The following is a 137,351-nucleotide window of genomic DNA, read 5'->3' on the forward strand; positions in this document are numbered from 1 at the left end:
GCTGGAGTGCTTTTTAAAAGCCTAGATTGGGTATGACTAACTTTTACAAGCATCCATCCCTCCAAAGGCTAGTCTACAGGGCCAGTGGAGGACTATAGATGCTGAGGAGCGATAAAGATGAACAGATCAGATAGAGCTTTGAACAGAGCAGACAGAGGGAGGTAAAGAGAGGGTCATCAGGTGAAGCAGAGAGAGAGGGGGGGGATGTATGAACAGATGAAGAGAGTGAGAGAATGAAAGACATAGAGAGCAAGTCAGAACGTTTCCCCTTACATAAGGCGGCCACACTGCACTTACTGGGGAAGGTCTCCGGAATGCTTCCTTGTCTCCACGGGTTACGCCGATCCTGCCGGAATGCACAGGAGGAATTCCAGACAACCCCCCATTCACTCAGTCACAGTCTCTTTCTCTCTCTCTCTCTCTCTCACACACACACACAGTGATGTACATGTTGATTATGCTCTAGCTGATCTCAATCATTAAATATTTTCTTTGTATGCTGGGTTTCATTTGTGAGTCTCTATGAGTGTGACAAAGGTTACACAGACTGGGAAACTAGTGATTACCTGACTTCTGACCCTCTGACCAAGTTACAACAGAGCTGCTTCTCTGTCTAAATGTGTGTGTGTATGCCTGTGTGTGTGTGTTTGTGTGCGTGTGTGCGTGCAAGTGTATATGTGTGAGTGAGACATATTATGTAAAATGAAAAAGACTGCGTGTGTGTCCAGCAATGTCAATGTCATTGTAAATGTGTGAGTGTGTGTGCAGCGACAGTGTAAATGTGTGCACAGTGACAGTGTGTAAATATAATGTGTTTCTGTCGGGGATGAAGATGTGTTTGTACATTCAAGTAACTGAATGTAAACTGTGTGTGTGTGTGTGTGTGTGTGTGTGTGTGTGTGTGTGTGTGTGTGTGTAGGCCCCAGAAGTTGCGCTGGCCCAGTTTCCAGAGCTCTCACAGACCCAGTCTGTCGTCGTCGCTGCTGCAGATTGGCTGCCAGTCGGTGCTGCAGATGAACCTGCTGCAGAAATACAGCCTGCTCAAACTCACCGCCCTGCTGGAGAAACACACGCCCACCAACAAGCACGGCTTCAGCTGGTGAGTGTGTGTGTGTGTGTGTGCGTGTGCGTGTGTGTTTGTGTGTGTGTCTCAGTGTCTTCCTGTCCATCTGTCCTGCCTGACCTCTGCTGAACACATCTCTTTCTTTGACTGCCAACCTTCCTGTTTTTTTTTTTTTTTTTTATTTTTTTGTCTTTCTTTGTCTCTCTCTCTCTCTCTCTCTCTCTCTCTCTCTCTCTCTCTCTCTCTCTTCAGTTCCAGGGTTTTCTAAATTGCCATTTACATGTAGTGCATGTGGAAAAGTGTGTAATCTGTGTGTGTACATTGTGTGTATGTGTCTGAAGTGTATGTGAGAGTATTCTGGGTTGTGTCTCACATTCTGTTCCCAGAGGATAATTATAGGGATCTGAGGCTACACTAACACAAGAGTCAATCCTCTGTCCTATATACAAACACACACACACACACACACACACACCTGCATATTTGTTTGTTTGTTTAGTCACAGAACAGCTTTCTGAGCAACTAAGTCAGTAGTTTGGCAAACTATAGAGTTGCTCTCTCTCTTTCTCTCTCTCTTTCTAACACACACACACACACACACACACACACACACACGCCAATAGGTTGCCCTCATTGAACACTCTTTCTCCTCATACCCCATGCCAAGCGTCTCTTCGTTATTTTTCTTTCTTCTTCTCAGCAGCCTTCCCTGTTTGCTTTTATTTTCCTCTCTAAATCTCTCACTCCTTCTCTTTTTCCACTCCATCCATAAGCGCTCTCCTTCCCTCCTCCCCTTTCCTGTTAACAGTGGTTATGTCAGACCCCTCTGCTTTGACACACAATGAGCTTCTGTTTGCCACCACAGTTCAGAGCATTCCTGCCTGTGAACATAACGCCTTCCCCCTGTCAGTCACATACTCAAATACACACACACACACAATATACACACATAAGTGAGCTCTTTTATTTACTCTCACAGATCCACCATAAGTCTTTCAGCTTGACACAACTAGGTTGGATACACCGCCCACCTTAACACACACACACACAAAAACACACACACACACACACACACACACACACACACACACGCACACACCAAATCTGTATACATACACCTTATACCACACACACACACACACACACACACACACACACACACACACACACACACACACACACACACACACACACACACACACACAAGCACAGACACACACACTAGTGTGGCCCCTGCCCTGGCTCCCATTGTCTGGCTGCAGTGTTGATCCTCACACACTAAGGCGGGAAACAGGCCTCCATCGGCCTTTGGGCTTCTAGAAGTTTCCTCTCCACACTCACATAAATACACACATGAACACACACACACACACACACACACACACACACACACACACACACACACACACACACATTTAGCATACCCAGTTGCCATCTGTGACAGAAACATTTCAGGCCACTCCACACATTCACATATATGCACTGGCATCTCACAGACACACACACACACAATGGTGATATATAATATATATAACACAGACACACACACACACACAATGGTGATATATAATATATATAACACAGACACACACAATGGTGATATATAACATATATAACACATACACACAAACACACACAATGGTAACACACACACACACACAATGGTTCTATATAACATAGAGTGACACCTTGTTAAACATCACAGCCTTGCCCTTGAGTGAAGCAGGGGGCTATAGGAAAGCTTGCAGTGTTCTGCACCCCAACAATGTGCTCTTGTTCCTTCCACAAGGAATGTTGCGCAGCACGGAAAACTCTCCGAGGGGGAGAGAGTAGCGGGAATGAGCTGGAATAATAGAAAAGGAATCAGAAGTGGCTGAAAGCTTGTCCTTGTTTTAAATTCTGAGTATGAATACCACTCTAGAACTCAAGGGGTCAGAGTCCAGCAGGCTGTTTGGACACACACACACACACATGCTGGCTTTTTATGTAAGTGGTCTGCCATGTCACCATTTTAGAGGTGTGTCAGTAAGTGAATGGGTTTTTTGTTGCTTCCTGTTGTTTTGGTATTTTAACAAGGTGTTTATCTGTGTGTTGTGCTGTGTGTGTGTCTGTGTGTGTGTGTGTCTCACAGGGCTGTGCCCAAGTTCATGAAGCGCATGAAGGTGAGGGACTACAAGGATAGGAATGTGTTTGGTGTTCCCCTGCATGTGAACGTTCAGCGGACAGGGCAGCCACTGCCCCAGAGCATCCAGCAGGCCATGCGCTACCTCCGGAGCCAGTGCCTGGACCAGGTCAGTGAGTTGAACACACACACACACACACACACACACACACACACACACACACACACACACACTGACTGGTATGAGCATGTTTACAGGGTTCAAAACACAAATGTCTGATTTGTTTCCTGGGAAACAGGAAAAGATACACAAAGGGATGCATACAGTGCATGCAGTGTATCAAACACATACGCACATCCACATCCACACACACACACACACACACACACACACACACACACACACACACATACTAATAACACACAGCCACTGAGAACTGATGTACTCACTTCTATGCTGAGAAGACACGCACAGACACACACACTGACAAGGACACTAATCCACACATACTGTACATCCACTCACCACTCGTTACTTATTGTCCCAACTGACACACACACACACACACACACACACATACATACAGAAGCACACATGCCATCCATCACAAATATTTCACATTGCCTCCAAGCGTGGGAAGAGTCAGTGCTGAGACAGAGGGTCCTACACATGGAAGAATCTCTGGCTTTGTACTAAGATGGAAAATAAGGCTTCTGTTTCATAATCACTGTTTTTTTTAGAACATCCGCTTGTACAGTGATGAGCCCTTTTTTCCATGCAAAGTGGGTTTTTTCCCCCTCTTCTTTTTCTAGCGAATGTGACTGAAGGCAGGGCGGTGTGCAACAACAGCAGTGGGATTCTTAGAGAGGCCTCCTACGGGGCATGGCATCTCAGTTGCGCACACTTGATAAAAAAACAGCCCATCTGACATCTGACATATTTGTAGCAAAACATGAGTTTTACAGAAGCCTTAACAGCACAGGCCATGTGAACCCTTCTAATGCACTCTGCCCTCAGGGATTGACCCTCGCACTGTGTGTGTGTGTGTGTGTGTGTGTGTGTGTGTGTGGGTGGGGGCGTACAGGTGGGCTTGTTCAGGAAGTCAGGCGTGAAGTCCCGCATTCAGGCACTGCGCCAGATGAACGAGGCCTGTGGTGCAGATGGGGGCGGAGTCAGCTACGAGGGCCAATCGGCTTATGACGTGGCCGACATGCTGAAGCAGTATTTTAGAGACCTGCCCGAGCCCCTCCTCACCTCCAAACTGGCAGACACCTTCCTGCAGATCTACCAATGTAAGAGGAAAAACATGCACAACACACACACACACACACACACACACACACACAGGCTCATAGACATGCAGTCTCACAAACACACACACACACACACACACACACTGGCTCATAGACATGCAGTCTCACAAACACACACACACACACACACACACACACAGGCTCATAGACATGCATTCTCACAAACACACACACACAGGCTCATAGACATGCAGTCTCACACACATACACAAACACACTTCCCTCACACACAAAAACCTTCCCTTACATAAATCCCTTCAGCCAAAAACCTGACACATACCCAGGACACATCTTTTCTTGCCCAGTGATAGTCACTCACCTCACACATAGAAAACATAAAGTATATGTGATAGCAACACACACACAAAACACACACACACACACACACACACACACACACACACACACACACACACACACTATGGCTCTAGGTATAAGGGTCTGATTGTGAAAGCCGCATGAGCACACACACAGCGTATCCACAGGAAATAGCTGTCAAATGATGTGGTGGCAAACGCAGTAAATCATTGTGTTCTGCCTCACCACCCCCGGTTACTCAACACCCTTATCGTCAATGGCAACATTAACCCTATAGTGATCAGTGGACTCAGTGGGCATGTGTCGGCGGTTATTCCCTAACAATAACTCACTGTAAGTCCGGTTGTAAATGTAGGAAATTGTTTTTGTAAAACAATGGTGTGTTTTTTGGCAGAGAATTGCTTGTATGTGGAAGGTCCAAGAGAGGTTAAGTTTGTGTTTGTTTACGTTACTGGCAAAGTTAAGATGAATGTCTCCACTGAGGACAACTGGGGACTTGTACCCTGTTTATGATTCCTGTTTACCCCCTACTATCACATACACACACACTCCTGTATTACCTCTCTTGTGTACGTATGGCCTCCACCTCTCTCCTTAGAGGACTCACAGACTTTCTCTCTCTCTCTCACACACCCACACTTTCACACTCACCGGTATCAGGATTAGAGTGCCAGTCTGTTCCTTGTGCAGGTTAATCTGGCGGGTCGTGTATATCATGCCCCGGGAGCAGTCGCCCCCAACAACCACCCACCCCCCCAGTCTCTCTCTGGGCTCTTATTGAGGGCAGCCGTGGCCTACTGGTTGGTGCTTCGGACTTGTAACCGGAGGGTTGCCGGTTCGGACCCCGATCAGTAGGCACGGCTGAAGTGCCCTTGAGCAAGGCACCTAACCCCTCACTGCTCCCCGAGTGCCGCTGTTGATGCAGGCAGCTCACTGTGCCGGGATTAGTGTGTGCTTCACCTCACTGTGTGTTCACTGTGTGCCAAGTGTGTTTCACTAATTCACGGATTGGGATAAATGCAGAGACCAAATTTCCCTCACGGGATCAAAAGAGTATATATACTTATACATACTCTTATGTCTCCATCTCTCAGTCTCTCTGGGCTCTATGTGAGCGGAGAAACCCAGTGGTGGGGATGAGCATAGCCTAAAAACAAACCCTTTTAGTCTCTAACTGTCAATTTTAAATTGAAATAAATAAATCGTCCAAGTATTGTCTTCTCACCTTTCTCTCTGTCTCTCTCCCGTCTTCTCTTGATTGCTTTCTCTCTTTCCTCCTCCGTCTCTCTTCTCCTCCTCCTCCTCCTCCATCTCTCTCTCAGACATGCCGAAGGAGCAGCGTCTACAGGCGGTGCGGGCGGCCGTGCTGCTGCTCCCGGACGAGGCGCGCGAGGCCCTGCAGACGCTCTTGTGCTTCCTGAGCGACGTGACGGCGAGTGTGGCCGACAACCAGATGACCTGCACCAACCTGGCCGTGTGCCTGGCCCCGTCGCTCTTCCACCTCAACACGCTGCGCCGCGACAGCTCCTCGCCCAGGTGAGTGTGTGTGTGTGTGTGTGAGAGAGAGACAGACTGTGGGTATGAATGCAAAGCCCTATTCTTTTGAACATGTGCAAATTCTGTACATATCCACAAACCAGTGATTATGTCTGTGTTTGAGCTGGTGTCTTTTCAAAGACATATGTGTAGGTGTCGTTATGTGTCTGTGTGAGTGTGTGTGTGTGTGTGGGCAGGATACACCCCACCTTCACCCTCTTGATCTCCTTTCATTTGTCAAATCAAACAGACAGCCTTAAGTACCGTCTTAATTGTCTCGGGAAGTTTTGTTAATACCGTATAATTACACAAAGCAGCCGATTACATAAGAGACCATGCGCGGCACTGCCCCAACACAGGAAGAGAAGGTGCTTCAAAGAGCTGAAGACAGGATGGGAAGAGAAGAGAGGAAAAGAGTGGAGGATAGAGAGAAAAAATGAAGGAGTGTGACAGCACGGAGTAGATGAATGAGAGAAACACAGAAAAGGGTGGAGAAGCAATAGAAAGGTGTAGGCCTGTGTGAAATGTGGAGGAGAGAAAGACGGGATACTCTACTTTTTTTTGTTGTTGGTGTGAGATCATTGCTTATGCAACTCCATCCGACCCAGTTCTCTTCCATCACTCTCCCTTATGTTGATGGAGGTATAAGTGTATGGATGTGTTTGGGTGTGTGTGTGTGGAGAAAGTGTTGTTTAAGCATTAACATGGGTGTGTGTGTGCGTGTGTGTGTGTTACAGGGTGATGAATAGGAAGCAGAACCTGGGTAAACCTGACCAAAGGGACTTGAATGAGAACTTGGCTGCTACTCACGGTCTGGCCCACATGATTCAGGAGTGCCGCAAACTTTTCCAGGTTAGTGACCTCCAACCCAGCCTCTCTCTCTCTCTCTCTCTCTCTCTCTCTCTCTCTCTCTCTTACCCAACCCCATACAAACAGTTGTTGAACTGGGGGTAGCTTATGAGAAGCTGGGCAAACTCCCACCAGGCCTCCTGGCTGCTGCCTGTGCTCTCTGTTGTCAAGGTTTTGTTGTTATGCAACGGAGGTAGGGGGTTTGCAAAGCTGATTACACTCACTTCAAGCCTTTTCCACGGATGTTATTTGCTCCACCTTTTAAAAAAAAAAAAACTTCTCTTGCTTTCGGGTTGGTTGTTGCTGGGGCCAGTCCAGGCCTTCCTGGAATGTCCAAGCCCATGATTATGTAAGGTCATGACCTTGTCTGAGGATATGGCAGAAGGCCTCAAGAAGCATGTCACGAAACAACAGCTTTCTTCCGCCCTGCTCTCAACCCCCCACCCACATCCCCCCTTCCCCATGCCACCCGAGCCTGACCCAAACAGCTTGGCTGACCTTGCATGCCAAGGCCAATGGGAAGCCCTTGATTGGATAAGCTCAGAAATAATGAATGCTGGCAAATGGCGAGACCAAACAACATCAGGACTCAGCTGGAACACCGCCTGACTGGCGTGCATGAGGTCATGAATGTTTGCCCTTTCCACATTGGTCCTGTCAATTATCATGCAGACTTCGTTATCATAGGCACCCATTACTAAAGATAAGGATCTATATTTTTACTTAGTCTAATAGCATAACATTTGATAACTTTGCGGTTATCACGATTTCTCATCATTTTTGACCTTTTTTTTCTGTGGGGCTTTTTGGAGGGGAACTTAAGGACACCATAGTGGACATGGTTTAGTCACTAACGGCCCATCCCCAGCTCTGACTTGCTCTCTGTTTAATCTCTGGTAACTGAATTTTGTCCACTAATACTTGGCACAAGATGCCATGTGTCAGACCGGCAGTATGACTGGAAAGTACAGGGAGGTTGAGAGGAAACAGGAAACACAGTTACCATATTTAGTGAAGCACACTGGACTAATGACATCCCTCCCTTGTTTCATAAAGATTTATTGTGGTTTGATAGTTCTAGAAATCACGCCACAATATTGTTGGCTGGTGGTGTGACTTTACGCAATCTTTTGAGTTAATAATGTAACCAAGTTCATGTGAGCATCTTGATTTCAGCCACAGTGGTAGATAGAGACACTGAAATTGCTAATATTTTTTACAATTCCTTCGCCCATTAATGAATATATCTTAATGCATGACAATATCCCATTTAATTTCAAGGGCATTTTGGTCGGTGCATATGTTTATTGATTACAGGGCAGCCTTTCATGTGACCATCAAGTTAACCATGTCCCGGTGTGTGTGTGTGTGTGTGTTGCAGATCCCAGAGGAGATGAGTCGCTGTAGGAACTCGTACGTGGAGCAGTGCCTGAGCCCCGTGCGCATGGAGGAGCTGCTGGAGGCCTGCGGGCCGCAAGGATTCCGCTCCCACCTCAGGGACGGACTGGACACCCTGCACAAGGAGGCCAAGGACAAGTTCCGCGGCTACGACAGCGTGTCCACGCCAGAGCCTGCTGAGCTCGCATACAAGAAGGTACCGGATGTTAAACATACACACACACACACAGAGAGGTCCATTTAGATCTATGACTGTAGCATTTGTTTATGTTATCTTTGTTAGTGTGGGAGGGTGGAACCTTTTTGTTATATGAAGACATAGCCCACAGTTAAAATGTGGGACAGCAGTTGACATCTTATCCATCCAGTTTTGTTTCTTATTTTGTGTGTGTAATTTGAGTCCAGTTTGAGTCACCCCCATGGACTAAATTGGAATATGTCTTCATTCTTGGATTTGGTGTAGACTTCATCCCTTCACCACGCTATACTGTTTTGGTAATTGTGGTAACGTTGCTGTCTGACAATCGGTCAGCCCGCGTTCTATTCCAAATTCCAGTTGCTAGTCCGTGTCGCTCTGGATAAAAGCGTCTGCTAAATACCGGTCAACTTTAACTTGAACTCTCTTTGGCGCTGCCCTCGGTGCTGCCCTTTATCTCTCTCTGGTGATTGATGGACAAGCCGGCTGGGCGTTGCTTGTGAATCGGGCCTGACGTCCGTGTGAAAGCAACACAAACTCGTCCTGTTCCCAGCATCCTCTCTGGCCTCGCGCCAGCCATGACATCACTCCTCATGTTGCCGTGCCGTGCGCCCCTCCGCACTCTACTTCCTGTTCCCCACATACCATGCAGCTCATGCTTCCCAAACAGACATCCTGCTTGGCCCTTGAGGCCGTAAACTCCTTTAGGGTGGAATCTGTGTCCCAATTCACTGCTCTTCCCTGCCTGTAGCATGATGCCTCTACATGAGAAAGCTATTTGGAACAGACCCTTAAAGTGTCATATATTGTGTATATTAATGGCCTGTAGCTTTTGGGCTTCTGCCAGGTTGGTCAAAAATGAAGTGACCATTTAAGTGTTGAACAGTTTCGACCCACTAGTGCACTGTGTCCAACCTGCCTACTAAAAATCATATCTATGACGACAGTGACTGAAAACAAGAATATTGTCTGGTATTGTCTAGCATTTTTATGCAACAAAGCAAACAAAAACCAACATCTACCTGGCCCCATCTGCCCAGGTGCATGACGGCTCCCCGCTGCGGCTGTGGAAGGCGTCTGTGGAGGTGCCTGCGCTGGCGGAGGAGGTGCTGTCGCGGGTGCTGAGGGAGCAGCAGCGCTGGGATGAGGACCTGCTGGAGGGCCGCGTGGTGGAGACGCTGGAGGAGCGGGCCGAGGTCTACCAGTACGTCCGCAATAGCATGGCCCCGCACCCACCCAGAGACCACGTGGTGCTCAGGTAAGAGACACTCCACACCCTACCTGTAGCTAATAGGACTGCGTCTGTCTGTATCGATAGATAGATAGATACTTTATTGATACCCAAGGGGAAATTCAGGAAAGTATTCAGTATCTGTCTATATACTTCAGGATACTGTTTCTTTTTTCCCTTTCTACCTTATTTACTGTGGTGGTCATTAACCAATTCACCTCAGCTGTTCTTCTGTTCAATAAAATAAGTGCTTCCTCATATGTTGAGTGTTTAGTATGTATGCTAACCTAATATACTTGTGCTGTTTTGTGTGCACCATGTAGGACGTGGATGACTGACCTGCCCAAGGGTGCGTGTGCTCTGGTGAGTGCGTCGGTGGATCACGACCGGGCAGCAGTGATGGGCGTGCGTGCCAACGTCCTGACCTCCCGCTACTACATGGAGCCCTGCGGCCAAAACAAGACCCGCCTCACACTCATCTCCAGGGTGGACTGCCGGTGAGTTCACCCACTCACACCATCTCTCTCTCTCTCTCTCTCTCACACACACACACACACAGTCCACTGATGTACATTTGAAACTGCTATTTGAGTTCTTGCACAGTTCTATAGCAGCACACGTACACATATTCACCCCAAACTCATATTTCCACTTAGGAAGGGATTACAGTGTCAGTCTGTTCCACACACACCACTAATCTGTCTGCATTATGCAGCCTCTTACAAACACATCGGTCTTGCACAGCCCCTGGAGAATGTAGGTAGCCTGGCTGTACGTGCTGCCTCAGACAGACTTAGCTGACCCTCTCTCCCTCTCTCCCAGGGGTCGATTCCCAGAGTGGTACAATAAGCTCTATGGACACCAGTGTGCTGCGGAGGTAGTTCGGATCAGAGACTCCTTCACCTGCCCTATGGACAAATAAATCCCTCTCTCCTTTACCCTTCGTCTCTGAGAGTCTAAAGAGGAAGGTGGATGATGAGGATGAAAACAACTCCTCCACCGCCACCGCTGCTATCTCTTGAACAGACTCAGTGGCTCGAGAGGATTTCTGGACAACGTAACGTCGGTATACAGTTCATATATATATATATATTTTTTATCTCTACACAACATTGGATTGACAGGTCAAAGGCGAAACAAAAGCCCAAGACTGGAATGGACACATGACAAGACTGCTCGCGTCTTGCACTGTGAAAATGACTCTCAAGTGGGTGCACAGGATCTGACCCGTCCAGGGAGGGGCGTCAACTGATGCCAAACTTTCATGGGGTGGCCAGGGGCAGGGGTTCTACAGCTTCTGGGAAGCAAAATGGACAAAGTATACAAAATGTGTGTGAACGTATGTGTGTGTCGGGGTGATATAATATGTGTGTGTGTATCGTGTGACTGAGAGACAAATGAGATATATTCCATGCACTGGCTCTCTGCTGCAATATAGTATATAAAACATATATTATCAGCAATGTATGTGTGTGTGCGTGTGCTTATGTGTGTGTGTGAGCATGTGTTTACCAGTTTCAAAACAGCAGTTATTACAATATAAACTACCCTTTCATTAGTAGACCTACACTAACATTTTAAAGAGTTGGTGAACAAATCACCGGGAGTCATGTACGTATGTATGTATGTGTATTTGTTTGTACGTGTGTACACTTGTTTGTGTTGTTCAGGTTTGTTTTTGTGGATCTGTGTATATGTTTGTGTGTGTGTGTGTGCCTTGCTGTCAGAGAGTGTTTAAAAGACTGAAAGGTGGCAGGAACACCTGAGGTTTAGGACGTAGGAGGGCAGACTGGTTTGTGATTGAGAGTTGAAAAGCGCTGTAGTTAAGTAGATTCGTGCATATATCTGGCTAATTTGAGGGGCTTTACATGCCCAGAATAAAAAGAAAGACCAACACATGGAAGGACCAAAATCCTCACATAAAGCTTGCTGATCAACAGCCACACAGGCCGCTCTGAAGAGAGAAAAGAAAGGTGCAAAAGAAAACAGTGATGGCTGAGACCAGTGTTTAAGTATGTTTCTCGAAGTTTATTTTGTTTTTTCTTTTCGTTTGGATCTATTTGGAAATAGCTATTGTCTATCAGATGTCATGAGCCAATGCACCCTTGAGCATGCTCACCTTTGGGAGAAAAGAAAAGATGTGATAGAAGGGATAGGAGAGGAAAGAGAGGAAGTACCCGAGGAGAGGAAGTACCCTTTTTTATAAAGGTGAAGATATTACAGGTTTTACTGTAAAGGAGTTAGAGATTTGGGGGGTAGAGGACAAGGATGGAGAAGGACTATGTCGTGCTAAGAAGGAAAAATAAAATGACTGTCAGCTTCGTTGTTAAGTGTACTTCTGTTTCAGTGTTAACCTACAAATGAAGTAAAAGACTAAGTAGTAACAGACCATTTATCTTCTAAGATCCAAGAGCAGTTTTATGTTGAAATCTAAAACCGATTTGCTCTGCCTTGTGTTGTGTTGTAAACCTATGTGTACATTAAAAGTGTATGCCACCCAAATAACGATAACGCATGACAATGAACGTTAATTTAAGCATTCTTGTATTTATACCTCAAATATGTCATTTTTTGTACCATGTTATTTTATTGCAAATGTTACGCTTTAAGTTACATAAATGAAAATGTAAATTGTTTATCTTTTTTATTATTAATATTATTTCTGTACAGATTAATCATGGCCCGTGCACTATTAAATGTCTAAAAAATGTCTGAAGTTTGTGTGTGTGTGTGTTTTAAAGAGGCCATGTCAGTGGTATTGAAACAAATGAATAATATGGACTAGTGTGTCAGAGAGTACGGGCCTCTAACTGCTAAGGATTACAGCATTCCCTCCTTCATACTCTCTCTCTCTCTGGAAAACATCATGTGCAGTGGCAGAGGAGGATGGCAGCTGCATAGGCTGGTGATCTCAGAGACTGGTGCTTACATAACGTATCCATACCGTGCAAACAAAGAGGGAATTGTGGTCACAGGGTCCCCGAGTTGGACACAAGGAGTCTCTCTCTCTCTCTCTCTCGTTAGCAGTCCTGCTGTATTAACAAAACAGTAAATATGGTGTCAAATGGCATAGCAAACAAATGTTTATTATGTGCAGGGATAGTTGAAAATAATTTGATCCATGACAGCCTTTGAGGATTAGCTACCCCAGGATCATGATTTGAGAACAAAAAAACAACCACCCATAACTAAGGCATACTTACACACATTCGCCAAGCATAACCATTCTCCCAATCACACAAACACACAACCAGAGAGAGTCTGTGTTGAGCTTCTGCTGGGAACCAAAACAACGTGAGCAGATAACACAAGCCCGAGGCAGGCAGGCAGCTCAAAGCACATTCCTGCCTGCTCCTTTGAGAAAGACGTGGAGGAGGGTTCCCACATTGATAAATGTGGAGGATGACAATGCTGACGTATGTGGAGAAGGAGGGGGGGGTACAACATCAACGGTGGGATTCTTCAGTTCAACTCCCCCTCCTCTGTCACGAGTAGTCTATGTTTTTTTTGTAAATACTGTTTTTCCACTATTTGTACTTTTCATGGGAGTAATGTATATGGTTGATCTGTGGTGACACATAATTATGCGATAAACTTAATGAACATGCTAGAGTAGCTTTCTGTTCATTTTCAGGTAGGAATTGTTTTTGTTTTCCTATTTGAAATAATTTCATCTTAAAAAATATCTCAAATTGTCAAATTGTCATGTACATTTCTCAATAACAGAATAATCCCAACAACTACAGTCTATACGAAGCGTCATTTGTTTCAATTCAAAATGATACATTTCCTTGGATAATTTTGTTGGTAGGTCCTACACTAACGCAGCCAACACTGCCATCTTGTGGCAAGGAACAGACGTGGCAAGGAACACAAGGAACATTGGGGTAGAGGGCCGCGGGCCATAATTAAATGTTCAAGTCGTGGGCCATTAAATTGAAAAATTGCAAAATTAACATTCTATAAAAGGTAGACTAATTTTTAGGAAATAAAAACACTATCTTTATTGTGCTTGTCTTTGCACTGTGTTGTACTTTTATTAATATCATGAAATGATTGAACATCCATATGGCTGTTTTAAGGAGTAGAAATATACCTGTATCTGAAGCAATCAAAATCTTTGAAGAAAACCATATTGAGCAATTCTGTCTTGGAAGAAAGTTATTTGCATCATTATGAATTAATAATTAATATAGAACACAGCATTCCTCTTTTTTTTGAGGAATGGAGACTTTTTTTTAAAGTATATATAATATTTTTTAGCTATTTGCCTTTATTTGTATAGGACAGTGAAGAGTGAGACAGGAAGTAAGTGAGAGAGAGAGATGGGGTGGGATCAGGAAATGACCGCAGATTGGATTTGAACCTGCGGGCACTTGGGTCTGTATATACTATGAGTGCTGTCGCCTGTTGCGCCAGAGTGCCCTCCCTGCCCGAATGGAGACATATTTAAATGGAAAACATTTTTTTTTTTTACTTTTTGTGCAACAAAATGTGTTTACATAAATGTGAAGTTGAACACATTTTAAGGAATAATAAAATAAATATTCATACAATATTAATACACATAAGTAATTAATACAACACTATGAATGCAAATAGATTTGATTGAGCAATGACAATTGGACAATTCAGATTAGCTAATAGCTTCTCCTCAGCCCTCCTCACTCTTGCCATCATCATGACTATGTATTTGCACTGACAGAAGCTTAACAGCGCCCCCCCCTCTCGCCCCATCTAAAACAATAATGTCAAACTGTGGCCATATAGTGAACTGCAACCAGTCTTTGAGTCAATAGAACGTTGAGACAGAAATTCAGGTCAACAGAATGAAATTAGAGTGGGTCAAATCGATGGTGAGCCAAATTTGGCCAGCGGGCACCAAATTAGGCAGCCCTGATCTAACATTTAAAAATGTATGTTTTAATGTCTGCAAACAATATCTGGTAACACTTTACTCAAAGGTATCTAGGAGTGAAATGACACTAGGGGGATTCGACTTCATGTAGCCACCTGCAGGCATCTTAAGCTGACTGCATAACATGATTATTTCTGAGATTCTGATACGTTTTTTAACCATGACGTATTCACAATTCTAGTTTGAGAACGTATCAGGATCTCAGAAATAATCACGTTACGCAGTCAGCTTAAGACGGCTGCAGGCGGCTACATGAAGTCGAATCCCCCTAATGTCATAAACACATGACACTGTCAAGGCACAAAAAACCCTAACCTTAACCCTAACTTCCCTAACGTCATGACAAAAACCACTGCCACTAAATGACAGAAGTGTTATGTCATAAACGTTTCTGACTTATGTTTATGACACGTTCATGACAGTGTCATGTCACTAGATACCTTCAAGTTGGTTGTTGGTTGGACAGTTTAATTCTGTATATCGGCACACCTTACAGGATGTTATTCTGTTTATCCCCCATGTTGTCAGTCATGTATGTACGCAATAGGCATGCATTTATAGCACAAAAAGGGAAATGTTTTTATGTTTTTAATAATATGCCTTATAAAAGTTTCTTAGAAGTTGGCATACAATCATTATTGTGTGGGTAATTCTGTATTTTCAAATGACTAATTGCATGTATTTTAATTAAATACATTTTCCACATCAGTAGTAGTTTGTAACAAAATTAGTTTTTGATGTATTTGTGCCACCCTCTGCTTCTTGCTTGATTCTGTTGTCTCTCAAGCTCACAAGATAGCTGAACATTCACAGATGTTGGCTCCTGGATCCACAACATTACAGCCAATTTGAATTTGTGACACTGACTTCCTCAATGTGCACAGCATTCTTCATGCGCTTTCTTCCAATTCCGAGACCCGGTTGCAACAAAAGTCGAGTCTACTTTTGATTACTTTTGCTTAGATTTTGTGTTCTGAAGTACTTGAGTACTGAAGTTTTTGGATATTTTTACCTCAATTCTTACACATGGCACCTTTAAGGCTTTGTCTATCCACCTGCATAGACGCTAAAAGACTAGACGTCCTGTAATGGTCACCGCGGCGTTATGCGCGCGACGTTTATATTTCAGTGATGGTAAAAAAAACAAAAAAAAACATGAAACGTGATTTAGCGGTAGGCTAGTACATCCTGACGGCTTCATCGCTGCTAAGAGAGAGATTGTCGGAACATGAACACGCATTTATGACTAGCACTACAATTACACTTACCTCATGTATTCACGTCGACCAGTCATGTATGAAATCACGGCCTCCTTATGCATGATAGGCTACTGATGGTGAGTAAACATGGACCTTTATACCGGGCTAGGATGTGCTGCTTCACATCTACGGTGTATTTTTCTTAATAAACTAATATGTCGTTTTAATGGTTATATCCCGTAGCATATTGTTCAAAACATCATCAGAGTAGGCCTAGGCTAGCCTAGATAGATAGATAGATAGATAGATAGATACTTTATTGATCCCCAGGGGAAATTCAAGAATTGTTCAAACCATATTGTTTCAAAATAAAAAAAATGAATAATAGCCAAAAATACGTAAATGAATGCTCGCAATGCATGCTGGGAATCAAAACTCAACATGAAATAAAGTACATGAAATATAACTAGAATGCATTGACGTTATATCCACTCTAAGGCGTTTTCTTGGACCTGTGATCAAACAGGGACAGCCTAAAATAGCCTATGTAAGCCTATCTTCCTGGAATATTGCAGATAAAGAAAAATGTATCGTTTTCTCTATGCTATGAATGCTCTTTGTAGCCAACTTTAAGCTGAAATAAATAGATTCCAGATTTTTCTATTCCATATCATTTTTTATTCATAAACAGTAAGGCTCTGGTAAGGCAGAGATCTTCTGCTCCTCGTCAGAAATCTTATCGGATATGTGCACTCTTTGCTGTTTCCACAAGGAGCTGCTGTGAAAACAGGGACAGCTATGCGTGACACTTTTAAACGCGAGCATGCGTCAAATAAATTACAATGACATTTAAACAAGTCACAAAGAAGCAGTATCCTTAATTCTTCTGCAATGTAGAGCTAGATTGTTTAGCTTTACAAATTAAGTAGTCACTTCTGTTGCTAGGCAACCCTAAACAAATGCTACGTGGTCTGTTTTTAACATAGACTATTAGGGGTTTGCACCGACGTCAGGTTCTGGCCGGTAACTATGGTAACCCAGCACGCGCCGCCATATTGGCGATACTCAGGGGCCGTTTATACGAGAACGATTGCGAAGGAAGACGACAAAATATTTTATCATAAGTGCCTTTCGTTTACACGGCGACCCTGCCATCGGGGCTTGAAGACGCAAAATCTGAAGACTCCTTCCAGAGTGTAGAGTTTTGAAGACGACCGGGTTCGCGTCTCCGTCTAAACGGCTAAACCAAAGATCCTTGATTACCTCTCTGGCTAAACTGTCAAATTAGAATGTCTGCGCCGCGTGCGCACGGGGTTCTATCACACCACCACCCAGCGGTCTGGAATGCATATCCAATCGAATATCACATACTCTTGCATCTTCATATAAACAAAGATTTCCCCCTGAGAATGCTCGTCTAAATGCGAATAAAAACGAGACGCCATTTCTGCGTCTTCTCTTTTCATCGTCACCGTATAAACGTAGCCTCAGTGAGTGAAGTACAATGGAGTATTATGCACTTTGGATATCTTACGTGATTGTAGCCGTGTCTAAACAACAGAAAAGCTCATAAAAATGCGTCTAAGATGCAAAGGCATATAGGGCAGGACTTGGACCACAAGAAAAGGCGCAATATTTTGAGAAATTACGGAATATTGGCAGCGCAGATCCATATGAGTTGGGTGAGGGAGACGAAGTACCAACCACAAGCGCCCCCCTTCCTCTGATAACTTCTGGCATTATTTTCTTTTCTCGCTGGTTTTTAATAACTTTTGGTAGTCGATACCTACACCAGATATTTTTCTCAGTCTAATCTTCTCCCTTAGCCCTGGCAGCTAGGGGCGCGTCTAGATTTCTAGGCTACCTTCTCCCTGTTTTTTTTAATAACTTTTGGAAATCGATACCTACACCAGATGTTTTTCTCAGTCTGACCTATTGGTACAACCTAAAACACGGCAATAATTAACCATTTTCCTTGACGATATTAGGGATTTACTTCAGTGCCTAATGCTTTCTAATGAGGCGAGTATCTCCAATATGGCGATGTCCAGATCTTATGACACGCCGTGCAAACCCCTAATATATACAGTCTATGGTTTTTAACATTTCTGTAGTTTTATTGCATCTTATTCAGCTCCAAAAGTCCTCGGTTCAGCCCAATTCGGCCGTGTGTGTGTTTCTGAAAATAAAACAGATAATAAGTACGTGACTAGGTTAGATAAACCACTGCCTATTTAGAGCAGTTATCTGAAGAAATGCGCATTGTAAGCTAGAAGCCAAGAACAGCGACTTTGCTAACGTTACACCAAGCATCACATCAGCTGAATTTGATAAAATCCATTTCCTAGTTTGTAACGTTATACATTAACGTTAAACTCAAAATATGTGTTACATAATTCACATATCTGCAGTGAACCTAGTATGGTTCTACTTTGTTCATAGATGTACAACTTCATAAACTGATATGTTGCCTTAGACTACGGTAGGCTAATGCAGCTACTGCTAGAGACGTTAGATAGAGATACTTTATTCATCCCCAGAGGAAAATTTCAGAACGTTATGTTATACGTTAGTAACTAACATTATAACAACTTATCATTCAGTTTCATTCAGTTATTGACAACTTTATCAGCTACATACACAGCCAAAAATGTTACTTATATATTCATAAATATTACTTTCATCGGTGGCCACCAATGGTGCATTTCTTCCGGATGCTGTGGAGTTGACCCCATAGACAGTAAAAGAAATGGACGAACAGACTCCGTCGTTTTCAATGGGAGGGCACTGAAGGTTTTTTTCAGTTGGCTTGCCATCGTAGTGCGCAGACTCGCACTTAACTTTGTGACGTCAGCCATCAAACTGAATCTTGTAACTCCTATGATAGATGGTTCACATAGAAATTCTTCTCACACTTCCTTCACCTTCAAAGTAATCAAAGTTAAACATTTATGTATGTATTATTATTAATATCATCCTAACAAGAGATATCAAGTCGTGTTAATGTTGAAACTACCAGACATGATCATCTTCAAACACAATCATGGTAAAACAAAAAAGTTATAGCCTTCGTCTTTCCACTTTTCCGACCTACAGTCAATCCATCGAAAACCTCTGAAATGATTAACGTTAGTGCCGGTTTTTTATTAGGTTTACTTGCCTCTATGTAATGCTTTACCTTAACTCATTGAATGCCAAGCTGTTTTCAGGAGCTTTGTCCTAGAGTGCCAGCAATCTAGACCATTGTTGATGATTTTTGTACAGCCACAGCATATTCTGTGTTATAGCTATGAACACATACAATGGCTCGTTTAAAAGGTGAGACTTTAAGCTCTCGGTGGGTGCAAACCGTGTATTTCTACACGCCTCTGTTCCTGAGAAATCCCAAGCTAAACAGTGGCTAGTTTTCATCAAAATCGCTGCTTTTTTTCTAGAAATGGAGATCTTTGATGAAATATGAAGTGTTGCCTGTTACTTACTTGTGTAAACTTTCCAGGAAGTGATCAGACCTGGCGAGACTGCCACCTAGTGATAGACCCACGAAAATGGCCTGGTTTTGACCTGACGTGCATGCGTCACTGATTCGACCCAAAGCGGCAACCGAGTTATGATAAAATGTCCAGATAAAATGTCCAGATTGTGCGTTTTCATGAGTTTTCGATCGTCATATATTTAATTTCCATTCATCACAGAGTTCCCAAAATCACTCTGTGTGTTAGAGTGTCTAGTTTTGTAATTAAAAAAAAAAAGCTAAAAACGTAATATTTAATATTACATTTTGGCACTCAATGAGTTAACATACAATGGTATTGTAGGCTACATAGCGTTCACTGAGTTTCCGTGCTGGCAGGACTTAGCTTCTTATCCAAACAATACGGTTATCTCCCTACTGTGCGACAGGCATAATAGCGTCATATTACGTCAAACATTAGCTTCCCTATAACCGGACTCGCTAACTATACTTCTTATGGGAACCTCAACGTTACAAATGAGGTAGTTGAGCCTGTTTTGCCTTCTATTGTTTATGTAGATAATACAGAAGCCACAATGTCGGCACAGGATATATGTTATATGAAGTTATGGGAGTTTAAAAAAATCCTAAATGAATGGGCGTTCTATGGGGTTAGCAGAGAGCTGATAACCACCGCTACATCAATACTTCTACTTCCGGGAATTCACCTGCCCCCTTGGTTTACCCTAGCTGACCTCAATATTGCTACGTAATGACGTGTAACGTGAAGTCGCGCATGGATGTGATGTCTCCGTCCTGCTAGCCAGAGCGCTCTCAACTCCGCTGCCATGTGTGAATAAACAAACGTCCCCTTGATGTCCCCGGTATAACGTTATTGTCGGGTCCTTAGGACGTCTTTGAAATGACCAAATGCAAATGTCATCCGAGGGTCCCCAGAGTCCTGCTCCGGACGTCAGTAACGCCACCGGAACGTCCGCTAGAGAACATTACGTTCGGGACCAATCGGGGACGTTGTGAATGTCCGTATAAGGTCCGGGGGACGTCCTGTGTTTGTCGGGTATGCTTATACTTTTTACACGAAGGGAAGACGCAGATATTTCCCTGCGGTTTGGCCTCTCATTTACATGAAAACCCCATTTTTATCACAGAAAACGATTATTTCTAAAAACTCCGGCCAAAGTGGAGATTTATGATAACGCCGGTTATGTGTTGTCGTGTCAACTGGGAGAAACAGGGTTTTAGGTTCTCAAACGTCACATTACGTGCCAGAAAATGCTTAACGTCATGTGAGTGCCCTATGTTTACAGTTTGTTTGGCTACTGATTATGGATGCTATTAAGGTGGTACACATTTTTACGTTTGTGCAAACGCTTTAGGCCTGTTTGCATTGGCAAATATTATTCAAAAGAGAAATAGGAAGTGATATGTTTCTGTTGTTGCTAATTTCGGGATTCTGATTGGCTAACGTGGGATTGAGCTTCTCCTTACACTGCCACCGACAGGTTTGGCATGCTCTTGATGGCATATTTACACAGGGAAACTTCTCTGAAAACTGACAGGTGTGCATGATGTTATTTTTGAAAATGGAGAGGGTGAAATGTCCGTTTATGAAAATAGCCGGCCATGTATAAATGTAGCCTAAATAGTTGTGATAAATGTAGCAGGCAGACCTTGTCTGCTTTCTTGCTCTTTCCTCCTGGTCTCTCCTGGCCCCTCTGCTAATGAGTGGGTGGGGCCAATCATTCAATTAGGCCCACCATGTGCTACTTTAGGAGCTCAACAGCAAGAAGCTCAGTAGGTTCCACGATTTGTCCCTCGGCTGAGCACTGGGGACAAATCGTGGAACTGAGTATGTTGCTGCCCTAATGCTGTAGACTAAAATGTGCTTGGTTTAGCTAAACTCAGTGGAAAAATTGGCATAGAGAAGAATATGGGCATGTATAGCTCTAAAATAAATGGATGTTTGGGGAAATGGGATCAGATTTGATGTATTTTGTTTGTCTTCCAGGTAGCACGGCTATTCCATCCGCGTTGCCCTCGTCGTAGGTCGTGCTGCTGTCTTGTCTTGTCTTAGTTTTGTTTGGTTTCTGTTTAGCTTTGCTTGCACTTGGCAACTGCCTGCATTGTACTTGTACTCTTTTATTTTACTTTACTTTTTTCTTAGTTATCAAGTGTCTGTCTATCCATTAAGTCTGGGAGCAACAACTTTCAATTGTTTGCTAATTTGGCAGGCAGGGTTCTCGCTGGCGGGAGGCTAGTCAGTCACTTAGTGGGGGTGCAGTAAAGGTGCACCTTTTGGTGTGAATTATCAGAATGTTTGCTGTGGTCTGTGGTGTTACTATTTGAGCTTTCTTGCTGTGCGTGTGCATGTGTGTGGGCTCTGGGGCACATTCTCAGTAGTCTGCCTCCCCCAGGTAAGCCCCTGCCTTGCTCATCCTGCTCCCCCAGGTAAGCCCCTGCCTTGCTCATTTGGCTCCATCATGCCTCCCCTATGGAACCTGTGTTAGTTGTGATCAATTTTAAAGTAAAAGAGCAACAAGAGAACATAATAAATATTTTTGTACTTTCCTAACTCATATTAGTCTCGTCTTTTTGCAGCTTTCCCCCCCCTTTCCTTTTCCCTGGAATTCACGTCTCTGCCTCGTGTATACGAACCTGTGTGCAATTGTGTGTTCTCTTAACTCATTCTCTGGGTGCTAGGCTCAGGGTGGCGTAGTCTGGCTACAGTGATTGGCTGTTAGTGCTGCTGTCCCTCTTCCAAAACCTCACCCTGCTACATAAATAAAAGCTACTACTCTCCAAATACATTCTCATTTTCTTTTCTTTTTATTATTTGTTGATTTGTTTGTCTGTCTCTTGTATGTCTTGGTGTCACAAGTACGCTGGCGATGACACCACTCTGTCCGGCATTATTTGTCTTGTGTGTCAATGTCTTGTATGTGGAGCGCTTTGTGTTGCCCTCTGTGCATGACAAATTTGCTATATAAACAAAATACTTACTTACATAGGCATACATACACATGCAAAACTCAGAAGTGGACTTTCTGACAAATACAACATTAGCAATATAACTGCAAGGGGGTGCATCAGACATATGGCTGCAAACATTCACAGCAAGTTTCATGTCAAGGAACCAAAGATTGGCTGAGATATAAAGTAATTTCCTGATTGGTATAACGTATATTAAACAACTTCTGCCATGACAGAGGCTAGTTCATTTGGTCGTTCAGTTTACAGACAGAGCTGACTAAAAACAGAACTGTTTTGGCAGAGTATAACCCTGCCTGCCCGGAGTGAGAATCAAGCCAGGGGACATTGTGTTGATGTTGCTGATGTGTTTTATCATTGGCAAGTGGAGCTTGTGCAACATGCCTGGCTCAACTCCAGGGTCCTTATCTTTGGCAAGCATTCTGCCGAAAACATTAATTCAGAGCAAAATGGTATAAAAATGTGGTGATAATGTAGTCCACAGAAAATGATTAACATGTACATGCAATTTTGGTTAGTAGGTCATAGTGAAGATCGACTGTTAAAATGTTGATCTTCAATGTTAAAATAGGATATTATAATGTATTGATCCACACTGTGCATATCTATTACTCTAGACTGTACCTGCCCAAAATATCTGCTTTCTTGGAAAAAAAGGTGAAATATCCCATTCTTAAAACTGACACCTAGGGAAAGTGTTTTTTCTTTACTAGATTATATAGACTATCATGTTGTTGCCACTGTGAGGTGTGTATTAATTTAGACACAAGTATTATTTTTCCTCTCTTTTTAAAATTCGTACACATGTGAAGACTAGTGTAAATGTGAGTTGAGATTGTTGATTGTTTCCGGCATTGTGATAGTCAGAGGATTTTGAAAAACAGACAATACTATGAAACTTCCACAGTTTGCCTTGGATAATGACCAAGAGGAAATCCAGTCAGGAATTATTTAAAAGGACAATGTAATATAAAACACACATGATATTAGTCTTCACAGGGCTTATAGGTATTTTATATTTCATTCTGAAAGCGAATGCAACTTAGGAAGATATAGGATATAGGAAATTCAAAAAGGACAACTTAACAGAGAATTAAACTGTGTTCATGCCACCTGAATGACCAATCAAAGTGTTGTTGGGTAGAAGTGTTTGGGCATCACAGTTGGAATGTGGCCTTGCACAATGTTTTGATGGGCTGAAACAAACTAATCTAGACTCTGCACCACTCTTACTAAGTGTTTAGCCTATACATTTTTAGAGTTTCAGTTGAGTAGCCAACACGTTTTCAGAGTTTTGCATTTCTCACTGTTCTGCAGGATTAGGTTGGTTTTCTAGGTTGTAAACCTTGTAAATGCAAATCAGAAAACTATAACGCATTATACGTTTTGAAAGGGCAAATCATTATTTTGAAACTTTTTAGATATACATTTGCACTCGTGTTGTCAGCTGGGAGTGTATAAGACACTTTTCAGAGATTTGCCCACACAGCTGCAAGCTTGCAAGTCGTTTTCATTCTATCAGGGTTATCATGCCGCTCTGCTTTAAAACTGTGAAAGACCGAGCATTTACAGCACGCCCACACCAGGGGGAGCTATCAGATTGCTTGTCTCTTGACTTTAGATTGAGTGTTAAGTTGTGACGTTACCTCTCCCTTTTTTTTGCTGAATGAAATTCGAATGAGTTGATGGTCATATGCCACACCAATACCACACATTTTCCCCCACTAATAACATGATTGTGACAACCACATCTCTAAATAACATGAATTGAAGGCATTTACTTTGCACACGATTACTCCATGCAAGGAGGCAACTTGATGGTGTGAATAATGCACAGTTCCACCATACAAACAGGAATGGTGTAGCCCCCTTTGCCTCGAGGGCTTTATACATTTCAAAGTATAATGAATCATTGTATTATCATTAACTTCTTATTCCAAACACGCACACACACACACTGACATAAAATAACAAACCTAACCTGGTCACGTCTGTAGCTGTGCAGTATGTAGATTGTGTAAAACTTCCATCCTGATGAAGACTCATACTAGTAAGAGATCTAGCAGCCTGGGGTTTTAGCTTGGTTGCTAGCACACTCGACTCCCGATCCGAGGAGCTGCTGTTTGCGGATTCGATTTGGTAGGGTAAGTGCATGGCTGAGCCACGCGGTAAACACAACGCATGTGACATTGGTGCCGTGACCCGGATCAGGAGCGAGGTTTAGGGGGTTGAGTGTGACACCAGCCAGCTAGTCTGTAAATGTGCAGTATGTTATGTAAACCTGCCTCCCAACACCTTAAGAGTCCTGCTAATGAGAGATCTAGCAGCCTGCTTAGCTCGATTGCTAGCACGCTCGACTCCCGATCCGAGGTGCTGTTGTTTGCGGGTTCGAGTCCAGGCGAGTGGCACACAGTCAATATACAGCAGGTTACAAATGCATCTTTAGCTTTAACAACCTTAGGCTGTGCACTTTCCCCATCTATGTTTATTATAGAATAAGGGCCCAACATAACACTCCATTTTGCAGCACTGTAAACCCAGATTTAGTTGTAATAAATGTTAGGTGGTCACTACTAATGTTTGTGTGTTTTGTGAAAACCCTATGTCATAACTAAAACAAATGAGTTGATTGTACTATATAAGTGAAATAGACAGTGCACTGATCATGTTAAGCAGAGACAAGATTCATTTTATGTTTTTGAAAGGCAGGAGGGGTCTAATAAAAATTCTGCCCATCAACTGTTCCTCCTGCTTCTCCTCAGTCCACAGGAGACATGAATGACTCCATGCGTCTTGCTGTGACAAATAGAGTGTCCCAGTGACGCCACTTCCTTTTGCCTCCATGGGACCTATCTTTCAAAAAATTTTGAACGCCAGTCTATGGCGAAAAAGAAATTACTTGTGCCTTGAATTACCCATATGATGTTTGTCAATTTTAAAGACAAATTTTCATGTAAAGACATTTGCCGTTTGTTTCGTAACTATTGAATTGTGAAAGATCATAATTCCTACGACGTTAGCTCATTCACAAGGCCTTTTCACACAGAGATCACGCTAAATTTGCGGGAAGAGGGGACGTCTTTTTGCCGTCTTTTTGTGTCTGAAAGCGAGGTGAAAATTTGCCGGCCCCACTGATCTGTTCACATGATGCAGCATTTTGGGGAGCCAGGAGGCAGGATCAGCTATAGTAAATTAAATTGTGACGTGCAACAGGGGGCGTGTAGAGTGATAGTCGTAGGCCTTATGTGCGTGGGCCTTTAGATACAGCAGGTGTGTGATTTCAAAAACCATGGCGGGAGAACCGACTGCACTTTGGTCAGCTTGCATTCGCTTTGCTGTTGCTGTTAGAATGTTAAATTCTTGCGATAGATGTCTTCAGACAATAAAACGTAATTTGGAAGGGAAATTGAAGAGAAGAGAATTTATTCATGAAATCATTTAATATTACAACAATAACTGTCTTAATTGAAACATGCTTCGCGCACAAATGATAGCCTAGGGCAAAGAGAATCTCAACATAAGGATACATTAGAAGATGATGATTAATGTAAACTTTGTCACACGACGTCATAAGCAGTTCTTTAAAAACGCAACGTTCCATTCAGTCATAAATCATTCAAGCGTAGGCCTAGTGCTCGTCATGAAAAGAAAACAGCAGCTTAATATTTTTCAGGTGTTTAACAGTAGGCCTAGGCGCACTGTTAGCAGTTATGCCGAAGGCAGTGAGATTATTAGGCATTGCATCCTGTCACTCAACATCGCAGTTCGGGTTGATAAGATTCAGTTAAATGTGAGTATTGATCATCTCAAAGTTTGGGACAACCTGTGGGATAAATTTTATATGTCTCTCATTGAATGTTTAGTATACCTTACATACATGTAGTGAAATCTAATTGTCATCTCCTTACTCTGACCCTTGTGTTTTTCTGAAACTCCAATGTTGGAATGTTTAGTTAAATTAAACCAAACAGCAGTGTAGGCAAAGCAAATCCTAATTGTTAGGTTACCATAGCTGTTTTTCTCTAGGCCTGGGCCTATCGGAAATCGCGACATAAGCACATTGGTTTCTTTTTTCTTTTCTTTCTTGTTCGCGTGTTGGGTAGTGAAGCAAAAATGCATTTAAAGCAATATCATGTGAGCCAGAGCCGATATGGCCAGAACTGCTGCTCTGCTGCTACTTGCGAAGTAGCCTATTCATCACAGACATCACATGTATCACACGAAAGAGCTTTTTCTCAGCCTTTAAACGATGTTAGTGGTTAGTTGTTGTGGTAAACGGTTCACAAGAAAAGTAACTTTAATTCAATTGATTTTTTTTGCGCCCGTCTCCCTACCCATTCATCTTGGTGGAATACTTCGCTAACTTTCCCTCAACACATGACAAACCATATATCAGAATAAACAGCAGACCTTACCGAACATAAAGGTGTAAAGCATTCCCCTGCACAGTTAGCCATTCCAGAGTAATCCGGTTTTAAATTTGCAGCAATGTCTTTATGCATGTCTCCAACTTTGCGGTTCCTAATGTGTTTAAATTGTTCATGTACATGGTTTTATAACAGGCCAAATTCAAAATAAATGTTACAAATATCGCCTAGATATCTGTAAGCATTACAATCAGAGGATATACATATAGGGCAGACAGACGCTCATGAGTTCATGCTTTGTTTTATCACTGGATTTTAGGATAGCCTATCATGGCAACTGATTGCATTCCAAGCTACAGTCAACTCTAGTAGGCATTGAATGACTGGAGACTTTGTGAATTTATAGATTGACATAATGTGCTGTCTCTGCTATTGCAGATTACTATTTATTTGCAATCTCTTGTGGTGGGCTGGACATAGCATTGAAATGCCCGCCCAGATTCCCCTTTCCGCCTTGACCCATTCACACTGGTGGCGGAACGAAAAAACTCGGCAAAATGTCTAGGGGGCTTGGTAGTAAATCGTTCCGCCTCGGTCTATGTGAAAGGGACAGTCGTTCCGCGATTCTGGTACATAAAATCGCGGCGATTTTGCCAGTGAGTCATTATTTACTAAAATGTGCACATAATATACTACATTCTATGCACAATCTAGTAAAATGAGATCATAATTGAGTAAAATGAGTGCACAATTTGGTCAAATGAACCCACATTCTCACAATATATTTAAAAAAAAAATCTTGCCTACATTATAGCCACTAGCCTACTCATTTTCTATCTGGTGCAAAACAAGAATCATTTCGATGCAAAAACACTTGATAAAGAAATAACTGTTTGTAGCCTATTATACTCAAACCAAATAACTCTGAAAACTGAACTGGCGGATATGCGGTCATAGAAAAAAATATATTGAACATCACAAGCAGCTCCAGAAGCTCTGAATTTGGTGAAGCCTTATTTTATTTCTGGCTTTTTTCTGTCTCTGCAGCAAGTAGGCTAGCCTATTTGTTTATCTTGCACAGATGCACTGTAAGGCTACGTTTATACAGTGACGATGAAAAGAGAAGACGCAGAAGTGGCGTCTCGTCTTTTTTTTATTCACGTTTAGACGAGCATTCTCAGGGGGAAATCTTTGTTTATATGAATACGCAAGAGTATGTGATATTCGATTGGATATGCATTCCAGACCGCTGGGTGGTGGTGTGATAGAACCCCGGTATGTCACGCGCCGACATTCTAATTTGACAGTTTAGCCAGAGAGGTAATCAAGGATCTTTGGTTTAGCCGTTTAGACGGAGACTCAACCTGGGTCGTCTTCAAAACTCTACACTCTGGAAGGAGTCTTCAGAGTTTTGCGTCTTCAAGCCCCGATGGCGGGGGCGCCGTGTAAACAAAAGGCACTTATGATCAAATATTTTGTCGTCTTCCTGCGCAATCGTTCTCATATAAACGGCCCCTAAAACTCATGACAAGACATGTCATCTCACGCTACGCTATCAGCGTAATATATGTGACTCGCAGTGGTTCAAACGAAAAGTGCATTCTCTGTTGGGATAGTGATGACAGACAAACTGAGAGGGATAAATGACAGCAGCAAAGTTTCCCTTTATTTCATACAAATCGTGTATTTTTCGTTCATAGTCAACTTATAATACTGATCTGTCATGAATTTGCACGAGTTGATTCTCAATAATACAAAACAAAATGCGTTCCGTATCAGTTCAATACGGAACACATCTTTTTCCCTGCAAATACGGGACGATTCCGTATTTTACGGAACGGTTGGCAACCCTACTAGTAGCGGAAGTAAAACGGAAGTCACTGGGACACTCTATACGCTACATTAAATGGTGGGTGAACTTTCTGATGAACTTGGTGAAAATGACAATTCTGATGAAATAGCCCAAAATTCAGTTTGACCGATAGTTAGCTAAATGTTTGTTTACATGATTAACTTACAACCTGAGAAAACTAAGGTAAAGGTAAAGTTAGCTTCGTTGTTAGCATGCTAGTATTCTTTCGGAAAGTTAGCTCATGGTAGCTACCTTAGCACAATGGGTGTGTATGGCAGTTTATAACAATATCACATATGTTTTCGTGTAAATATACTTGTCTTGGTGCTACTTAGTTTAATTCAGACTTCATCACTGAAATTGGTGTTTCTGTCTGTAGACAGTTTTAGCTAACAATAGCAGCACATGTTGGTTAGCTTTTGGCTAATGTTAGCCGATGTCCATTCACTCATTACCCATTTGCATTCATAGCAGTGATATAGCAAACTTTTATTTCAACTGAGTAAATGAACATGAAATATTATGTTCTTTTTTATAGGTTCTTCATCTTCAAGATACAGTGGATGTGGAATATTTATGAGTTTGAATGTTGTTTGTTCATGTTTTATCAATAATAAAAGGCATTCCTATACATGTTGATGAATCTCTTCAACTTTTAATAAAACAATTAAATTAATACAGTAGCCTAATCTTAAAATAAAACATCTACAGAACTTAGATTAGTTCATATTTTAATGAGCTTTTTAACATGCATTTTAACCTATAGTTATTTTATACAACTGCAACTTCTGAAACAATAATTTAAGTGAACTAAAGATTTTGAGGAAAGACTACTAATGTAAGCTTAATATGTCAGCATCAACATAAGGTTATTAGTTGACACAACTAACCTGTTTAGTTTTATGTTTTGTAAAAACTAGAATGGTTTAAGGCAATCGGTTTCCACGCAATTTTCTAGTAATGGCAACTAGTTCGGGTTTAGAGTGAGCCCTTGTGCTGTTCCTGGTGGATGTTTTGGCGCAGGACTTTATCTCCGACTTTGAATTTGTCATTCAGGCCTTTTTCAAATTTTCTGAAAGCCTTCAGTCTTCTTCATAGTAGACATGAAGGGTCTGCACACACCCAGGGAGACAACTCTTTGCAAGTCACTATTTCTTGTGTCTTGCGTCTCCACTAAGTTATCTGTACAAGAACAATACAAGTAATATTACATCATGCATCATGGTAAGAACATTCATGTCCATCGCACGTGGGATAACTTGCACAATGTCCTGCCTCTGGAACCTCAACAGTTTATCTTGCGTCCCTCCCAAACATTAAAAAGTACTTTGGGGAGTACTCGGTGGGGAACTGTTTTTTTTTTTTGTTCTCAGCACAAATAGCATAGCCTGACAGTGCTGGTACAACATATTTTGCTTATCACCCACCAGCTTGTTTGGGACCCTGTAAAGTAAAAATAATTTGTCAATATATTCTGTGATAGTTATGAACATTCGATCTGCAGGATAGTACAGCAACAGGTACCCTTACCATTCATCCTCTCCAACAGCCCATTGGTCTGGGGGATGGTATGGGCAGCACAGGCTCCTTCTGAACTAGGAGGCATAACTTTGAACTTTGGCATAATTGATCTGTCAGGAAAAAATAGTCTTAGAAAGAGTATTGTCAAATTTCCAGAGTCAACTGTAAAGAAAAGTTGCTCCTACCTCATGTTGCTCACAAGTTGAGAAGTTGCTCACACCCACGGTCTGAAAGATTTTTAATTATTTTTTTGAGGTCCAAAACAGAAACCCTCCTCTGCACTCTTGGACTTAAGGACATATGCCTCGGTCCATTTGGTAAAATAATCATGTTTTTATCGTGGTTGGTGGAGGGGGGTTATTCCTTTATATTCCATCATATACCCATAGCTGCCAACTCTCACGCATTGGCCGTGAGACACACGCATTTGATTAGTTTCACACACTCACACGCCACACCCCCGATTTCTCACGCTGAAGTGTCAACCCGGTCGGTCAGATGCCTGAAAAATGAGTTTAGCCTTACTATAGATCTACCTGTTGAGCCACGGTTATGCTTTCAGAGACGGTGAGAGGGTTCAAGAGCACCCCGTCTGTGGAATTTTCTAAATTTTCTCTCATTTGCGATGCTACTTCAGAAGCCATCCCATTAGCATCTCCCCCGCATTTCCCCGGCTTCAGGTATGCTTTGAGTATTATTGAGTGTTTTTCACGCTGAAGTGTCAACCTGGTAGGTCAAATACCTGGCAGATGAGGTTCAACTAAACTAAACCTATACATATGATATCACACATCATGTGAACAAACGGAATCTAAGCTTTCCAATGATATTAGCGCCAAGTTGCTGTGATAAATGGTTCGCGAGAAAATTATCATTGAACCGACATGCAATTTATTTGCATTTTCCACACAGTGCACACCCATTACTCTCGGTTTAATATCTCACTAACCCTTCACACAACACGTGGCAAAACCCATATCACAATAAACCGCAAACATTACTGAATCACGAGGATATAAAGCATTCCTCTGTGCAATAAGTGGTTCCTGAGTAGCCTAATCCGGTTTGAAATTGCAACACATTTCTACATAGCCTCATTGGGACGAAATTATAATGTATTCTAATGTAAACTATTTGTCAGTAGGCCTACATACATTTTTGTAAATTGCTCAGCCATAGATTATCCCACTATCATGGTTCTTATATTGTCAGGTTCCAGCTAATCCCACTTACACAGATAAATTAATATATTTATATTTGCATGCTTCCTAGTGACATTAATGCAATATGAAGAAAATCAAATAACGAGACACAAATATTGATATAAAGCCTGACATAAGCCATATGCAAACATTCCCATCATGCAGATATGGGTACATCCTGAAAAAGGAATAGCATGTAGTAGGCTATAGGCTTACAATGACCAATATATTATCTTAAATGAACTAGCTGAATAACACAGGTGACCACTTCTGCATAATTTCACGGAGTGCTGAAATGTTTCTGAACTGTGAAATGTAGGCCTAGCAAATGTTTTTGTGGTTGTGAACTTATTGCAATATCCATAACTATTCCACCTGTGTATGCATGGTCATAATTCTGAAGTGCAAAATAGCTTAGGCTACAGCACAAATATTTCCATAAAAATAAGCAAGTCTGACCTCAGAATTTATTTTGAAAGTGCACCTGATTGATGCATTTAAAAGTTAAAATATAAAAACATTTCTTAAATTCTTACCAAACACCCACCCACTTTTAAAATTGTTAGTGTTAGTTTGGACCCCACACACACACACACACACACACACACTTTTGGCGTGCGAAATACCAGTGCTGTTTTCAGCATCTGTTTAGTGCTTCATTGTCATTTTCATTGGATTCTCCCATTTGCACGTAAATCGCTCATAAACTTTTTTTTTGTTACACGCATTCTCCCATTCTGCTGTCACACACACAGTGACAAGCGCCAAATCCCCTGCAGTGTTGAAGAGATCAGTCGTCCCCCTCACTTTTGATAAGGTAAAAAGCCTTATAGGTACGCCAAATAAATAATAACTTATAGGTTTACGCTAGGCTATGTAAAACTCCCCATTAACAGCGTCACGTCACTAACCACAGCGACTGCACAATCTCGTATTCACTCTGTTGGATATCTGAAGCTAGTTTGTCTACTTAGATACTGTAAATCCTCAAATTATGGCCAGGGTCTTAAGACAAAGTACAGGCCTTTAGGGGCAGGATTGTATTCGAGACAGCCCTTTATTTCTTATGCAAGTTTTATTTTGAGACATGCGTTTCTTGGAGCGGCATACTGGTAGGCCTTCAAAAGCATGACATTTTCGGTTTAGTTTGATATTTAATTTACCTTTGGACTGTTTGATTATATTGTTAAATGTTGGGACTGATGGGCACTGAAATCTGGGGAGGTATTTGATGATCACCATTACTTATATAGTTGAAAGAGTGTTGGGATTTCAAACAAACCATCCGCTTTCATCGCTTCATTGAACGTCTGCGATTGCTGTAATGGAAACCTTATTATGTAGCCAAGTAGCCTATCGAAAGTTATTTTTAAATTATGCATGATTTACTTTTTATTAATTTCGTAGGCTGGCTTTATTTTGTTATATAGAAGTATCTAAATAACCTGTTAAAATGTACCAGAATTCAGGAAATTGCATCTAGTCCAAAAAAAAAATTCTGGGGGAGGACCCCATACCCCCCACTGAAATGTCCCACCCATTTTCAGAATGCCTCCGACGCCCATGGTCCTACTAGTAGGCTAGATCCCTTTGATACCAATGTTAATTTTACTCTAGGACCCTGGTCCCAGGGATGGATTACTGCACAGGCCTTCCGGGCCCAGACCCAGGGGCACAAGGTGTCAGGGGGCCCTGAAGCCCAAGCCTTTGCATGGAATCATTGCCTCAATATCAATCACATCAGGATGTAGGCTATGAATCTGATTGAATTTAGTATTGGCCATCCCTAAAATGCACGAGAATACAGGAAATCACATCAAACAAATTAAAACAATTCTGGGGGAGGACCCCCAAACCCCCTTCCACCTATCGACAATTAGTGGGGAGCCCTTATACATGTGGGCTCAGGGGCCCAAAAGTTCATAATCCGTCCATGCCTGGTCCCTACACCTGAGAACCACTGATGTACGTTTTTTTTTTACTGTACGGTATAATGCTGAATGAGCCAAACAAAAATTTCCGCAGCAAAATTTTGGTTGGCCCCACCAAATCTCACTCCAAGGTTTTTTGAAAAGTTGGCAGCCCTGATATACCTGAGACTGTTAAGCATTTCTCTGTTTTTAAAGGAATTATCCGGAGTAAAATGCACTTTAGATCAAGACATCACGTCACGTGACATTTCAAAATTCCAACCTGTTAGTAAGCTAGGGTTTGCTGTTGCATACAACTTCATTTCAATTTCGAAATAAATACTGGACTATTTGTTTTTTTTTTTTAAAACGGCGACGAAATTGTGAATTTCCAGAGCGTGTTACTCCACACTCAGCAATCGACTCCTACGGACTTTCCCCTAAAGATGCCAGCTGCAGCTCCGAAAAGGTACTGGCTTTATGAAATTCATTCTGGACTCTCTATCCGACCACCAAAGACCTCGGGATACTTCGGTTTGGCTTTAGGGACCCTCTATTCACTACCACGTAAGTATAATGTTGTTTGGAACTGTAGAAGAGGTATAAAAATAGCATTATGTAGCGGCGAAATTACATGCCCATGTCACTTCCAGGCTAACGAGTTTTGACTAAAAACAGTAAAATCGAACTTTCTCAAAACACATCCGAATTACATGATTTTGATGTCAACTCAACGTATGTACTCCCAATCATCCGTAAATTGATCTAAAGTGCATTTTACTCCGGATAATTCCTTTAATGTCAATAACAAAATGCTCCAAATGTTTTATACTGCTTTTATTGAAAGTGTTTTAACTTGCTGTATTACTTGCTGGTTCGGAAATGCCACTGAGTCTCAGAAAAAGACAATCAGAAAAACAACTAGTGATGGGGACGAGACGGCCTATGCCGAGTCCGAGTCAAGACCGAGTCTTTGAAGGGTCGAGACCGAGTCTGTTGGTTTTCAAATACAGTCGAGTCCGAGTCAAGACCGAAGTCTTTGAAGAAGCAAGTCCGAAGTCGAGACCGAAGTCCTTTAGGAGTCGAGACCGAAGTCGAGACCAAGACCATAAAAATTTCAGTTTTAATATTCATAATTTAATATCACCCCAGTTAATAATCAACAGTTAGGCCTACAGACAAAGCTAGATTGGGAATTGTTTAGAGGAGCAGTCTTAACGTCTTAATATGGACTATGCTGACCTACAGACACTCACCGGCAGCAGAGCCATAGAGATAAATAAACGGCTCTGATGGCAGTATCTTTGCATTGCACCATGGGATGTCATTTTCAAATAATGCCGGTCAACATTGCATTTTATTATTATTGTTGTGATGTGTTGTCTGTTTTTTTTTATGAACATAAAAAATGCGTTGGTCTCGAGGACTCGGTCTGAAATTACGAGTCCTTCTCCTCCCACTGTGGTCCGAGACCGAGTCAAGACCGAGTCTTTGAAGGAACGAGTCCGAGACGAGACCGAGAAAGCAGGAATTGGTCTCGAGTCCGAGACCGGACTCGTACTACATCACTAAAAACAACTGCCAGCAAGTTACTTGGGATAACACTACCGAGCATAGAACACATTTACAAAGACAGACTGGTGAGAAAGGCCAATAACATTGTATGTGACTATACACACCCCCTCGTGTCTCATTTTAAACTACTGCCATCTAGACGTCGTTTCTGTCCACCCCTCCTGACCAAGAACAGATCCAAATTCTCTTTTATACCACAAGCCATAAAAGCTTTAAATCAGTTAAAATAAGCTAGATGTCCAGCTGGCCTGGTCATACCCAAGGGTGTATAGTGTATTATAGTGTGTGATGTATGTTCTTCATGTTATGTCTGTCTGTGTCTGATGTATGAACTATTTGTTTGGTGTCATATGTCTGATGTCCTGTCATGAAGTGCCTTGCGACTGCCGCAAACCCAACTGCCCCACAGGGACAATAAAGTTATCTACTACTACTAGATGAATGTGTATTTAAATTGGGTCATTTATGTAGTAGAAATGTGGAGTCATCATTGAAGTCAGTGCCTTCTTGACAGAGAAAAAGCCAAAAATGTGTTTTGGCTTCTAAAATTAAAACGATCATTGTATGTTACACTCATTCTTGTGGCCATATCGAAGGTCCTGTTCTTCATATGGACATTTTCAAAAATCGCTATTTTGCAAACGTTACCAGCACATCATTAGACTACTTGTTTACATAAATCACGCATTTTACATATTTCCATGTCAGATGTCCCGCGAATTGACAGAATAGGCTAGCATATCCGACATTTAATTAATGTGTTAGCCTACTATTGCGTTTGTGCCTATTTCCCGCTCCAGCCAGGGAGACGGATCTGCCCTGTAGGAGTTAAAGGAGAATTCCAGTGTGATTTTGACCTGTAGTGTGTTGAAACATGATACTGAGTGTGAACGTATGTCTCATAGCTCATCTCGGCTTGTCCCTGAGTCCCCTGCACTCAGAAATCTGGCGCTAGTTAGCCGATGCTACAAACAGTTTTTCGATGGGGGTGCCTCGGACATCAGCCTAGCCATGCAAATAAATCACTGTTTTACACCATTTACGAGGCTCAAAGTAGCTCCATACTTCATTGGTACACTTCCGAGGGCCTTGACATTTAAAACGAGACATTGAGAACTTTGAAAAAGCACTGGTAGTTGTTACGACCCCCTGTGCCCCTTCAGGCCTGACATGGCCATTGCATGGGCAATGCAGCCCTAGCTTGCCCAAATTAGCTAATCATACACACCTGGTGAAGGTGTGTGGGTATTTAAGGGGTTGTTCTCTCTCTTGATTTGGGCACTTTTCTGTTAGGCACATTCTGTTGCAGGCACCTCTGGGTTATCTCTCTCCCACTAGCACTTTCTTTCTATCTTGGAACATTATACTGACTTTGGCATACACGCATCCACATGAACACACTGGCATACATGCTCTTACTTTCCCCTAGACATCTTTTGTTAATGCTTATTTATTGCTTTTGGTTACTTTTAAATAAATACTTTATTGATTAAAGTTATCTCTGTTGTCCCGACTCCCTCTTTATGTTGCGGCTTAGAGCCGGGTCGTAACAGTAGTTTACTTACAAGACGATTTATACAGACAGTATCTTCACGGAGTTTAGCGTTTGCAGCCATCTTGAATTTAGTCACGATAAGTCGAGCGACGAGTATGAATGAACAGGTATGATAAGGGATCAGATTCCAAAAATAATTCCGTGGAAATGCATGGATTCCAGTTGCTGCTACTGGAAGAAACTGGAATCCATGCATTTCTACAGCTGCTGCTGCTGATGGTGGTGGTCCTGCTGCTGGTGGTCCTGCTGCTGGTGGTGGTGCTGCTGCTGGTGGGGGTGGTTCTGCTGCTGCTGGTGGTGGTGCTGATGGTGCTGCTGCTGGTGGTGGTGGTGCTGCTCCTGCTGGTGGTTCTGCTGCTGCTCCTGCCACTGCTACTGCTGCTGGTGGTGGTGATAGTGCAGCTGGTGCTGCTGATGGTGTGGTGTGAGAGTCACTGTACCCCAGTGTCCTTACCTCACAGGGTGTGTGTGTGGAGGGAGGGTGAGAGGCACTGTATCCCAGCGTCCTTACCTCACGGGGGTGTGTGTGTGTGTGTGGTGTGAGAGGCACTGTACCCCAGTGTCCTTACCTCACGGGGTGTGTGTGTGGAGGGAGGGTGAGAGGCACTGTAACCCAGCGTCCTTACCTCATGTTATTTATAATTTTTCGAGACCTGTGCCATAAGAAGAGCCTCAGGTGGCCTATGAAATTGTCTCTATTCATATATGACAGTTGGCTTTTCAGTTTTTTCAGCAATGAATTGCTTTGTTTGGCCAACTGTGAATTTATACCCTGGTGCTGGGGGTATACATCCAGCTGGTCTCCAGTGTTGCAGCCTGTAATAACATTAAAAACAAAAAGGAATTATTTTTATGTAGGTTACATAGTTGTAAAAATAGTGTATAGAATAGTGTGAGTGCTGTGTCATCATACCTGAATGATTCCTCCAATGGAGGCGATCTACCAAAAACCAGGTTTAATTGAAAAATTGTGGGTCCCTCCTGATGGCGTAAGCAAATCATATATTTTCTGAAAGCCTGCCACTTGTACATGTCATTGAACATACATTATATAGGACATATCTTACCTTCCTGCAAACTTTGACAGTTTTAAAATCAATACATGGACTTTCAAGGAAATACATTTAAGAAAAATCTTTATTTGATAATTCAATTTCAAATTCAAATGCACCAAAATTGTTTCTGCCAAAGGAGTTCTTCAATGTCTTGCCTCTGAAAAAAAAGTATGGTTATGTATGGTATTTCACAGACCGATTTGTCCAAGGTGACATGCAAATAACAACAATACAACAGCTACATTTAAAAGTAAACAATTTAAAAAATTGGTAAGAATACACCAAGGAGAACAGCAATAATAATTATACAGGGCACTGTATATAAATTTTTTTGGTCTTGCCGGAGTTAGTGGTGATATCTTACCTCTACCCTTCGATGGGTGGGGAGGAGATGTAGATCCGGGATCTAATATATAACAACAAGAATAAAGAACAAATACAAATGGAAATTCATGTGCCCACTCATCACAAAAAAACACTGGCTGCCATTGCTAGTATCAGTGTGCAAAGTCAATAATCAATAAAATGTAAAAATAATACTATCAAACACTAAGTTCCACCAATTGGCAATACAATTTGTACTGGAAGAAATACCATTTAGATGGCCTCCAAAAGCTGTACAGCTGTCTTGGTCCCAGTCCCATCTGCTGTGTCTGCTGGTATGACAACATTGCAGAATGAAACAAAGGTGAGATTTGGTGTTGCTTCATACAATAAAATACATTGTGGTGAAATGTAAAGGAAAGAAAAAAAGAAAAACCTTCTGTGTCCATGTTCTTTAAAGTTATGTCTGTGGAATGATAACGTGAGAGTTGTCTTAGTGACCTATAGTCATCAGAGCGGATTGATAGCATCAGATTGAATTGTATGGGCAAAAAGTTGAAATGAGCACTTATAAAAACAATTTGGTTAGCTTGTGGTGAGTTCAGGGTCACAACATCACAATTCAGATTACAATAGGCTACCTTCATCTGCAGTACTTATGGCAGCTTCCACCATCTGCTGTGCAGCTAATGTGCATAAGATCATATCATAGAATTAGTATCATTGTATCATTATTAAATGTACAGGAAAAATACTTGTGTTACTTCTGTTTAAAAACTTGTAAAAAAAAAAATGTGTGTTCATGTTTACCAAAATTCTGTCTGCGGAATGATAAACTGACAGTTGACTTAGGCTATATTTAAGTGACGCTTATATCTAAAACATGTTGTAGCATGTGTAAAGCAAACTGATGTCAAGCACAATTCAGATTAAATCTACCTTCATCTGCAGTAGTTATGACAACTTCCTCCATCTGCTGTGCACCTAAGGTACATAAAACAAAACAATAGAAGTATTTGAATTAATTTTCATAATTTCAATTTGTGTGACAATGTCAGTATTTATTCATTCATGTTGCCTTATGTTATACACAACAGGTTCTAATACTGTATGTAAATGCTTTCATTATACTTGACAATTGTTTTAACCTAATTGTTTATGTTTTTGTAGGGCTGTCAACTGATTAATTTCGATTAATTTGAGAGAGAAAAATGATTTAAAAAAATAGCGCAGATTAATTGATTCCGTATGTCCTTTGACCCTAAGCCGTTCTAGTCAGTAACCATGAGACTGTAAAAAGAAGGAGAGAGAAGAAAATGTGCTGCCTAGATCATTGATTGGAACATTTACTTTTAACAAAACGGCCTGATGGTGTTGACAAAAATGTGTTGATTAAAATAAAGTCCTCTGCAACGTCTGCAGCAAGAAAAATTATATATGCCATTAATTTAGATTAATTAATCACAGAGTATGTCATTAATTCGATTACATTTTTTAATCAATTGACAGCCCTAGGTTTTTGTCTTTGAAACTTTGATTCTGTCTATGTTTGTTTTATTCTACCCTTGGCATGAGTTAAATTAAATATATATATATATATAATATAAATACATGCAGAATACAACTCGAGAAACAACACTGCCACTGTAAACATAACTTACTAATGTGAAAAGAAATCTCATTGTGGCATTTTAAGATGGCCTCCAGCTGATTTCTGCCATAAAACATTGGCTTTTTTAACTGGAGACCATCTGGTGGCCCAGCAACAACTAAGTACTGGCCTGCCCTGCAGGGACTTGTAGGGGACCCTCCCAGCACCTCCAGCCTCCTCTGAAAGACATGTGGATATTCTGCATGCATACAGTATGTTACACAGACAACAGTGTAAGCCTGAGCCATTTCTTAACACTGCTCTTTCAGAAAGAATACAAGAAAAAGTGCACTGTATTTTGTATTGAGCAGTTCTTGCACTTTTTTGTGCAGAACACTGAGGTCTTCCTTCGATGACACAGGACGTGAGAAGCCAGCTGCACAAGTAACTGCATTGTGTATGTGGCACTAAGGCCTGAGTCCATTTATGTAGATTGAAGATGAGTGCTACCTTTGAAATACATAGCAAATTTGCTCGAGGTGTCTGACGTGTCCAAGAACACTGCGGGCTCTTTGCTGGACACCTCAAACACCTCCAGTGTCCCACAGCTCAATTTGTCTATGGAGACCATGGCAGTCTCCACCCCCATAGCCTCCAGCTTGGCCACCTTTATAATTAGGTACAAATGATGACCAAAAAATGTCATTTGATTAAATACAGGCCCTGTCAGAGCAGGCCCTTTTGGAATGAACACCACAAACACCCACCCCTCCTTACAGCACCCTGTATACATGTAATCAGGGATGTAGTAGAGGCTAAACGTGGTCAGTTCAGAGAACATTGGACAACAATCTCCACCATCACCAAACATGTTCTGAATGCCATTTTAAAAATCCGATACCGCACAGCGCAGTCCACCTTACTATGATAACAGAATTCACAGTTTACCCACCTCTTATTTTACCACTACACCTCTGCCTGTAATGCCTAAAAAAATAAGCTTCCTTTCAAACCTCTAATTTTAGCAGCTTAAGGTGCCACTTGATTTTGTCCTCCCTCATTTCAGCACTGAGCTCTGCCTCCAGCGCCCGGAGTGCTGCTGCTTCCTTACCATATCTCTCTTTTGCCTCTCTCCCTATAGAGGACCACTGGCTCTTAATATCGCTCATTGTGCCTGAGAAAAAAAATTGTGCATTTAACAATTCAGAGTCTGCAAAGTAGTTTCGATGTTGCATGGATCTTTACTGTAAGTCATTTAGTGAATGCATAGGAATCCTCCATAAGAGTCTGGCTATGAGTACCGTTAATGAAAATGGCCCAACTCAAGGGGCGGCACCAAGCATGCATTTAAAAATATCACTGCATGCAATTGAATAACACTACTACCAATGTTTACAGACTGATTCCAGACTTCGACGCAATTGGATAACACTACGACCAATGTTTACTGACTGATTCCGGACTTTAACGGTGCACCGTTGTCGTCATTACTCATCGCCAGAGTGACTCGCTGAGCAAAATCAAATTGTGCTTTTGCGAGAACTCTGGATTTCCAGGGTTAGCCCTGGGCTAGCCGCAATCCTTAATAAAAAAAAGTTTACCAAGTGTGCCCAGTACATCAGCCGATACTTGATGAAAGCAGTTTCATTATGTACTCATATATTGAGTATTTCCCCAATGCACTACAGGGAATGTAAATAGGGCCACTATGTGCAACAACAAACCAACAAACTAAAAGCATCAATTAAATATAATATTCACCTTTATTTTTTAAACAGGTCCCGGCAAAAGAGATTATATGCAGAGAGTTCTCGGACGTGCCATTTTCTCTTTGCAGGTCGGGGTTGTGAGGGAGCAACAACCCTTTTATGGTTTCCAATCCAGTTCTGAAAGGAAGAACACAAAATGATGAAACGGTATTACATAAACTGAACTGAATTTGAACAGTTATTCTGTATTTAAATATTTGTATCAGCATTGGTTGTGCATTAGAATTTGACATGATTTTTTTTACAGATTTCTAAATCTTACTTCAATGACGCAGATTTCCAGGCCTGTAGCTATAGCAGCCTCTTTTATGAGGGGTGAACCGACTTGGGTCATCCCCTCATTGAAAAATTGCTTTAATTTTTCACGAAGCTCCTTATTTATTTTAGTTCTTTTTGCTATAATACAAAAATAATAGAACTAGTCAGTATAGAAAAGACAGCATTGCAGTATAGACCCAGCATAACATATCATCTTTCATAAGCACATTAAAACATTTCTAGATCAGCAACTTTAAGGATTACCTCTGTCTGCCATCTTCAATTTGAAACTTGAACAGAGAAAAATATACAAAATACAATTAGTAACCATGAAAACCATGAAAAAAATCTTATGATCTTCATGTCATTGTACAACAAATCATATATTTCTGCAATGCTTGTGTGTAGATGTGATTTAAACCAGATAGCAAGAGACTTGCGGACCACTGTCGGTCCATTGGGGGCATAGCTGGCGGTCCGCTGGCATTTTGCTCATCGGTTCTCTGGCCCAATATTTTGCCAATATTGGTCTGAAATCTTTTTCATTTGTTCAGTTATATTTCATGACAAGTTAAATTTAAGAGATGGTGGTCCAACGACGGACCTCAAGTGGCACGCCACCGGCGGTAGACCACCAGCGGTCCACTATCTGCCAATCTGATTTTGCTATCTGGGAAACTATAATAAGTTATATTCTACCTTTCTATGGTAATAGAAATACTACAGCTACACTACAGCAATACTGTAGTGTCGTTGGTTCTGGTATGGTTTGGTGGTTCTGGTGTGGTCTGGTATTGTTTGGTGGAGAGTTATTGAAGAGTGAATGCTACCCAAAATTCTTTGAGTGTTCTTATGTGTAAAGCCATGTGTAATATTCAGTCCCGTACATTACACATTAAGATACTTGCACAGGGCGTTTAGAAGAGCAAGGTCATTGTTAAGTTGTTAATGTCTTAATGTGATAACCTGCTGTGCATAATCAAAGGAATAATGCATCGTGATGTCTTGAGAGCATGGATCACATGGGCAGAGTTCATGAATGGCATTGTTTTTCACGGTATCCCTAGCTTTTTGGACCATCTCTTGATAGAATGTTCTAGAATTTCACGAGGTTCTAGGGTGATTTCTCTGCCTCAGTCAGGTTAGTGATCCATTGCCAACACAAGACAGTCTTGGCTTTGGTAATACAATGCGACTGGATTTCACAAGCCTCACCACACGTGATAAAACAAAGTAGGGAAAAGGTTAATTTCTGTATCAATGGAACTTGTTTTTTAATGCTGTTGTAATCAGTAAAGGTAGATCTACTTATTATGTTTTTTTCAGCATAGGCTTATTTGCAGTGTAGGCTTTTTATGACCGCCGCACAGCCAAGGTTTTTTTTTTTTCGCATGGCCAATTTTCCGTCAAGGATTCCCGTGACACTGAAAGGCCGGGATACACGAAACTTGGTGGGCATGTAGTCCCACATGGATAGCATGGAACCATCGTTTTTCGTTTTGATCTGTAGCCCCCCCCTTGGACTGGACCCCCCGAAAGGAGGGTAGGGCTGACACAGTTTTCTGTGAATATCTCGAGAACTTTAGGGCCTAGGAGGACCACCTTTTTTTGTATGTTGGTCTTAAGGGCCATGTCAACCCATCCCATTACCACTTATTTCATGTATAGCGCCACCTAGTTAAAAATTAAAAAGCAAAAAATTAGGTGTTGTAATCACAATATCTCTGCCTGACATGGTCAAAACTGTACGAAATTGAAAATGTAGGATCATTATGACACCCTCCGAATGCATGCAAGTTTCGTGGACTTTCGTTCATGGGGGGCCATACAATAAATTAATGTATGTATACATTTAGTGACCGTACACCAACAGAGTTTTCTGTGAATATCTTGAGAACCGTAGGGCCTAGGATGACCAATTTTTTGCATCAGTTTGCCTCCAGGGGTCATGTTAACCCATTCCATATGCACACATGTGCATAAACAGATATTCACACACACATACATATCACAGTAATCATACGTATGACACATACACACACAGTAGACATATGTACGCATGCATGCTCATGCACACAAACAGGCACACACACAGGCACACCCACAAGCACATGCACATGCACACACACACACATACATTCACAGTAATCATACGTATGACACATACACACATAGTAGACATATGTATGCATGCATGCTCATGCGCACACACAGGCACACCCACAAGCACATGCACGCACACACAAACATAAACACGTACACACACAGGCAAGATGGGGGTGGGGTTGTATAAAATGTATTTTACATGTGAAATCTATGAACTAATCATGTTTTGGTTGTTGTCTAGCAGATACCAGTGAGAATTGAGTGTGCATAATGCAATTCAGTGAGACAGTTAGAATCCTATATGCCTTTCACTTTTTGTTTTTAGCCAGCAGCCAGACCAGCAGATACCCTAACTTTGCTGAATTACTGAAGCTAAGCAGGCTTAGTTAGTACTTGGATAAGAAACCTCCTTGGAAGAGTAGGTTCCTGCTGGAAGCGGTATATCAATCCCAATGTCCTATTGCAGTGACAGGGACACTGTACTGCAGGTCCCATGGCACTTATCGCAAAGAGTAGGTGGTTCCCTGATTTGCTTTATATATGTACAGATACACAAAGACACACACACACACACACACTACACATGCACACACACGACACACACAAAAACACATACTGTACACACACATGCACCCACACATACAAACACACCTACATACACAAACACACAAACACACACACATATACACAAAAACAACCACACACTCTGCAGACACTCAGATTGCACAATTACAAACACACAAAAAAGGAACAAAGTAGGAAATGAACACAATTTGACAAGCGTGACTTATTTTTCTGGAAAAAAATGTGCTGGACTGGGTGGCGGTCATATTTTGTACTGCTCTGCGGTACATCTAGTTTACATAATTTCAGCACACAAATGCTCAGTAATAAGCAAGGATGTAGTGGTAGTAAACACAATTTATCCACATCTTAATAGAGTTTATGTACCAAATGCAACTATTAACATTGCCAAATCCCACTGCATTATCCTGATTTAAGATTGAACTCACTAAGGCCTGGAAACCATCAGACTATGATAAAGAGTAAGTTTAAAAGTATACAGGCCTTACAGGATTAATATTCCTTCCATCATCAAACATGTTCTGCATGTCTTTTTAAACATCTGATTCTGTATAGCCTACTACATTTACCCCCCTCTTATTGTACCTTGCCTTAATTGCGCTTTCATAAGCACGGAAAACTGTCGCCTTGGTGTGTTGAGATGGCAGCAACTTCACATCGAAACGTTTATACCCGGGAATGCAACCAGGGAGAACCAACGCGTGAAGCTCTGCGAAGTTCACGATGAACAAAACAACACGGCAGTTGTCGTCATGTGTGAGCAGTCTCTGATCTCTTCTCTGGCGACTTTTTAACTCGTGGGGTCAAGCCGTGTTCCTAGTAGTGTTTCAGTAGAGCTGTCAGTTTATTGTGGCTGATGCTGAAATTAAACGGGAACATCGCTTAAGCTATACTGTCAGTAAAATCAAGAACATACTTCTGATCAGTCGCATAAGTGTAATGGTTGTAAAGCTAGGCCTACTTACCAATGTAGGAACTTGAATGTTTCACGGCAAATTATTTTTCCATCCAAGTAATATTCCAACCTTTGATGTTGGCGCTCTCGTTGGATTTTCTTCGTCGAACAAGTGAATTTATCATTCCGGAAGTGACAGCTGATCTTCCCCAGAAGAATTAGATCTTTCTCATATTCAGAAAGAGGATAATCGAAGGTCGAAAACTACAGAGCCCCTAAGGGGACATGAGCAAAAAAAAATCTAAAGTTTAGTTTCATGTGCTCACGTGAAGCTTTCATGTGCTCACCTAAAACTTTCATGTGCTCATGTGAAACTTTCATGTGCGCACATGAAAGTTTCACGTTTCGTGTGCGCACGCAAAACCTTTTCACATGAAACTTTCATGTGCGCACATGAAACTCTAATAATGTACTAATTTTAGGGTTCCTACACATTTTCCATTTCAAAATTCCCTACTTTTTTAAAAGTTGAACTAGACAATTGTCTTACATTGTTAAACGTCCCGCCACTCGTAGCCTGACAGGCCTTGGATCAGAGTGAATACGCAAGGGTTGACCTGCATGAGGGCTGTACTGGTCTTCTCCACTTTTGTTCCCTTCTCAGGGTTAATGGAGAAGAAGCACCTGGAGAAAGAGGGTTAGAGGAAGGAGAGAGAGAAACAGATTTAAGTATAAAGTATAAATGCTCTTTTTGATCCCGTGAAGGAAATTTGGTCTCTGCATTTATCCCAATCCGTGAATTAGTGAAACACACACAGCACACAGTGTACACACAGTGAGGTGAAGCACACACTAATCCCGGCACACTGAGCTGCCTGCATCAACAGCGGCGCTCAGGGAGCAGTGAGGGGTTAGGTGCCTTGCTCAAGGGCACTTCAGCTGTGCCTACTGGTCGGGGTTCGAACCGGCAACCCTCCGGTTACAGGTCCAAAGTGCTAACCAGTAGGCCACGGCTGCCCCAAAGATTTAACAGAATATAATCATAAAATCATTCACATCATAAAAGAAAAAATATAAATATTTCCTTCAGACCAAAGTCAGGAGGAGTTAGTCATTCAATAAAGCAAAACTGTTGGGTATCCACTTTAAAAAACAAACAAAACGTACCTCTGAAGAAACTCCAGGGTGGATGCGAGCTGTGATGGGTAATGGATGTTATAGGAGTAATAACTTCCAAACATCATGCATAATGACTGGATGAAAGTCGTCATTTGGTCATTTACAATGACTTGGTCAATACTAAGCATCATTCTTCTGGCAGAAAAACAGGACCGTCCTACAAGAACACACAAAAATACAATATTGTTAACATTTAACATGAAATATGGGGTAAGGGACAGGAAGGGGTCTACAAAGAGACACATGGGGTGTGTGTGTAAGAGAGAAGGAAAGCGAGGGTAAGCAAAGGAGTGAGAGAAAAGGAGAGGAAGGAGAGTGAGAGGGAGGGAGAAAGAGTGAGAGGTACAAAAAGGGATAAAGTATGTCTGAGAAAGGGAGAGAAAGAGGATAGGAGTGAGGGATACAGTGAGTGCGATAGAGGGGAGGAAAGGAGGGAGAGAAAGTGTGTGTGGTGGTGGGGGGTATGGGGGGGAAAGTAAGGGGAGGGAAAGCGAAAAAGGGGGGAGAAAGTGTGCAGGTGTCTGTGACAGAAGGGGGAGAGAGAGAAGGGGAGAGGAAAGTGAGGGATAGTGGGAGAGAAGGAAGGAGCAAGAGAAAATGTATGACTGGGGGAAGAGGAGGAGATAAGAGTGAGGGGAGTGGGAAGAGTGAGAGCAAGAGGGAACCGAAGCATAGAGAGATTGAGGAGGGAGAGAAAGAGCATGTGTGTGGGGAGGGCAGGTGGAAAGGCTGAGGATAGAGCAAGATGGGTAGGTAGAGAGAAAGGAGGGAAAGAGGGAGAGAAAGTGTGACGGGGATGGGGAGATAAAAAGTTAAACTTACCACATACAACTATTGTGGGAGTTAAGGCAACTTCTGCGAATTCCACTTCTTCGGCCAGACAGGTTTCATCTACGTAGCAAAACATGACCTCCTCCTTCTCCTCAAAATAGGCCAAGAGAAGCATGACCATCTTGATGACATCTGCAGATGACCCTGTGTGTTCTCCCCTGATGAATTCAAGCTTGGCCGTGACTTGGCACAGCTTTCTGTTCTTGTTGGCGGCTATTGTTTTCAAATTGTTTAGGAGCCTTTTCCCCTTCTGGTCGACATTCTTCAGAAAATCTTCTTTCAGGCGTATTCCTGTCACTTCCTGGAAGTGGATGGTCATTCCAATTTCCATAAACCACCATGGCCAGTCTTCTCTCATTTCTTTAATTGCTTGGCCTTCCTTTACTCCTTTTCGTTGAGTGAAATATGACGCTTTCATGATTGAGCTCACCATTTCCAGGTCCTCAGTTTGTTGCAGAAACAGATTTTTCAGCTTTTCTTTTTTGTCTTGTTGGCTCTGTGTTGTTTAAGAACTTCACTTCCCATTTTATACATCCATACGTATCTTGAATTGCAGCTCTTTTTGTCTGTGCCATCTCTGTGTTAGAGTCCGTGTGGATTTTCTTTTTGTAATTTTTGGTGTTTTTGATCTTTGGTCTTTGATCTTGTGTTTTCAATGTGATTTTGAATTTGTTTGGCGAGGGAATGGTATCCAGCACTGATGACATCTCTCTCAATGACATCCTGTAAGGATTTGGGGTATCGTGCCACTATCTTTTGGGCTACATCTATGGCATTTCTTTTACTAATCAAAGCAGTCTTTCAGCATTTGCCTCACCACAATCCGCACCATTTCTCTTCTTAAAGCTGGCCTTGGTCTTTGGCCCCTCTCCAGGCACTGCACTAACGCCTCAGGAAAGGAGCTCCATGGGATTTTAAATTTGTCTGTCCAGTCTGGTCCTGCGCCAATACTGGAAATGCAGCCATGATGATGATGAATATTTGGCTTTCTTTTAATCCTACTGAATTTGTAATTATGTATCGGCCGTTCTAATACCAATAGTATGTGCGTACCTGTGTGTGTGTGGCTGTGCATATGTATATGTGTGCACCGCCATCTACAGGCCAATGAGTGTACAGTCACTAAATGTACACATAACAGTATTGGTGATAAGTAGTCGTTTGTCCACTAGATGGCGCATCGTTGCAGTGAGACGTAATTTTGTTGGAAGTTAAAAGTGGGTTGGAAAAACAATGGGCGCTTCCTACAAGGACTGTAGTTTACCGCAGAGAACGTCTAATAAGGATAGGATGATGTTCACATGAAATGTAATTCCCATTTCTTCTTAAAGCCGAAATAAATCTGAGAATTTTTATCGGACATGCTTGGTTTTTACTGCAGGTATGTTAATCTTATAATATCAATAAGGACCTAGGTACAATAATGTTACCGTTAGCGTTGGTTGAGTGATGGAGGCCAATCTGATTGCATTTGTAGAAAACTATAAATGCGGTTATACCAAGCAAATTGATAGCAGCACTGTAATTGTATCTTTCGACTGTCATTTGTTGCAAGTGCTACAAAAATCATTCTGTGCAATGGAAGATTTACCAACGTTACACCGGTCTGATACAGTTTTGCCTATACATGCGTGAGACTGAGACGCCTGTTTATTTGTTTTAAGTGCGTGCAGGGTGTGAGAGGGGAATCGATGTGCTTTGATTCCAGCTTGGTAGTTGTATTCTGTGAGATTAAAAAGCATGTGTGTGTGAAGTATCCAAACAATGACAGCTTCATTTCATTATGGCTGCTTTAGTAACACACCTTAAGCTACTGTGTAGTGGGTCCCATTTAGAAGTGGCTACTTGATTCGCGCTTTCCTTGACTCATGGAGCTGCGTGAATTTTATTACAACTTTTCGCACGATATGGCAGTTTAAGTCCGCTTGATACTGTAAGGCGTAAGCCATTGGTTTCCAAAGTAGATTTTATTTGTGTCGCCAGCCTATTGACAATTTATGTTGTAAATAGGCCTACCTTATAATCCTACCTGTAGCTTAGGGAAGCTAACAGCTTTCTATTAGGATCTAGTTTGTTAGTTACAGTTTTGTCATAACTCCCTGATGCATTTTTGCATTTAGAATAACCAGAGCGTGGATATCTCAATCGGAAAATTAAACTATATCGGGCGCCTATGGACTAGGCTGGGTGAACCCAGCCTGATCTGCCTGCTATTTATTTTTTGATTTCTTAAAAGATTGAGCTTGGTCTGGTGAAAGCCAGACAAGCCATGGACCTCAGTTACACAATGCAAGGGCCTTATGTAACGTGTGATGAACTGTGTGTATTTTGGTGCAGTGAACTGTGTTTCTGTTACTCGGATGTGCTGGGGGCTATAGGAGGGATTTAGCTGCGTTCACTAAGTAGCCTTTGTGTTCTGCCACCAAACAGCTGCCAATGGGACGCAGGTCTGCTGACTGCGGGACCTGATCCGATGTTCCGATCGGAGGAGCCGACCACTGGGCAAAATTGCTTCCGCTGACGTGGCCGCCTGCTCGTTGAGGGTGCTGGACATTCGAACACTGGGAAGGGAGCTCCTTTGGTCGATGGGACTTTTAGCATCAAGCTCTTTTTATATCTAACTTAATAAAGTACTGGGTTTTAATATATTTCTCGGACTCTTGGCATTATTGAGGAGTAGAGTGTTCTCCCCACTGCTAGAGATTGTGTTAAGGAGGCAATAGCGCCCTCCGCCTGTGACAAAAATGTGCTTATTTTAAGCTAGGATCTGGACTAGCTCCTTTCCCGCTATAGCAACGCGTCATATGACGTAGGCCGAGGCAAATAAGAGCTTGCGTTCAGCTCTCATTGTGGATGTAGATGTAGTTAGAGCAGTAGTGAGAGACAGAGCGAGAGATAGAGAAAGTTTTAGATAGAATTTTAAAGAAGTCATAATGGTCAATTATTGTGTTTGTGCTGGTTGCACGAATTCCAGCCTGTCAGGACATCGTGTCCATCATTTTCCTTCTAGGAAAAGCAAGGCTTTTCGTTCTTGGGTGCGTTTTGTGCAGGTGAAAAGAGCGGACTTCACTGCCGCGTCTGTCACCACACACTCGGTTGTTTGTGGCGCACATTTCACTCCGGAGAATTATCGACCTGGAGATTTGTTGGAGTCTCGGATGGGATTTTGGAGTAAAGACCATTTGAGGCTGATTGCTGATGCTGTTCCCTCGGTTCACTCAATGGAATCAAGTCCATCATCAAAACCTGATTCTGGCGCGGGCCATGAATCTAGCAGTTTGCGCAATGCTATAGGTGTGGTTGTTTTATTTAGTTATGTAACTTTATGAAAATATATTCTTATTATTCTTATTATTATGTATGAAAAGATATTCTGTAAATTGTCTGAGGTCCATGTGATAAAACAGCAGGGGTAATTATAGCTATGCTTAGGGGCCAGGAGTTTACGTATAAGGACATGTATGCCTAAGAGAGAATGGGAAGCCTCAGTGGCTGGTCAGAAGGATCAGAGGTCATTAGAAGGAAAATACCTAGGCACATACCGTATGTACTTCCTAATGTGGTAAAAGACGACACAGGAGATATGTTCTATTCTGAGTTCACACAAACAAGTGACGACATGAGAAGGTATAAGAACCATGTACAGAAAGTCAGAAGCAGCTTGCTTCGCGAACCAATGCTCTGGGATGCATTACAGCCATCATTTGGAGTATTCATCTATGTTGTTTGGAATTCTTTTGAGTTTGTATTATTTGATTATAAAAAGCCACGACATACTTTCGCGCCCAACGTGGGGCTTGGAAAGGACAATAGTTAGGCATCAACTCGGTGTCCGGATTTGGTAAGGGGAGAGGCTGATGCGCAATTTAAACCAAGGTGAGCAACTTTTGCTTAATAGCAGCTAGTCTCCTCTGATCAGGCTGTACACTGTTATGAATACTTGTCTAAAACGTCCTCCAGTCAAAGAATCTTGTTAAAACAAAGACAAAGTAAATAATACTGCAGATTGTGGTAAGCATTTGTGTGTACATGGTGAAATAATAAAGATGATTTTGCATGTGTAAAATCAAAAAGTTCTGCATGTGGAGAACTTCATTCCTGCATGAGGAGGAATACTATAGCCATATGAAAAAGTTTTGCATGAGTAAAACTTAAGTTCTGCATGAGGAGAACTCAATTCCTGCATGAGAAGGAATAATATAGCTAAATTAACAGTTTTGCATGTGTAAAACTGAAAGCTCTGCATGGGAAGACCCTCATTTCCTGCATGTGGAGGAAATAATAGTATATAACAAGTTGATAGGTTTGAATAAGTTGAAGTTGAAACACTCCAAGAGTGAGTGGACAGGTGGCCAAGTAAGGCATTGGTTGAGGCCTGGTGCCTGGAATAATGTGTAATAATTCTGTGTAAAAGTTGTGGATGTAAAGTTAAAAGAGAGTATAAAGTATTTTTGTTGTGTGGAAGTATCATAGTTGTGTAGGATATGTTGTTGGTAGAATTAAGTACTAAAAGTACATGGCGGAGTACTTGTAAAAGATTGCATATACTGGCACACTTGCGTTGTGTCTGTGTGTGTGTGTCTGTGTGCACAAGAGAGTGAGTGGGGGCCCTGTGTAAAAATAGCAATGGAATGCTTGGTGTGGATCCTGGTCAGGGACAGAGGATGTATGTCTGAGTTTGAAAAACTTTTGGGAATGTTTAATGCTGCAAGTGTTGTGTTGGATGTCTTGGTCTCACCTGATTGAGATATTAGAAATGGTTGATAATGAGTGTGATGGTGGAAAATTGCTTTTCCACTTGATACCTGCTAAGTTATGTTTGTGTGGTAAAAGGTTGGTAATGGCAAATCAGAATTAGAGTTCGGAAATACAGTGGACAGCTGTTGCAGCTACTGCTTGCTGAGGTGTACCTCAAGCTATAGAAAAGGCAATGCATTTGTGAAGTTAAGAGACAGAACAGTCTGAGAGTTAAAATAATAGGAATTGGAGAGGTTTGTATTTTAACTTAAGTTTCAGTAACCATATAAGCAAAGCTAAGCTTAAATAGCATATAGTAGTAATAATAATAATAATAATAATAAATAATAATAGTATTTATATAGCACTTTTTAAGCACTGAGCAGAAAGTGATATAACATTGTCAAAAGTAGATTGGCAAAGTGAAAGAGGAATTGCTTCATTGCTTTACACTGGAACTGCCGGGGTAGTCATCTTGACCGTGTACAAATTTAATTTTTACAATAACTGTGTTGTGAGAGAGAGAGACACACAGTTCTGCTAGTTTTTGAAGGTTACAGTTTCATGTTAAAAGGTTTTCATGATGTGTATAAAAGGCATACTGTAGATATTAGTGTTTGTATGTTTTTAGTTAAATAGCTTATGTTAATAAATAATTCATTATTGCAGTAGTATAAAGGCTATTGGACGCTTACCAGCTAGTCTCTTTAGGTGTTTGTTACTTTTAAAAGGTCATCTTAAAGTTAGCCTGTTTATAATAAGACTATTATTAGAAGTACAGAGAAGCTGTGGGAGAAAGACATATTATGTGCTATGTTGTGGATGAGTACTGACAGATGCATAAGTAGGCCCATCATGGTTAAATATAGAGTTTAAGATCCAGGGTTTGGGGTGAACGCTGACGGTAGTTCCAGGTGTTGAAGAATGTTGTTGTGTCCAGTGTTGATTAAAAGACTAAGATATATTATGTATAAGTAGTAGTAGTAGTATGTTGATAATTGATAGTTTATATTAGTGGTAGCCTACTACTGATACATATTAGCTTATCAGTAGGTGGTAGGCTCAACTGTTAAAGTAGCATGGGTAAGGATAAGATAATCATAGTAGTATTATTAATAGGTCTAAATTAAATAGCTTAGTTAGGTTAACATATTCTTGAAGCTTAGGTAGGCTACCCATACATCAGAAGAACTTCAGATAGATTTTAGAAATGTTATAAATAACTCATATTACAGTTATATGTTGTGGTACTGTGTCTGTAGTAGGTTATGTGTGTGACAGCCCAATCTGTGGTGTTATGGGTAGTTATATACAAGTAGATCATGTATTGTCCCCATGTACATTTAAGGTGTACTGTAGATGACTGTTTAGCTCTGTAGAAGTGTTTTTGGGCAATGTCATTTGACTATAAAGCTGTCCTGTTGTGAAAAAGGTGTACTGATAGTTCATAAGAAACAAAATAACAAAACAATCAGGGTTAGAGGCTACGGTTATAGCCTTCCCTTTCCCCTTTTGTTAAATGTTGGAACAAGCTCACGAGAGCTTTGAGACTGAAAAAAGACTGACTTTGACTGACTTAAAACGTTTAGGATTACGACTGTGCATGTAACAATCTAAGTAATGGGAATATTTATGGTCAGTAAATTTCTGGGGAAGTTATTCTGACTTTGAATATTTAGTTTCCAACTATCAAATCAAAATCAAAAATCAAATCAAATCAAAATCATGTGGTGTAAGGCCAGTAATTGTAGCTAGCACTGTGGGGAAAGTGGTGCTAAGCTGCTCGGTCCTTGAGTATAATTTGTGATTTGTATGGCTAAATATACTAGAAATACTGTTATAAGTAATAGGTCATAGGTTTATATTGGGTGGTAGTTAAGTTACTGTTGTGGTTTTAAGGGGGCCTAGTATAGCAGGAACGGAATAGTGAAATTCCTTAGAAAAACGAAGTTTATGAAATGTATTGTGGGTCTATTTATTTTTAATTAAGAATATGCATAGATTGTTTTTGTGTACTAAGCATGGAGAAAATGCTTGTTTTAGTTTGATAAGTATACATAAAGGGTTTTAAGTATATATGCTAATACTTAGATATATTAAGTAAATGTATACTAAATGAAAGGTCTAAGAATATTTATTTACCTGTAGGTTAAATTTGGATAGGTGTCATGATCATTTTCATTGCATTAAGTAAATTTTGAGATTACTCTTCTGGTAAAGTTATAGTGCTAAAGGATATAAAATAATTACATAGTCAACTTGGGAATTATACTTCAATGGTTTAATTTATATATAATTCATATAAGATCATTAGTCATTGTTTAGAGAAACTGGGTAATCTGATAAAAGGTAAAGGGAATGCCTCAGTCAACCAAGTAAATACTGAAGTTTGATAGTCACTTAAAGTAATAAGTAGCATTATAGAAAACCTAGGTTAGGTAAAATGACTTAGTTTAAAGTAAAATCCCCATTTTGATAGTTGAAGAGACCAAAAGGAGTCAGTTGGTAAATAGTACAATGAAAAAGTGTTGCATGAAAGTGGCTGAGAGAATGAGGAAACATACAGATGTATGGCCCATACAAGAATTAATGGATTTAAAACTGTTAATACAAAGATCAGGGATAACATGAGAAAAATACAAAATATTAGAGATATAAGAAAAAGAATAGGTCAGTCACAGTAGAAGTATTTAAAAGGCTCCAAGAAACAGTGGGACATTTTGATAGAATAATACAATAGGACCTACGAGGCAGAAGTAAGGAGATGACTTGGGAGTGAGTGATCATAGATGAAGGAATAACTGATGCACGTGGTATAGAAAATATTTAAAGAGTAAATGTAATGGTTAACTATAAAAGGGCAAGGTAAAATAGCTAAAATAGTAAACAATATAATCCGCCTGCAGCGTGAGTTCCTCATCCCCTCCAGCTAAACAGTAAATATAATGCTGCCTCTTATATCTAAGGGGGGATAGGCTCATTACCAGCCGTAAGGACATGCTGATGTGCAGGGGTTAATCCAAGTACTCCCTGTCCTGACTTAGTTGTGAGCAAGTTCAGCACAACTGGGCTGAGCATGGACAAACTGAAAAGAGATGAGGACCCTGAGGCCTTTGTCTAGGCAACAGTGGCAAGCTGGAGAGCAAAGATGGAACATGGAAATACAATGGAAGCTCTTTCAGCATCAAAAAGACAATACAGGCAGCAACCACAACCATAGGTGTTCCCAACCCTGTCCTATGGCCTATGAACCCCTACTGTAGTGGGCCACAGTCAAGCCCATGGCAGCCACAATCTCCACATCAGCAGCAGTGGGGACAGACACGATGGGAATAACTAAGGCAAAGTGAGAGGAAAATACAGAGGCATCATTTGAAAATGGACATCTGAAGCAAAGACAATCATCAGTTTGTTTGGACTGTCAAAGAAAGTGGACATTTGTCAGAAGCTGTCTGAACAAAACAGGACAGGGAGAGGGAGGAGACACCTAGGCACTGAAGGATGAACCCAATGGGCATGCCTTCATTGTCCCTTGTGAAATAGTATATGTTTAAGGAGGCCTAGAGAATTTTACAGGAGAAGGTTGGATACCACAACTATCAAAGGGAGATTACCTTCAGATCCTAACAGTTCCCTAGTGGTCACTCACACTCAACAAGTCTAATGATTAAAGTGATTCAGCGTTAATGTGAAAATACAAAGTTTGTAGGAATATTGAAATGATGTAATATCTGATTTACATGTATATAATGTGAAGCCAAAAGATCCCACTTACTATACTATAACATTTGATGAAAAAAACAATATATAAAATTAAGAAAGCAGAGAAATAGGATTGATAGAATAAGGAAATAGAACTAGGATTTACTAATAGGCTAAGATAAAGTAATATAGGGCTAAAATAACTAGGAATAGAGGTAAGCTTAGTTTTTGAAGAATAGACCATAATCAAAAGGCTATGGCATGCAGAAATTTGGATTAAGACATGTTGAAGAAATTATGAGAATACTGTTCTACAACAGCTAATTAATATGGATTACATAATAACTAGTCTTAAAGTCAAGTCAAGTTTATTTATATAGCACATTTCATACACAGAGGTCATTCAATGTGCTTTACATAAACAAAACCAAACGATAATAACAAATAAAAGCATAGAAGGGCAATATAGTCAAAGAATAGTTAAAAGGTAAAGATCATAATAAAAAGAAAACATAAAACACAAGGTAAAATCATTTAAAAATAAAGAATAATTAGTAAGCAAAAACAAAGGCAAAAGTAGTAAAAAAAAGTAGTAAAAGACAAAGTAGAATAATTATCGAGGCAGATTCAGAATTTGTAACTCGGCACAGTTAGCAGAAAGCATCTGAGAACAGTTTGGTCTTAAGTCTAGATTTAAAACTGGCTACAGTTGGGGCCTTTTTAATGTCATCCAAAAGTTGGTTCCACAGCTGAGCCAAGATAGCAGCTAAAAGCTGCTTCACCATGTTTAGTTCTAACTGTAGGTTTTACTAGCAGGTTTTTCACCTGGGACCTGAGAGGACGAGAAGGTGTGTACTGCTGAAGCATGTCTGACAAGTATTTAGGTCCTGCTCCATTTACTGATTTATAAACAAGCAATAGTGCTTTAAAGTAAATTCTGTGACTTACTGGAAGCCAGTGCAAGGACTTAAGAATTGGAGTAATGTGGTCAGTTCTTTTAGTTATTGTCCTAGCTGCTGCATTTTGTATCACCTGAAGCTGTTTAATAGTCTTTTTAGGAATGCCTGTGAACAGTCCATTGCAGTAATCAACCCTGCTGGCGATAAATGCATGAATGAGTTTTTCTAAGTCATGTTTTGACATCAGCCCTCTGAGTTTGACAATATTTTTGAGGTGGTAAAAAGCTGATTTAGTTATCGCTTTCATGTGGCTGTTGAAATTTAGATCACTGTCAATTAATACACCAAGATTTTTAACAGTATCCTTTGCCTTCAACCCTTTTGTGTCAAGGAGAGTGGCAACCCTAAGTCTTTCCTCATTTTTACCAAATATAATTACTTCAGTTTTTTCTTTGTTCAGCTGAAGAAAATTTTGAGACATCCAGGTGTTGATTTGTTCTATACACTGACACATAGATTCAAGAGGACCATAGTTGTTTGGTGATAGAGCTAAGTAAATTTGTGTGTCATCTGCATAGCTATGATATGAAATCAAATTATTTTGAATGATTTGTCCAAGTGGGAGCATATAGAGATTGAATAATAGTGGCCCCAAGATCGACCCCTGGGGAACACCACAGGTCAAGGACGTTGGTGTTGAGGTACAGTTTCCGATGGCAACAAAGAAGCTCCTTTCTTGTAGATATGATTTTAGCCAGCTGATAACTATGCCTGTAAATCCAACCCAGTGTTCTAGTCTGTGTAGTAAAATATTGTGATCAACAGTGTCAAATGCTGCACTAAGGTCCAGTAGCACTAGGACTGATGTTTTACCTGAATCTGTGTTGAGGCAGCATGTCATTGGAAACTTTAATGAGAGCTGTTTCAGTGCTGTGATTTGCCCGAAAACCAGACTGAAAGTAATCAAAATACCCATTTGATGTTAGGAAGGTGGTTAATTGATTAAAGACTACTTTTTCAATAATTTTGCCAATAAAAGGTAGATTGGATATGGGCCTGTAATTGTTTAGCATGGAGGCATCCAGGTTATTCTTCTTGAGAAGTGGCTTTACAACAGCTGTTTTCAGTGACTTAGGAAAAGTGCCAGACAGCAATGATACATTTACAATTTGAAGGACATCCGCCGCTATGAGGTGAAAAACAGTTTTGAAGAAATTGGTAGGCAGAGTGTCTAAGACACATGTGGAAGGGCTGAGATTCTGTACCGTTTTTTTCAAGTGTTTCAGTAGTCTATCAAGCTGAACTCTGACATCAAGTTTAGTTTCCCTCTGTTTGTTGCTGGAAGTTCAGGTTGTTGAATTTGTAATTGAGCAGATATGTTGAGTCTGATTTTGTCAATTTTACCTTTAAAAAAAGATGAAAACTCATTGCATTTATTAGTTGAGAGAAGTTCAGGCGTTAATTGTGAGGGGGGATTTGTTAACTTATCAACAGTTGAAAATAGAATACGAGTGTTATTTGAACTTCTATTGATAATGTTAGAAAAGAAAGACTGTCTTGCTTTGCATATTTCAGAGTTATATGTACGGAGCATCTCTTTATGGATTTCATAGTGGATCTGAGTAGTATCCCAAATTGAGAATAAATAAAATAACATTGCTTTTATGTAAATTTGTTTAGTCTCTGTGCAAAGAGAGTATAGATGGAATTAGGATAATCATAAGTCATTGTCAGAAGATTACAAAGTTTTTATTATTTTAAAAATAGAAAAGCTGGTGGAAAGATGTTGATTTTCATGGAAGGAATGGAGGTTCACCAACTCTATTCTGTTAATTAGAGGAACAAAGGGGGGCGAACCCCTGGTATAATGTTAAATCATATTATTTGTTACATTGGGTTACAGATGTTTACAATTTTTCATTGTCATTATTATGATCGCCAAGCAGCCGCCGGGGTCATATAGGTTTAGTCAGATTTTTTTTTTTTTTTTTTTTTTTTTTCTTTTTATGCCCAAATTTCCGTCAATGATTCCCGGGACACTGAAAGACCGGGTACCTTTAAACTTGGTGGGCATGTAACCCCACATGGATAGCATGGAACCATCGTTATTCGTTTTGATCTGTAGCCCCCCCGCTGGACTGGACCCCCCGAAAGGAGGGTAGGGCAGACAGTTTTCTGTGAATATCTCGAAAACCGTAGGGTTTAGGAGGACCATTTTTTTTTTGTATGTTGATCTCAAGGGGCCATGTCAACCCATTCCATAACCACTCATTTCATGTATAGCGCCACCTAGTTAAACACAAAAAAGTAAAAATGAGGTGTTGTAATTGAAGGTATCTGTGACCTAACATAGTCAAAACTGCACGAAATTGGAATTGTAGGATCATTATGACACCCTCTGTATGCACGCCAAGTTTTGTGGAATTCCGTTCATGGGGGGCCACACAATAAGTTAATTTATGTTACTATACACCAACTGGCCTGTAGGTGGTCGGAGACAGTTTTCTGTGAATATCTCGATAACCGTAGGGCCTAGGAGGTCCACCTTTTTATGTATGTTGGTCTTAAGGGGCATGTCAACCCATCCCATTACCACTTTTTCATGTATAGCGCCACCTAGTTAAAAATTAAAAAGCAAAAAATTAGGTGTTTTCATCACAATATCTCTGGCTGACAAGGTCAAAACTGCACGAAATTAAAAGTGTAGGATCATTATGACACCCTCCGAATGCATGCCAAGTTTTGTGTACTTTCGTTCATGGGGGGCCTTACAATAAAATAATTTATGTGTACATTTAGTGACGTACACCCGGATTGATACCCGGGACACCGAACCACCGGGGTACATGAAATTTGGTGGGTATGTAGCCCCACTAGACTTTTACGGAAAAAATTAATTTCGTCCCCCGACCACCACCAGCCATTTATTGCACGTGCTACAAAATCATTCTGTGCAATGGAAGATTTACCAACGTTACTGATGCTGACTGTCTGATACAGTTTTGAAGAAATACACTCCTCGATGTCAAATTACTTGTTTAATGACAAAAATGAAGAAGCCCTGCAGCAATACACAAAATAGCAACATAAGCTACAATCAGTAATTCCTACATGCACATGTCTAACATAAATATCAGTAAGAACTTAACCAACCTTGACAGCAACAAAACAGTAATAAAGAATGACAGTGGACTTACATGAATTATGTTCACAGCTTAATATTCAACCTCTGTAACAGGAACGTCTGTAATGCTGGCAAAAACAATATGGCCGACTCTTAACTGAGCTGGTAAGGTAAGCTGTCTTAATGAGATACTACCCCCTAGTGGCCAGTGGTAAACTCTGCATCCCCCCCAGTCCGGAAAGCTATGAATGGGTATAGGTTAACGGACTCAGTCCTGTATCCAATGGCCCGACTTGGGTTCGGGCGGCTTCCTTGTGCGGCTCGGCTGTGCAAGTCGGGGCAGCGACGGCAACGATGCATCCGGGGTGACGCCTGTCGGAACAGGGTGAGCTTGGTCCCTGAGATCAGTGGTTGACCCATCAGATGGCGCCGGCGGGGAGGCGTTCAAAGCCGTGTCATGGGGCCCATCTGCTGCTCGTGGGATGATTCCCTGGGGCATCACTGGCTCCAGGTGGACAGGCGGGGGCTGGTGTGCCAAGGTCGTGGGAGGTGGCAACAGCACAGCCGGCCGCTGCTGGTCGTATGGGGTAGCCGGCGTGTAGCCGCGAAGGAATCGTCGGTTACGCAAAGTCAAGCGTCCCGACCCGTCAACCTTAATCCGATACTGATCATGTCCTAGCGACTCCACTACCACCCCGGACCTGTCCCACTTGTGTGGACTTGGGCCCTGCTGATTCTGGAGGAATACCTTCTCACCAAGTGCCAATGGGCGGAGTGATCTCGAGTGAGTCCTCAAAGACTCAGTGGTGCGGGATATCCGGGTCCGAAGGGCATCCTCCTTCGCCGCCCATGCTTGGCGCCAGAGCGGCCGGATGTGAGGGTTTGAGAATTTTTCTAGTCTGTTGACGAACAGAAACGAATCTCGAAGGGGACGGCCGAATATAATCTGTGCCGGTGAGAGGTTGCAGTCGGAGTCAGGTGTGTTGCGCAACTGTAACATGGCACGCAAAAAGCGGTCATGATCAAGACTGCCAGTTGGGCCAGTGTTGGACATCAGAAGGCGCTTAGCAGTCTTCACTGCAACTTCCGCTCTCCCATTCGATTGTGGGAAACCGACAGAGGACACGCGATGACTGACGTGCCATAGGCGGAGGAAGTCCTCAGTATGGCTAGCTTTGAACTCTGGACCACCGTCGCTTGAAAGCTCCTCTGGCACGCCAAAGGTGGCGAAGAACGTGCGGAGGTGGCGAACCAAGCCAGCTGAGCCCCCTAGATCGGACCCTGCCGTGGAGCTTAGGACCTCCACCCAGCCCGAGAGTCGATCCCCGATAACTAGGTAGTGGCGGCCTCCGTAATCAAAGAAGTCAGCAAACACCGCCTCGAATGGGGTGGACGGTGGTGAGGATGGTAAGGGGGGCGTGGCTGCCTGTGATGGAGCATTGCGGTTACATTCTGAACATCTGTACCTGGTGGCTCGGATGTCCTTCGACATTCCTGGCCAGTACACTATGGCACGGGCCCGCTGCTCCATCGCAGAGGTTCCTTGGTGGGCGGCATGGAGGTGCCGAAGGATTCTGTCACGAAGGGACGGCGGAACTATGACACGATCAAGATACAGGAGCACGCCATCTAGTGCATAGATGGACTCACAGACTGGAGACAGACTCGCCAGAACAGGGTCATTGACGTCCACCCTACCCTCGTGCTCGATCAGGTACAGAAGGTGGCCAAGGCATGAGTCAGCTGCCGTCTCTCGTGCGAGAAGGGACCATGATATGGCTCCAAGTTCTTGTGCATTGTCACGGATGGACGCCATAAGTGCTGATTCTACAGCATCAGGTATGCTTGGTGATCCCAGTGAGAGGCTGTTTGCAGAGCCCGAGATGGAGGGGTGTCTCGAAGTAGCATCAGCGGCATGGTTGCTAACGCCAGGCAGGTACACAATGTCAAAGCGCCAGGGGAGGGTCCGCTGCTTGAGTCTGAACAGGCGTGAGTTTGTAATCTCATCTAGCGTCCGGTCACCAAAGATCTTGACAAGGGGTTTATGGTCAGTGACCACGACGAGGTTGTCACATCCTTGTGTGAAATAGCGCGTTTGCTCCAGGCCCCAGGCCACTGCCAGGGCCTCTCCTTCGACGGCCGCGTAGCGTTGCTCCGCCGAGGATAGGAACCGTGAACCGGCGAGGGTGATCCTCCATCCTCCAGAGCAGCAGTCCGGTATGCCTGAAGTGCAGCTACAATGTTGCTGGAGCAGGAAGTAGCCAATACCACGCCTGGACCAGTCAGGGCGGAGGCAGGTGCGCTTCCGCATATCGTAGATCTCCACGCCCTCACGGATGGCTCTGATTATGGCTCGCTTGGACGTTTGGAAGGCTTTCTCCAGATCAGAGGACCATGAAAATATGCAGCGTGGGCTGAGGAATGGCTTGAATGGCGCCATAGTGTCACGCAACTGGGCATAGTTCGCCACCTGGTTGACAAGGCGAACCAGCTTCTGATATCTGTCGTGGAGTCTGGGGTGGGGAAGTCTCGGATGGCGTCCAAGTACTTCGGGAGAGGTTCTATGGTAATGTCCGACACCCTGAACCCAGCAAAATCTACGCTCCTTTCCGCAAATTGAAACTTATCTGGGTTTAACACAATGCCTGACCGGCCGACATGTGTCAGGAAGTCGATGGTCCTCCACCAGTGTTGTACCAGGTCGGTGTCATAGTGGATAGAGTCATCCACACAACGTTCTTTGCGCTCGAAGTCTGAGAGGACAGCGTTGAAACGGCGGTTGTAGCCATCCCCGGATGACAGGAAGCCCTGTGGCGCCCTGGTGTAGCGCCAGCGGCCAAAGGGCGTGATAAAGGTGGTAAGATGACGATCCGAATCACGCAGGGGCACACTATGGTAGCCGTTCCAGGCGTCTGTGACGGTTTTCCAGGTGTCCTTCGGGATGCGACGTGCGAGGTGGAATGGGGACTCAGTGGCGAAGGTTTCACGTTGGCAGAACTTGTTGAGAGGAGAGAGGTCAACGGTCCTGCGGGGGGAGCCGTCGTGCTTCCGAGTGACCACCATGCGATGGCACCATGTCACTGGTTCACTGTATGGCACACGTTCAATGACTCCAAGGGCCTCGTCCCGAAGGAGGTCATCAAGGACCCTTTGCTGCCAATGCAGAGGCACAATGGCCGCAGTGTGGCATGCTCTTGGCGTGGCAGCTGGGTCCACGTGCATCTCAATGGGTGGCCCCTCCATGCAAGGCAAAGCTCGATGAGGGCAAGTGTTGAATGTAGATGAGGCATATCTCTCGAGCAGCCAATCTTTCATCCGACCGTTGTTCTCCGGTGTGCAGGGGAACGGTAATGCCTGAGGCCGTGGTGGAGGGACTGTATGCTGGGGGCATGAGCACTGAGTGTCATGGGGATTAGTTTGGTCTTTGCAGCCATCATTGGTGGACCTCATTGAATTCACAGACAAAGGCTTGTCCGGTGTGTCTCGGGTGCCAGGGCCATGCCCACTGGGCCCTCCTCCACTGTTACTTGATGGGAAGTCCTTAGGTAGGAGGCCGAGGTCAAGCAATGACTCATAGGAGAGGTACATCGCCCGAACTGAGCTGCTCACGTACACCATTGAACGGCAGGACGCCACACATATGTCGCTGGGTGCTGTCGAGAGCTTAGAGAAGAAAGCTCCCTCAATGGCTATGGGGGAACGATTGGCGGCCGACAGGCTGAGATTGACGGGACGCAGGTCGGCACGTGAGAATCCGCAGGCGAGGAACTCCTCCAGAGACCACAGATCAGATTGTGCGCCAGTGTCTGCAACAGCGGATATGGTAACCTCATTGTCCGAGCCTTGGTTGCTGATGCTGTCCCTAGGCCCGACTGACCTGTCAACCGAGATGGTGATTAAGACTCGGGGGTGGTCTTTTAGCTTGGCCCGCCTCCATTCACCCCTGGAGAAAATGTGGTGCTCAAGCCTGATGGGTGTGGGATTATTGACAGTGCTGTGTGTAATCTGAGCGTGGCAACGGCCCCCGCAGCGTCGGCCAAGGCGTGCTCTGAATTGAACCACTGAAATCTGGGAGATCGGCTCTGACTCCAGGGCAGCCTGCTGACTGTTGATTAATGGCTGTCGCCGCCGCTTCTGTCGGCGGGCCCTGTAGCAATCGATGCAAATCTGGTGAGGCTTGGTATTCCATCCGCGAGAACCCTCTGTGAAGACCTTAAAGGTGCTTTTACAGTCCGGGCATGAGGCTCGTTTAGTCCTGTCCGCTGGGGCAGGGGCTGGGGTCGGGGCGGGGCTCGTCTGCGGGTTTTTCTTTAGGCGCTGGAATGATGACATAGCTGACAGAGTGGATGAAGGAAAAGCATTGCGGGCCATTTCCTTGTTTTCAACGACTGCAATTACATCGTTTATTGCTTTTGTCAGAATGTCAGGTATCCCCAGTGTTTCACGCCGTATGTCTGAATCATAAATACCGTTGAGTAGAACATCACGGATAATGTGGTCGGTATAGTCCACATCCTTGCCACACTCGCATACTGCGCTGTAGGCGCATGTCTCCGCTTTTCCTCGCACTCTAGCAGTGAAGGCACGGAATGCTTCATCACGTTCCTGGTGTAACTGAAGCAGCTCGGTGCGCAGGACACATGTGGCAACTGGGATGACAGCTAGTGAACGCATGGCAGTGGTCAGATCCACTAGGGGTCCGGACGCAATTTTGGGATTGGCTTTCAACAGGCTGTCTCCAAGTTCAGGTCCAGCGCACTGAAATAACTGGAAAGGGGCCTGGGCCGCTCCTATGCCTGAGCCGGTGCGAAAGACATCCCAGCGGCGGATGAACACATTCCTCTCTGGGAAGAGGTACAGAAGCCTGCGCTCCCGCACTACCAGACTCACCAACAGCTTCATACACCAAGCTGTAAGGATGCTGAACTCTCTCCCTCCTCTCCCCCCTCCACCCTCAGCTACATAACATCCTGGACATTGGACCAAAAATGGCCGCCTGCACTACTCCACTTGCACACTTGTACACTTTACAACTTGGTGTTGTTGTCCTGAAAACACAACACTTCTGCTGCTCTTACATAACTTGCACCACTATGCCACTTTCTTTCTTACTTAGGTCAAACAGAACTACCCAAGCCTTTTATTGGCCTGACTTTGCACTAGTATTTTATTGACTGTCTATGCACAATTTCAACCAAATTTTGCTGCTCTTATTTTTTTTTTTATTATATGTGCCCTCTTATTTACTTATTTACTTACTTTTTTGTTTACTTGAATGCTATGTTTGTCTGTGGACCTAAATTGGTAAAATATGTCTAGTCTTCACCGTGGGATAGTGAGAAACGTAATTTCGATCTCTTTGTATGTCTGGAACATGTGAAGAAATTGACAATAAAGCTGACTTTGACTTTGACTTTGACTTTACATTCCTCTACCGTTACACCAACGTCGACTTTGGGCCGATCAAGTTTTGGGCCCTGTGGGGTCGGGGCTTGGGACGGCGGGTTCTGATGGACAAGTCCGTGATTTGTCAACAGAGCAATGGCGAGTGCTTCAGACACATCTCCGGTTTTGAAAGCGCAGCCAGGAACAGAACATTCAACGACAACCATGGCTTCTTCATGAAGAAATACACTCCTCGATGTCAAATTACTTGTTTAATGACAAAGATGAAGAAGCCCTGCAGCAATACACAAAATAGCAACATAAGCTACAATCAGTAATTCCTACATGCACATGTCTAACATAAATATCAGTAAGAACTTAACCAACCTTGACAGCAACAAAACAGTAATAAAGAATGACAGTGAACATGAATTATGTTCACAGCTTAATATTCAACCTCTGTAACAGGAACGTCTGTAATGCTGGCAAAAACAATATGGCCGACTCTTAACTGAGCTGGTAAGGTAAGCTGTCTTAATGAGATACTACCCCCTAGTGGCCAGTGGTAAACTCTGCAAGTTTTGCCTATACATGCGTGAGACTGAGACGCCTGTTTATTTTGTTTTAAGTGCGTGCATGGTGTGAGAGGGGAATCGATGTGCTTTGATTACAGCTTGGTAGTTGTAGTCTTGTGAAATTAAAAAGCACGTGTGTGTGAAGTATCCAAACAATGACACCTTCATTTCATTATGGCTGCTAGAAGTGGCTACTTCATTCGCGCTTTCCTTGACTCATGGAGCTGCTTGAATGTTATTACAATTTTTCGCCACGATATGGCAGTTTAAGTCCGCTTTGATACTGTAAGGCGAAGCCATTGGTTTCAAAAGAGATTTTATTTGTGTCGCCAGCATAGCCTATTGACAATTTATGTTGTAAATAGGCCTACCTTACAATCCTACCTGTAGCTTAGGGAAGCTAACAGCTTTCTATTAGGATCTAGTTTGTTAGTTACCGTTTTGTCATAACTCCCTGATGCATTTTTGCATTTAGAATAGCCAGAGCGTGTATATCTCAATCGGAAAATTAAACAATATCGGTGCCTATGGACTAGGCTGGGTGAACCCAGCCTGATCTGCCCGCTATTTATGATTTCTTAAAATATTGAGCTTGGTCTGATGAAAGCCAGACTAGCCATGGACCTCAGTTACACAATGCAAGGGAACATGAATCAGCCTATATTTGCACGAACAATAACGGACAAAAGCTCTTCAACTTTGGCCCGTTAAAATGTGTATGAACAGTCTAGCTGACGCGATTTCATCAAGGCCCATTTGGACATGTCAGTTATTTGCACCACTGGTTAGATGTAAAACAGCAAAACTAGGCTACTGTTACTTAATTTGTGCATTAACAATAACGTTTCAGACTACTGTTACTTAATTTGTGCATTGACAATAAAGTATTACATGAACTAAAGATGACTAAAATCTTATGTAGAAGAAGAAACATTCACAAAAAATCCATCCATCCAAAAATGACCTTTGTTTTTGATAGCTGTTGAAAACGGCATGGAACTGACAGAGATGTTTTTGTTTATAAATACACAAAAATAAATAAATAAATAAATAAATAAATAACATTATGCTGATACCTTTTGCTTTTCCCAAATACAATGTAGCCTACAGGTGTAAGTGACCTTTCATCAATCCAGTTGCAATGGATGAACTGTGATTAACTGCCCTACTTGTGATTGTTTAGAGATTTTAAAGGTTTTATAACAATGCTACATCTTCTTTGGCTATTCTACAATCTATTCACCTTTTCAGCACCAGTAGGCTACTTTCTGTGCAGCCGCACACACACACTCAGGCATGCCAAACAAGCATACACAAAAGTTTCAAGAGTGGGGGATGAAGTAAAATATGGAGACAAATTGAAGTGTGATTTATTTTCGCGGAACGGATGTACAGGACTGAGCGGCGGTCATATTTTGTACCGCTATGCGGTACATCTAGTTTGATTATTGTTTTAGTTGAACGTCTCTTTGGAAAAAGAGTCTGTTAAATCCCAATAACCGTAACTCTAATGGGTAGTGGCATGTAAATGATACTAACTAGATTCTTTCCCAACAGATATTTGACATGTTGCTTTCTCTTGCGCATATTTGGGATCTATGCGCAAGGGGGGAGTAGTAAGGAGGAATATTTTTATTGAAGGATTTTTGATTTTCATAGTTACAGGAAGTTATTGATGATAGTATAAGAAAATGTCATGCGTATAATCATAATATCAGGAAAGTGATAGTTTTGTCTAAACCATTAGGACACATACTGGTCCCAGAAGGATCATGAAACACTTAGTGATTGATTATATTTATATGATAAAAACAAAAGAACGCTGCTAGTGGTTTTTAGGTTTTTTCAAGGTGGGAAGAAGCTCGTTCAGGCCCAGGGCCTGATGGAAAAACATGAAGTGAAGTTTTATTACTAAAAGTAAAAAAAATGGTTTATTAGATAATAAGGGCAAATGACGTTAAATGGGAGAATTGCTCCATTATGTGCCTCAACAGATTTAAACTGGTGTGATCCCTTACACATTGCTTCAATGCACATAAGGTCACAACATAACCAGAGTACTCACTTTTTGCACTAAAGACAAAAGCTGAGAGACCCACCTGTGGATCAGCTCCGAGGATAAATTAGAAATGATATGGAATAATTGTTATTAATTCACAAAACAATTTATAAGCAGGAAAAGTACAGGACTTTTTGAAGGACCTACAGGAAAAGAGTCAACAACCTATACTCCCTGGAGACGGGGCGTACTTGAAGGTGTTCAAGTGGTCCTGTCTCCAACCAAGGGCATGAAGGACCATACTGAGTGACTCAGGCCACTCCAACAGCGGTGAGAGTACAAGGGTGCAAAACTTGGTATCATCTCACATCTTGTTTCAAAGCCTCTATTCCTGAAGACAGTGTAACAGGAGGTGAACAACCGGCTGATGACTGAGAGACAGACTCAAATGATGATGGTGTACCAGAGGGAGAACAGGAGGCCAGACAGACAGTTCAGGACAGCCCGAGTCAGGATTCATGTAACCTGCAGCAACAGAATGGAGAGATGGACAGAAATGATCCTGGCAGTGGTGGGTATAGTGTTTCTGGCATGTATGTTCCTGTCCCCTGTTGACTATAGACTTCCATGTGATGAATCCAGTGTGGAAGGGGGGACCCCATCCCACCCTCATCTGCCTCAACAACGATCAGGAAGTGAACAAGGAACCACAGAGTTCAGAGACTCCGGATCTGACTGCCCAGTCCATGACCATACCACCAAACCCCCAGGAGATGAGTCATTCAACTGTTCTTTCACAAGTGAGCCCGACAAAGAAGAGTCAGGTAACACAGAAATTATTGACTGACCAAATCTTATCTACCGCCACAGGAATCTGGAATATTGATGAATCTTACAGTATGAACTCAGTTCGTTATGTGCTGGGAGCACTAAGCAGAACAGTTTGCCGCAACCTCCTGGGTAACTATGCAACACCGGATGATGTTGGATCAGATATTAGCCAAAGAAGGTGGAGTGTGTGTCGACATAACACAGCTATGGTACAACTAATAATGATAGAAAGGTAGTTTAAGGGGGCATTAGGAAGATTAGGAATATGGCTAGCACCAATAGGAATAGTCATAGGAATATGTTTACTTGTAGTTGGGTTTGTGTTCTTTTTGTTTCTTCCGTGTCTAAGGTCTATAGTGCTTAAACACTGGTGGAAGGAATCAGTAGTCAAATGCCACTGTTGTTGATGAATGAAGAACAAATGGCAACCCTTGTGGAAGGAGATACTAGGGCCAGGACTGATGACAAGGAAATGGAAACATGCCAATGATGCCAGAACTGATGCTCCTCATAGAGGATGGGAGAAATGAGGGGTGTTGGATTCAGACACTAACCCTGTTCAACAGTGTGCCCAATAGCTCCTTAGAGCTATTGGAATGGACTTTGGATTACAAAGCATTGAAGAGGATTTTTGCGAGTTTCTTCATTCGTAACACACTTCACACTTGAAGCTCAGCATCCAACATTTGCTAATACATCTGTGTTTGCATTTACACTCTGCTATCTCCAAGGAGCAATGGACTAAAAACTGTATGCAATGAAGTATGAGTTATTAATAGTTTGGTGTTGACATGTTTTCAGAGAAGAGGGCAAATATAGCATGTAACCTGTCTTCATGTAGAAGCTTAAGAATATTATAGGACTAGCCCTATCTGAAAAAAAAAAAACCATCAGGAATTCTGATGTGATCTGCTTGCTCAGTTTGATGGGAATGTTTGGGGTTGGGAAAAAGCATATGTGTAGTTGAAGGAAAGTTTCTCCTCTCGCTTGTTGTAAACAAGTGTTGCTGTAATAACAGGTCGGTAGAAGAGTTTCCCTTATGAAGGTTTTTTCCTCTAAAAACAACGAAAAAAGAGGTTTTCCCTTAAGGGTTTTTGCTTCCACCGAGAGGATTTGAAACTTGCCATTCTACTTGATAACAACACTACACTATTTGATTCGATTCTAGTGTGGGTTTGGATTATGGGTGTGTAATAGGAATGGGAATGTGTCATAACAATGTTGGGGTGTGTCTCAGCTTCTTTGACTTTATTTCTAATTGCTAAAATAACGATTTGTTGTACTGTATGGTATAAGCTAGGTCTATTACACAACATAAATTGTCACTAGGCTATGCTGGCGACCCAAATACAATCTCCTTTGGGAACCAATGGCTTACAGTATCAAACGTACTTCAGCTGCCACCTCTTGGCGAAAAGTTAGTAGTTTTACATACAGTATCAGTGACTCACGGAAAGCGCGAATGAAGTGGCCACTTCTAAATGGGACCCACTGTAGCTCCCTGGGACATTATAATGCTGGTTGTGCAAACAAGTCACAATTGTACAGAAGGCATTTATTTGAAAGCCATTTATCCATGTCAGAGGTGACTTTGCCACCAAATGATCAAATTCTAAGTTTAGTTTTAGTAATGCTTTTAGTAATGTGTTTTGAATAGAGGTTTTGAATTGTGTGCTTTTGTCGTGTTTTCAGATTTTGGCAGAGAGTGCAGCCAGTAATGGAGGGACAGATGCACCTAGCACTGTAGATTTTGAAGATACAGAGGGCTTCTTTTTACACAGTCCAGAACCATTAGTCCTTCATCGTGGGTCACAGTGCAACATCAAATGTCTGCAACGTTCATCAGGTAGTGTAACTTGTATCATTAGCTGTATATGGCACAAATATTTACAAATTACTTCTGATGGTAGAAAGAAGAAATTTCATACTGGACTGTATTGTTGTGGCTGTGCATGTGTTGTGACCACTGACTATGTGATGTTGTACAACTAACAACATTAATCTATTTTCATCTTAACCGTTCAGGTAAAGCCTGAGATGGTTAGTATGGGGACTCAGACTGAATGGTTTGAGGAACAAACATCAACTCCACTGCCCAGTCCTGTCCAAAGTGAGGACGAATCATCCTCTGATGTCATGGACCATTCTGATCTGACATGGATCCCAGACGAGGAGATGAGTAGTGAGTTATCTGATGAGGAGAATCCTTACAGGAATCCTTCAATGACTCAAAGTAAAAAAAAAATGAAATGAGAAATACATTTTATACACCAAGACAATTTGTGTGACAATTTGCGACCACAACACAAGCAGGTATCGCCTTCCTGATCTCCCTGCCCAGAAACCCATATGCCCATCGGACCACCTGCCTGTAGGCCGTGTATCGGAATTGCCTAGAGCAATGAAGGGGGCAATCATGATATTAACAATCCTGTTATAGTCAATACAATCAAGTGATAGAAGTATTTGATGTAACATTTTCTGTTATTCTATTCCACAATGGTAAAGTCAATTGTAGAGCCTCAAGTATGTATGCACATCTGAGTTTGAACATCTGCTAAACCCTCAGAATCAATAATGCACAACAAAGTTTGTTATCTGTGTAGAAAACGGACAACTATAATAGATTAGGTGTATAATAATATAATAGTGGTGTTATAAATTCGTCTGAACATACTCTGGTCTGTTGACTTGGAGAGGGCCATGCTCCTGCCTGAAGTTGAGATATGCTACCTGCAGCGAAAACGGGTTGAGGCAACAGGCATCAAAGCCGGGATGGAGCGTCAGGCAGGTAATGTCCGTGGCCGGGACTAAACCGTCAACTAGGGCCCAGTAGGCATCCACCTCTCGACAACACATGCTGTCCACCGCCGACGCCATAGCCTCACAATGTCCGCACAAGCACCTAGCCAGCAAAACGTTTAACAGCAATCAGAGAGACCCTTGCCTCTCTTCCTAATCTGCACCTCTCCCTCCCTTTCGCAGGCAAAACCGAGTACTGGATTTGTATAGACAGATGTGATTGTTAGACTGTTGTTATTGTAGCTTAGGTATTGACATTACTTATGTTGTAATGGCATGGTCATTAGTCAATGTAGCTAACGTTAGGTCAATGTAGCTAGTGCTAACCAGCTTGGATGGACTGTATGCAGTCTCAGCATTAAACTAGTAGGTTGTAGAATATGAGAAGACAAAACGTTGCTGTCTTAAATGAAGACAATCTAAATGGATGTTTAATCAAGAACAAGGTCGAAAGTATGTTTGCTAAAGCAGATTTATTGCATAATACCAAGGTACTAGCCCTAGATGAACCAGCGTTAGCCTCGGTGCTACAGTAACTCACCAAGTCACTTGCCCTATTCGCCACTGGTTTTCTTGACACCACAACTCTACTTCTCTCCTCTGTCCATTGTTCCTCCCCCTGATCTCCCTAATCTCGCCCTGGCCTCTATCTCGCCTGGGAGGCTCATAATTATAGGCCTGTGGGCCATCATAGGCATGTTCGTTGACATCAGAGAACTCGGTTTCTTCATTCACATCCATTGTAATTTGAACTTGACCAGACTCCCTCGCCCATCGTCACTTCCGGTCAGTGATTTATAGATGCGGAAGTTATTTTATAGCAATTTATCTCAAAATATTGGCATAGTTATATATTTCTCAATTTCTGAAAATCTTGTTGTTTTATCATCAACATACACTATGCTATATAGGGGTGTCCAACCTGCACGTCGGTCTTTAATTTGTGCATTGACAATAAAGTATCACATGAACTAAAGATGACTAAAATCTTATGCAGAAGAAGAAACATTCACAAAAAATCCATCTATCCAAAAATGACCTTTGTTTTTGATAGCTGTTGAAAACGGCATGGAACTGACAGAGATGTTTTTGTTTATTAATAAATAAATAAATAAAAATTTAACATTATGCTGATACCTTTTGCTTTTCCCAAATACAATGTAGTCTACAGGTGTAAGTGACCTTTCATCAATCCAGTTGCAATGGATGAACTGTGATGAACTGCCCTACTTGTGGTTGTTTAGAGATTTTAAAGGTTTTATAACAATGCTACAATACTTCTTTGGCTATTCTACAATCCATTCACCTTTTCAGCACCAGTAGGCTACTTTCTGTGCAGCCGCACACACACACACACACACACACCCAGGCATGCCAAACAAGCATACACAAAAGTTTCAAGAGTTGGGGATGGAGTAAAAGATGGAGACAAATTGATTAGTGTGATTTATTTTCGTGGAAAGGATGTACAGGACTGAGCGGCGGTCATATTTTGTACCGCTATGCGGTACATCTAGTTCATGCCATATATTGTGTGTTAGTGTAGGCTACATAGCTTAAACTATAGGCTATGTTTAAACTGTATTTCGAGTTTAATGTCGGCATGTCGACTTTAAAGTCGACACGTCGAGATTAAAGTCGACATGACATTTCAACTTTATTTTCGAAATGTCGAGTTTAATGTCAACATGTCGACTTTAAAGTCAACATGTCGAGTTTAATCTCGCCATGGCAAAAATATTTGTGTGTCCCTAATACTCCGTCGTATGAGGCATATAGGCCTAGGCTTCACATGGATTTATCTAACCAGTCTAATGTTGTTCTCCACTGTTTTTAGCTCATAAACCAGTTGCACATTTTGATTTTGTTATTTGTTATCATGTAGGGTGGCTAATTAAACATGATGCCTGGAATGCTTCAATAGAATGTGTTACGTTATTATGTGTCAGATGGTGGGGGCACGCGAGCCGAGTCAGGATGTAAAAGGTGGTCCGTGGGGAAAAAAGTTTGGGAACCGCTGGATTAAAGACTACTTTTTCAATAATTTTGCCAATAGAAGGTAGATTGGATATGGGCCTGTAATTGTTTAGCATGGAGGCGTCCAGGTTATTCTTGAGAAGTGGCTTTACAACAGCTGTTTTCAGTGACTTAGGAAAAATGCCAGACAGCAGTGATGAATTTACCATGCGAAGGACATCTGCTGCTATAAGGTGAAAAACAGTTTTAAAGAAATTGGTTGGCAAAATGTCTAAGCCACATGTGGAAGAGCTGAGATTCTGTACTGTTTTTTCAAGTGTGTCGTGGTCTATCAAGCTGAACTCAAGTTAAGTTTCCCTCTATTTGTAGCTGGAAGTTCTGAATGTTGAATTAGTAATTGAGTAGATATGTTGAGTCTGATTTTGTCAATTTTACCTTTGAAAAAAGATGAGAACTCATTGCATTTATTAGTTGAGAGATGTTCTGGCGCTAATTGTGAGGTGGGATTTGTTAACTTATCAACAGTTGAAAGTAGAACACGAGTGTTATTTGAACTTCTGATGATGTTAGAAAAGAAAGACTTGAAGTCTTGCTTTGCATATTTCGGAGGTATATGTGCGGAGCATCTCTTTATGGATTTCATAGTGGATCTGAAGTTTGTATTCGCGCCATTTTCTTTCGGCCTTCCTACACTCTCTTTTTAGGAGTTTAACTGCTGGATTTTGCTTCCATGGTGCTTTCTGTTTGTCCTTAACTTTCTTGAATTGTAATGGAGCAATGTCATCCATAATGTTTGCCATTTTTGCATTAAAGTGATCACATAAGTCTTCTACCGAGTTTGACAGTTGACTTGACATCTGTGAAAGTGCTTGCTCAGAGCACTTGTCTGATTGTTTATGATTCTTCTTTTTACCGTCATAGATCTGTTCTGAGTGTGTGGGGACATAGACACATCAAAGAACACACAGAAATGATCGGCTAAGGCCAGATCTTTAACAGCTGTGGAAACATTGAGACCCTTTGTGATAACAAGGTCAAGGGTATGGCCGAGAGAGTGTGTTGGCACCTGTACATGCTGTGTTAGGGAGAAAGTATCGATTAGTGCAATTAATTCCTTAATAATTGTTTCCTTAATAATTGTTTTCAGGATTATCCACATGCAAGTTTAGATCCCCTGATATAATAAGACAGCCAAACTCTATGCAAATTACTGATAGCAGTTCACCTAACTCTTCAAGAAAGACTTTAGCTGAATGTTTTTAGAGGCCTGTAAATTGTCAGTAATAAAATCTGAGGAGAAGACTTGATGCGTGCACACAGATATTCAAATGAGGTGAAGTCACCGAATGATGACTGCTTGCACTGAAAAGGTGTCTTGAAAATTGTGTCTATCCCCCCACCTCTTTTATTTGCTCTGGTAGCACTCAAAAAACTGAAATTTGGGAGAGCTGATTCGATGAGAGAAGTAGCACTGTTTGCTTGATCTAACCATGTCTCAGTTAAAAGTAAGAAATCAAGGTTGTGTGTGCAAATCAAATCATTAATTAAGAATTATTTGTTTGAAAGAGATCTGATATTTAGGAGTGCTAGTTTAGAGCTCTCCCAAATCCTGTGACACCCGACCAGTTTTTTAACCTTTTTTTTCTTGGGTGGTGCGCTGCCGCCACTGTTTAAAAAAAATCTAGCGGAAACACTGAATTTGGCTTGGTAGCTGGCCATGGTACTGCGATGCCAATATCGGAGATCACATGCGAGTGATGTCCGCTACCACACCCTATGGATGAGGGGTAATTTAGAGCTTAGAGCTAATAGTGAAATGGAGGAGCAGGGAAGGAGGTGGGAGGCTTTGCAACTCCAGTGTGACGTAATGGGCAGTAAGGAGGGTTTTATTCCCTACGAATGGAAGTAGGGTGAGTGATGGCTGTCAATCAACCCTATGGGCTCCTCTCAAACTTTGTTTAGAAAACATCATTTCACTTGTTCGCCCATTGGATTGCTTAGACTTAAGTCCAGAGAATAGCACATTTTGCTTGGTAGCTGGCCATGGTCCTGGGATGCCAATAGTGGAGATCACATGCGAGTAATGTCCGTTAACACCCCAAGAGCGCTTTCATCAGAGGCCGCTACCAGTGGGAAAATATACAGGAATTGGAGACCTGGTGAACTAGTCGGATATCTGGCATTCGACTAACTGAAATAGTGGGCCAGGAACGGAATCTGTTGCTATGATTATTCATTTAGAACTTGTAGCCTAGACTAAATCACTCTGTGCGTAAAAAGACACTACTTGCAGTCCAATCAGCTTGAATGAAAACACCCGAAATCACACACCACCTACGTTTTTTTTGTTAGTCATTTTTTAATTATTATTAGACTATCTTATATCGTAATATCCCATGTGAAAATCGCAACTCGTCGGGTGTCAACTCGCGGGACTCAGGGTTTTTTTTTATTTTTTATTCTAGTTGCTAATGGAGAATGGACAGAAATTAAGTTTTGTGCCAACACGTTGTAAAAACACAACCCACAACACTGCCTTTAATTGGTGCAAATATCCTTTACTTTATAGTCCGCGATTCACATTAGGCCTACTAGGCCATCACCGCGAGTGCATACAGTACAAAATGTTTTGCAATTTACCTTCGTTACTACCAGCAGTCGTTGTTTTTTTACTGCGTTGATTTGCGATTGAGTGCGCATCTAATGTAACAGCGGTGTCTTTGCGGAGACATCCTCTCTCCAGTTTAATTTTTGCTGTTGTTGCGAGCGAGCTTAGGCCTATAGACTACGATATGGGAAATACTTTGTACGATCAGCTTCAGAAATGAATGGGTTTTCCTTGGCCAGTGCTACACCTTTCCAACCTTTCCTTGGCCTTTGCTACACCAAGTTGTGCGAAAAAATTGTAGTTTTTGCGATGTTGACAAACATGCATAGCACATGGAAGCTCTTGATAGCGCATGCCACTAACGTCTATAAAAACAATATATTTATGAAATAAAACTAGACAGGTACCTCAGATTAGCATTGCTGTTTATTCATAAACTGCAATTTTCAGCAGCCAGCGGAGGGCATTTAGCCTACTATGCTTCCGGACAATATTTTGCGTCTCGCCTAATTCTGAAGCAGTGGCACCGCTGAATGAAGAGGAAACACTGAGAAGAAAGTTAATGCTTTAAATAGACAACATCAATACAATATATAATATGTGAACTGAAACTGGACAGGCCATAATAACCTCTGACTAGTTTAGGCTACTTATTGTTAAATTGCAATGTGAGCGGCAGCCAACAGGGGAGGATACGTCGCAGGATTATTTAAAAAGCAAATGTGCGTCTGCCCTGATTCTGATACCGTGGCGGTATTAATTAAACCGTGGGGGGCCGCCATGCTGAAATAAACGTGGAAACACTGAAATTTGCTATTCTTTGCACTCAGTTTAAGCAATCCAATGGGTGAACTGGTGTATCTTAGAAGCTTCATGTACTTCTTCCTCTCTCTCTACATTACTTTTAGCTCCCCTCTCTTTGCGCCCCTCCCAATGCACTAATAATCCTGGTGTACTCTCCTCATTGAAAATTTGGAAACAGTTCAGACAGCACAATGGACTAAAATCCCCCTCTTCTCTCACTCCTATCTGCAACAATCACCTACCCTCTGCAATGGAAACAACATTTTCACTCTGGAAGCAGACAGGTCTTGTCTCTTTTTGTGACCTGTATTTAGATGAGTCCTTTGGGAGTTTTGCTGATTTAGTTACTAAATTTGACATATCAAAACACAGTCTATTTAGGTACTTTCAATTGCGCAATATTGAAAAAACTTAGTTTACATCCTTTCCCAAACTGGCTAGAACAAGGTAGCGATGGAGTTTCTCAGACATTCATCATGACAGAGCCAGCGAAAAATAAGCAAAAACCGAGAAAACAGCGAAAAAATTGCCAATGCTGCATAATTTCTCTTTAAAAGAAGTACACTTCTTTTATAGAAGATATTTCAGTCAAGCTTTAGTTGGTTTAGATTGGTTAGCCTACAACTGAACGTATGCAAAATGGAAGTAGCCTAATGTAGGCTTAGGCTATTAACTTTGATTCACTGTGCTGCATGGGCAATAGATGCATATTAGGCCTATATGAAGTATTACAATTATTGTTTAAAATAGTCTACATTTGAAAAAATATTGAAGGGAATCAGGAGAGCCAGTTCAGTAGCTATGTTTTTGGCAAGTAGCCTACCACAGACACACAGGTGAAGAACAGTCAGCCTCAGCAAGTAGGCTACTAGCACAACCAGACCCTGAAGAACTGAAGAACTGTCACTCTGACACTGTGATCTGCAGCACCGGAGCGCCCCAGGGAACTGTGCTCTCTCCAGTCCTGTTCACCTTGTACACATCTGACTTCTGCTACAACACCGAGTCATGCCACATGCAGAAGTTTTCTGATGATACTGCAATTGTGGGGTGTATCAGGAACGGGCAGGAGGAGGAGTACAGGAGCCTGGTGGAGGACTTTGTGCAATGGTGCAAACTCAATCATCTTCAACTTAACACTTCAAAGACCAAGGAGATGGTGGTGGATTTCCGCAGGTCTAAGCCCACTCTGCTACCAGTCCACATTGATGGGGTCAATGTGGAGGTGGTTAGCACCTACAAGTATCTGGGTCTCCACCTGGACAATAAACTGGACTGGTCAGCCAACACTGACGCACTCTACAAGAAAGGGCAGAGCAGGCTGTACTTCCTGAGGAGGCTGCGGTCCTTCAATGTGTGCAGTAAGCTCCTCAGGATGTTCTACCAGTCTGTTGTTGCCATCGTCCTCTTCTATGCAGTAGTATGCTGGGGAGGAAGCACAAGGAAGAAGGATGTGGGGCGAATTGACAGGCTGGTAAGGAAAGCTGGCTCTGTAGTTGGAGCTGAACTGGAGTGCATCACTTCACTATCTGACAAAAGGACCCTGAACAAACTGATCAACATCTTGGACAATGAGTGTCACCCACTCCACAGCACTATTGTTAAGCAGAAGAGCCTGATCAGCTGGAGACTTCGCTCACTGCCTTGCACAACTGACAGACTGAGAAAGTCATTTGTCCCCAGGGCCATTGAACTGTTCAATGCCTCACTTAAGGGAAGAGGAGAGATAGACTTCTCTGCATAGTCTGTTTGCCTCTTCACCCCCTCCATGTTTGGTACTGTCTGTCCACTAGCCACTTGTACCACTGTCTTTATGCCTCACTGTTTGCGTGCTATATTAGCACATCGGCACATATGCATAACCCCCTCCATGCCACAGCCGAACTGTGGCCACACTTACATTTTCTTACATTAAGACATTTTCTTAAATAGTTAAATATATAGATATATAGACTTTACTTTACTTTATTTCTTCATTGTTGCACTGTTGACTTACTCATTTGCACTATCACCATGACAACTATCACCATTGCACTACCACCATGACACTCATTCACACAGAGCACCTTAGATTACCTTACCATACCTTACTATGCACAGAGAATCACAGGCTCAGTCCCTGCCTCAGTCATTGCAAGCGCCTCTGATTTATTAATCACCACTAAGTGGATACTGTTTTTAGAATTGATTTAGATTAAGTGTTAGTATAATTTGTATTTTTGTAATTTGTATTTTAGTATATTTTTATATATTGTATTGAGTGTTAGTATAATTTGTATTTTAGTATATTCTTTATCTTCTACTGTCCTTACTGCTTTAGTTGTGTTTTTATATTGTATACTTTAATTACTCTTTCTGCTGTTAAAGAATGTGTTTGTGTTGTATGTATGCTGCTGCTGAGACCTTGAATTTCCCCTGGGGATCAATAAAGTATCTATCTATCTATCTATCTACAAAAAAATAACTGCATTACTTCAACTGTCAAACTGCAGATTTCTGAGTATCAAAACCACAGTTTTGGAGGAGATATTTTCCTACAGGGAATGCAGTATTTTGGACACAAAAAAATACTAGGCTACTGAACTGTATGCTACTTTGCAAAAAACTGCAGTATTTTGTAAGGGTATGTACAGCAAGCATCAAAAGCAAACAGCCCAGACCCTAAAACTGGGCATTTATAGCTGTGAAGGTCCTTTATGGGGAAATAAAACTATATTTGGTAACTTCCGTAGACATCCTAAATGGGGTGGGATGATTGTACTGGGAGCACTGAGGTGTCACATAATATATTACAATTGTTACATTTTGTCCCTCAGAGTTCAGGTAGGAGGGCCCCTTAGCAGGATTTTAGGGCCCCATGGAGGTCTGAACTGGCACTTATAATCCAGTTCTCAGTGGAGAAAATGAATGGGATTCTTAGTTCTGGAATCGGAGGTGGGCGGGACTGTTGAGCTGTATGGGAGTGAAAAATGCCATTGCCGGCAAAATACCTTGGCACGATGATCTTTCAGCTGCTGATGTAACCCTTTTGTAACACATGAATAACGAATTACAGATTATTTAATCACGAACAGCGAAACACATATTATTTAACCCTTAGAACCCGATTGACGCAAAGTGCGTCAAAAAACACCCTTTCTTCCTTGTTACATTGCTCCGCGACTGTTCATCGCAACGAGATAAAACCTTTATTGCATGACAGAGAAGAAGTGGGGCTTTCCAAAGAGACTACGCACTTGTCTGTACGATCAAGTATGAAAATAAAAAAAAAATCATGAAATTAAATCAAATTGCATCATATTTACAGTCTATACTTCTCTGCGTTCACCTGCGCACCCATTACTCTCGTTTGAATTACTCGCGAATCCGTGATCGCATATATATGGCAAGCATATCAGATGAAAGAGGAGAAACAGGGCTATCCATTGGTACCATCGATCTTTCTGGCTTATAAAAACAGACGAAGTGACTGCAAAATATTAACGTCATGTACACAAACCAACACTGCACACCCATTACTCTCGGAGTAATTACTCGCGGACCCGTGATCGGATATATATGCCACGTATGTTAGATGAAAGAGGAGACACAGAGCTATCATTTGATACCAAATACATCCTTCTGGGTTATAAAACAGACGAAGTGACAGCAAAATAAAACTTCATATAGCTGGACTTACCCCACGTTTTTGTCTGTTTTTGTGGCAAAGCATGTTTATAATCCAACGCTATCGTGTGTTTCTCTATGGCAAAACATTTTCATAATCCGGTTTTGAGATCCTAGCAAATTCCTGCATGGCATCCAATTCAAGGCTCACATTGCATCCCAATTTGTTCAACAAAGAAACACCTTTTTTGCCTTTACTTTGTTCATGGCAATGCAGTAAAAAGTTGAGAATCATCATGTGTGCATACACCATAGTCACACATGCTAACAGGCAAACTTGGGTCAAGTCAGGTCAGATCAGTTCGTGTCACAGATATGAAGTGCAGAATGGTCATTTTTCATCGCTAAATAAAAAATGGCATTTATTTCTGTAAATCACACACCACATATTTCTGTAAATTGCTCAGCCCCAGAGTATCCCTCCAACATGGCAATTATATTGCCCGTTTCAGGACAGTCTGCCCTACACACACATGAAATGCATGTAGAGCTATGAGCTTGCTGTGGTGAGATACAGGTCAAAATATACGAATTTGTATAATAAGATTTTTATATTTTAATTCTTTAAAAATCAAAATAAAATCAATGCTAGTACTAATACATGAAATGATGCTGACTCTGCTGAAAAAAACAATATATAATATGTGTGTGTGGCACTTACAATGACCAGAATAAATCCTTATGAATAAAGGTAGTGAAAATGCCATAAAAACAGCTTAGGGTTCTAAGGGTTAAACACACACTGACACAAATAAAACCTAAACTAGAGTGATTTTTGAAGATTAGGTTGAAATGAATTTCGGTATGCTAACTGCTACGCACTGTTATTCTTCCGGAGTTGTAGTTATGAAACTTCAGAACACAGGTTTTGTAATCAAGCCTCTCTAACCAATGGGAGTGCGCCTTTTGTGTTCATGTGACAACGTTTTATGTAACGTGTAGACCAGAGAGGTTCGGCAACAGTTCCAGCTGGCTCTCATGCTGTATTGTACAGAGATGGCTAAACAATTTGTAACAGAATAGAATAGCTGGTATCAGACGCTGTATGTCACCGCTGAACAATGTCTCTCCAGGCTCCCGAAGAAGAAGACCCGTTGAAGGAGAAAGGGGGATTTTTCATAGCGCCCGAAAGCGACTTCGATTGGGACGAAGAAGAGGACCATGTAGATCACCAGAGACTAATTTTATTAAAAGCTGACGCTTTGGCGTCAGAAAACCGTCTTAAAGAAGCCGTCGATATATTTTCTATGGCTTTGAGGTATGGTTCTGTACGACCAGATCAGCTCACTACCTTGGTGGAGTGCATTCTGCGGAACTTCAAGAAAAAGGTTGAGGAGGAAACGCCTTCGATTTTGATAAACACTCATCAGGCAGGTGCCGAGGATGACATCTTCAACTGCCCAGGATGTCACGTATTTCTTGGCGAACCTGTCACGGTCATCTGTGGGCATTCTTACTGTAGGAAATGTTTACAACTTGGCATTTTCTCTAAATGTAAGGTGTGCAATGAGGACTTAAGGATAAGGCCAGGACTGTGCCGAACAAATGTGATTCTCAACGGACTTTTCGAAAAATGTTTCCCCGATGAAATGAAAAGGTCTAAAACGATAACTGAGACAGATTGTTTAATCAGAGCAAAAAAGTTTGAAGAGGGTCTTGCATTAGCTAACAGTGTAATAAATACGGGTAAGTGACAGTAAGTTATTGCTTTGTTATCTGTTTTTCACCACAGGATAATGTCAGACTTAACCAGCCATCCCAGGACCCTAGCCCTGGAATTATGTACAGTAGGCTACTGTAGTTGGTGTTCATTCTTCATGTTTGAAAATACGCATTCACATGGAGTTTAGGCATGCGTTCTACTGACCAACATATCCAGTAGCCTTTACTCTTGAAGCTAACATATTTTTGGTAATCATGTAACCTTATTACAAAACCGTCGCAAAGAGAGCATGCGCAGCAGCGACTCGTTGTGTAAGGGAGGTCGTGACATAGTGCAACATGTTTTGTAACCTAGACAGCAATATAAAAAGTGTGCGCATAACTTTGCTAGTGTTAACCTACCTCTCCAATAATTTACTTTACTGTAAATCTAATGTAACTCAAGGCTAACACTTTGTCTCAAGGCAAAACATCTCATGCTAGTAAGCTAACGTTATCATCAGTATCTTGTCAGTCCCTGGACAGCTTTTAAACCAAGAACAGAAATGGGAGATAAGTTATTTATCCGGCACGCTGAATGATGTGATAGAAATCCACAATTTTAATATTTAGCTTTAAGCTTATTGGCAAACCTTGGTCACACGACTAGGATTTGGTAGGCTATAGTAATGTCATTGCTATGTGCTCAATTAGGGGCTGAGTGGCCAACACATAAGCCATTCAAACCTGTGTTGCATCAGGATAATGCACTCTGAAATTAGACTGACATGATTTAGATCATGGTTCAGACATAGCTGTACAGGTATTTAGGTCAGACAGGTCTGCCGATAGGATAGTCATGGTGCAGACTCATAGGGTGACCTGTTCCTGATGACATAACAGTTGAAGTGTGTACTGAGCAATAAGGACAGCATGTGTCCTGAGCAGAGTGGAAACTTCAGAGGAAGAATCCTCAGTCTTAGTGAAATTAAATTGTGGTTTGATGAAGTCTTTCTACTTATAAACTGTACAATAACGGAATAACGTACAAGCGTCTGTGGTTATGTCTCAAGTTGAGTAGGCCTACTGTACATCTGTCAAATATACTGGTGTGTTATAACGGACACATCTGATGCACCCTCACCCAGTGTCATAACCAAGCTTTGGAATGCAGGGCTGTGCCTGAAACGTATATTCTTGATTCTTGAATACATCATAGAAACCCAGATTTGCAATGAATCAATGAATATGAAGAGGTGAAGAACAATCAGATGCAGACTGTCCTTTAAAAAATATCACAGTGCACAGTGAAAACAGACATCCCTACAGTTATCTTTTTCTATTGTATTGTAATGTTGTACTGACTTAATGTCCTGAACTGACTGAAGGATGGCTATGTAACAGAAATGGGTGACCCGTGCCTGCAGAGTATTGCAAAGTGTGTGCACGGCCGCTTGAAACATACACTGGCATTTTTTTTTCACTCAGTAGTACAGTCAAGCAAGGTGACTGAAATAATGTTTTATTATTATTATTATTATTATTATTATTATAATTATTATTTGTTACTGTAACAGCGGAGTACCATGTCATGATATCAGCTATTTTACACGAAAAAAAAATTGACAAATGCAGTATATTAACCTATTAGAAAAGAATGGCTTAAAATTCGAAACGGACAAGTTTGAAAGTCTCTGTTTCTCTCTCTCTCTACCTAGACCCTGGTGATGTTCGTGTCCGTGCTTCCCGTGCCGATGCCTTGGTGGGGCTGGGGCAGCATCTGAAGGCCCTGGAAGATCTGGACATTTGCTTGACCTCTGCCCCCTCACCAGAGGTAGGTTAACGGAATGAGGCCTCTCAGTGTTCTCACTGATGGAGCTTTCTCGAGCCTACTCACATGTACTGGATGGAGAGCAAAGGCTAAACTGGTGTGGTTTCATGCCTTTGTAATGGAGACCATTAGAGACCAAGGAGAACGTGTGTGAGGCCAGGATTAGGGGTGTGTCTCTTATGTGGGTCAGCAGGCCATTTTCAAGGAACCCTCTATCCAAGGGGATTTCTCTGTGAGAGCTGTCATCTTCTTTGCCAGTATTTTTATCACTGTCAAGTAGCTATATCAGTCGGTTAAATTTAGCTTTGTGTAAACTAATTAGACTAGCTCATGATGCAGGCCCACACTCTGTTAATGTTATGTATTCACAGTGTTGCCTTTTGTTTTTCTATAAATACATACTCATTTCCAAAGACTTTTACCACCAGCTGAACATTGCATTTGCCTTGATACATCATGTAGTTATTAGATAAGTTTGGAATGAAAAATAAAAGGGTTTAGTATTAAATGCCCAACATGTATGATTATTCTCTCTCTACTCTTTTGATCCCATAAGGGAATCTTCACAATACAAATTCATGTGCAGTCACATAATAGTGTATTTAGCCAGCCCTTTTTACAAGAATCTGGTTATCCAAGTCTTGTATCAGTATACTCATGCCCACATAATGGTGGCTTGTTCAGATCTGCATGGTTTGTTAAGAACAACTTCTATCGCTTTCTCTCTTTCCAGGGCTATTACCGTAAGGCCAAGGTCTTGCAAGAGATGGGTGAGGTCGATGAATCACTTCAAGTCTTCCTGCACTGCCTGGCTTTGGATGAAAACTTCTGTCAAGCCAAGCGGGAAGTAGAGCTGGTAAGTATTTCTGGCTGACTGTTTCATGGCATGGCTGGCTTTGCTTTTGAGAGGCCTTTTGTCTTGGCACATTGTTATGTTTACCAGGCCATGGTGCCTATGTTGTCTTGTGAGAACCTAATCATTATGTCAAATTAAGTCAGAATGCCTCCCACCATCCTGTCCCTATTGTTATCTCGCGGCCGACCTTGGAAATGTTGGCTACACCTTGTGTGCAAGCCTTGGCACATGTGTGGTGCGTGCACACACCCCTTCCCTGCTCCTTTATGCTGTGAGAAACAAGCAATGCTGAACATAGATCACATGGTGTTGGAGGCTGATGAATGAGATGAATGAGAGTGATGAGAAATGGGTATTGGGTGAGATGGGTTGTCTTAGGTTTAGCACTATGAGGTTGTTTAGAGTGATCTAATCAGTACCTAATGGCTTGTCCTCCATCCTGTTATTCTGATATCTTGTGTATCTTGTTATCCTGTGTAGACTGTAGAGTTATAGAGAAATTTACATTCCTGTCAGAAAATGATGTTTTAAAGTTCCACAGCACAGTTTCACATGTTATGTAATGGCTGTTTCAAGCCAGCATGCGAGTGCGTTATCAGATTATACAAGTTGTCTCTACTGGGTCAAGCCTTGTGACTTTCTAAGTAATGACATTAACTCAAGTGGAGAACTCGGGTTGTTGCATAAAAATGAGGCCTTGTTTTCTCTAGTTTCTGTTTCTCTCTGTTTTCTTGTTTATGTTTCTGTCCATGGCTGCATCCCCATGACACATTAGACCAGTATTCAGCTTTAGATTGTGGTGTTTGCAGTAAAGGCAGCTCTAATGGAAGTCCCTTCTCTCCTCGTTCCTCTTTCTCAGAGAAGGGCACAGACCTCACCATTCTTTGAAGAGTAGAAAACATCCTCTTGGCATGATTTGGACTGAGTGTGTGTTGATCCTTTATGCAGGGAAAGGGGGAGACAGGAATTTGGAAGGAGAGGGAATGAGAGAGTAGGGAAAAGATTGAGCAAGTTGTGGAGAGATATCAAGGGGGGAGGAGGGCAGGAATGGGGAGTAGAATCAGAGTGTACTGTTATGGCACAGATCAGTGTGTCTGGACACCAGGTCCTGTAGTGGCTGGCAGTATGAGCTCACAGTCACAAAACCTTCTAGATTATATTACATTACATTACATTACATTTGGCTGACGCATTTTTAACCAAAGCGACATGGTAAACAGTTTAAGTTTTAAATTCTAGATAAAACATACAATGCAAAAGAACATAGGCATCATCCGTAAGGTTACTAAGATCATAGTAAAAGAGAACCCGTGTTTTCACATCCCTTTGTAGGATTGAGCTATTGCACCCTACAAACACTAAAATAATGTACGGCCATTAGTCCTTTTGTCTGCAAACTGTTTTGACTTCAGCCTGTGTGCTAACCTTTCTACGTGGTTCCTTTAAGGCTTGTTTCACTAATGTAGGGCCCTATCATGACATTCTAAAGCGCATCGTCACTCGTCAAAAGTTTATTCAAATTTAGTAGGATGTCCAGTTCACATTGGGAGGGGTTTTGTTATCAAACGTGGAGCGCATGGCGCAACAAGGTGTTCCTAGGTTTTTTAATCAGTCATATGGGTGTGTTTGGGGCGTAACATCATTTAAACCAATGAGAATGACATCTGTCATTCCCTTTAAAGGCGCAAAGCGCGATATGTCATATAAATGCATTGGTATTTTGGCATTCAACGGCGCATTTGAAGGAGGCTGCTTGCGAGACCGTATGGAATAGTCATTCCTAAACCATGCTTTACTAAAACCTAGCGTAGCCTTCACGCATTTGCACTCGTCTATTATTTGAACTCATTGGCAAAGTGAAACTAACTTCACTAAGATGTCAGTCAACAACAAGACTGTTATATGCAGTTACTTTCACTATTGACTGACAATGGGTTACCATCGAAAACATAGGCTGGAAAAAGCAACACTTACCCTAATATTGCTCAAATGACTGAATAAAACAACGTTTATCCTGCAGAGAAATTGCTTATATCTCGTGACAGTGTGTCTTCAGCTGTGCTCCATACTTGTATCTCGCCTCTCCCCTAATCACTTTTAACCGTCATTACCAATTTGCAAAAGATGGTGAATAACTACTCATCATGAGATGTACAGTATTTCGTAATATCTTTATTCTAATTATGTTTCCCATTGTAATCGTGCAATTTGTAATGTTTTGCATGGTTGCGTTGGTGTGCGTTCATGAATGATAGAAGGATGGTGCGTGCACCTGCCAATATAATTGTTGACAATGCGCTCTTAAAATAACATATAAACAACTCGCCATAGACTTCTGACCAGGTGTACAATAGCGATGTTTAGACAATGCGCCAGGCCCCTCCCTAGGTTGTTAATTGCCACACCCCTAGGCACATTGTTTAAAAAAATTAATTTGCAAAATACCGAATTAAACTTTGCGTGGGTGGAAAACGAGTTTTACCGCCAGTGTGCAAAATGCAGCCCGTAATCTGCAATATTTTGGAAGCCTTCAAGGCTAGTTAACTGAGTTGCAGAATCATCCAGACACAACTTTCTCTATGCCAGGTGCAAGTTGAACCCATAGTTATCACTGATACTAGGGTTAACGCTGAGTTTCTCATAAAATCTTTGCAGTCTTGTGTACAGCAGCTATTGTAGTTATGGGGATGATTGTGTCTGAAGAACAGTGAATAACACCATGAGACATGGGTGCTTTCACTTACGTTGTAGTAGGTTGAGATTAGGGCAGAAGCAGGATCCCACAGAAAAATGATGAGACAAGAATACAACAAAATGGTGATTTGGTTAAAGGGTAAAAATTGGTTGAAGGAGTCCTGAGTCTGTTGGCCTCTGGGTCCCACTGTCCCGTCTCCGAGCCACAGTGGAGCTAAGGGGTGGTGATGGCTTTTCTCAGGCACCCGCTTGGTTTGTGCGCAGTCTTGGCACGGTCCAGTTTCCAGATTCCACCCCCCTCCCCCATCCCCCACTGCTGTTAGTCTTTCCTCACCTCGCCCTGACTGACGGACACCTATACAGTGCAGCTGTCCAGCTCCGGTTTGGCCCTGCTGAAGGCCCATTACTGGCCGTGTCTGTGTCAAAACATCAACTGCTTTTTCTGTATTTCTCCTCTGATCATGCGTAGGTTCTAAAAACATATTTTAAACGCACTCTTTTCTCCTTCTCCTCTCTCTCTCTCTCTCTCTCTCTCTCTCTCTCTCTCTCTCTCTCTCTGCATTCCCTTATAGATCCTCCATAGCCTGCTGTCTCCGGCCTGTGACAGTGTGAAGGTTGGCCTGCGTGACACGGCCCATAACACCTCCCAGCACCTGCGCAGCAAGGCCCAGGTGTCAGACCTCTCCCAGGAGAAGAGTCATTCCCATGCTCCAGTGCAGCAGCAGCAGGTCCCCTGCTCCCCCCAGCGTCAGGCACCTCTCCGGGCCGCTTCTGCCCACCCCCATCCAGGCCCTCCTGAGGTACGTTCCAGCAGCAAGCCAAACAGGGGTGCGTTTCCCAAAACCATAGTTGCTAACCTGTTAGCAACTTAGTTGGTTGTCAATAGGAAATTGCATTGCAACCAACAAAGTTGCTAACTTAGTTAGCAACTATGATTTTGGGAAACGCACCCCAGAGCGGTGGACAAAGCAAAGCTGTGAAACAGCCAGCTGCACTTATATAAACCCACAGAATGCGTAGCTACAGTGAATGGAGGTCGATTTCAAACTTAGTGAAACGATGTGCTTTAAAAGTGATTTTGAAACAACTCATTGCTAACTGATGGGGAAAGAGTAGAGCAAAATAATAGATTGATAGAGTCCAAGTTGTTTTGCAAGTGGCTCATCACATGTGAGCGTGTGACTGGCTGCTCTCTCTGCTGGCCGTGGTTAGCTGCCTTGGCAGAGAGGCGCTCTTTCATCCCGTAGATTGTGTGCTTTTGATGCCAGTGATCTTGCTACTGTGAAGATGGACACACTATCTGTTATGCATATGGTCCCGCTCCTCTTGATGTTTTATGTATTATCTATCGAATCACATGCCACTGTATACTCATGAGTTAAAAAATGCAGCTGGCTTTTGTTCCACGTTAAAGCATCCATTTTTCTTGCTCCTGAATGCTATCCTTAAGTAGAAGAGTTCTATGAGAGGCTTATGCACTACTGTTGTTGGCACACATTTTTTGGTGCGTCAGAGAATATCCATGTTGGTCAGCTTGATTTTTATTATGATTTCGGTAGCCTGATATCTCACTGTGGTTTGTTTCTCTCCCTCCTCCTCTTGGCGTCATCAGAAGGCGGGTCGGTCTGAGAGTCTGGAGCGGTCAGGCCTGAGCCGAGCTCACTCCCTACGCACCCACGGCGGGATCGGAGAGGAGGGCCTGAAGCGGGTCTGCTCCGCGCCCCAGTTAGGTGACCAGGAAAAGGCCTTACTGCTCAAAAGGAAGTTGTCATCATCAGGAGCCGGATCGTCTGTTGTCCACAGCGGAGCCAACAAGCATAAAAAGCAAGGAGGTAAGAGGCAGTAATGACGCTGCTTTAGTGTTCCATTGACAGTCATACAGAGAGGTTTAGCTAATATATAACATAGTTATTGACAGTCTTATAGAGAGCTTTAGCTAATATGTGACCCTGCGAGGCGAAACCAGTCGTTTTGCGCACAGTGCTATTTTGAGAAAATCCACGATAAACAAACGTACAGGTTAAAATGTCGAATTTCACGTTTTCGCATAATTCAACAGTATACAGTCTATACTTTCATATTGTGAACAAATTTCACAGATAAACATAAGTTTTGACTGTTAAACCCTGACTTTATTTAGGTGAAGATTCAACACATTAGCAGTCATTCCCTTTGTCCACGCCGCTATAAGGTTTTACGGTAGGGTACAGTAGAGCTAATTTACTATAGGCTACTCATTACTCGTTACTCAATGTGTCAGCTGTATATCGTTCTTGGCAGATGTAACCGAATATGAATGTGAAAGACTTGCCTTTCAGGGCACGAACAGTCAAAAGCACGAACTTTTAGAAATATCCTGGCGTCATTTTAGGGACCAGGAGAAGTTTTCCATTGAAGTAGGCTAGCGCATTTTAAAAGTAGGCTCGGCTATACACAATCTGTGTACACAGAACTTCCTCTCCCCTTACTTCCCCCGAAATAAATTAATTATTATTCTACAGTGACACCTTATGACTGTCCCAGGTATTAACTAGGGGGCAGAAAAAGACTCATTGAACGGTTGAAACTGCATAGTCAGTCATCCGCTTCAAAGTCATACTACCGTAAGGCTAATCATAGCTGTGCCCTCACACTATCGCACGTGACAATTTACTTAAAAAGGTGATTTTCTCCTTTTCTGGCGTATTGTGACAGGAGAACCATGCCAACTTTGGATGCGGTTATCTTAGCGATACTTTTTGCAATACCCTCGATATACATATCGTTGGAAAGCTTAGTTTATGGCCGTTTGTGTGAGTACAATAACTTAATTTTGTAAATTTTACCAAAACGAGAGAGAGGTTTAGCTAATACATAACATAGTTATTGACAGTCTTATAGAGGGGTTTAGCTAATATATAACATAGTTATTGACAGTCTTATAGAGAGGTTTAGCTATATAGCATAGTTATTGACAGTCTTATATAGAGATTTAGCTATATAACATAGTTATTGACAGTCATAGATAGATAGATAGATAGATAGATAGATACTTTATTGATCCACAAGGGGAAATTCAAGGTCTCAGTAGCATACAGACATCACACACAACATGCAACATCACACACAACAGCAGAAACAGCAGAGAGCTTATAGAGACAGTGTTTCCATAATTGAATTCTATTTGTGGTGGTAGGTTTGCAGAATTAATTTGAATGCAACAGTTTTTAACAAATTAGTGCAGTGTGGTTATGATTCTAACCAGATTTAAGCACAATTTAGTACAACCAGGAAAATCATTGTGTGGTGGTCAATGTTGATATTGTGGTGGGCCGCCACAAATAAGTCAATGTATGGGAAACACTGAGAGAAGTTTAGCTAATATATAACATAGTTATTGCATGTACCTTTACACCACAGCTGTTTTAAATTTAAATGATATGTATGTATTGAATGTGAGATTTACATGACCTATTGACTTCACATTCACACTACTGTTAGTGGGTATTCATATGTTTAAACCTCTCCCCAAGACTCTGATTGGTTATTTTCTGCTGGTCTAGTTGGGTTTTAGTTCCATTTTTGTCTAGTTGAATTGAGAAAAAGAAGCATTCTTGTGTCAATTAATCCCCACTAGTGGTGGCATCAGCCTAACACATTACAGCCCGAACTTTAACCCGCAGCAGGCTGAATGCATCTAACAGATAAGTGACTAATCTCCTTTTTGTCTCTCCTCTCCTTTGCTGTCCTCCTCCTGCCCTGTCCTGTGCTCTCCTTCTTTTGCTCCAGTGACCGCAAGTGCTCGCGGTAGCAGAACCTCCCCTACCTCCCACAGGACTCTGAGCAGGGACTTGCTGGACCCCAATGACTTTGAGTGCTCCCTCTGTATACGGTGAGAACAATATCAATTATTTCGATTAACATCTTAGCCACAACAAACAGCAACATACTTCTTCCATTCATTATTTGTTATGTTGATGGTTTGGGATACTTTATATTTTCATTCCAGATTGTTCTATGAGCCAGTGACGACACCCTGCGGCCATACCTTCTGTAAAAGCTGTCTGGAGCGCTGTTTAGACCACACACCTCAGTGCCCCCTCTGCAAAGAGAGTCTGAAAGAGGTAGGAGCTTGTTGCCTAGACACAACCACCTCACCCTGAGCTGGCTCTTTACCGAACTTGCTCCACCTAGAAGAGAAGTAGCTGAATGGATTGTTCTGTAAGGATAATTGGGCTTATCTCAGGACAACACAGGAAGCTAGCACTGTTTTTTTCTGTTTCACAAACTTTGAATTAGAAAAAAAAAACACAGAGAGGCCTTGGCAAAACATCTAAAGTGGTATTATGAATGAAAGGCATTTTGGGTCCCAGATATTTCTGTGTCAGTCAGATGTTGGCTCAACACTAAGACCTGGCAGACTGAATGGCTTGTGGAATTATTCCTGGGGCAAAGCTCCTGCACTTGGCCCAATGCACTCTTACTCAACTGTGTTTGCACTTATGTAATCGTTAAGGCCAAGCATTACTTATGTAATGCTAAGTCCAGGCCACCCCTCCCATGACTGTGGGACAGCCACTGTAGTTTTATTGTCATCTCACTCTTACATCGTTCCTGGTCTTGTTCTTTCTAATTCCTCTTGTGATGGAGTGCCGTCGTTACGGTTAAGTATGTGCGATGACTGCTATATCAGCGTGCTTGGCTGTTGAGGTCAAGCGGCAGGTTTAGGACCCGGAGACCCGGTTTGTGGCTAGGCAGGATGACCGCTCTCTCCCTTCTTCTCACGTCACTCTTTCTCTCTATCTCTCTCTCTCTGTTCCCTAGTATCTTGCCGCTAGAAAATACAACGTTACAAGTGTCCTGGACAGTGTAATAAAGGAGCACCTATCAGAAGAGCACTCGGAGAGGGAGATGGTCCACGTGGAGGAGACCAAAGAGCTGTCTGAGTGAGTACAGTTAGCAGTTCAGCTAACAGCAGACAAGCCACTGGCATGTTCATTTGGACAGGAGTGTGAGTTGCTCAGCACACATGACGATTCTGTACATCTGACATGATGAGTCAGCCATGAAGAGACTGTAAATTGAGAAGGTTCCTTAAAGATACCCTCCTGCATCCACCTGGCTGTCTGTCTGCTATTGCAGTGAAACTGACATCTTTATTCTCTTTCTCCTCCAGCCTGACGAAGAGCGTGCCCATCTTCGTGTGCACCATGGCCTATCCCACAGTGCCTTGCCCGCTGCACGTTTTTGAGCCGCGTTACCGCCTCATGATCCGCCGCTGCATGGACACGGGCACACGCCAGTTCGGCATGTGCATCAATGACTCCCAGAAGGGGTGAGGATGGCACCCTGGCACCCCTAAACCCAGCCCCTCAGACAGACACTTTTGACGTCCTCTGAAACACTCCACCTCAGACACTGTTAGTTTGACTTCCATACCACCATGACTCAGCTGTGGTGGAGGAGTAGCATCGTGTCTCCTTACCACCATGACTCAGCTGTGGTGGAGGAGTAGCATCGTGTCTCCCTACCACCATGACTCAGCTGTGGTGGAAGGAGTAGCATCGTGTCTCCCTACCACCATGACTCAGCTGTGGGAGAGGAGTAGCACCTCCCTACCACCATGACTCAGCTGTGGTAGAGGAGTAGCATCGTGTCTTAGCAGAAAAATAATCCAAACCCAAGGTCCTGTAGTTCCTGAATCATTAATGATACAGTATAGATGTAGTATGCAGACATACCTGATTTGTTTTGACAACTGTGAAAGAGGGACAACCATGGAAGTGGCTTCGACACCCCACTAACCACAACCCCCTCTCTCTCTCAGGTTTGTGGACTACGGCTGCATGCTCTTGATCCGGAGCGTCCACTTCCTTCCTGATGGACGCTCAGTGGTGGACACCATCGGGGGGAAGCGCTTCCGTGTGCTTTCCCGCAGCATGAAGGATGGATACTGCATTGCTGACATACAGTACCTAGAAGACACCAAGGTAAGCAGAACAGACACAGCATGTTAGCCAATGCTCATTAGGGTTCCTGGGCTTCTCTACTGTTCAGCTATCACTTCTCCTGAATGTTATTGGCTCTGTGAATTGCTGTATAATAATAAGAAGAAGAATCATAATAAAAATAAACCATAATAATAATAATAACAATAATAACAACACTATTTTTTTTAGCATTGTTGGATATTATTACCATGGTCCTATAAAATCAGTATGAATAATTAGTACATAATAATATTGTCATTGTATTAGTATTGAATTGTGTGAATGTGTGTTCATCAGGTGAGTGATGGCGAGGAGCTGCTCAAACTGCAGGAGCTGCACGATCAAGTGTATGAGCAAGCCTGCACCTGGTTCCAGAACCTCAAAACCAGATTCCGTAACCAGATTCTACAGCACTTTGGGCCAATGCCTGAGAGAGAAGCAGACATCCAGGTAAGGGCCATAAATGTGTATGTCTGTCTGTCTCTCTGCCTGTCTGCCTGTTCAGTTGTCTGATTTTCTACCTTTGGGTGTTCAGTTTAAAAAGTGACATGCTATCAGTACTGGAGGTCATTGTGAATATATATCTGCTCAATGTGGGGAAAAGGTGTTGTCTGAATATATACATGAGTGGCTAAGTATGCTCAATTTCAGCTGTGTTGTTCAGGAAAGACTTGATGGCTCATGTAGTGCAGATGTACCAGAGAAGCGTTAAGGGCACTAACATCAGCACAGGTCCTCATCAAGTGTCTCGACCTCTGACACTGGCTGATCTCAGATCAGGCAGGGGGCCTCCTCAGATGGGTTAATCCCGCCCTCCCGTTTGTTCGAGTGAACTCATTTCCATAGCACAGCACAGGGTCAGGCATGGGAGGGAGGGGGGGGCGCGTGAGAGTGTGGACTGTAGCGCCAGAAGTAGGGCAGAGGTTGCCATGAGGACAATCACGTAACACTGGTAGAATGCTGTTATGTCACAAGATTGTCCTGAAGTAGAGTGTTCTAGTGTACACACAAACAAACAAACAAACAAACACACACAAACAAATACACACACACACACACACAGTCACACAAACACCTCTCTCAATCACAGACTCACTTTGGCTGCCATATACACATGTTGGTGTAGTCCCTGCTCCATGCATGCTGTGTGTGTTGGCTTGCATGGTTCCACATGTTGCTGGATTCCCCAGGGTGTCCCAGAGGCTCCATTGTGGAAGTTACATCATTTGAATTTGATTTGAGGGTTTTCTCTAGTGCTGGGGTGAAGAGCTTAAACATTTATAGAACAGCATCACTCGTGGGGGGGGTGCTTTTGTCTTGTTTGTGCAAACACTGTGTTATAATTAGTTCACATTGACCACTATCTTTTCGCTAGTTACTCAAGATGTGTGTTTTTTGTGCAGCGGTTTGCCCATAGTTGCAGGGATTATCTGTTATCTGTGATGCTAGATTGTTCACTTTTGGATAATGTAGTATAATCCTCTGTCTCAGCTTCTGTTTGGATGATTTTGGAGGGCTTATTTTGCCTTCGGTTCTGACATTAATGCTGCATTGCACTGCAATCCACGGAGAGCAGAAGATGGCCTGTATGAAATATTTGATGTTAAAAATGGATCCACCTGAAAGTAGTAACAGTAGCCCCTCTTATTTCACCTTGGTCCGTCATAAACTAAGGACAGTTTTATTTTGAAGTGCGGGCAGTGTCTGTATTACTACGTCTCTTAAAGGATTTCTTGGTGATAGAGTACACCTCCCTTTAACAGTCGCTCTGTCTCTCTATCTGCAGGCTACTCCTAACGGGCCGGCGTGTTGCTGGTGGCTGCTGGCGGTGCTGCCGGTGGACCCTCGCTATCAGCTGTCCGTGCTCTCCTTGCCCACGCTACGCGAGCGCCTGCTTAAGATCCAGCACATCCTCACCTACCTGCAGAGCATCCCCAACGAATAGAGCTTCCAGACGCCGCCACGCACACACACACACACATACTGTACACGCACATACACACACGCACATACACACACACACACGCACGCACATACACACACGCACATACAGACACACACACATACACACACACATACCAGGCAAGAGACAGATTTCTCAGCGTCAGACAGCCGACTTGTGCCCGTCCGTCTGCCCTGTCTTGGCACGGTCCGATGTCTGGGGATGATGGAGTGATGGCAGATGACCTCCTTACAGCAGCTGCAGCAGCCTCGGACGTGGAAACTGAGACACTACCAGCACCAACACTTACCCAACACACACCATCTTCTGACGTCTCTCTCTCATGCTGACTATTCTTCTTTCCTGACCTCTCCCTTCTTCCCCCTCTCTTTCAGACTCCTCTCTCTCTCTCTCTCTCTCTCACTCTGATCAGTCTTCATGCTCTGATATTTCTCTCTCGGACTGTCTGCATGTACATCAGTGGCAAAACATTTATGCCAGCACAAGCACTCTGTCAAATCATGTCTATTTGACTGTCTAGGAATGAGCTTTTCTGTCATGGCCCATGGTGGGCCAAGCAACAGAAAGGCATGTTGGTCTTCATAGTCTCAATTTCAAGGACTTAGCTATGTGTGTTACCCCAGATGTGTGCCTGTGTTACTTTTAGGGTAGATAAGTCTCGGAATATCCTGAATGCTGAGGGAATGCTCAAATCCCATTCTTCCTTAATTCTCCTAATTAAGGATAGGTGAGAAAGTAAAGCAGATCCATAAACTTTCTTTTTTGAAAACACGGTGGGGAAAAGAATGCAAGAAACAAAGTGCCGGTTTACAAAACAAAAAGAACGCAACTTTTTACGAATCTTAATCTTCCAAGCGTCAGGCCTCTTCTGTCACTAAGTTTATTACGCCGAGTACGCACAAAGTGGCCACCCCATAGCTACGGGTTGGCCACAAATCCACTACTTTGTTGACAGAGGGAAACAAAGTGTGATTGGAGGAGGGTACATTTGACCCATGATTTTATTTGTTTGTATTTTTTCTGTTGGTTTCCATGACCGCCAAGCATATTGATCATTAAAAAAAAAGAAAAGAAATTAAAACCACAAACACGCACAATGCACCTGCATCCACCTGATGAACTGTGATGGGCAGAAGGGGATTGCCATTATCACATGGCGGTCCAGTCTCTGGAACCAATAGGGACGAACGGTGTCTCAAAATCCGAGCCTCTGTCCACTCAGCAGACGCAGGGGTCATAGTTAGATAGATGGGCTGGGGTGGTTGACTCTGTAGGCTTGGGTGTAAGCAGGAGCTCAGCTTCAGTTGAGTTGTAAGGATATATATCGTTCTTCGATTCACAAAACTATCTTTGAGAAATATGTTGTCCTTCTAAGCCAAAAGTCCTAGTACCTGGTCAGTCCAATGTCAAGCAAGAAGAAATCTGTTTTGTAAGGTGGAAGATATACCTGTATTATGACCATGTGTTGGAACTGAGCCGAGAGGCAACGTGCAGTGTTTTGATGGGCTCGCAAAAACTGAACGAATCTTTTATCATCTGGAGTCTTGTTTCTCTGACGACCCAGTGGGACACCTGACATTTTTGCCTTACATCACACTCGCATTCTGCCACGTTGGCGCAGGGCATCAGCATCCCTCAACCTTTTTTTCTGTTCTGGCTTTGCATTCCTTTTGCTGGAGTTAATCATTCTGGTGTTATTTTACTTCCAGTCGCCATCTTGTGGCCAAATCAGTGTGTACAGAACATTGAAGGGAAAAAAATGAGAAACAGAAATAAAAATAAACAAATGTCCAGTAAACTGCTCTGTTGTATTTAAATCATTTGTACAAAGTAGTAATCAACAGATTGTTTTTTTTTTTTTTTTTTTAAAATATCTCACTTTTTTCTGCTTGCATATTTAAGTTATTAATTTTCATTAATAAAAGCTATTTTTTCACCATGTCCTTAGAGCTGTCTTTCAGTGTGTCCTGGGATGTGAGCACCCCTGATTGTGGGTTTGGAAAAACACTCTGATTTAGTCCTGTTTCTCAGTGTAGGCTCCCCTACTCGATTACTCGTCTTCACCATTTAAACATTCCACATACTCTGTGATGGTAGAAACAGAAGTTAACAGGAAATAAATTCACCCTATTAATCTTATACAATCAGATGAGGACTTGGCACACTTTCAGGCAGTGATATCCATGCAGTTCACCACATCACTCTAGAGGGCAGCAGTGTACTGCAACAACTCTGGCATGTTTGTTTCATAACTCTGTCCTAATGCCCTTTAAGATATCGGTTACATTCCATTTGCTGAACTTAGGCAATTTTTAAAATTAGGCAATGATTAACACCAGTTTGGTCAGAAATTAATTAATCCTTGATCTAGTCTTTACAGTGGCTTCATCATACAAATATAGAAATACATTGCCATGAAGCATTTACACTGGAGCAGCATAGTGTGGGTTGGAGAGGACATGAGCGCTGGTTTTGTCAGAGAAGCAACTTGACATCATGCAGTGGGAGATGAGAAATCTACCGGGTGGCCAACATCATGACAAACTCTGTCAAAAGAAAAGGAAAAATGTTGTCAGTCTGACATTATTTGCCAATGTTCTTTCACACACTGTGCTGTGACTAACACCACCATGTCCCAGCTGACTGTCACTGACTCTGAAGGACATGATGTGAATGAACAGCAGTACTGACAAGAACAGGGCAACACATAACACTGTGATCAATGCAATGTGTGCGGGCGGCCCTGGACTGCTGTGGAGGAGCCGGCGCTGCTCAGAGCAAGGGCACTGCTGGGGACAGTTGCGGCCAGCAGGGAGCAATGCGGAGCATGGCCATGAGTTTCTGCACGCGCCTGATGTCTGTCACCTGCTAGCACTCAGAGCTCCAGGCGTCACTGAACACTCGCGTGTGACAGGAGTGGACATGAGAGGGTGACACACACCTGATGCTCTTGGCAGTCACATGGTTGCATGTGTGTTTATGCATGTACTGTGTGTGTGTGTGTTTGTGTGTGTGTGTGAGAGAGAGAGAGTGAAGAGTGTTACTACATAGACATGCTGGGCTTTTGTGTTGCAATGAACAATGCCTGTTGAGGTTTTTATATTTCACTCTGAATCTTTCAATACTGAATATTTAATCCAAAATCTAAGACAAATGTATGTATGTATATATGTGTGTGTATGTGTGTGTGTGTGTGTGTGTGTGTGTGTGTGTGTGTGTGTGTGTGTACAGTATGAGTGTGTGTGTATATGTATGTGAGTGCATATGAGCAAGTGAGTGAGTGTAGACTGACTCTTCCTCTGTTGGCAGTGAGTTTGTGTACAAGAGTGCATTTGAACGGGAGTGTGTGTGTGCGCATCCATGCTTGTGTAACAGAGGCGTACCGTCGAAGTCGACGTTCCCGTCTCCGTTGAGATCGAGGTCAGTGAGGATCTCCTCCAGTTCGCCCTTCTTCAGTTTCTCCCCCAGGAAACTCTTCATGGATTCCTTCAGCTCCTCGAAGGTGATCCGTCCATCCCCATTACAGTCAAACTGAAGAAGCATGGATGGGGGGGACATACGCGACATCAGGCCAGAGAGTCAGAGACAAGTAGAAAGACAGAATAGTGTGTGTGTGAGAGAGAGAGAGAGGGAGACAGAGAGAGAGAGAGAGAGAGAGAGAGGGAGACAGTGAGAGAGAGAGAGAGAGAGAGAGAGGGAGACAGTGAGAGAGAGAGAGAGAGAGAGTGAGAGAGAGAGAGAGAGAGAGAGAGAGAGGGAGACAGAGAGAGAGAGAGAGAGAGAGGGAGAGGGAGACAGTGAGAGAGAGAGAGAGAGAGAGAGGAGAGAGAGAGAGGGAGACAGAGAGGGAGACAGTGAGAGAGAGAGAGAGAGAGAGGGAGACAGTGAGAGAGAGAGAGAGGGAGAGGGAGACAGAGAGAGAGAAATGAAAAGGAGACAGCCAGGAGTGCAGAAGGAGAAGTGAGCAGACAGAGGAGTGTTTTAGAGGAAAAGAAACACAAAGCCAGCTCTGCCAGCTCTGGCTGTACATATGAGATTGCGCTGCACTGACACATCACACTCCCCCCTCCTGTTCTGTGATCCTTTCATTGCTAGACAGCAGGCTCGCTCCCCTGTACTATAGCTACCTGGTGGCCATGCAGCCGACAGAATCACACCTGGGGCAGAGAATGCGCCGCCAATGTCTCAGCAGGGTGTCCTGTCCTGGGTGGATCATGTCCCCGGGGGCTCTCCCTTTCGCACACCCATCCTTCTTCTGACCTATCAGTTAAAAGCCACACAGGCATACCCCATTCACCCTGGCCCTACTCCACCGCTCAGATTAACATAAGCAGAAATCCGCAGCATGGAGGCTGCATCGTGACTCACTTTTATTTTTATTGCTCCCTGGTTTTCCACTTTCTCCCTCACTTAAACTCCTTTTTGATGAAGACGCTTGCAAAAAGCGCAGCTTGTACAAAAACCGAACTGAATTTCCTGACCCAGTAGAATGATGCAGTTTTGTTGGAGTGTGCAGCTTTTCTGCGGCTCGTGGTGTGGTATTGTTAGGTGTGCAACCCCATGGGGAACTCTCGCTCTGTGCGTATTGACATAATCATTTATCTTATAAAGAGCCCTGGCCTGGTTTACATTGTGGGCTCCCCTGCCCAATTATAGTGCTCACGTCATTAAGGCCACATCAGAGGGCTTACTGGGGGACGCAGTGAGCCGTGGAGAACCAGCACCTGGGTTTAGAGGCAGGGAGTCACTTGAAATGCCTGGAGGGTCTGGCCAAGTCAGATAAATGTGCTTGTGTACAGGTTTCCCAAACCTGCCCGTAATGAAAGTTCAAAATCTTTTGACATCCACCAAACTTCTTTCACTGCAGTGGACAAATAAAGTTCAGATCCCCTGCTCTTAGTATTCAATCGTGGTAAATACTTCATCACTTACATAAGACAAACTCATTACCCTGAGAGAACTTTAGGACATTTATCATGAAAAGTATGGATGTGAAAAGCTAAAACTTTTTCCAATTTTTCCATTTCCCTGTAAAACTGAATATAGACTAGGCTTGCATTTTTCAAGGTAGGCAGTTTACATTTGTGTGACGTGATAAAAACATATTCATGCATGTTCAGCATAAGAAACCACATCAAAATTCTACAAATTATATTAAATGTAAGAGAGTACACACCTTGACACCATTAACTGCAGTATTCATAAACCATATGTGAGATACAGTAACTTCCAGAAGGTCATGTTTATGCAAATTGCTAATTTGAGGTTATTTGAGTTGTGGAACCAGGATCCTCTGCATAAAGTGGTACCCATTTACCACACATTTAACACTGTGCATATCAATATGTATCAATATACAGTAGGCTTTAGAATGGTACACGTTTACATGCCATTTGCTGTGCATGCTCATATGACATGTAAATATTTACATGCCATATGCTGTGCACGTATATATTATATATCTATGGCTGTGCATATTATGACATGGTGAAGTGTTCTGTTCTGAAACACTGACCTGCGCGAAGGCACAGCGGAGCTCCCGTAGGCCCACCATGTGAGCAGTCTCAGCTAGCATGCGTGGGCCCATCAACTCACAGAAGTCATCAAAGTCCACATGCCCTCCCCCTATCCACAGAGAGAGAGAGGGAGAGAGAGAGAGAGAGAGAGAGAGAGAGAGAGAGAGGGAGAGTGCTTCATCAGAGATATGAATGCATAATTTACAAACACATCAACTCATTTTGTTAAGTCCATTTATACCTTGTAAACACAATGAAAGAAACATCACGGTTTAGTTTACATGTCGTTATGCCAACCAGCCTGCACCAAGCAGGGCTCCCTTAGTCATGACTCAAACATGGGCATGGATCTATAAGGACTATCCCATCCCTACAGAGAGAGTGAGTACCATGGACAGCTCCACTGGAACGCAGGAGAGGCCTGCAGTAGGGGGCCATAGCTAACGCACAGACACCCTGGGCCTGATAAACACTTGGGTGTGTGAGGCCTTAAGTTGGCAGGGATATAGGGTCAAGAGAGGTTGTTTTGTTAAGTAGAATGAGTCAGATGAGGACTTATTGTTTAAGTTTAGGTGATTAGGTGATTCAATAGTGTTTTTCATCATTCACCTTCCCTTATGAATACAAAGAGTTTTTGATTTGTGAACTTTGCCTCTGGTGACTTTTATTGAAAACAACCACACCTAATCCCCCAAGCTGCAATAACATGGTCAAAGAAAAAGTGTAAACACTTTCATTTAAAGGCAATTTGACTCAAAGCCACTTAGAATAGATAGATATTTTCCATCACTAGTTTGCTCCAGACTTTGATACAAGCTTGTTGCCCAACAGTCGTTCTATCAGCTGAACTAAACAAGCCTGAAGGCATTAAAGTATCTGTGCCTGCACACACAATGTTTACTGCAGAGAGAAAGTATGCACTGCTATGTTACTGCTGGCGTACTGTACATTACACACAAACACACATGCAAACACACACACACACACGCATTAAATCACATATGACCTCCACCTACATAAATCTCACTCTCTCGCTCTCTCACACACTAATTTGCACAAAAATGTGCCTTAGAGTATACATAATAAAATGACAACCACTTGCATACATATTTATCTTTGTATGCAAATGTGAAATTTAACAATTTTACGTAACCTTGCATACTCACTGAAGAGCAGAAATATGTGTACATACACCCACAGAGAAGCACAGACAATGTGAAGACTACCAATTAACAACCTAATTGGCTGATAACAGTTTTGTTTATGCATAACCTTCTTAGGTTTAGGTTCGGCAAATATGTCAAGTTTACACAATAATGTTTAATTTACAAGGTGTGTGGGTGTGTGGGTGTGTATTTGTGTGTGTGTATATGTGTGTGTGCGCGTGCGCGTGTGTGTGTGTGTGGTGTGTGTGTGGTGTGTGTGTGTGTGTGTGTGTGTGTGTGTGTGTGTGTCTGTGTGCATGTCATCTGAGTGCTATCTAATATCATAGCTCTGTGTTTACCCTAATACTCTCATACTGTATCTTATTTCATCAAGTCTCATCAGCCTCCCAGAGAAGATCAGATAGGAGTCTCAGGAATCCTCTCTTTTTGTCACTATTGTGGTTATTAACATGGACGCATAGCCAGCAAATACATATATCGACACATATTCACACATACTTTCAGTCACATATTAAAGTAACACATAAACCAGCTAAAAACAGTTATGCCCAATACAAATCCATGTATGCACTCCAGTTAACTCTATAGAAGGTACACAGCATCTGCACAGGCATGCAGCTGTGCCCATGTATTGCAAAACAGTCAAGAACACACAAGTAGAGTTTAGAGACACACCTTCAGACCCCTTACACACTCACACACCACAATGACCCCCCCCCCTCTCTCTCCCTCCAACACACACTCACATGCACAAGCTCACACCATGCATCTCTTACATTTCATCTTGATCTGCTGGTTGATCTCGATGAGCTCCATCTCCGTTGGCATGTATCCCATGGTCCTCATGCAGTTGGCCACATCCTTGTAGTGCACGTAGCCGTCGCTGTCATAGTCAAACTCCTTAAAGGCCTGCAGCAGCTCTGTGGGGAAGCATCACAGCACAGCGGGGATTCAACACACACATACACACACTTTTGACACTTACAACCTTGGGTGTATGTGAAATCTATGACAGGGATTAAGGGCACCCACAGTATTGTCATGTATACCATATACAGTATATTACTGCAGGCTACGGCGAGGGCCTGTTTTAGTGCATTTCACAGCACATACTTTACTACTATGTATTCATAATCTACGGAACCCTGAAGGGGTCATTGCAAGATTTTTTTGGTGTATACCCAGAAAACGTGCACTTTACTAAATAGTGCTCTCAATTTAGTAAATTGTGCACACATTTTACTCAGTTGTGAGCACAATTTACTAAACTGTGCACACATTTACTAAATTGTGAGCACATTTTACTAAATAGTGTGCTCATTTTAGTAAATTGTGCTCTCATTGTAATTTTCGTAAAATGAGCACACAATTTAGTAAAACGTGTGCACGATTTAGTAAATTGTGTGCACAATATAGTCAAATGTGTGCACAATTTAGTCAAATATGTGCACGATTTACTAAATCAAGGGCACAATTCATTAAAATGAGCGCACTATTAAGTAAAATGAGCACACAATCTAGTAAAATGAGACCCCAATTAAATAAAATGAGCGCACATTCTCTCAATATACCTCCTGGGCTCCGTAGTAATCTGTTTGCCTGTGGAAGCCTTTTATTTGTTTATGACAGTTGTTATAAAAGGCTTATGTGGTATCATAATTATAACCTAAAGAAAGATGTTATGAAAAATATAAAATTTTCACAACTATTCTGTGTAATGGCATCCTATAATGTTGCTTTAAAAGGGTGTGAATTGTACCAGGCCAGACATTCCCGTTATAAATCATGTGTGATGTCCAAACATATGATACTGAAAGTGTGATTTTCCATAGAAAATGACCTTGGGGGAAATACATATATCCATCTGTGTATCTATGCACAGTATGAGTAGAAGATGTCATTTTACGCATTATACTGTGTAATATATATATATATATATATATATATATATATATATATATATATAACAAAATAGCTAAATAGAGAAACCTAACATCAGGGACTGGATCTCAGCAGAGAAAAAAGGAAACAGGAGAGAGTATTATTTATTTTGATGAAGAGGATTCTTTGTTTATCCTACAGTCATTTGCATTTATGAATAATCCTAAAAATTCATAAAATGTGAGCAGTTCCAGACAGCCATGACACTTTTTTTTTCCTTCAGATGGGTATACATGCATATTGCCTATGGATGAACTGACAGTGTAGTGTTTACCTGTACTGACAGCCAATCAGCAGCCCAGTAACCAAGGGCATTGCAGTAGTGGAACACAGCCACCATATGCATGACCAGTAGAACAGCCCCTCTGCCACACCAGCGTGGAGCCAGTCATAGTTCCTTCATATTAATATCTTCAACAACTTACAGCGTATAATCAAGTGTAATTCTATTTCCACAGCGGTAGACCATTTGCCTCAATGTTACATTGCGTATTGCAATGGGTCTGGCCATTCTTTAGTTATTAAAGGGGACTTAATATGGAAATATCACCCTTTCTGTTCTTTATGCATGTATTAATTTGGGTATCTGGGGTAGCAAATACAAAAATATCAAAATAACACAAGCCATTTGTTTTTGGCTGCCTAGGTCTGAAAACATGTGATTCAGCCACCGATTGAGATTCACTGGCTGAAGAGATGTCAAGTCTGCCAGCTTGTTGAATAAGACCAGACCACCCCAATTTTACCTATATTCCGCTCACAACTGAAGATCAAAAGTGTTCGGGACCTGTTAGCAACATGTTGAAGTGAAGCTCCATGCATCATGCAAGGAACAGGCACACAAATAGGCCACTCTGGACAGGGCTCTTCAAAAAGGGGTTGAAAAGGGTGTTATCATGCTTCATCCTTTTGGTATTTTGACCAAGGCATGACACAGGTTTTTTTTTTAAGACCTAGAAAAAGTCCTATTTAGAGGAAAACTCCAGAGTTGAAACAACCTGGGGTCTATTTATGGATGATAACGACAACTGTCGTTTGGGAGCAAAATTACGTTAATCTGAGGAGTTTTGAGTTAGACCATTGTTTGCATTAGCAATGAAAGTGTGTGGCTATGGAGCATAGATTCAAGTCAAAAGAAATCGCAATTTTCAAACCACTGAATAGCAAAAATAGCCTTCAGTGGTAGCATGAGTATAGGGTCCCAGACAAACTGAAGTACTGTATTGTAAATTGAAAGTGTACAGAGAGGTTATAACAAGACATGTTTCTGAAGGAAGCAAATAGCCTGACTTTGTGTTCCGGTAGCGTCAAATTGTTTTAACTCCGGATCTTTCCTTTAAGTCTTTCTTCCCCATGTTTCTCTCTCTTTTCCATTTTGTCTGCTGGTGGTGTTCTCCACCACCACAGGGCCGTTGAGCTGTGCTGGGTATGCAGTGGTGTGCACTGTCATCTGGCATGAATCATCGCTAGTGGGTGGGGATAGGATTAAGCCACGGTGCAAAACCACACAATGCTTTTGTAAAGCACATGACAAGTGAAGTGACAAGACAAGGGAATTTACAACGTAGGAATGCAATGTAGCACTTACCATCCAGCTCCTCGGGTAATAACTCTCTGTCCTGTGATGAGGATGCAGAACATGAGGAAAAGGTGGATGGATGCCAGGAGAGAGAGAGGTGGGGGTAGAAGGAGGTACTTGAGTCAGGGACAGACATACTGTTCAATGGGCCATCAAATGACTTTTCTTCACTAGGACCTAAAGATCATGGCAGGCCCTCGGCTAGAGGTACTAATCAGAGAAGCCATCTCAACCCTCCCGAGGATTTTTTAAGGACCTGTTAAAACATTATCTCTTTTTCACAGTGTTATTAAGCAATTATGCTGACAAGACTGCAACCACAAGGTCAAGCCATAAAAAAACATGTACAGTTGCTGTCTCAGAGGAGAGGGGGAGGGGAAGGGGTGGGGATAGAACTGAGGTAATGACAGAGACAGATGAGGAAGAGTGGAGCATGTGTGTGTGTGTGTGTGTGTGTGTGTGTGTGTGTGTGTGTCATCAAGTACTCCAGCAGAGAGAAAGGACCCTACGAGTGAAACAGTCAGTGTGAAAGTGGGGTGCAAACTAGGGAATTGAGGAGAGCGTTCCAGTCAGCAGTCCCTAGAGGACGCCTCTGGTGTTAAGCTCTCTTTTCTCTGCGGTGCATAATGACAGGCGGCACCCATCCCTGTGCAGGCTTTGACTGACTGACTGATGGAGAGGACTGAGATGCAGAGGAGCTCATTCACTAATAGGATTACAGCATACCATGCCTCTCCCTCTCTCTCTCTCTGTCCAAATCTGGACAGCCATGCATAGTCACACTCAATAAACGAACCAACACGTGCACACACAGACAGACATGTACACACACACACACACACACACACACACACACACACACACACACACACACACAGCGACACGCACATGGATTTACAGATTTGTGTGTGTATATAATTATACTTTGACAACAATGCTAATGCAGTTGAAGCCAATGGAAAAAAGATGCACACACACAAACATACAAGTGCATAAACACACAGACACACAATACAGGATCTGCTAAGAGCCTGGCTTGACCGCTAGATGAAGGACACACCACATACCATTGAATTATGGTCCCTCCTGGCACAAGCACACAGAAAATACTTAACCTCAAACTTACATACTCTCACATTCAAATATGTGAGCTTCCCCTTACTGAGTCTATGGGGAAATATGACTTTAGATGACTTGAATGCTCCGCTATCTGCTTCATTTTGGACATTACTGAAAATGATTTCTTGATATCATTTTGAAATAGAATGCAATATACAAAAATGATTTCATGTCACTTTCCCTATTTTGAGTGGCATATATCAAAATGAGCTGCAGTTCAATTTTAATGTTGGTCTAAGAGATCCAAGTGGATGCCAACTATAAACTTCACTATGAATTGCATTTGGGGCTAATGACAAAATGGCAAGCCTGGCAGCCAGTCAAGTTCAGATGCCAGCTAGAATCCTGTAGGACCATAGAGGAAGCTGATGGACACACATGACCTCTACTCCCAACACAAACACAACACAGGCCACTCTCAAGTCATGATGACGGCCATTTGGTTGTGCAGAAAAGCCTCTCTAGTGCTACTCCTACTGACTACTTGTGTCCATTCAACAGGAGCACGAGCCACAGGTAGGTCACATGCTCCACACTGACTGGACAGATGGGCAGATGATGACAGCACCTCAGGGAAAGTACACAGACAATGTATGAGTTTATTGAGTGAGCAAAAAAAGAATAATAATTTAATCACAGTAGTGTAGACTGTGACAAACGTAAGTATGCCTCTAAGCATAAATGATCAGCAAGTCTTGAAAATCAGGTCTTTTTTACTGTTTTTTTTTTTTTACTTATTTCCTGGACTCATTTCCCTGTCCAAATGCATCACTTCTACTCGTGTCGTGCTTTCTAGGGCGGCAACACAGAGACCGCTGTAATTTTGTGACAAGCGGAGGAGTCCAGGCACATGCCATAACAGCCACTTGTTACCAGTGCGGCTAGCTCCGCAGATATCAGGGTTTGAACTGTACTGTTCACTCAGCTGATGAAGCTTACACTCTGAATTTGCACAAATATATCTCAGTGCTTCTCCCAGCTGGAGTTGCACTGAGAATGCAGAAATAACTGGGACAAAACCATGCGTGTCTGATCCAAATGAAATTCGCTGCCTGTATAGTCTTCCAAACACTATGTTGATAAAGCACAGAAATGTCTTTACCTCAGTCAGCATTAGCCACTTGTGGTATGACATTCATACATTAAAGGATATAATATCCTCTAAAATATCCAGTTTTAATGTTCCAGTTTGGTATAAGGGCAATATTATATGCAAAGCTCATTTCCTGTTTGAGCCTTTTAGAATCATTTCAGTCCAGAGATTCGCAAATGAACAGTCCCCTGGGCAGCGAGCGGATGCAGTGACACACATGCCTCCGCCGGCAGTGATGATGGGCGACTTGTTGTCAGGCTGAAGCCGCAGAAACTTGTTTGAGTGTCACATGCAGTGTGATCACGCTGTGATTTATGCATGCACAAATAGGAAGATGAATCTGGACAACGTGCACCCATTCAGATTTCATTAATTTCTATATGGGCAAATTAACTCAGTCTGTTTTTGTTTTAACAGAGGTACATGGTGATGATTAGTCTTGTGTCTCCTGTCATGCATGCAAGTAATCAGACACACTCTCTCACACACACACTAACACACACACAATTACAGAAAGACAAAGTACTCTCATTTATACAAGAAACAGAACAAGCACTGAGGAAAATAAAAAAGTGAAAATAACACACATACAAACACACAGACACACACACACACACACACACACACACACACACACACATACACACACACACACACACACACACACACACGTGTCTGACACACACCTCTTCATAACCTGGGCTGCAGGTATGAGGGCTAATTAACTGTGACAGGGATCTATAGTCTGTTAATGCTCCTATAATCCTCAGATTAAATAGGGCAAAGAGGGAACAACACACCCTATTTACTACATGTACCTTCTCTCTTTTGTTCTCCTGCACTCCTTCCTCCTCCTCCTCTCCTTCAGACATCCCTCTTTCTTTCCCGATCTCTTGTTTTCCATGTTTTCCTAACTTACCCCAAGAGGATGGCTCTCAGGACAGGTCAGCAGTGTTCTCTGTTTACTCTCTCTGCTGGTCCAAGGGGCCCAAATGGCAGGCAGGGTAAAGTCTATGTCACATTTTCAAATCCCGGGCTCAGAGGCCATACAGGGGCCGCGTTGTCCTCACCTCAACATGATCTCTCGTGTCTTTACACCCAATTATCCTCTCACACTCATAACAGTAATAATTACACACACTTGGACAGTGTGTGTTTCTACTGAGGTCAAATGTGTACCTAAACTAGATTTACCGCAGAGCGGTACAAAATATGACCGCCGCCCAGTCCAGCACATTTTTTCCACAAAAATAAGTGACGTTTGTCAAATTGCATTTCCTACTTTGTTCCTTTTTTCGTGTTTGTAATTGAGTGTGTGCAGAGTGTGTGGTTGTTTTTGTGTATATGTGTTTTGTGTGTGTTTTTGTGTGTTTTTGTGTGTGTGTGTGTGTGTGTTTGTATATGTAGGTGTGTTTGTATGTGTGGGTGCATGTGTGTGAGGGTGTCTGTGTGTGTATGTATGTGTGTTTATGTGTTTGTGTGCGTGTTTGCGCATGTCATGTGTGTGCATGTATGTGTGTGTGTGTGTTAATGTGTCTTTGTGTTTGTGTGTTTTTATGTATGTGTGTGTGCATGTGTGTGTCTCTTTATGTATGTGTGCATAAATAAAGCAAATCAGGGAACCACCTACTCTTTGTGATAAGTGCCATGGGATCTTTAACAACCATGGTGAGTCAGGACCTCAATTTAACATTCATGCAAAGGATCTCCTGCAGTACAGTGTCCCTGTCACTGCAATAGGGTATTGGGATTGATATTTTTTTGGTGGCTTTTGGCCGTCCACCAACACCACTTCCAGCAGAAACCTACTCTTCCAAGGAGGTTTCTTATCCAAGTACTAACTAAGCCTGCTTAGCTTCAGTAATTCAGAAAAGTCAGGGTATCTGCTGGTCTGGCTGCTGGCTAAAAACAAAAGGTGAAAGGCATTTATGATTCTAACTGTCTCACTGAATTGCATTATGCACACTCAATTCTCACTGTTATCTGCTAGACAACAAGTACCAAAACATGATTAGTTCACACATTTCACATGTAAAATACATTTTATACAACCCCACCCCCATCTTGCCTGTTCATAATTCTAAGAAATTCTTGAATTGTGTGCATGTGTGCGTGTACATGTTTATATGTGTGTGTGTGTGTGTGTGTGTGTGTGTGTGTGTGTGTGTGTGTGTGTGTGTGTGTGTGTGTGTGTGTGTGTGCCTGTGTGTGTGCCTGTGTGTGTGCATGTGCGTGCATGCGTACATATGTCTACTGTGTGAGTATGTGTCATACGTATGATTATTGTGAATGTATGTGTGTGCGTGTGCATCTGTTTATGCACATGTGTGCATATGGAATGGGTTAACATGACCTCTGGAGGCAAGCATAAGCAACAAATTGGTCATCCTAGGCCCTACGGTTCTCAAGATATTCACAGAAAACTCTGTTGGTGGACAGTCACTAAATGTACACATAAATTAAAAGATCAAAACGAAAAACAATAGTTCCATGCGATCATTGTAGGGCTACATGCCCACCAAGTTTTGTGCACCCCGGTCTTTCAGTGTCCTGGGAATCCTTGACGGAAAATTGGCCAATTGGAAAAAAAAAATCTGACTAAACCTATATGATTGCCGCTTCGCTGCGCGACGGTCATAATAAGGAATCCCAAGAAAATGCTTTAATTCTCAGACTTATTTTTTATCCATTTCTAACATTGTCATAATGCACTTGAGTTATTTTGGTTAAAATCTATGTTGTGTATTTATGTGTAATCTATATGGAAAGTACAGCAGTGTGACTTGCAAATGAATTATCCTGAGCTCCCACACATCAAAGACTGGCAGATGCTTTGGGTTGAGATATAGATAATAAGGGCGGGTGTTCAGTGATCTGCGGAAGCCAGGCAGCTGTCAGGAGGACCCTTGTGAAACCAGCCTACAGATGAGGTCCCTGGGTGCACTCCCCTAACCTGCACCTCCCTCTGTCAGCCGCGGGGGAGCACATCGGAAGAGACAATATGGTCGAGACTGCTTAGACAGCAGGAGAACAGATCATGTCTGAACACGGAGTGGCACCACCAGACAACTCCTTCATTAGAGGATGGTGAGCAGTCTGGTCCCATTTTGAACTAGTAGTGAGCTAAAGGCAACATAACTACTTGACTAGCTGTAGTAGATGTTAAGTACGCAATGCTGGCTAGTGGCTATACTGTAGGCAAAACGAGCTGGAAAGACCAGCCTATGAAAGTGAGAAGTGAAATACATACTCTTATAAGAAGTGACCAGTGGGACATTCAGCTTAGTGAGGGAAGGAATGAGGTCAGAAGATTCATCTATTATACAGTACATTGGCTAATCCACCAAATTTGCCCCTGTATTGCAGAAAACAGCCTGTTTTAAGAGTGGGAAATAGTGAGGGGAAATGGTGCTCTAAATTATCCACTGTTGTAGGCTTAGTTGCCACAATGATTTTTTAATACAATTTCAATGTAACAGTAGACTTAAATATCACTAGACATTTGCTTTTGTTGTTGTGTTATTTCTGAACAGTGAGATATAATGGCTGGTATATTAACCTGGCCAAACAGCGCGTTGATGTAGGGTGCGTAGATGGCAGCGATGGAGTTGTCACTGAGTTGTCGGCTCTTCTTGCGCTGGCTGGATGAGCTGCTCGTGGAGTCTTTGTGTGTTGAGCCTTTATGGGAGCCTCGGAGAGAGGACTTCAGGCCATCCCCTGGAGACTGAGTGCGAGAGGAAGTGCTGCCAAAGGAAAGTACAGTGAGAAACCTTCTTCACCATCACTATCAATGTTATTACCATCATTAAAGCACATTATGTTTTTGTTTATTCCTTAATATATTACATATTAAAATGTTGCTTTATTTTCACACCTCTACACCGGGTTATTGGACAATGTCACAAACTAATAGAACCAAGACACCTGAGAGAAACAATATTTTCAACATCTCTGAGATCATTTAGCCGCTAAAGCCAGCAGTGGTTTTATGTTAGTTGAAACTCAACAGAAAGCTAACAAGCTCAGTGTTATACTCATATAGCCTACTATGGAGTCAACCGGTGACATAGGAGCTAGAGTTCAGTAAAACAACAAAATCATAGGTTTGTATCAACAAAACTATCCTTGAAATGGTTTTAAATTAATGTGACTGATTTCTACAGTAGCTTTCCTTGCTAACAATGGCAATTTAGACTGTGGTGAGGACCTGTAGGCTATAGGCTACTGTAGTTCTACAAGCAAACCTGTCCTAAGGATGAAAATGGGAACTATTTCAGCAAATTAACAATGGAAGTGGATTTTTGGATGAATGTAACCATCTAGGTCTGTATTATTTTCAGCTACCCAAATGCTGGGTCCTCCATAATTCCATACAGCATCTCTATAACCACGACCAATGTCATGGCAATGATAATCAATATCTATGGTATGTCACCAATTTATTATACATTTCCTTGCCATCCCCCATCTGCATTTTGTCAGTCTAAATCATAGACTGTATATATAGAACAGTCTATGGTCTAAATAAACAAGTCTAGGCCATCAGTAGGTCTCATTAATTCATCCATTGATCTAGTTATTGCCAATCTTTGTACTCTCAGTTGGATTGAGACCTACCTCCCTGCAGCAGAAGCGGGTCGACTCTCCGACCTTCCTGCAGCAGAAGAGGGTCGACTGTCCAACCTTCCTGCAGCAGAGGAGGGTCGACTGTCCGCTCCCCCCTTCACTGGGACTTTCTTCTCTACTTTTTGAGACATGCTGTGGGAGAGATGATAGAGTAAGATAGGTTGTAATGGTCCAGGGTGATTGCATAGGTGGGTGGGAGTTGCTGTGGTGTTAGTATGTTTCTGTGTGTGTATGTGTGTGGCTGGTGTAGATATGACTTGTGAAAAAAAGTGAGCAAATTACAATTTCTTCCCTTTAGCATGTCAGTGGTAAGTTGAAGAGCACGAGAAGCTGAGATGAGATGGGATGAGATGAGACCGAGAGGGATAGAGGGAAGCAGAGAAACAGAGAGAGCGAGAGAGGAATAGAGAGAGCGAGAGAGGAATAGAGAGAGTGTGATTCATGTAAGGAGAAAGCAAACAGACTGACAGCACTGAGGTGAGTTGACGTCCCTGTAAACCACACGAATCAGAGCATTTCAACCGGCAGTGTACCGAGGCGCTCCAACATAATGTTGTATACAAAACCAGTACGCTCCCGCTGCCGAGCCTCCGGGAGACACGAATGAGAAGAGACAAGCAGACGAGCTGGACGATAAATTACAATCAGCAGTTTAATATGCCCGCGCGCCAAGCCGCGCCACTCTGCTCCTTTGCCCATCAAGGCAACCATCAACACAGAAATTGGCGATGGCCACTCGCGAACAAGCCCACATGCCATGTGCACCTATCTTGTTGTGAACACAATCCTTATTTAGCTGTCCTCAGTCTGTGAAGTCCCTAGAGAGAGGAATGTGGTGTTTTCTCACCTTCGAATGACTCTGTAAAGTTCTTCATGTCTTCCTTTGTTATTAAACTGCGTTCACTGAGTCCCACAGAGTATATTATCATCTCTGAAAAGTTTTGCTTTCAATAAAGTACATTAATGAGACGTCTGATTAGATTAATTGCTTCTATTATTCTCACAATTAAGGCACTTCCCCTGCTAAATTGTCCGGCTGAACTGGGGAAGTAGTTGGACATGGGCCTGATAGTGTGAGTGTCTCACTGACTCTCTCTCTCTCTCTCTCTCTCTCTCTGTCCCCCCCTCTCTCTCTCTGTCAGTGTGTGCATGATATTGTTTCTGTTCCTTCAAACACATAAGTACCATAGGAACAGCTATCACTACCCTTGCACAAAATAACAGTTCCGGGTACCCAGACTCTTTTCACAGAGTGAAACAAAGTGAGTGAGTCTGGTGAAACCAGGCTAGTACTACTTAGTGCAATGCCTGTCTTAAATTTCCTGCATATCAACTGCAAACAATTCCTTCAAAACTGCATTTTTGACCATTGAAGTAGAGCAGTTATTGTTTGGTCTGTAGCTTTAAGTTACTCTGGCATATGGCATCTTTCATTCTGACTGATTCTGGTGGAAAATGCCATCGTCCTCCGACTAAGACTGAGTACTTATCTCTAGCGGTTAGGACATGTCGCACTGAGCAATCCGTCCGCAACAACACAAATAAACTAATGAAGAAATAAACAAACAAACAGGTCTGTTTATCTACATGACTCATTAAGCTTCAGGGTTTTACAGACAACCCCCCACCCTCCATTCCCACCCCTGCTTCCAGGCTGCCCAATCCCTGTCAATCACCTCGGCGATACGAGCAATTTGAGCTCCTAATTTGAGTTAATTGCAGAGCTGCTGCGGAGAAGCAGAGGGATCATTCTGGAACAAACTAAGTGGCGATAGACACCTTAGGGGAACAAGATCAGATGTGAGCCTGTAAACGCATGGCAGAGACACGAGAAGATGACACATGAAAGTGAGAGATGAGACCTGCTCTATTTATATTCTGAACGCTGAAAGCTTTATCTACATAATCTCCAAAATGCCGCATCATGTGAACAGATCAGCAGGCCGGCAAATTTTCACCTAGTTTTCAGACACACGTTGCGGCAAAAAGAAATCTCCTCTTCCCGCAAATTTTGCGTAATCTCTGTGTGAAAAGGCCTATAGTCTGTCTTCATAAGAGTGACATGACACTGTCATGAATGTGTCATAAACAAGTCATAAACGTTTATGACATACGCTTCTGTCACTCGCTTATGTCAAGTGTCATTTGGTTTTTGTCATGACAAGTTATAGGGTTAGGGTTAGTTTCAATCGGTTTTTGTCATGACAAGTTACAGGGTTAGGGTTAGTTTCAATCGGTTTTTGTCATGACAAGTTAGTGTTAGGGTTATGAGTGTCATGTCACTCTTATGTAGATACCTTCATGTAAAGTGTTACCAACTTTTTTATAATTAATATTTTACATTTTTTTATATAGACTGTTATTTTCTTATCAATAAGGTTCTTTCGAGACCAGTGGGCAGAAGAAAATCTGTGCTGGTGGAGTCATGACCTGATCTTTTTTTGTTGGTAACAACTTTTGCTTGGCAGTGAAGCAAACTCAAAACACTACTGTTACTGTACCTTTGACCCTGCTTTGTGTGAGGAAGATGAACTTTGTTAGACGGGTGTTTGTCTGACATACTTCTAGTATGTTGAGTAAACATGTTTAGTTGTAGCATTTAACATTGTAGAGATTTGCATAGGCTAAAGCATGAACGCCTTCCAAAGACTCAGCTGTCGTTGGATCCTCTCTTTAATAAATCTGTGAATTTCCCAAGAAAGACTTGACCTAAACCCAACAGACCAAATGTTGTCGCACAGCAGCTTGCCCTGATAGCTTGTAAGGTGCACCATTACAGGGAAGCTACACCAGGTGCGTAACTGAAGCACTCCGTTCGCGACGCGTAAAATCCATTGTAGAACGTATGCGCTGTTATCTGACATCTGGTGTAGCTACTTCCATTGATTATAGTGGAAGCTAAACGAACAGAATGCTTCGGTTATGCGCCTGGTGTAGCTTCCCTGTTAGTCACAGTAGTAGCGTACATTTTCTAATTCTGCAAATTAATTTTCTACACACAAAAAACACTGAACTGATGCTCCAGCTTAGGCTACCAGCTTCTGAAATAAACAACATCAATTTCCTGGTCCTGAAATAAACGTCAATTTCTAAAACAACTAATTGTATGCACAATTTGCCACTGAATCCTGGAAATAAATAAAAGTTATTTTCAGTCTGGCCTTGTGGTCATTTACTTGAAGAATCTACACAAAGTAAATTGTTCTTCACTCAAAGCATAGACCACAGAAAGAGAGAACGGTTCTGACTTGTTGTTCAAGTCTTCCGGAAAGCAACTCTTGGGAACACACACTGATAGCTCAGCTCAACTGAAGTCAAGTTTTTAATTCATGTTTTTAATCTCTTACCTCTCCTTTCCCCATTGCCTCTATCCTTTAACTATATATCAATATCAACTATATGTATAGCTTTTACAGCTTCCCTGGTCTTTTCCACCGGTAAAGGTTTCTCACTAGGGTTGGGATAAACGATTATTTTTTAAACGATTAATCTAGCGATTATTTTTTCGATGCATCGATTAATCTAACGATTAATTTTTTCAGTCCGATTCGATTTCGATTCGATTCGATTATCGATTATCTCCCAATTAATTCACTAATAGCAACTTATACATGTTTATTTACATATGAATGAAAAAACATGAATTCTTTAACATTGCAATATATGTTTATTGCTCTTAAGATTCCAAAATAAAAGACTATACAAGTGCAAAGTAATGCATTCTTAGTCAGAGGTAGCATTCAATAAAGTTCAGTAGTGTATGTCTAATTGAGTGCCATTTTAAGTGTCATTTTAAGACGTTCGCGTGGGAATCCTTGCAATTAACATTAACACAGTTAAAAGGCTGCTGATGTGTGGATGCAATTCATAACATAGTTAGTTCAAATAACGGTTCGTACTTCTCCTTTGGACAAGCACTTTTGAGTCTTGGAAAACACTTTTCCATTTACATCGGGATTTTGCAAACATTCAGAGTCAATAAAATGAGCCTGAGTAACGAATACAAGCAGCTGCAAGTAAGCATACAACATAGAACATCAATGTGTGTTGGCCGGTTTTGATTTTGTGGTGCCCAGCCACAGATTAGTCAACGTATGGAAAACACTGAAGGTGTAAAATTAAAAATATTTAGCAGCACATGTTATGCTTGACGAATCGACGCTCATATTTTGCGTCGACGTCATCGATTACGTCGACGCGTTGTCCCAGCCCTATTTCTCACGTTTAATGGCACTTTATTAAAGGAGACATAAACTCCTTTAATGTCTCCTATATCCCTCTCCCCCGCCTTCCTTCCTTGTTTTTCTGCTCCTGCTCTCGTTCTGTTCATGCTCGGTCTTCTTCGCACGCTACTGCCACTTCCTCCTCTGCTAGCTTCTGTGGCAGATCAATCAGGGCAGCCCTGAGCCTGATCCACAGCGACCCTTAAGACAACACACCGTTAGCCATCTAGACACACCGCCACCATCGATCTCTCGCCACCGATTTTGTGTCACTGGCCAATAGTGTGATCGCGCCCTCTGTTAGCACCACATTATAATGCTCCACACACCACTACACACACATGCACACATGCATACACACACATACACATACACACACACGCATACACACACACACACACACACACACACACACACACACACACACATGCACACACACACACACATACACACACACACACACACACACACATATGCGCGCACACGCATACACACACACACACACACACACACACACACATATATGCACACACAGACACACACAAACACAAGCACATGAATGCAAAATTGCACACAGATTGGCGCACACATATCTTAGATTCCCCCACAAAATTAATAAAAAAGACACCAATATATATATATATATATATATATATATATATATATATATATATATATATATATATATATATATATATATATATATATATATATATATAACCACAAAACCTCCCTATCAGTTGTTGTCCGTGCGAGCGGTCCATCCAAGTCCGTGCGAAATCAATCGGGCAACCATGTCATGTTTTCATTCCATGTCGCTACTGGCACTCTTTGTCCTGTGCTAATCTTGTTTAGCATCTGGGCTTGTCAGTAATTATGGATGGGCCGGTCCTGTGCCCCTCTCTACCCCTCTCGACTGCTCTCCAACACACCCGCGTTCTCCTACCCAACACATGATTGATACCACTGTGGTTTTATTCTGGATGAAAGTCCCCCCTGGTTCTCCTGACCGTGATGGATTGTGTCTAGAGTGATGAATTTATCGATGCAAATCGAACACGAGTAAATCATGCTGTTGGCCACAAGCACTCCCCCAGTTCCTTACCTCTCAGTGCGATGTGAAGGGACGTCGGTCAGAGAGACGGTAGGGAGACAGGCACGGCGAGTCTGTCTGTCGGAGTCTTCCTCACCTGCGTCTGTGTTGAAGGGTATGAATGAGAGGGCCTCAGCCTAGTCCTCCCCTCCCGTGTAAGTCCCTGTAAGCGGGGAGAGGTGGGGGGTGGGGCTGGGGAGAGTGATTATCTCCCTAAACATGTCTGGATTAGGCCCTGATGACTGGTGTGACTCGGGGTGTGACTGTCTCGAGGTGAGAGAGGATTTAAACCCTGAGAAGGGAACTGAGAGGGACGAGTTCAAGTGAAAGGGAGGAATGGATAGAACACCAAAGACAGGGGAAGAAAGAGAGGAAAAGAATGACAATGGCAGTGGGAGAAGCGTAGATGAGAGACACGCGTTGAGTGAGTGGGTGGATTGATTTATCTGGCTGGATGAGGCGAGCTGTTGAGATTTATCGTGTGATGACTGAATGGGGCCTCATGTTTTAGCTGGTCATCAGTGGAGAGGTGTCCAGGGCCATATTTCCTGGCTCTCTGGTGGAGTGGGCGGAGGAGAGAGCCAGCCGGGGGCTAATAGCACACAGCAGTGGGGGCGTCTGGACTACTGGCACCCATATCTGGGCCTGTCTCCTGTATGCTTCATGCCATTGGTTAAAAGAAGGCCAACACTATTGACTTCAGCTCCTCCAAGCCGTGCCATTGTTTTTGCATTTTATACCAGTTAACTTTCAGCTGTTAGGTTTGTTTGCTTGGCATCTTTGTTTTTAAAGATGCTTTGTTTTTAAAGATTTCTTTATTAACTATATCTTCTCTCCTGATACAAGGAGAGAAGAGGAATGAATCTAGTGACCCCCATCTCTCTTCCTTTAATTTGTCCTTCCTCTCATTCCCCCCTTTCCCCCCTTTCCTCTCTCTCTCTCTCTCTCTCTCTCTCTCTCTCTCTCTCTCTCTCTCTCTCTCTCTCCGGTCGAAGCTCCCTGTAGGCAGTGGGTGGGGGTTCCACTTTGTTACACTCAATTATGCTTACTCCCTCACCCAAAACCCTTATTTTGCATTTTAGTGTTTTTCGCAAAGAAAATCTGAACTTTTCTTTACCACCAAGACATTAAGGGGGACATTATTACCAGCAAAAGCATTAATGTCCATAATAATGATGCTCGACTCCGTAGTCATCTCCCAATAGACATGAGGTGTTTGAAAAGGGTGCGCCTATAATGGAGTCAGCTAACAGGACTCCCCCATTTCTTTTTGCTGCTGTCGTGCATTCTGTGGGCATTAATGTCCATAATAATGATGCTCGACTCCGTAGTCATCTCCCAATAGACATGAGGTGTTTGAAAAGGGTGCGCCTATAATGGAGTCAGCTAACAGGACTCCCCCATTTCTTTTTGCTGCTGTCGTGCATTCTGTGGGCCAAAGAAACACAGGCAGGCCCATAGGAGGCCATTTTCACAGGCAAAATCATAGCCATCAACAACTGCCACACACACACACGCGTGCGCGCACACACACACGCACACACACACACATGCACGCACACACACACGCGCACACACACACACATACCAGCACACACACACACACACACACACACACACACACACACACACACACACACACACACACACACACACACACACACACACACACACACACACACACACACACACACACACACACACACACACACACACACACACACACACACACACACACACACACACACACACAGACGGGCAGCTGCAAGGTGCTAAATCGGCAGTGCCCCCTCCCACCTCAGAGGTTCAGCATAGTGGAACGATAGCACATGACGGATGACCAGCAGTGAACAGTAATGTGCCATAGCTCATCTTCAATAGGCAAACTATCAGACCTTGAGTGGCAGGTGTGTGCATGTGTGTGTGTGTGTGTGTCATCTAAAGAGAAGAGTGACTGAGCTATGATTGGTTAATTTGAGCAGTCTTTGGGAGACGGTAACAGTATAGATTTGGGGTTGGCTGTCTAATGAGGCGTGTGGTCATAGGTGACTAATGACACAATATTGAGAGAGAATGGCAGGCTTCCCGCCTCATTTCACACGCCTATGTGCTGAACAGAAGGCTACACGCAACGGCAGAGCCGTCAGAGGACGAGGACCACTCCCTCCATCCATCTCCCAGTGACCATCTCTCCGTCATACTCTCCTGACGGCCCCCCCCTGGTCTCTATCATGTCTCATAACAAATCTGATGTTCGCGCTGCTCTCAGGCAGGCAGCAGATCCAAATCGTCTCTCTCTGGGTAGATGTATGTTCCTGGCTCCCGTTCTCTCAATCTCTCTCTCTCTCTCCACCTCTCTCTCTCTCTCCATCTCTCTGTTCTTTCTCAGATACAAATTAAAAATCCAATATATCACAGCTATATTTACTGCTTTGTTTAAATTTGTGGCTAATGAGGCGCCTGAATACATCACCAGCATGTTATGCAAGAGTATACAATGGATTGGACTATTTTAAGTCGAACGAATTGGTATTTCAAATTTAATAGATTGTTTCATGGCATGAAATTCTCTTCTTTCTCTCATTACAAAACCTATTTTTGCTGCCAGTGCCTCTCTCTCTCAGTCTTTCTCTCTCTGTGCTTCCATCTTTTTCCCTCTATGTGTTTTTTCTCTCTGAAAGTTCAGAGCCCCAAACACGAGTGCTTTTGCCGTTTTTGATACACACTTAGCCATAACAGTGTACGTCTCTGTCTGTTGTTTTTCTTTAACTCGTCCCCACATCCCACTCCATGTTTTCATTTCCATGTTATTCTCTCCATCTCTCTCTCTCTCCACCCTTTCCTCAGACCCGGCGGCAGACACAAATTCACGGACGGGCATTACACCTTTCCAGGGGGGGGCACGGGAACTTAAATTGATCACGGTAGTTTAAGCTTACACTTGACAAAACATTCTAATATGAAAATGTAGCTGCAATTGTTGTAAAATGGTGCAGCTCCTTTAAGAGAGCCCCATGCGCAGGGAGAAAAAGTGAGAGGGGATATGTGTGTTAGAACTGAGATGCGTGTGGAAAAAGTAGACGTGCTGTTGAGACTGGAGCTAGTCATATTCAAAATAATGCAAAAATAAATCTGCAGATAAAACCAAAATCCTTGTTCATTTGCTAACCACTTTCAGATAGAGTGTTAGGGAGTTAGCCCCGAAGTTACGGATAACTTCGGCCCTGGAGTGGTAACAAGCTCCCTGTTCTCCGACTAGGTCAGAAGAAAAAAACAGTAAAGGTTAACGCTCTCAAACAAACCCAGAAACTACTAGGCCTACTTCTACGAATTACGATATGAGATATAGCCTACCTGCGAGCCGATAAGCTATATTTGTCATCGGATGACATGGGTTAGTGCAGAAATGAAGTAGACTGCGCCACGTAACCTCCTCTCCACTTAGGCGATGGGCTTACCTAATGTTCCTGATTGATTAGCTACGGAATAATACAGATTTTACAAGTTTTATTTGCTACTTGCTAGATTGACAAACGTATAATACAGGCCTACATTTAATAAGTGTTCAAAATCAATCTATGGGATTGGGGTTGGTTGGAGCAGCCAAGCTCGTCCAGGGCGGGCACAGATGACTTCCAGGACGGGCCTGGCCCCCCAAAGCCCCCCCATGCCGCCGGGACTGCCTTTTCTTCTCCATATGCCCCATGCTATTTCTCCACCCCTCACCCCCCCTCTCTCTCTCTCTCTCTCTCTCTCTCTCTCTCTGTGCGTGTCACCTTCAGCGGTGTTCTGGAGCACTTGGCTCCTCTCCTGCTGTCCAACCCATGCTCAGTGAAGCAGCCTGAGGGCCAACTGCCCCCTCCCCTCCTCTCCTCGCTTCCTAGTTTATTTATGGGAATATGCTGATAGGGCTAACCCAGGTACAGGTACAATACCTCTGAGAGAGAAAGGGAGAGAGAGAGAAAGAGAGAGAGAGAGAGAGAGAGAGGGACACAGAGGGAGAGAAAAAAGAGCGGGAAAAATGAGAGAGAAATAGCAAAGATGTAGAAAGTGAAAGGGATGGAGGGAGAGGAAATGAGGAGTAGAGAGAGAGAGAGCAGGAGAGGCCGTGACTATCCATCAGTCACCTGCCACTATCTGGCCCCCTTCACCACCTAGACAAATAAATAAAGAAATAAAGAAGTGAAATAGCCCGCCATTCATCAAAAGCAGGGAGCAAGTGCAAGCGGGAGATCTACAAGGGAGCACAAGAGGGGTCCAGAGAGTGTGAGAGTGTGTCAGGGGGACGGGCCGATCAGGGTGCACACAAGGGAGAGAGGGAGAGAGAGAGAGAGAGAGAGAAAGAGAGAGAACGAGAGAGAGAGAGAGAGAGAGAACATATAACGTCCACTGTGGGGATGCCACAGAAAAAGTGGGAAACTGGGTCGGCTGCGGTGGGAGAGGCCAGGACTGGGCGGAGCTCAAGGCTCCTGCCTCCAGATCATCCCCGGAGACCAACGCACTCCAGCCCCAGAGGTCCCCTCTGCCCCAACCAGGCTGCTAATAGAACAGGTCCTCCTGCTCCAGTGCCATTCTCAGTGAGTCAGTACCCAGGGGCCCAATTCATTTTGCTTGCACATCAAAGATTTAAATCACCGTGAAACTGTTTGTACTGTATGGCGCTATGAGAGGGTTCACCATAAAAAAGGAATTGTTAAAAGGCTAAAAGGACTGGGACGTGGGTTTGTTCTAAAATTAGAACTGCGGTTCCATGACTGTGTACAGTGGAGTCATCAAACATAGAAGTTCCATACATCTCACAGTCTAATCTCAAATGACAGATTTTACAGATGACAGATATATCAACTTATCAGCTTCTGTCTCAGAAAGATGTTCTTTCATATTGCATAAAGCTCCCAAAGTGTCGTCTGGAATATTTTTGCTCACTGTCTGGTCGCAGACATTTTTTCAACCTAATTTGGACTTCATTTCCCAATGTCGGTTCAATGCTGTCTTGAGCGCTTGACAGATTGCATTGACATGTCAGCAAAAACAGAGAAATGCTCGTCTTCGGGTTCTTTTTTAAGTGGCCCAGGGGAAGAGGCACACCGAATGTTGACAAATGGAAAACAACAGTGTTTTTTAAACAGTTCTTGCATCACCCCATGGAATGATTACAAAAATGTCTCTATTTTTGCATTTACTTTGTTGGTTCAATGAGTGTGTATAAGATAGACTATACATCTGTACAACTAATATTGGATAACACAACATGAAGATTCAATTTCTATGGATTCTTGTGAATATTTCAGTACCCAATATGTTGCATCTACTTATTGTGCTGCAGCTACACTGCAGCCAGAAGTCAGGGTAGCACCAAAAGCGGGGGGGGGGCATTTTGGATCAAATTTAATTGAGACATAATAAGATTAATCTGAGAATGTAAAGCACTATACAGATTGTCCATGAAAGAAGTTGTCATTTTTGGATTCCCAAGAGTCAAAGCTTTGAAATGGTGTATAACATTACTATGCTACATAGCAATATGGTGCATACAATTGATTTAGAATGTTGGGGGGAGGTGGGGGGGGTAACCAGATCCCCTATTTTTTAACAAGAATGATAGAATAAAAGAAACATAATAGGGAAAAGGTGAAGAAAGGAATAGTGGAGGAGGACAAAAAGAGAATGAGGAGATGCAGACAGAGGCGGAGAGAGAGAGAGAGAGAGAGAGAGAGAGAAAAAATGATCAAAAGTGAGACTGGCATAAACAGAATGAGAGAGAGGCGAAGGGACCAGATTAGAGATAGAGAGCGTGAGAGAGAAAAAAAAGGAGAGGAGGAGGAGAGGCAAGGCTAAGAGCCAGAGTTAAATAGATGGAATCCAAACCTCTCTGGAGAGCAGAAGGAGGGTGGTGATCACAGAGAGCGCTCTCTCTCTTTTTCTCTCTCCTTCTCTCCCTTTGTCCTCTCTCTCTCTCTCTCTCTCCATCTCTTTGCTCTGGGCATCTCCTCTTTTAGACGAGTGTGTGTGTCCTCTACAGCATTTGAAGTGTCAATACATGTGCCTTTACTGCACAGTGCACACAGAAACACCACCACAGACATGGCCTCTGAACTTCACCAACACACAAGGGGACTGCCCTGCCAAACATATCCACTATTTACACTGCCTCTACGGCTTCTGAGTAAAATATAGAACCCAAACAGAACATCCCAGCTGCATGCAGCATTGCTCTCAACAGGATGGCAATACCAACCTTGACTACAATATTACATTTGACTCCTCACCCCTGTGTTGTCAGTTCTACCTTTCATTTCGTGTCAAAAGAAAGATATTGATATCTGTTGACTTTATTTAAACATGGACAATGCAGGGTTTGTACTGTGCTCAAGGATCATATTCCAGCCACCCTAACTTTTTAAAAATGAATAAGTGAGTAAAGAAGAAGTAGGCTACATTTAGCTTTACTTTTTTGCAGCATCTTGCACTGTAATATGCAGCACAATGACCCTGGTACAATATTGAACTTCTTTGAATTCTAAGGGCCAGGTTTGGATTTCATAGAGATAAGAGGGACAGGAGAGTGGACTGCGAGCAAGGATGTGTGGAGGACAAATGTGTGGTAAAAATGTGGATTCCCCCAATCGCTGGTTTATTCATGTTCCTCTCCTTGCTCCCCATCTCGCTCCCTTTCCCATTCAGTATCTGTCTGTGTGCTGCACAAATGTGGCGCTTTCTCTCCATCTGTGTATGTAAATGGAGGTGCCCGTTATCTGTGGCCTGTGGAAACAGGGAGAGAGGGAGAGGCAGAAGGGGAAGGGAGGGGGGCAGAAGGATCTTCTTGCCCCCATTTTAATAGACCATAACTGAGTCTTTGTGCTGGAGTAATAGGGAGAGATAATCTCTCCGTACCCCGTGCCAATTTTGAAAATGTTCCTCTGCTTACTCAGTCGTCCCATCTCCATCTCCCTCTTCCACACTCTGTTCCTGGCTCGCCTCTCTCTGTCCCGCCAAATGTTTTATTATCACTCACATACCACAGCCCTTTACTTTACAGCCCCCACTCTTGATATAGAGGAACTCGCATTGTTTCAGAATTTATCACCAATACTGCAGACATATGTTCTTTTGTATGGCACAGTGGCGTTTTACATGTTGGATTCAGTATTACATATTTCCATATTTATTTCAAATTGTCCATTATATTGATGAATAGAATGGAAATTGTGGAGAAAAATGTTTGGAGGCGTCGGCATAAATATATGCAGACACTAGATAAACATATACAGCGCATACTGTACACATACAATCTAAACATACACTTTATTAAGCGTAGACTATTTTAAGCTGACACCATGCACTTCCTGGAGAGTAAAAGATGAGTTTGGTATGCAGTAGGACTCTTAATCGATCGTCTGTGTTTCTGCTTTCCCTATGAGATACTGTATCATGGTCACGTCTGTGGTTTTCAGACGATTACTGGGAAGCCAGACGAAAGATCCATTGTTGAGAGCTGTGTGGTTAACACCCAGCTATCTACCCATCTACCCACCATCTACCCAGCTATCTACCCAGTTATCTACCCATCTACCCAGCTATCTACCCAGCTATCTACCCAACTATCTACCCAACTATCTGTATGTATCATGCCAGAGATCCCCAGAAAGATACCATACTATAGCCATACAAAAACATACGGTATGAGAAAGGATGGCCAAGATGGATTTGGATTAGAACAGAATTCATTACATATCATACATCTGTATGACATTCATTCACATGAAGATGCAAGAAAGAGAGAGAGAGAGAGAGAGAGAGAGAGAGAGAGAGAAAGCTGAAAGGAGTGAAGGCAGTAGCTGTACTGCTGCATGATATTGTTCTGAGAATGTGAATAAATCTTTTGTCTGGATCAACAAAGGACAGTATGTAGCATTGTGTCAAATTCCTGCTATTCCTAATCTACAACTGCTTGTTATTGATTGACTCGGGCACATCAAAGCTTGAGTATCTGTCAAATTGACTTTTTGTACTGTTTGGGAGGCTTGAAGACTTTTTCCGGAAAGCCTGTACATTGTAAGCATGGAGGCCAATTAGCCACAGATAAAAGCAGGAGAAAATGAGTTTGCCATTGTTGGAGTGCCGCACCAAAATAAACATGCAAATGCTGGCGGCGGTGAAAAAAAGGTTTGACATTATTTATTCATCCCCTCGCAACACTTCTGCCTCTCTGATTCCATATTTAATGATGGTCACACAATTATGACATCAGGATAGAAATGATGACTGTTCGTGTGGTGAATCAATCAAGCCAATTAAGTCTTAAATGCCATTAAAAGTCAATGGCATTCAGATAGGAGCTACACCCTTCATCTTCCCAGAATGACAGCCTAATGGGACTCTGAATGCAAGGCGAGGCTGCAGTTTGTCATTGATTCATTGACAGCCATCAGTGTCATTGTATGGATATTATTCTAGATGGCACACAGGGCTGATTAGCACAATGTATTGCTATTGTTTTTCACAAAGTTGTGCTTTTGAGCAGTCCCAGTGCAAAACGCAACAGAAACACGCTGAAAACTAATCTAATGGACCCAGAACAATGACATTCTGTCAGCCACGTAGGTTTGGATTTTGTTTCCCCTTAATAATAAAAACCTTCATGTAACTTCAACTTCAAACTTCAAAGAACTTTATTTTTCCATTAGAAACTTCACATGTAGAGGAGCAGCACACACACACACACACACACACACACACACACACACACACACACACACACACAGAGCCCACATTAGACATATGGAAAGCCTGAATAAATAGTATGGATGGATAAGCAATAAATAAAATAAAAATGAAAAACAGTCCAGTGTTAAAAGGAGAAGAAGTCCAAGAGGTGTTCAGCCATTTAAAAGTCGTATGGATGTGGGAACAGAGCTAAACAGGGCTGTATTTGCACTGCACATAGGAGCTCTGAATCTGTGACCTGAGGGTAGGAGGCAGTACTGGCTGTGTAGAGTGTGTGTGATGTCCAGGGTGATTTGTGTTGCTGTATGTTTAGTCAATTATTTTGCTGCACAGTTTGCTGATTCCGTTTAGTGGGTTTGGTAACACTTTATAATAACTACACACAATTCATCATTTATTAAGCCTTTGTTACTTATTAGCTAATGGTTTGTTCATCATTAGTAATTTCTGATTTATCATCAGTAAAGCATTTGTTCACACAGTTATAAATAGTTTGTTCATAGTAAATAAGCCTATTATAAAATATGTATCCTCACCCTAACTAATCATTAATGCATGTGTATGTAACAACTGTTAAATAATGGCAATATTACTTCATCAACAAAATATTATTGCATAATTTATTAAGTATTAACAATAATTCCTAAACATATTTTAGGTATAGGCTTATTTACTATGAACAAACCATTTATAACTGTGTGTACAAACAATTTATTTATGAGAATTAACATAGGAACAATGCTTTACAAATGATGAACAAAGCATTTTGTAATAGTTTACAACTGGCTTATAATAAGAAAATGATTTCATTATAAGTGGTTGTTTAATTACTTATTAAGTATAAATCATGTACTTACAAACATATTTTTTGGATAGGCTTATTTACTATAAACAAACCTTTTATAACTGCGTGAACAAATGCTTTACTGATTATTAATTATGTATGAACAAGAAATTACTAATGATGAACAAACCATTAACTAATAAGTAACAAAGGCTTAATAAATGATGAATTGTGTGCAGTTATTATAAAGTGTTACCGTGGGTTTCTATGGATGTTCTATGGACAGTGGTCCAAACCAGGAAGGTGATGATGGATTCAATGAAGCATCTGTAGAATGCTGTCAGAACCGATTGGTGGACCTGGAGTCTGCGGAGTTTACGGAGGAAGATAGCACTTGGAGTGGATGAATTCAGTATTTGTTTTGAAGTTGAGTCCCGAGGTATCTGAGTCAACCCTCTCTATAGGCTGGTTATTGACAGTTAGAGAAGGGATGGTGGAGGGGGCTTTGCGGAAGTCTATTATATATTCTTTTGTTTTGGTGATGTTTAGTACAAAGCAGTTCTGCCAGTCTGAAAATGATCTGAAACATTTAGGTGTGACAAACATGCAAATGATTATGAAATGAAATGTATGTAGCTTATAAAATATCTATCTATCTATCTATCACCTATAAGTATATATTATGCTAAATATAGTATATAGCCTATAAGTATATATTATGTTTTGATTGAGGTGAAAGTCTAGAGCCAACATGTTTCATACATCGCATGTCACTTCAGCTCTTCTTCCATGTAACCCTCCTTATGTCAGTCCATCCCTCTTCCTCTCACAGGCACTAAGTTCTCATCTTTATGTCTGGAGGCACCTGGAGGAGGAAGACGTGCCAGGCAGGGTGAGCGCTGGGGCTTAAGGGGATTTCCAATGCACTCAAGTAAAAGCACTGACACACTTTGTGAGGAAGACCTCGTATAATGCCGACGTAGACCTTCGAGTGGTGAGTCGGTAACATAATCACGGACATGTCTTCAGAAGTCCCACTGTGACAGAGAGGGATTAGGTGACACCCTTTGAATAAAGAGCACACGCTGACCACTTATGACAGCTGATTAGCAGGTGCCTTTGGAGGTTGTTTCCCAGAATTCCTCTCCTGGGGTGAGCAGGTAAAGGTCTATGGTAAGACCTATCATACCTGTGTAGACTGGCCAACATGTTGAATGCCTTCAGCACAGCAACATTGGCCATTTCCCCTATATAGCAAAACATTATGAACATTTGACAGTTAAAGGGACAGGCAATGTTTTCGTGTTAATTAATCATCTTCGTAAGTTGGTATATGGTTAAATGACTCATTACAGGGCGAATGAAGACTCTCTCGCCCGCCCCTACTGCCTGTAAGAAGAATATCTCACTTGCAAGTTCGGTGTATCCTACCCGCCGACCAAAGCAGGATCAGTTTACATCCTGCATACAGCACAGAGGCAGGCTAACGAAACTCTAGCGATTGTTGCAAACGTGTGTATAATGGCAGAGCTAGTGAAGAAGCAGCGAAAACCCTTGACGGAAGATGCAAAGAAAAGGAAAAGAGCTTCAGACCGAGCGAGGGGGAGTTTCATAGAGAAAAAGCATCAGGCTTGCCTGGTGTCCCTTTAATATTTTCATAGACAATGTACACACACAATATGTAATTCCAGCAGCCACTGTTCAAAGTGTTCCAACTAACTGGATGGATTTGGGCTGTGAACCCCACAACTGAGTCTGACTGTTAGGTGGGAAAAGGACGTCTCAGTGAGGAGAACAAAGGATAAACGAACCTGCTAAGCAGAAAGGGGATGTCCCTTCGGAGGCAAGTTATTTTTCCTCCCTGCCAACCTCAAAGACTTGTTTATTCAGGGGAGTGACCTTGTTTAGCCGAGCCCTTGACAGTGTGATTATGGGTAATGATGGCTAATTCCACTATGTCCTCTCCTCATTGTCTCATGTCAATGTGCCGTTTTTCACTGGTGTATAAACAAGCTTTCTTTACATGACAACATCTGGTCACGATTCAGGAGTGGGAGCCTAACACACCTAACACATCTCCCTGTAGACTCACCTGTCTTGGCAGAAACAAACACACACACACACACACACACACACACACACACACACACACACACAGACACACACAGACCACACATACACACATACACACACACACACACACAGACCACACACACAGACCACAGACACACAGACCACAGACACACAGACCACAGACACACACACACACACACACACACACACAGACACAGACACACACAGACCACACATACACACACACACACACACAGACCACACACACAGACCACAGACACACAGACACACACACACACACACACACACACACACACACACACAAATCCATTTAAACCTGTCCACAGTCCACAGACCTGTTCATCTGGCGATAATCAAGAAAAGCATTTATACACAAGGACTCCTCATGACTCTCCATATGTATGTGTACAGTACGTTATTTGAAAAGCCTGCACATTATTCACGCCTGTCTATAGACACAGCTAGCCAGTGAGAGGCAACCAGACATGACCATCTAATGTTATCAGAGAAGCTCAGATGTTAACATGATCATGGCGTTCTTGTTGACACTAAACTCTTTTGTCACAGCTGGGGCGAATTAACAAGATCAACCATGTCCTGCTCCTAAATCCCCCATGATCTACCTAGAGGGCCAGTTTTGTCGATGTGTTTGCCCAACACGTCTCATATGTGTGCAGGGACTAGCTGGTCGAGAGGGGAATCACATGACCTTGCCAGCACCTGAGGCTGTGCGGCCTCGCAGAACGGTCTCCGTGATGCCAAGAACACGCTGACAGTTCCGCAGGGCAGCAGAGCATTGCAGACGCCACGAGGATGCTCATGCTACAAGAGCCCCCGTTCTCCCAAGGAGTCTCCCGTCGCTCTGAGTGTTTGTCAGCTCTGTTGTTGTCCCACTGAATGAGAGCACGAGCTCAGATGATGAAGGCTTTACGGTTGACGCGCTCCTGCTATTTTTACATTCAAATGTTATTTTTGAAAAGGTAAAGATAAAGAAATCATTCTATTACTGGGCTATTGCTACTGAGCTCTTATCTAAGCGTGACCTGATTGTATTTGTGGCAGATACTGGTGTTCTCTGCTTTAAAGCTTGGCAGGCAAATGATCATCAAGAGACTCTTGTACGTTGGTATTACGCAATCCTGAAGCTCTTCATTAATTCTCATGGCTCCCTCTGCAAAGTGGTGATAGGTACACTATAGCTGTTGTGCAGGGAACAAAAAGATCCCAGCGTTGGTGTGTGTTTTTTTTCTTCCACCTCAGAATTCTTCGGAATTCTTTTTAAACTTGCATTTCTTGTCATTTCAAGAGAGAGAGGGAGGAAGGTTTTTAGGTTCAAGTTTAAGTACATATAGGTTGAAATCTATGTATGTTTTATACATCACCTTTTAGATATATCGTTTCCTGTATCCCTCTGCTTTGGCAAGACAAATGTCATACTTGGCATGCCAATAAAGCACTTCTGAATTTGAATTAGCAGTTTTTGAAGTCAAAGTTGGTTCAATGTTGTCATCCTTTTTTGCTCTTTGTCTCCCTGCCTCCCTTTATTCAGTCATTTTCATCCAATTTCACACATATTCACTCTGTCTCTCTCTCTATCTCTCACTCTTCCACTTACAAATTCTGTGTTGATCTTCCTTTCTATCTGTCTCTCTCTTTTCAATCTGTCTGTGTCTGTCCATCTCTCTCTCTTAGCTTTATGAAATCTTCACACTGCAGAAAGTCTGAGTGTCATTCTTTGGGCTAACTGTGTGCACGGCAGACCCCGTAAATTTATAGGGAAACGTCATGACAGAGGAGGGGGGAGGGACTGGAGGGAGAGAGAGAGACACACACAGAGAGAGGGAGGGAGGGAGAGGGAGAGTGTGAGAAGGAGGGACAGAGAGAGGTAGAGAGAGAGAAAGACTGAGCGTAAGAGGGAAAGAGCAAGAGGGAGGGAGAGAGAGAAAGAGGGAGAGTGAGAGAGGGAAGGGTATATTGACTGAAAGCAGCCGTGGTTGCTCTTCAGTATGTAAGAGACAGAGAACAGTACAGAAGACAAGATGGACCGGAGGAACAGATGAAGCCTGTCATTGGGTAAGTGTGTGTATGTATGCGTGTGTGTGTGTGTGTGTGTGTGTTTGTTTGTCTGTGTGTGTGTGTGTGTGTGTGTGTGTGTGTGTGTGTGGCCATGCAAACCTGAGAAAACACTAGCTGAATGACAAGTCACTTTCTCAGTGTAAGCGTATTCGTGTCTCGGGGACCGTGTCAGAGAGCGTGTAAAAAATGTAAAATAGCCTGTATATTTTTTTTCTCTGAATGTATGGCAGATGTGCCTTTAGGCACCGTGTAGACACACACACAGCACTGGTGTCTTTCACTGTCTGTGTTGCTTCTTATACTTCCCCCTTTCCTCTCTGAGTCTCTGTGTGCAGTGAGACTGACTGAACACTTGCTGTATAACTGTATCTCTGTTCCTTAGTATTTGTGTGTGTGTGTGTGTGTGTGTACAAATGTGAAGGTATTCCCTTTGCAGCACACACACACACACACACACAAATACTAAGGAACAGAGATTCTGCCGAACAGTCGGATGTCAGGATTCCAAAAGACAACACCCCCCCCAATCTCTCTGTTATACATCTGCACATGTTGTGCTGGTAGATTGTTTCTTAAATCGATTTCATTTTCTTGTTGTGTTTTTTGTTTTTGGATGGGAAAGGTGTCAAGTCTTCCTGGACATGGCTTGCGTATTTCGTAGTAAACAAAAACGTTGGGATGTTAATGTGACTCTAGCTCCAGGCAAAGTCTAGCATGCTGAGCTGAGAGGAGTGGCGTACATGTGGAGTAATCTACGCTACTACACACAGCAGTGTTGACACTCGGACAGGACTGGAGCAGTCCTCATGGTAATAGAAGCTGCCTGCCGAGATGTTCACTTTAATTCAGCTGTCACTTCTTCTGTTTGGGGTCTATTCGCCTCTTCACAGGTGAGAGAGTAAACAGGCATAAGGCAGACCGAGGACTTGACTGATTATATAAATGTCTTAGATGTGGGGTGAGGGAGAGAGAGAGAGAGAGAGAGAGAGAGAGAGAGAGAGAGAGAGATGAAGGCAGAAGATGGAGTGATTAAGACATGAAAGACACAATAAATTCAGCAGCCATGCAGATGCTGCCTGAACCTCTGCCTGAGAATATAAATGTGTGGAAGAATCCATCACAGCAGATAAGTTCTCTCAGAGTGAGGGTTAATGGGAATTGGAGCATGTGGATATTAGTTTTAAACGCTTTTTTGAACTGAAACTAATGTGGAGAAATAGGGTTAACCAGGCTGATGTGGGGTGGGCTCATTTACTGGAGTAATTTACGGATTTGTTCCTATCTCCCTATCTCCTCTCCATCTCTTCATTACTTCTGTCTGCTGCCTCTCTCGTCACTTTCCTCTCACTGACACCAACAACATCTCCCTCCCCACACGTCTCTGGCGTCTCTCTGCTGCACTCCTCTGTTTTTCTCTTTTTATTCAATCTCTTCCCATTTCTCCCTCTCTCATTCCTGTCTGCTATGCCACCCCCCCCCTCCACCAACGCCCAGTTGAGTCCAGTGGTCCAGATGAGCGTGTCCAAGCCTCCTCTCCCCCAGTCCCACATCTCCGCCCCTGCCTCCTCCACCCACCTCATCCCTCCATCCTCCACCTCCCCCATCCCCCGTCCTCCACCCACCACAACCCCCCTGCCCCCCTGCCCCCTCCACCCTCCCCGGTCAAGATCTCCATGCAGGAGCACTTTGCCATCAACGTGTGTCCCGGCCCCATTCTACCCATCCCGCAGATCTCCGACTTCTTCCCGCGCTTCCACGACTTCCCCATCGCCCCTCCGCCCCCCCGCGAGAAGAAGATCCTCGGGGAGGACGGAGAGTATCACGGAGAGAGGGATGAAGAGAAGGAGCGTGAGAGGAGGGAGGAGAACGGCGGAGACAGAGAGCTGGGCGACTCGGATGATGAAAGTGAGTGAGCCAGATGGATGGATGGTGGTGGTGGACTGTTTCTTTCTGAGCTTTGTTTCCTCTCCCTCTTACTCATTCTCATTCTCTCTCTCTCTCATTCTCTCTCTCTCTCTCTCTCTCAATCTCATTCTCTCTCTCTCTTTCCATATCTCTCAGACACGCCATTTATGTCAAAGCGCCTTTTAATATACCTTTATTATGACTTTAAATAGCTAAAGGCCTTTTAAAAGTCAAAGTGTCTCTCCTGTTTAAACCCCCCCCCCTTTCCCCTCTATCTTTCTGTTGCTCTCTCGGGGTGTAAAAGGTGTTTGCCCGTACCAGCCAGGGCTCAGTGTGTGATGCCTCGTGGTGCGCATGAATAGGTGTATGAGTAAGCTGAGAGGAGGGTGCACGCAAGTGGCTGCTCCACAGCCATAGATCAAGTGGGATCACCGGCGGGCGATTATGTGCCTATGAGTCATGATCACACACACTCTTCTGGTGTGTCTGCTCTGCACTCACCGTCTCATTCTCCTGATTTGTGAGGGTGGCCCTGTCACCACATCTGTATTCCTTCCTGATGTGGCCACCAGCTACCATTGATCTCCCCGCGGTTGCATAATTCAGCGAATCCGTCTGTGGCCGTCTCACCATTTAACTGTAATGATTTGGAGCTGAGGTCTCCTATAAGAACAAAACATTCCCCTCCCTCTGAAATTAGACAAGAACAATCTTTTTCTCTCTCTCTCTCTCTCTCTCTCTCTCTCTCAATTCAATTCAATTCAATTCGATTCAAGTGAGCTTTATTAGCATGACAAATATTTGTGCATTGCCAAAGCAGAACATTTAAACATACCTTTAAATAAAGAATGCTTGGAATACGGCAAATACATATGCATCTCTCTCTTTCTCTTTCTCTGTCTCTCTCACTCACACACACTCACACACACACACACATAGAGAAAGACACACATTAAGTCAATTCAGACAGCATGGGTTTACATTTGAGCCAATACATGTGTTTGGAGACCTGGGTGCAAATCCTACTATCAATGAAATGGAGTGCTGTCTAATCGATCAAATGTTGTTGCAGCTTACCTGGGCACACTGGAGTTCACCCTGCACTTCGATCAGGAGAACAACTGTTTGCACTGCACCATCCAAAAGGCTAAGGTAATGCTCTGGCATACATCCACACTACTCCCCCATTTGGAACAGGTTCCCCATCCCACCCCCCGGATAGAGTACATTCCCCATCAGATATTACATTAGCCTAGCCTGACGCGTCATACAGTATTCAGATTCTAGTCAGAATATGAGTCTGATATTGCTCCATTGGGATGTAATTATGGGGTGTATCAACCGATACAGGGGGTGTAACACCCACCAACGTAATAACTTCCCACCAACGTAATACAAATCTGCACAAAATCAGCATGTTTTAAACATAATAATCCTGCCAACGTAATAATTTCCCACCAATGTAATACAGTAACTATTGCCCACTGCCAATGTAATAACCCACTTTCCCACCAACGTAATAATTATTACGTTTGCAGGAAGTTATTACGTTAGTAGGAAGGTTAAAAAATGATTACATTAACTTACCACCAATATAATAAATCACTGACTTTGTGATATAATATCTGTTTTATCAGTTAAGGGTAAAAATGTCACCATCTTATGCTACGTTTACACGTTGCCAGCTATTTTCATAAACGGACATTTCACCCTCTCCATTTTCACTATTAATATCGTGCACACCTGTCAGTTTTCAGAAAAGCTTTCCTTTACACTAACCCGGGTATATGCCGTCAAGAGCATGCCAAACCTGTAAGTGGCAGTGTAACGAGAAGCTCAAGCCCATGTTAGCCAATCAGAATCCCGGAAATATCAACAACAGCAACGAATCACTTCCTCTTTATCTTTTGAACTGACTAAAAATCTCCGCCTCGTCACATGAATCTCCGTTTGTACCTCTTTAGACGCAAACGAATAAACAGAGTTTTCCCCAAAAAAACGATCAGCCCGGAGTTTTTTTCAAAAACTCTGTTTGCGGGGGGATACTTCCCCCGCCATAGTCGCTCCAAGACATGTCCTGCTCTCCATGTCTCTGAGTTTAGCTGACATACACTCATATTGACCGACACTAGACTCAAGCACTGGCCACGGTTACATTCGGTCTTGTTCAGTAGTCAGCTGTGTGCGTTCTCCTCGTGAGCCTACCTACCAATATTCACTTCTAACATCTAACTTAAATAAGATAACATTACGTGTAGCCTATGTGATATCGGCTAATACTTCCCCCTTTGTAATGTAGCCTATGAATTTCCATGAACAATTCTAAGATGCACGAAACATAAAGGCTTTTGGGATCAGTTGATAATTTGATTGGTCCTAACAGCTCTGGTCCGAGCATAGTTGCTCCACTCCAGACCAAACTTCCCGACCTCAAATGTTGTGGGCGGGGCTAAGTTTGGCTGGCACCCAGGCTAACATTACCCGGTTACAGCCGGAAATTGGCCGGTTTCACGTGTAGTTGTCCAGCAGAAAAAAATATAAACGGATAGAATGTCCGGTGGAAAATATGCTAGATGTAATGAATTAATAGGCCCAACATTAAATAGGCTTATTGCACAACCTATAGGCCTACAATATGGTACCAAGACAACTTAAATGATGAACTTACCCTGTGAAAAGTTTGTTTTTAATTCATGTTTGCAGAAGCAGGTGAACGAAGCCTTCTCTGCTGCTTGTGCAAAGCTGATACTAAACAAACCGCTGGTGCTGATGATGCCTAATACACTGCATTGTGGAAATACATAGTTTGTGATTTAATGTCGTTTAAATGTATAGGCAATCATGGCTATTTAAAACATGTCCGCCAGATTTTCTGTATGTTCGATATTCTGGAATATTACTTTTTTTGTCCGGCCAAAGTCTAGCGTAACTTCTGTTGCCCATCCCACTCCCCCATTTGGAGTTTGGGGGAAACTAATACTTTTCTTTGGGTCAGCAGCCCAACTGGGGGAGTAAGCAAGGTGTGCTGCTGACAGTTATAGTATCCAAATTATTCTGGGGTAGCATATTAGATTCAGAAATTATATTTGGGCTTCAGTTTGAGCTACTGTATGTAAATTCTCTGCATAAAAACAATCTGTTCCACAAAAACTCTGAATATTTCATCTCTAGTCCGCCATTTCAGCACTTCATGAAACTTGCATAGTCTGTTGTAAGACATCGTTATTCATGCAGTAGGTCTCTTAAAAACCAATTGTGTTGTTGTGATTGCGTCTGGTCTGGGAGTAGACATGAAGTTGTAAAAGCAGGACTGAGATTGCTCTCTAGCTTCACCTCCGTGTAGTTTTCCAGTGTGCGTGGATGGAACCTCTTCATTAGCCTGGGCTGTAATAGAGCCCATAAATAACTGGGAGCGAGCGAGAGACCAGCTCATGAGGACAACATGTGAGAGTGTCCTCACAACACATGACTGGTCATTCCCAGGAGCAGTGTACAGGGCCACTTGGTCATGCTTGACTTATCATATGTGACTGGACTGTTGTAATACTCACTCTTGCACTCTCTCTCTCTCTCTCTCTCTCTCAGTGTGTGTGTGTACACGCTTCTCTGTTCTTGCCCATGTGTGTGTGTGTGTGTGTGTGTGTGTGTGTGTGTGTGTGTGTGTGTGCAGACATGGGCAGTATTTTAATTATATGTATTTAAAATACGTATTTAATTACTTTAGCGTATTTTGTAATTTGTATTTTGCAGGATTGGAAAAACTCAAATGTAGTTTGTAACAAAATACTTTGAGGGATTGTATTTGAGTATTTCAACTACTTAAATACTTCTCAAATAAGCCAAAATGTCATCACTCAATTAAATATACTACCTGCTATAACCATGCCAATAGGCAATGCTTATCATAAAGCCAAAGGCCAGAATCTTGGTGAATCTGGTTTTAAGAATAGGCTGGGTGCCTGGAGATATCCCTTGGGCAATTCCCTATATTCAACTGTAAAGTTGACCTAAACATTTCATTACCTTTTTGGAAGAAAAGCATGAAATGTTTACCCATTTTCCATTTTTCTTACTGTGGTATGCCACATTGTGACCAACTTAAAAGTGTTAGTTCCGACTTTATTCTATTACGATCCCCTCTGAACATGTGTAAAGTTGAAAAAAATG

General features: G+C 42.5%; 5 protein-coding genes across 6 annotated transcripts in view; 3 read left to right on the plus strand and 2 right to left on the minus strand.

Annotated features, from left to right (window-relative positions):
* dlc1 (DLC1 Rho GTPase activating protein) overlaps positions 1 to 12,737 on the plus strand; it is a 146,921-nt gene extending 134,184 nt beyond the window's left edge. For both annotated transcript variants that reach the window (XM_048240386.1, XM_048240378.1), the window contains exons 10-18: positions 920 to 1,099; positions 3,195 to 3,354; positions 4,271 to 4,478; positions 6,140 to 6,353; positions 7,091 to 7,205; positions 8,584 to 8,796; positions 9,837 to 10,054; positions 10,351 to 10,524; positions 10,850 to 12,737. In XM_048240386.1, the coding sequence (XP_048096343.1) occupies positions 920 to 1,099; positions 3,195 to 3,354; positions 4,271 to 4,478; positions 6,140 to 6,353; positions 7,091 to 7,205; positions 8,584 to 8,796; positions 9,837 to 10,054; positions 10,351 to 10,524; positions 10,850 to 10,949 (1,582 nt within the window). In that variant the 3' untranslated portion in view covers positions 10,950 to 12,737. The remainder of the gene's footprint in view (positions 1 to 919; positions 1,100 to 3,194; positions 3,355 to 4,270; positions 4,479 to 6,139; positions 6,354 to 7,090; positions 7,206 to 8,583; positions 8,797 to 9,836; positions 10,055 to 10,350; positions 10,525 to 10,849) is intronic.
* Positions 12,738 to 37,705: 24,968 nt separating this feature from the next.
* On the minus strand, positions 37,706 to 48,165 carry zgc:113176 (uncharacterized protein LOC554708 homolog). The gene is given in 19 exon segments (XM_048256053.1): positions 37,706 to 37,798; positions 38,006 to 38,047; positions 38,236 to 38,297; positions 38,402 to 38,431; positions 38,607 to 38,651; positions 38,905 to 38,949; positions 39,627 to 39,748; positions 39,750 to 39,795; positions 39,909 to 39,992; positions 40,067 to 40,223; positions 40,570 to 40,735; positions 41,324 to 41,442; positions 41,588 to 41,721; positions 41,848 to 41,873; positions 44,860 to 45,133; positions 45,240 to 45,444; positions 45,720 to 45,853; positions 46,337 to 46,505; positions 47,171 to 48,165. Coding segments are annotated over 12 exon segments (1,020 nt in total). The 5' UTR covers positions 41,861 to 41,873; positions 44,860 to 45,133; positions 45,240 to 45,444; positions 45,720 to 45,853; positions 46,337 to 46,505; positions 47,171 to 48,165; the 3' UTR covers positions 37,706 to 37,798; positions 38,006 to 38,047; positions 38,236 to 38,238.
* A 33,049-nt stretch (positions 48,166 to 81,214) lies between these two features.
* Positions 81,215 to 97,181, plus strand: lonrf1l (LON peptidase N-terminal domain and ring finger 1, like). Its single transcript, XM_048243156.1, has 12 exons — positions 81,215 to 81,974; positions 83,648 to 83,763; positions 84,494 to 84,616; positions 87,883 to 88,110; positions 88,923 to 89,142; positions 91,079 to 91,181; positions 91,299 to 91,413; positions 92,114 to 92,235; positions 92,466 to 92,624; positions 93,117 to 93,279; positions 93,577 to 93,729; positions 95,066 to 97,181. The coding sequence occupies exons 1-12, from the start codon at positions 81,350 to 81,352 to the stop codon at positions 95,222 to 95,224; spliced, it is 2,286 nt and encodes a 761-aa protein (XP_048099113.1). The 5' UTR covers positions 81,215 to 81,349; the 3' UTR covers positions 95,225 to 97,181.
* Positions 97,032 to 117,685, minus strand: cabp4 (calcium binding protein 4). The gene is made up of 8 exons (XM_048243170.1): positions 117,611 to 117,685; positions 112,274 to 112,414; positions 111,216 to 111,399; positions 105,454 to 105,484; positions 102,701 to 102,844; positions 100,758 to 100,867; positions 98,626 to 98,773; positions 97,032 to 97,788 (listed from the first exon to the last, which is right to left on the minus strand). Exons 2-8 carry the CDS (start codon positions 112,411 to 112,413, stop codon positions 97,760 to 97,762), a joined length of 786 nt encoding a protein of 261 aa, XP_048099127.1. The 5' UTR covers position 112,414; positions 117,611 to 117,685; the 3' UTR covers positions 97,032 to 97,759.
* A 13,407-nt stretch (positions 117,686 to 131,092) lies between these two features.
* Positions 131,093 to 137,351, plus strand: part of doc2d (double C2-like domains, delta) — a 36,421-nt gene continuing 30,162 nt past the window's right edge. Inside the window, 4 exon segments of the mRNA XM_048249323.1 lie at positions 131,093 to 131,276; positions 132,774 to 132,900; positions 132,903 to 133,184; positions 134,257 to 134,336. Coding sequence (XP_048105280.1) covers positions 132,792 to 132,900; positions 132,903 to 133,184; positions 134,257 to 134,336 — 471 coding nt within the window. The 5' untranslated portion in view covers positions 131,093 to 131,276; positions 132,774 to 132,791.

The sequence above is a fragment of the Alosa alosa genome, chromosome 1 (assembly GCF_017589495.1).
Source record: "Alosa alosa isolate M-15738 ecotype Scorff River chromosome 1, AALO_Geno_1.1, whole genome shotgun sequence".
Classification (NCBI taxonomy): domain Eukaryota; kingdom Metazoa; phylum Chordata; class Actinopteri; order Clupeiformes; family Clupeidae; genus Alosa; species Alosa alosa.

Bases quoted from the DNA above. Each gene is read 5' to 3' on its own strand.
- lonrf1l (XM_048243156.1), top strand. From the start codon at position 81,350: ATGTCTCTCCAGGCTCCCGAAGAAGAAGACCCGTTGAAGGAGAAAGGG. The intron at 88,111-88,922 runs GTACGTTCCAGC...TGGCGTCATCAG, and splicing joins CCCATCCAGGCCCTCCTGAG to AAGGCGGGTCGGTCTGAGAG. The intron at 93,280-93,576 runs GTAAGCAGAACA...TGTGTTCATCAG, and splicing joins AGTACCTAGAAGACACCAAG to GTGAGTGATGGCGAGGAGCT.
- cabp4 (XM_048243170.1), bottom strand. From the start codon at position 112,413: ATGTCTCAAAAAGTAGAGAAGAAAGTCCCAGTGAAGGGGGGAGCGGAC. The intron at 105,485-111,215 runs GTTAATATACCA...TCCTCATCACAG, and splicing joins TCAACGCGCTGTTTGGCCAG to GACAGAGAGTTATTACCCGA. The intron at 97,789-98,625 runs GTACGCCTCTGT...TTCTTTTGACAG, and splicing joins CGGGAACGTCGACTTCGACG to AGTTTGTCATGATGTTGGCC.